Source organism: Apium graveolens, unplaced genomic scaffold (assembly GCF_009905375.1).
Source record: "Apium graveolens cultivar Ventura unplaced genomic scaffold, ASM990537v1 ctg3291, whole genome shotgun sequence".
Lineage (NCBI taxonomy): Eukaryota > Viridiplantae > Streptophyta > Magnoliopsida > Apiales > Apiaceae > Apium > Apium graveolens.
In genome coordinates this window covers 11582-155760 of record NW_027418025.1, presented here as the reverse complement: position 1 = coordinate 155760, position 144179 = coordinate 11582, and the positions used below count along the sequence as shown (strand labels likewise).

The 144179-nt window shown below is 32.2% G+C and overlaps 6 protein-coding genes and 2 long non-coding RNA genes across 14 annotated transcripts; 6 read left to right on the top strand and 2 right to left on the bottom strand.

Annotated features, from left to right (window-relative positions):
- The first annotated feature begins 3555 nt into the window (after positions 1–3555).
- LOC141701071 (serine carboxypeptidase 1-like) lies at positions 3556–5856 on the top strand. The gene is made up of 8 exons (XM_074504709.1): positions 3556–3919; positions 4077–4184; positions 4291–4562; positions 4656–4892; positions 4993–5105; positions 5212–5298; positions 5379–5487; positions 5581–5856. The coding sequence occupies exons 1-8, from the start codon at positions 3556–3558 to the stop codon at positions 5728–5730; spliced, it is 1440 nt and encodes a 479-aa protein (XP_074360810.1). The 3' UTR covers positions 5731–5856.
- Positions 5857–29669: 23813 nt separating this feature from the next.
- LOC141701063 (uncharacterized) lies at positions 29670–33146 on the bottom strand. 5 transcript variants are annotated; one of them, XR_012566646.1, is made up of 6 exons: positions 32490–33146; positions 31460–31588; positions 31254–31358; positions 30922–30981; positions 30390–30590; positions 29670–29869 (listed from the first exon to the last, which is right to left on the bottom strand). It is a non-coding gene; the product is annotated as an uncharacterized LOC141701063 (long non-coding RNA). The 5 variants fall into 5 exon arrangements; XR_012566645.1 differs by having other exon boundaries at positions 30390–30564; XR_012566644.1 differs by having other exon boundaries at positions 30390–30981.
- Positions 33147–35753: 2607 nt separating this feature from the next.
- Positions 35754–38403, top strand: LOC141701070 (serine carboxypeptidase 1-like). Its single transcript, XM_074504708.1, has 9 exons — positions 35754–35870; positions 36247–36466; positions 36624–36731; positions 36838–37109; positions 37203–37439; positions 37540–37652; positions 37759–37845; positions 37926–38034; positions 38128–38403. Exons 1-9 carry the CDS (start codon positions 35754–35756, stop codon positions 38275–38277), a joined length of 1413 nt encoding a protein of 470 aa, XP_074360809.1. The 3' UTR covers positions 38278–38403.
- A 17996-nt stretch (positions 38404–56399) lies between these two features.
- Positions 56400–56750, top strand: LOC141701069 (secreted RxLR effector protein 161-like). Its single transcript, XM_074504707.1, has one exon. It carries the CDS (start codon positions 56400–56402, stop codon positions 56748–56750), a length of 351 nt encoding a protein of 116 aa, XP_074360808.1.
- A 3242-nt stretch (positions 56751–59992) lies between these two features.
- Positions 59993–62169, top strand: LOC141701068 (serine carboxypeptidase 1-like). The gene is made up of 8 exons (XM_074504706.1): positions 59993–60356; positions 60514–60621; positions 60728–60999; positions 61093–61329; positions 61430–61542; positions 61649–61738; positions 61821–61926; positions 62020–62169. Exons 1-8 carry the CDS (start codon positions 59993–59995, stop codon positions 62167–62169), a joined length of 1440 nt encoding a protein of 479 aa, XP_074360807.1.
- A 22280-nt stretch (positions 62170–84449) lies between these two features.
- On the top strand, positions 84450–86626 carry LOC141701067 (serine carboxypeptidase 1-like). The gene is made up of 8 exons (XM_074504705.1): positions 84450–84813; positions 84971–85078; positions 85185–85456; positions 85550–85786; positions 85887–85999; positions 86106–86195; positions 86278–86383; positions 86477–86626. Exons 1-8 carry the CDS (start codon positions 84450–84452, stop codon positions 86624–86626), a joined length of 1440 nt encoding a protein of 479 aa, XP_074360806.1.
- Positions 86627–127732: 41106 nt separating this feature from the next.
- On the bottom strand, positions 127733–131080 carry LOC141701065 (uncharacterized). 3 transcript variants are annotated; one of them, XR_012566650.1, is made up of 6 exons: positions 130424–131080; positions 129394–129522; positions 129188–129292; positions 128856–128915; positions 128324–128524; positions 127733–127805 (listed from the first exon to the last, which is right to left on the bottom strand). It is a non-coding gene; the product is annotated as an uncharacterized LOC141701065 (long non-coding RNA). The 3 variants fall into 3 exon arrangements; XR_012566649.1 differs by having other exon boundaries at positions 128324–128498; XR_012566651.1 differs by having other exon boundaries at positions 128324–128915.
- A 3241-nt stretch (positions 131081–134321) lies between these two features.
- On the top strand, positions 134322–136601 carry LOC141701066 (serine carboxypeptidase 1-like). Its single transcript, XM_074504703.1, has 8 exons — positions 134322–134685; positions 134843–134950; positions 135057–135328; positions 135422–135658; positions 135759–135871; positions 135978–136064; positions 136145–136253; positions 136347–136601. The coding sequence occupies exons 1-8, from the start codon at positions 134322–134324 to the stop codon at positions 136494–136496; spliced, it is 1440 nt and encodes a 479-aa protein (XP_074360804.1). The 3' UTR covers positions 136497–136601.
- The last annotated feature ends 7578 nt before the right edge of the window (positions 136602–144179 follow it).

Sequence of the window (144179 nt, the reverse complement as noted above, 5' to 3'; positions counted from 1 at the left end):
CATAAAAAAGAAAAGAAACCAGCAAATAAACCCTTCTGTTAATACCAAGAACCATAAATTGATCCATAGAATCTAGAGAACCCATAGAAGCAATCAATTAGCTCGTACATAAATCGAACCCAAATTAGTAAAGTCTATCTAATCGAGAAATTGCTACGAAAAACCTAGTTAGCAGTGGAATGGAGAAAGCGAGAGTGAATGAAGTGAATTAAGAATACGGAAGGGAAAGAGTGTATTAGCACCGGAAGCAATTGGGAAGAAAGCCAGATGAGAAAGAGCGGTTAAGAGAGTTCGAGGACGATACAATATTATTAACATCGGCTGTACAGAGGCCCAAATGGACTGGTAAAAAAGTTTCTTATATTATAAAAACATTGATATATTATATTCTATAATATTTCGAAAAATTAAATAAATATAAATGTTATTTCGTTATAATGTAAAAGAATGAAATGTGATTATAATACAATTTTTTTCATGAGCTTGAGATATTAAGCAGGAATCAAGAGAATTTATTTCTGTATGATTGGAATTCAGTAAATATAACTTGATCTTAATACTAATTTTTTATATATAATAATTTAATTTAGAATTTTTAATAAAATTATTATTTGTATAATTATATAATACAAAAATTATTTTACATGTATAAAAATATTATATGTATTGGTGCAATCTACTCACTATAGAATTTAGTCATATAATATTTAAATTTAAATAAATAATATTAAAGTAGATATTTAAGTAGATAGGGAAAAACGACAAAGGTGAGAGCGTGTTGGGCTGCTTGGCCCTGGGTTTGTAGCGTTGGTTAAGCTTCGCCGACGCCTTAAGTATACATTATAGTGTCGGTCATAATTTCACCGTTGCATAAGGTAGACACTTGAGCATCGCTTCCAAGAGGACCGACGCTGTTACATTTTAAGCGTCGGCATTTTAAAGTCCGACGCCCATAATTATTATAAGTGTCGTTTAAACAGTCAACCGACGTTAAAAGTATAAAAAAATGACAATAGGCGTCGGCTAAAGCTTACACCCGACCCCTATAAAGTGTATAGTGACGGTTCTGTATATGACCGACGCCTAAAGTGCGACGCTGAAAGATATTTCTGTACTAGTTTAAAGTTGCGCACTAAAGTTTTGTATAATTGATTCTGGATTCATATAAAGCCCAAGTGGGAGATTGTTATATTATTTTTCATAATAATAATTATTTTATGGGCTACATATAAATATATCAATTATATTTGCTATTTATTATATTGGGTTAAATTAAGTGATCAAATAAGAAACCCAATTAGATTTTAATATATATATGGTATAGACCTAATAAGTGGATACCTAATACCAGACCCAATTAAATTATAATGGGAGATTTAATTAGGTGGTATATAAAAGGGTTATAGTCCCCAATATATCAAATACACGTAATGGCTTATCTTCTACCCATCAGAGAGAGCCATTGAGAAAATCCTAAGGAGTACTTGGTTAAGGAAGACAATAATCAAGAATATTATTCAGATTCAGATATCGTTACAATTATAGCCTTATGGATTATGGTACGCTTTCATCTTCGGTTTTAATCTCGATAATTAGATATAATGATTACGGTCCTTAGCTCTATCTTAGAGAATTATATGTTTATAGAATTGTTAGATTCTATCACATTCCTCAACAATATTTATCATGATCATTCTCTTTGAGAACAGTTTAAACTTGTCTCTGCAAGTGCCTAACAAATTTCTATCCGTGGATGGAAAAGAAACAAAATGCAATAATCGTATAATCGTATAATGCAATAATTACTAATGAGTTTTTATGTGGTTGGGTTGCTAGAAGAAGTTTGTAGTTTCTGCATAGCCTGGTTAACGTGGTCTTGTTTGTAGTTCAGTTTTTCTTTCTAGATAAAATTTATACATGCTCTTCAACTTTTAATTTTTGCCCTTTCTGTTTGGAATATTTAATTGGGCTTAATTAGCAAAGGTATTTAAAAATGCTAGCTCTATGTTTGGATGAGAAGTAACCAATCTCATGTAGAAGCACATCTGACACTACAAGAAAACAGGGTAAAACCGACCGGACATAACCGACCGACGTCGATTTGGTCACCTTAAAACCGACCGACGTCAATGGTCGGTTATATGCCAACTAAACGACACCGTATCGATGACGTGGCACACATAAAATCGACCATCCACTGTGGTCGGTTTTATTGAAAAAATGACACCGTTTTACTGATGTGTCACTTTGAAAACCGACCACCTACATGTGGTCGGTTATATCCACAAATTCTGCAGGTTAAAACCGACCACATGGTCGATTTTGTAGAATAATAAAAAATTAATTTAAAGTACAAAAAAAGTACCCGTTATAGAGAAAACAGTGTCGTTTATTCTTCTGCCTAAAACCGACCGCTGACGGTCGATTTTAACCTATTTTTTTAATTTTTTTGTTATATCCCTCATTTCTTGATTTTGGGCAAAAAATTAAAAAGACACCAGTGATTGAGGATTGAAGTGGAAGAGTTTTAGAAAATTGTAAGTTCTTTCCATATTTTGTAATTAATGTGTGTGTGTGTTTATGTTGGTGTATGTATTAAATGTTGTTGTATGTATTTAATGTTTTTATTTTTTGTTATATAGTGTTTGTTGTGAGAATTGAAGTTTGGTAGTAGATAATTTGTAAGTTAGTTTCATTTATTATAATTATAGTGTGTGTATTTTATGAAATACATGAATAACTATGAGATTAATGATAAGTTATTTGTTAAATATGTTTTTTTTAATTTTAAAAAATATTATTGTAGATGGAAACCATTGATCGAAGTTGGATTGGTAACCAATTGCAAAGCGATAAAATTTCATTGACCCCGGAACATAGAATTGGTGTAGAATTTTTTTTAAAATTTGCTAGCGAAAATGGAATGAAAGATGGCACAATGAAGTGTCCGTGTAACGTTGTAAAAATTTGAATTGGTTAAAGATTGATGATGTTAGATTTCATTTGCGTTTACCGTGTGGACATAACCGACCACCTACGGTCGGTTATGACTCAGTGCACAGTGACCCCACATTTGAATAAAATGTCCAGGAACTTAACCGACCACTATGTTTGTCGGTTATGAGAGTTAAACCCGACCAAAAGTCATAACCGACCAGGCTAAAACCGACCATGCCCTATGGTCGGTTATGACTATTTTAACCGACCTTGTTGTCTCTTAACCGACCGTTTTTGACTGTCGGTTTTGTCCTGTTTTCTTGTAGTGTGAGGCACACCTCATTTGCCTCTAAACTTCTAAGTTTTGTCAGTTTTGACTCAGCAGCTTGTGTTTGGAAGTCTGGAAAGATTAAAAACGTCGTTCATAAGTAAGCCCGCATGGTTTATAAGACCAAGCAAGTAAACTATATAAGCATAGGTTGTAAACTCTACCAGAATAAGAAATAAGTGATACACCCAACAATTTGTTACAAGAAATTACATGTATAAAAGGAAAGCCATATTAATGTTACCACCATCAACAAAGCTAGCTATAGTTTCTGTACCTAGCAGTCAAGAATGACAAAGATTGCACATCTTATATCACTTTCTTTGCTATGCTTTGTGGCTTCTGTACAATGTTATGGTGCAAATGGAAATAACCCTCTTGAAAAGCTTATCAAAGCTCAGAAGTCGAAAAGGATATCTACCTTTCGTGATGAGGTTCTAAATCTCGAGTATTCACCTGTGTATATTGGATCTCAAGATGGATTGAAGGAAGCTGACAAGTTAGATTCATTGCCAGGGCAACCTGATGGAGCAACTTTTGATCAATACTCCGGATATGTCACAGTTGATCCGGTTGCTGGAAGAGCACTTTTCTACTATCTTGCGCAGTCTGAAAATTCTTCTAGCCAGCCTTTAGTTCTATGGCTAAATGGAGGTAAATATAGGATCCTAAAGAAGTATAGTTTCTCAATATAATGTGCATGCCATACTGCATAGTAGAAAATATGAAACTGAAGGCTTTTTCTTCAATCTAGTATGTAAATTAACAATGAACCTCACTCGATAATTACTATGATCATTTTGAATGACAGGACCTGGCTGTTCTTCCTTTGGGAATGGAGCGATGATGGAACTTGGTCCATTTAGAGTCAATAGTGATGGCAAAACTTTATCCCAGAACAAGTATGCTTGGAACAATGGTAAATAGATTAGTTGTTCATAAATAATTTCAAAATTACTCATCAAACAATAATTTCTAATATGTACATTGTCTGGTCACTAACAATAGTTGAATTTGCAATGCAGAAGCAAACATGTTATTCTTGGAGTCCCCAGCTGGTGTTGGATTTTCATACTCCAACACAACATCAGATTATGTAACTGGAGATACAAAAACTGCAGAAGATGCTTATACATTTTTAATAAATTGGCTAGCAAGGTTTCCCGAATACCAAACCCGAGATTTCTTCATTACTGGAGAGAGTTATGCAGGACACTATATTCCTCAATTAGCTCAACTAATTCTGCAGAACAACAAAATCACCAATCAAACTATTATTAACCTAAAAGGAATTGCTGTGAGTTTCTTACTTGAAGCAATTAAACGATCACATGGTAGCACGTATAAAACATGAACAATGATAACTGACATGGAGTACCTTAATTTGCAGATTGGTAACCCATACATAGACGAGGAAACTCAATTTAAAGGAACAATAGATTACTACTGGTCACATGCTTTACTATCTGATGAAGTTTATGAGGGCATCATCCTAAACTGCAACTTTTCAGCAAATGCAAATATTTCAGAAGCATGTGAAACTTCCCTTGATCAAGCAAATGTTGGCGATATCTTTCCCTACGATATATATGCTCCCTTGTGCGGTTCCTCAACTGATTCACCGTCGGTATGTTCTAATAAAATGGAATTTTTGCAGTACCATAATTTGCATACGGACTTATATTTTGTTTTCCTCACTGTTTTCTTATATTACTATTACTGAACAGATATCAGGATTTGATCCATGCACGGATAATTATATCTACACCTACTTGAACACTCAGCAAGTTCAGACATCACTTCATGTCACTGTTCCTCCAAAGACATGGGAATCTTGCAGGTACACATATCTAGTAGATTGTTAAATCACAGCTTATCATCTAATCTTAAAATTATTTGACTTACAATTGGTACTCTGACTAATTATATAACGTTGTTATCTGTAGTGGTGTAATTGATTATACGGAAGCCCCATCAACAGTCTTGCCAGTTATCAAGGAACTTATGAACAGTGGCATCAGTGTCTGGCTATAGGTGAACAAATTTTTTTCTCGAAATTAGAAACATTATGAACTGTTAAGAATTTGTATGACTAAAATGGAGTTTAAGTATGCAGCGGGGACACGGATGGCGTAGTGTCAGTGACAACAACAAGATATGCCATAGACTATCTTCAAACTACAGTCAAAACACAATGGTACCCCTGGTACACTCAGGCTGAGGTACAAATACTACATTATCAGCAAGCACACACAAAACCCTTCTTCTAATTGTCAAATCACGAATTATTTATTTCTTCAATGATGCTTTTCAAGGTGGGAGGATATGCAGTTGGATACGAAAATTTGACATTTGTGACTGTAAGGGGATCCGGACATTTTGTTCCAAGTTATCAGCCTTCTCGTGCACTTGCTTTGTTCTCTTCCTTTTTGGCTGGAGAGCTTCCTCCGTCTAATGAGAACTGAAAAAGATTCAGTGAAATCCGGGAGAGGAAACTTTAATTTCTTATTGTAAAGATGATCACAACTGCCATTTGTGCATCTGATTATTTGATGTATGATCTTGTTATATGTCACACTCGCTGAATCAGATTCGAATACATCCCAACAACACATGATTGTTTTTATTCGACAAGTTAATGTATGTCTTAGTATGAAAAATGAATGAATACCCGAAACTAGTCCTAATCTCTGCCTCTCCCAGAGACGCTGGACTTGTACAGTTTGATCTTCGTAATCTCCTCAATAACGTAATCTTCATTAAAAATTCAACATAAATTTAACAAGAAGTTGTTTCACGCGTTTATCTGCAGACTGTCTCCAGAATAACAGAATCTATCACTTTAGCACAGATAATATACACACCGGCCAGGCCAACAACATTAGTCCATGGAAATTATAGTTGTTTTTTCTTATTCACCTCCAGAAGCTAATAGTTTAATAGGCTCTTTTCTAGCACATGTATTAACTGGTTAAATATTCATTGCTTTCTAATACTTTGTTCTTGACCTCCTAGAAGCCAATTATAATATCCGAAAAAGGTCATTTTCAAAGACAAAATAAAATACTAACAATTTCCAACATAAACGTTTATTAAATCTATATATACAATCACATTTTCACATCTCAGATAGTAGAATAAATTCATTCACTTACAAAAGGTTGCATTTAAGAACCTCGTACTCTATTATGGTGTCATCACTAGCCGGTTCAGATTTTAGCTTCGACAACAGAAACAATTTTCTTTACGACAGTGCTCCTGAAAGCCCGCGAGGATTTAACAACTACTTCAGTGCACCTACAAGTCCTAGCCACCAAATGCTCTCTTTCTCCTTCATCCCTGATAACATTTGAAATATGATCATCATCATGGTTTCGATAAAAAACATGATGACCATAAACCATTTATGTTCATTCCTGGCGATTATTCAAATCACATTCTTGTTTCTTCGGCTGATGAACTTATTGATGGTGGGATGATCAAACGTACCTGTGAGCCAAAACATAAGAAAATTATCCAGAGTAGAATGTCATTTAGCGGGAGTAATAAAATATGTTCTGAGCACTTCCCAGTTCGCCAAGAAAATAAAGACCACACGTCTTCATCTTGGAGTTCAAGTTTTGGTTGGTTATACAAGAAACTGAAGCTAAAAGATTTGTTGTCTCGTAATGCCTCCGAGGGTCATGAAACCAGCAAAAAATACGATGCTTTGAAGAAACTTAAAAACAGTGATCTAAAGAACTCAAGTAGTAGTACTAATTCAGTTTCGAGCAGAAACAGAAAGAATAAAGAGGGGGCGATGTTGTCAGCTCATGAACGGCATTATAAGGTGAACCGAGAAGCAGCAGAAGAGATAAAAAAGAGAACTTACCTTCCTTACAAGCAAAATTTGATGGTTGGCTGCATAAATCTTGATGCTGCTAGTATTAGTGACCCCTCCAAGGAAACACTTAAAATTCGATAACCACACTATATCGAAAGTTTAGATCCTTTTTTCTTATTCTTGAGGTGGTTGTCTTGTTTAAGAATGTATACGCGATGACCAGAGCTTCGATGGTGAGAAGTATATTATTTTATGTACTTCTCACTCTATGCTTAGAACTTAGTACTTTTTATGTACTCTTTCACACTCTATGCTTGAACGCATAATATTTTGGTTTACAAAAGCTGATGATTTTTATTCTCTGAATATGACCTTTGTAGTAATGTAATGTAAGCCCACGAGGATTTAACAACTACTTCTTCAGTGCCCCTGCAAGTCCTCACCACCAAATCTCTTTCTCTGTCATCCCTGATCAACATTTGAAATATGATCATCATCGTGGTTTTGACGAAAAATATGATGACAGTAAGCCATTCGTGTTTATTCCTGGCGATCGCATAGATTTGATTCCTGTTTCTTCAGCTGATGAGCTCTTTGATGGTGGGAAGATCAAACCATTTGAGCCACAACTTCAGAAAATAATCCAGAGTAGCCTGTCTTTTGGCCGGAGTAACAAAGTTCATTCTGAGCCCTTTACAACGGGTAAAGAACACGTAAAAGACTCGTCTTCATCTTCGAGTTTAACTTTCAGTTGGTTACACAAGAAATGGAAGCTAAAAGACTTGTTGTTTCGAAATGCATCCGAGGGTCATGAAACCAACAAGAAGTATGATTTTCTGAGGAAAATTAAAGACGATGATTCGAAGAATTCGAGCAGAAACAAAAAGAGTAAAGAGAAGGCGCCTTTGTCAGCTCATGAACGGCATTACAGGGTGAACAGAGCAGCAGCAGAGGAATTGAAAAGGAGAACTTACTTGCCTTACAAGCAAAACCTGACGATTGGTTGCATGAATATGGATGCTGCTGGTGTTCGAGTCCCCTCTAGGACAACAATTAAATCTTAATTATTATATATTGTAAAAGCACTCCTTAATATATTGTATTTAGAAGATCCATTATGAGGTAGTAATTAATATCCATGGAGTCTTATCTTAAAAATGTTTCATAATTTTATAACATTATATCCTACATTATTTTTACTCTTTGATCTCATTTAGTTGTTGCATTCTCTTGAGTCAATAATTAATTCAAAAGAGTCACTCGCTACGCCATATATAGATGGCCATCTTGTCCTGTTGTTACATTACACCCTTATAAAATGTTATATTAGGCCTAATACAACGCGTATTGACCATTATACCCGTGAGTGTGTGAGTGCTGTGTTTGATAGCTAATACAAAGGTTTTGATGTCAAATGTAACCGTAAGTAAAGTATTGGATTAAGGCCCTAAAAATACTAAACTAAATTGATAAAATGTAACACTAAACTGTGTTGTATCAGCTTTTGGATAACCCGATTGAAATGAGTCGAAGTATGGGGCTCACAACTGCCATGGATGCAGTGCCATGTCAGTAGTGGGCCCATATTATGGGGCCCGCTGAGACCCACCGCTGACATGTCCTTATCGACGTGTCACTGTAGGCCCACCTATCTAATGCAACATAAATCTTTAATCTAATGTGACAGTTTTTTCTCTGATGGAACACTGCAATTTTCTTTATTGCAGTTTTTAGAATCAAAAGTTATACTCTACAGCTTTAATGTAATACTTTTTAACAATCATTAATAAGTGAAACCATTTTTTAGTGGTACACAAGTATTAATTTTGGTTTTACCAATTTTTCGTATCACCAACTTTTGGTTTCATTTATTCATTCATATATATCTTATAATTCTATTTTTTTTATGTCTTTTAATTCTTAAAAACCTTTGGTTACACCTTTATTTTATTAATGTATGTATATTTATACTTCTACATGTTTTATAATTTTATTAAGTTCGATTTTATTTTTGTTATCTTGTACTTCTGTATGTCTTATGATTCTAGTTTTATTTTTGTATTTTTATATTTCTACATGTCTTATGATTTTATTAAGTTTGTTTTTATTTTTATTTCACCTTTTTGGCTTTAACATTTGTGTTTGTAATTCCCTTATGTATTGCTAATTCAATATATTATACATTTTTTTATCGTAGGTAACCCGCAGCCGCTACACTTTGGGTGCGCATTGGGTAAACCCTACGGGCTCACGCAATAGCCTGCAAACCACGCGAACCACGGGCTCACGCAATAGCCTGCAAACCACGCGATCCAAGGTAAACCGCATTTAAGCGACAAACTCTGACTCAGAAGACATAATCATAAATTCTACTCCCGTCGGATTCGAACCTGTGGCCATGAGAATAGTTTCCTCTCTTTAACCAACTGAGACAACCCTTGCGGGCTATTATACATTTTTGGTTTCATCAACTTTTTATTTCACCCTTTTTTGAATTTCATTATAACTCTAAATGTATAATTTTTATTTTTTTTACTTCTATGTGACTTATAACTTATATATATTATTTTACTCATTTTTTAATTGCATATCTTATATTGATTTCAACTAAGTAACATTATTTGTCATTTAATAAGATAATAATTATAATCTTTTTATTATAATCATACCACATATATTGTACTCAACAGTTTGGGCTGCGTTTTCTAAGTAAAAGTTAGAAATTTTGACCTGGCGCATATATTATTATGATTTTTAAAAATTATTTAAATAAATTAACTCGGCCTGGATTATCCACTATTATGTAACAGTTTTGCCTTATATTGTTACAATAGATATTATTTAAAGGTAACAAAAACATTTACTTTTGCAACACTAATACTAGAAGCAAATGTAAGTAGTCAAAATAACATTGGAATACATTATTTGTAAATATGCAATTCCCATGAAATTCAATTATTATTAAATCAATTCACAATCCATTCAAAATCCAACCACCAATTCAAAACATCATCACAATCAACCACCATTTCACCGATAATAGTCACCATTTCACCAACAATAGTCACCACCCCAACAATAAACTACCACTATTAACTACATCATCAAATCACAAACAACCCAACAAAACTTATATATAGTCTCAGCAAAATTACAACTAACCTCAAATTTCAAATCAAGCACAAGCACCTAAATCTCTTTGGGTGCTTAAAAGTATGTTATTATCACCCAGTTTTGGGTGTAAGTCCTTAACGAAGAGTGATGATGGGGGATAATGTCGATTTTTACAATTAAGTGTAAACTCCAAATTTTATACTTGTGCAGTCTGGGCCCCCACTTGATTTTTCTAATTTAGTGGGATAATTTGACCATTTGGATTTACGTGCTTGTAAACTACCACAAACTGAGCATGCCTCACATCCACGTAATTGTAATGCATTTGGTCTTGTTGGAACTTCTGATCATATATGTGACGATGCTTTTCAAACATGTGATAAAGAGTTCCTACAAGACTAAACACATGGACTTGAGGCATGCATAGTTTATGATAATTTATAAGAACGTAAATCCAAATGAGAAAATTATGTAACTAAATTAGCAAAACTAAGTATTGGGCCAGACTGCATAATAGTAAAATCATTTCCTCACTTGAGTAAAAAATTATTTTAAAAATTATAAAAATATGTAGAGTTATAAAAACATGTAGCTAACTCTAAATTATTCACCACATAGAATTTAATTCAAAATAAAAATAAATTTTTAATATAAAATTAGTGTAAAGTATTTTAAATTTTAAAAAAAACTTATTTTTGATTTTTTTAGGATATTAATAACTTATTTTCAAATAATTTAATAGATTTATGTAACTTTGAAATTATAATTGTGAATGAAGCTGAAAATATAATTTTTTTGTCATATTTGGAATTCAACATAATAATATACTAAAATAAATCCTAAAATATTACTTGTTATCCCATGCTCCCTGATCCGGCGGGAGACTTCTAAGATATTTAGTTTTATATTTTTAGTGTTAGTTTATGTCTCTATAATACATGTGCATATCCCATAAACATGAGGTGTTTGGGTGTTGTTTTCAATTCACTCCCATCCCCCAAAGGACGCCTTTGTATGGATATTGTTCGGTAGCATTAAATAAAATATTCGAAATAAAACATAAATTAATTTGGAAGATTCAATCTTAATAATTACTTCATATGAACTTTTATCTAATAGCATCGCAAGTCACTATATTTTGTCGATAACATATTTTCTCGTAAACTAGTCCACCTACTTTTTAAATCTTTAATAGCTTTACTAAACACCTATTTAGAAAATATTTTCTTAGTATGCCAAACACAATATGATTAAATATTCTCAATAACATGCTTGTAACTTGCCATACTCCAAAGAGATAATATGTATTTGAAAGACTTTTTGTAATTGACATTTTCATAGGTTCATCTTGATTGATCATAATTGCTTTGGGTGTTTTATTAATTATGCGTGTCAAAATTGATCAAATAATTATATAAAATATTTTTCGTTTCATCTTCCGGTAATACTCCTTTATATAAAATGTACTGGTCATGATGATTGACATCAATAAATGGAACAACTGATATTTTAAATTTATTTTTCTTATAGGTGAGCGTGACATCAAAACCTAACATCGCCACCAAATTATAGATAAGAAGTTTTTGACATATTATCCATAAATCGGAGATACATAATATCCCGCTTTCAACAACATCCATTTTAATGTAGTGATCGTCATTCATGAATATCTTCTCTTAAAAATATTTTAAAATTCTTAACATTCTTTTACTACATTTTTTTCCTTTGACATAGAATAAACTTTGTATTGTCATGCGGTAATATCCACTTCAGCAGAGCCACTAACAAATTTGACCACCTTTGTAATTTTTAAAGATTTTTGACCATTTTGATGTAGTTCAGAAATTAAATTCTTGCATAACGTGACACTTACTATGAGATCTATAATTTATTACTTTTGAGAAAGTGTGAGTAAGGTCGTTATTGTGTATAAAACTTATCAACAATCCACTAACCATTCTCTATTGATATTTTACTTTACAATATATTTTAGTATCTTGGCTATATTTGACATCTTTTACAATTTGTCATTTAACTTTTGGATATTTTTTTCTTCTTCGCAATATACAATTTTTTTCTTAGAACGTCATTTGTAACTCTTGACCTGACCAAATCACCCATGTAAATTATAATTACCCTTTATAGTGCGTAAGTGCTAAAAAAAGATAAGATTCATTCATCGTGGAAAAACATATCCAAGTATTGGTTGTATATATCTGGACATAGCAATTATTATGCTTTTATAAATTTTCTTGAATATATCTAAAATTTGAATTATAACTAACAAATGGTACAAATGTAATTTTTGACATCAATCTCTTCGATATGCGTCATAAAAAATCTACAAACAAAATTATAGGACATTCTCACAAGTAGTTGGTGCTTACAGCAAAAATAATTAAGATTTGCAAGAAATAAATTTGAGAAAATTAAGGTTAAAAAAATTCAAACAGCCAACAAGTTAATAAAATTACCAGTATAACAATAAATATGGTAAGCAATCATGCATGTTTTTGTACTTTTGATAAAACTGGATATGAATTCTCGTAAGAAATGATAAGAAATCAAAACTATTTTAGGGACTAGATAATGTAAAATCTAATACAAACAAGACCAAGAGGACGTAAAGACAATTCACCTTAATGTTAATGTTCGTATTATATTATTAAAGACGTAGTATTTTTCCTACTTGGGTGGATAACATTCTAAAGTGTCACGTATGAACTATTTTCCCTATCACATAAGTTCTTTCGTATGAGCTAGAGGCGTATTTTCAAGCACCGAAAAAGAATTTAAGTGTTTGTGCTTTATTTGAAATTTGAGGAAAGTTGTAATCTTGCTGAAACTACAAGTTTTGTTTTAGAGAATTAATCACAAAGCCTTCATTAAATTGAGAATTACTTAATCTGTTATGTTCGACAAAGTGCTCACAGAAAGACAGTATACCACTGTTATCATTGTTTGCATCTCATAATATTAAAATAAGTTTATAATTTAAATATGAAGTTGGACTAGGATTAAGGAAAAGCTTCATGTATTCATTTTTAACCAGCACTATAACTATGACCTATGTCATAATATCTTGTTGCCTTTTCATATAGTTTTTATTTTTCTATAGATGCCTAACAATAATTTCTCGGGGTAAGTTCGGATTCATTCATCATGAGTTCAATTATTCATTTCAAAAGTACTTTATTTGCATCCAACTGATGAACAACATCTTCAAATTTTTTGTAAAGCTCTTCCGTCCAAGCACATCTTTTTTAATCAGTTCATCACGAATAAAGCAAATAAAAAGTTTCAAAAAGAATAGTTGAACTCATGAATAAGTCTGAGCTTACCCGGAAAATTATTGTTAGGCATTTTTAAAACTACAAAAACTTTATGAAAAAGCAGCAGGATATCTTAACAAAAGGTCGTATTTATAATGTTAGTCAAAAAATTATACATGAAGTTTTCCTAAATCCTACATCAACTGCAAATTCAAATTATAAATATATTTGATATTATGAGATGCAAACAATAATAATGGTGACAAAGGTATAATGTCGTTTAGCGAGAATTTTCCAAAATTTAGACACATTAAGCAATTCTCGACTGAATGAAACCTTTGTGATTGACTCTCTAAACCAACAAAACTTTTGGTATCAATAAAATTAAAGTTCTTCTCAAATATCAAATTAGGGACAAACACCCAACCTCTTTTAGGTGCTTGGAAATACGACATTAGTGGGTGGAAAATCCTAGAGGAAGAGTGATGAAATAAGAAGTTAAATATCAAAACACATATGTTAATTGAAGAGTTTTTGTGTAAGTACAAATATTTATTTACTTTCTCGTTTTAGTACCAAAACCACTTCTTAAATACAAATGACTTTAATATGTTATAGTAATTATTATCCACGCCATTAAATTTTTCATTTAATCTTAGCCAAATTTTGTGCAAAGTGGGCAAAACATTCAATCAAAATGCTTCTAATTTTATCTTGAATTCATTAAGTTGAATTATTTTTAAAATAGAGTCGAAATATAATAAATTTATGGACAAATAACGGTGTGAGATAAATTTCATACCTATTAATCACCACGGCCATTCATCATCTTGTTTTGACCCTTTGTTGTTGCCATCCAAATTCCAATAATCGGCATTTCCGTCGCATCAATTCTTTCATTTGAATACATTCTTATTATGATTACACAAAATTGTATCTAATTCTAGAATGGTGAAACTTAGGGTTTTCTAAGACAATAGAAGAAAAGGAACTGAAAAAGATGGAGAAATTGTTGTATCCTTTTCAAAATAGGCGAGAAAACAAAGAAATATATAAATTGTGAGAGTGAAGCGAGCGATGGATCTAGAAGTATATAGAAATATCGATATTTCTAAAAGGTCAATAACTTATAAATAATTTATCATATGGATCTAGAAGCATCTAAAAATTAACATAATGGATCTTGAAGTATCTAGAAGTTTCGGTATTACCAAAAGGTGAATAACATGTAAACCGTTACGGTTTACATATTTGTACACAATGATCACTAAAGTTTTAAAAAAATTCATTTCAATCATCAAAGTATATATCTTTATACACTTTAAACATTGTTTGCCTCGAGGAACCAAAGTTTCTAGTTTTATTTTCGTTTTCTTTTAACGGTTTTTCCAAAACAAAGGATCCCTGCTTATAATCCCATCTTTCACCTTTCCACCATCCAACTGAAGTAAACAAATGAATGTACAAAATTATTGTATATTTAAAGTATTAATTTAGTTATTTAGTAGATTATATGTAGTTTGCCAGCGATATCCTACAAAATGCACTTGTTGATGTTTTGCCTCTCGAGGTTGATTGCAGTATCTCATTGCTTTGTGTAATATTCCGTAATTTTTAGAATGAGATTAATAATAGAATAATAGAATAATATAATAAAAAGAATTAAAATTAGATAAGGACCATGATTTAAAATTTGAATTAGAATAACGGGCCTAAAATTTGGATCAGATTCTAATATGGATGACTTGTGTTTTTCAATATAAAGTCAATTAGAGGCTCAAAAAGGCTAATTAAGATCTGGTCGGGTTTTCAGGAAAGTTTTCGATCGATCTTGCTAGTATTTTTGAAATTATAAGTCATGTGTCTATATTTGATTATCAAAATTTGGGCTAAGTAATGATATATTTGAAAGTATTATGTGTTATAGAATATGTATCGATGTATATGTATGATGTCTAGACGATAATTTGAGATCTCCGATTTATGCTATGGTTTGTGAAAATATCAAATAAGAACTTAGGACCACAGTCGCCGGATTGTAGTGACAGTTTTGTGAAAATTTAGGACCGGTATCACCAGTTTGTAGTGATCGTGGCATGGATTATGGATTTTGAATTATTGTTGTTTATGTGATATGTGTATTGTGTGTATCTAATAAGAATAAGAATGTGTATCGAAAGTGTGTGTTTCGTATATCGTATCATATAGTTTATATATAGTCTCAGCAAAATTACAACTAACCTCAAATTTCAAATTAGCACAAGCACCTAAATCTCTTTGGGTGCTTAAAAGTATGTCATTATCACCCAGTTTTGGGTGTAAGTCCTTAACGAAGAGTGATGATGGGGGATAATGTCGATTTTTACAATTAAGTGTAAACTCCAAATTTTATACTTGTGCAGTCTGGGCCCCCACTTGATTTTTCTAATTTAGTGGGATAATTTGACCTTTTGGATTTACGTGCTTGTAAACTGCCACAAACTGAGCATGCCTCACATCCACGTGATTGTAATGCATTTGGTCTTGTTGGAACTTCTGATCATATATGTGACGATGCTTTTCAAACATGTGATAAAGAGTTCCTACAAGACTAAACACATGGACGTGAGGCATGCATAGTTTATGACAATTTATAAGAACGTAAATCCAAATGAGAAAATTATGTAACTAAATTAGCAAAACTAAGTATTGGGCCAGACTGCATAATAGTAAAATCATTTCCTCACTTGAGTAAAAAATTATTTTAAAAATTATAAAAATATGTAGAGTTATAAAAACATGTAGCTAACTCTAAATTATTCACCACATAGAATTTAATTCAAAATAAAAATAAATTTTTAATATAAAATTAGTGTAAAGTATTTTAAATTTTAAAAAAAACTTATTTTTGATTTTTTTAGGATATTAATAACTTATTTTCAAATAATTTAAAAGATTTATGTAACTTTGAAATTATAATTGTGAATCAAGCTGAAAATACAATTTTTTGTCATATTTGGAATTCAACATAATAATATACTAAAATAAATCCTAAAATATTACTTGTTATCCCATGCTCCCTGATCCGGCCGGAGACTTCTAAGATATTTAGTTTTATATTTTTAGTGTTAGTTTATGTCTGTATAATACATGTGCATATCCCATAAACATGAGGTGTTTGGGTGTTGTTTTGAATTCACTCTCATCCCCCAAAGGACGCCTTTGTATGGATATTGTTCGGTAGCATTAAATAAAATATTAGAAATAAAACATAAATTAATTTGGAAGATTCAATCTTAATAATTACTTCATATGAACTTTTATCTAATAGCATCGCAATCACTATATTTTGTCGATAACATATTTTCTCGTAAACTAGTCCACCTACTTTTGAAATCTTTAATAGCTTTACTAAACACCTATTTAGAAAATATTTTCTCAGTATGCCAAACACAATATGATTAAATATTCTCAATAACATGCTTGTAACTTGCCATACTCGAAAGAGATAATATGTATTTGAAAGACTTTTTGTAATTGACATTTTTATAGGTTCATCTTGATTGATCATAATTGCTTTGGGTGTTTTATTAATTATGCGTGTCAAAATTGATCAAATAATTATATAAAATATTTCGTTTCATCTTCCGGTAATACTCCTTTATATAAAATGTACTGGTCATGATGATTGACACCAATAAATGGAACAACTGATATTTTAAATTTATTTTTCTTATAAGTGAGGGTGACATCAAAACCTAACATCGCCACCAAATTATAGATAAGAAGTTTTTGACATATTATCCATAAATCGGAGATACATAATATCTCGCTTTCAACAACATCCATTTTAAAGTAGTTATCGTCATTCATTAATATCTTCTCTTAAAAATATTTTAAAATTCTTAACATTCTTTTACTACATTTTTTTCCTTTGACATAGAATAAACTTTGTATTGTCATGCGGTAATAACAACTTCAGCAGAGCCACTAATAAATTTGACCACCTTTGTAATTTTTATAGATTTTTGACCATTTTGATGTAGTTCAGAAATTAAATTCTTGCATAATGTGACACTTACTATGAGATCTATAATTTATTACTTTTGAGAAAGTGTGAGTAAGGTCGTTATTATGTATAAAACTTATCAACAATCCACTAACCATTCTCTATTGATATTTTACTTTACAATATATTTTAGTATCTTGGCTATATTTGACATCTTTTACAATTTGTCATTTAACTTTTGGATATTTTTTTCTTCTTCGCAATATACAATTTTTTTCTTCGAACGTCATTTGTAACTCTTGACCTTACCAAATCACCCATGTAAATTATAATTACCCTTTATAGTGCGTAAGTGCTGAAAAAAGATAAGATTCATTCATCGTGGAAAACACATATCCAAGTATTGGTTGTATATGTCTGGACATAGCAATTATTATGCTTTTATAAATTTTCTTGAATATATCTAAAATTTGAATTATAACTAACAAATGGTACAAATGTAATTTTTACTTCAATCTCTTCGATATGCGTCATAAAAAATCTACAAACAAAATTATAGGACATTCTCACAAGTAGTTGGTGCTTACAGCAAAAACAATTAAGATTTGCAAGAAATAAATTTGAGAAAATTAAGGTTAAAAAAATTCAAACAGCCAACAAGTTAGTAAAATTACCAGTATAACAATAAATATGGTAAGCAATCATGCATGTTTTTGTACTTTTTATAAAACTGGATATGAATTCTCGTAAGAAACGATAAGAAATCAAAACTATTTTAGGGACTAGATAATGTAAAATCTAATACAAACAAGACCAAGAGGACGTAAAGACAATTCACCTTAATGTTAATGTTCGTATTATATTATTAAAGACGTAGTATTTTTCCTACTTGGGTGGATAACATTCTAAAGTGTCACGTATGAACTATTTTCCCTATCATATAAGTTCTTTCGTATGAGCTAGAGGCATATTTTCAAGCAGCGAAAAAGAATTTAAGTGTTTGTGCTTTATTTGAAATTTGAGGAAAGTTGTAATCTTGCTGAAACTACAAATTTTGTTTTAGAGAATTAATCACAAAGCCTTCATTAAATTGAGAATTACTTAATCTGTTATGTTCGACAAAGTGCTCACAGAAAGACAGTATACCACTGTTATCATTGTTTGCATCTCATAATATTAAAATAAGTTTATAATTTAAATATGAAGTTGGACTAGGATTAAGGAAAAGCTTCATGTATTCCTCTTTAACCAGCACTATAACTATGACCTATGTCATAATATCTTGTTGCCTTTTCATATAGTTTTTGTTTTTCTATAGATGCCTAACAATAATTTCTCGGGGTAAGTTCGGATTCATTCATCATCAGTTCAATTATTCATTTCAAAAGTACTTTATTTGCATCCAACTGATGAACAACATCTTCAAATTTTTTGTAAAGCTCTTCCGTCCAAGCACATCTTTTTTAATCAGTTCATCACGAATAAAGCAAATAAAAAGTTTCAAAAAGAATAGTTGAACTCATGAATAAGTCTGAGCTTACTCGGAAAATTATTGTTAGGCATTTTTAAAACTACAAAAACTTTATGAAAAAGCAGCAGGATATCTTAACAAAAGGTCGTATTTATAATGTTAGTCAAAAAATGATACATGAAGTTTTCCTAAATCCTACATCAACTGCAAATTCAAATTATAAGGATATTTGATATTATGAGATGCAAACAATAATAATGGTGACAAAGGTATAATGTCGTTTAGCGAGAATTTTCCAAAATTTAGACACGTTAAGCAATTCTCGACTGAATGAAACCTTTGTGATTGACTCTCTAAACCAACAAAACTTTTGGTATCAATAAAATTAAAGTTCTTCTCAAATATCAAATTAGGGACAAACACCCAACCTCTTTTCGGTGCTTGGAAATACGACATTAGTGGGTGGAAAATCTTAGAGGAAGAGTGATGAAATAAGAAGTTAAATATCAAAACACATATGTTAATTGAAGAGTTTTTGTGTAAGTACAAATATTTATTTACTTTCTCGTTTTAGTACCAAAACCACTTCTTAAATACAAATGACTTTAATATGTTATAGTAATTATTATCCACGCCATTAAATTTTTCATTTAATCTTAGCCAAATTTTGTGCAAAGTGGGCAAAACATTCAATCAAAATGCTTCTAATTTTATCTTGAATTCATTAAGTTGAATTATTTTTGAAATAGAGTCGAAATAGAATAAATTTATGGACAAATAACGGTGTGAGATAAATTTCATACCTATTAATCACCACGGCCATTCATCATCTTGTTTTGACCCTTTGTTGTTGCCATCCAAATTCCAATAATCGGCATTTCCGTCGCATCAATTCTTTCATTTGAATACATTCTTATTATGATTACACAAAATTGTATCTAATTCTAGAATGGCGAAACCTAGGGTTTTCTAAGACAATAGAAGAAAAAGGAACTGAAAAAGATGGAGAAATTGTTGTATCCTTTTCAAAATAGGCGAGAAAACAAAGAAATATATAAATTATGAGAGTGAAGTGAGCGATGGATCTAGAAGTATCTAGAAATATCGATATTTCTTAGCAATTTATCAGATGGATCTAGAAGCATCTAAAAATTAACGTGATGGATCTTGAAGTATCTAGAAATTTCGGTATTACCAAAATGTGAATAACATGTAAACCGTTACGGTTTACATATTTGTACACAATGATCACTAAAGTTTTAAAAAAATTCATTTCAATCATCAAAGTATATATCTTTATACACTTTAAACATTGTTTGCCTCGAGGAACCAAAGTTTCTAGTTTTATTTTCGTTTTCTTTTAACGATTTTTCCAAAACAAAGGATCCCTGCTTATAATCCCATCTTTCACCTTTCCACCATCCAACTGAAGTAAACAAATGAATGTACAAAATTATTGTATATTTAAAGTATAAATTTAGTTATTGAATAGATTATATGTAGTTTGCCAGCGATATCCTACAAAATGCACTTGTTGATGTTTTGCCTCTCGAGGTTGATTGCAGTATCTCATTGCTTTGTGTAATATTCTGTAATTTTTAGAATGAGATTAATAATAGAATAATAGAATAAAAAGAATTAAAATTAGATAAGGACCACGATTTAAAATTTGAATTAGACTAACGGGCCTAAAATTTGGATCAGATTCTAATATGGATGACTTGTGTGTTTCAATATAAAGTCAATTAGAGGCTCAAAAAGGCTAATTAAGATCTGATCGGGTTTTGAGGTAAGTTTTCGATCGATCTTGCTAGTATTTTTGAAATTGTAGGTCATGTGTCTATATTTGATTATCAAAATTTGGGCTAAGTAATGATATATTTGAAAGTATTATGTGTTATGGAATATGTATCGATGTATATGTATGATGTCTAGACGATAATTTGAGATCTCTGATTTATGCTATGGTTTGTGAAAATATCGAATAAGAACTTAGGACCACAGTCGCCGGATTGTAGTGACAATTTTGTGAAAATTTAGGACCGGTATCACCAGTTTGTAGTGATCGTGGCATGGATCGTGGATTTTGAATTATTGTTGTTTATGTGATATGTGTATTGTGTGTATCTAATAAGAATAAGAATGTGTATCGAAAGTGTGTGTTTCATATATCGTATCATATAGTTTATCGTATTTTGTTATATGTGTATATTTTACTTGGCCTACTAGTTGGAACGATTGGTTTCTTGCTGGGATGTTTAGCTCATTACTTACAATTTCAGGTCTCGTCAATTTCGACTGGGATAGCATTGAATTTTCGAGACCTTAAAATTGGAGTAGATTGACTTTTGGACTTCCACTTTTAGTTGCGCTTGTGTAATAGTCTCCTTTGTAATAGAATTTCGTATTAGTATATTTGTTTTGTATTAGTTTTGATTTAAAATTAATAGTCCGGAAGTGCGGGCTGTGATAAAAAAATTTACAGTTGGTATCAAGATAGTGTATTAGGTATGTGACTAGTACATTCCCTAAGATTTGATCTTGTGGACTATTGATAAGTTTGACCTATAGGATATTAGAGGGAGTAGAAGTATAGATTTATTATGAATTTGGGGACTAAATTCTTTTTATGGAGGATAGTGTGTTATATTCCGTAATTTTTAGAATTAGATTAATAATAAAATAATAGAATTAAAAGAATTAAAATTAGATAAGGACTAGGATTTAAAATTTAAATTAGACTAATGGGCCTAAAATTTGGATCAGATTCTAATAAGGATAACTTGTAGGTTAAGATATAAAGTTTTGTATCGTTATAAATTCACCTTATTCGTCTTCCTCATTTTAATTCATTAAAATTCGTAGGGGCTTTCCTTCATAAATCAGAAGTCTTGTAAAATTCGTAGAAACTTCATCGTAAGTCAGAATTCAGTGATCCTATATTTTTCGGAAAGCTCTTTTCGTTCTCTATAAATTTCTTTTTTTGTTTGTTTCAATATAACGTAGTTTAAAGGGTTAAAAAGGCTAATTCAGATCTGGTCGGGTTTTGAGGCAAGTTTTCGATCGATCTTTCTAGTGTTTTTGAAATTGTAAGTCATGTGTCTATATTTGATTATAAAAATTTGGGCTAAATAATGATATATTTGAAAGTATTATGTGTTATAGAATATGTATCAATGTATATGTGTAATTTATAGACGATAATTTGAAATCTCTGATTTATGCCATGGTTGGTGAAAATATCGAATAAGAACTTAGGACCGCAGTTACCGGATTGTAGTGACAGTTTTGTGAAAATTTTGGACTGTTATCACTGGTTTGTAATGGTCGTGGCATGGATTGTAGATTTTGAATTATTGTTGTTTATGTGGTATGTGTATTACATATATCGAATAAGAATAAGAATGTGTATCGAAAGTCTGTGTTTCGTATATCGTATCATATAGATTATCGTATTTTGTTATATGTGTATATTTTACTTGGCCTCCTAGTTGGATCGATTGGTTTCTTGTTGGGTTGTTTAGCTCATTACTTACAATTTCAGGTTTCGTCGATTTTGACTGGGATAGCATTGCAGTTTTGAGACCTTAGAATTGGAGTAGTTTGACTTTTGGACTTTCGCTTTTAGCTGCTCTTGTTTAATAGTCTCCTTTGTAATAGAATTTCGTATTAGTAAATTTGTTTTGTATTAGTTTTGATTTAGAATTAATAGTCCAAAAATGCAGGGTGTTACAAAAAATTTACAGTTGGTATCAAGAGCATGTTGTCCTTCGAAGTGTATTAGGTATAGGACTAGTACATTCCCTAAAATTCGATCTTGTGGACCTTTGTTAAGTTTGACCTATAGGATATTAGAGGGAGTAAATGTATAGGTTTATTGTGAATTTTGGGACCAAATTCTTATTAAGGAGGGTAGTATGTAATATTTTGTAATTTTTAGAATTTATTTAATATAATAATAGAATAAAAAGAATTAAAATTAGATAAGGACTAGGATTTAAAATTTGAATTAGATTAATGGGCCTAAAATTTGGATCAGATTCTAATAAGGATAACTTGTAGGTTAAGATATAGGATTTTGTATCATTATAAATACAACCTATTCGTCTTCCTCGTTTTTATTCATTAAAATTCGTATGGACTTTTCTTCATAAATCAGCAGTCTTATAAAATTCGTATGGGCTTTTCTTTAGAAAATTCATCGTAAGTCAGAATTCAGTGATGCTGGACTTTTCAGAAATCTCTTTTCGTTCTCTACAACTTGCATTTTTTTGGTTTCAATATAACGTCATTTAGAGGGTCAAAAGGCTAATTCAGATCTGGCCGGGTTTTGAGGTAAGTTTTCGATCGATCTTGCGAGTATTTTTGAAATTGTAGGTCATGTGTCTATATTTGATTATCAAAATTTGGGCTAAGTGATGATATATTTGAAAATATTATGTGTTATAGAATATGTATCGATGTATATGTGTGATTTCTAGAGGATAATCTGAGATCTCTGATTTATGTCATGGTTTGTGAAAATATCTAATAAGAACTTAGGACCATAGTCACCAGATTGTAGTGAGAGTTTTGTAAAAATTTAGGACCGTTATCACCAGTTTGTAGTGGTCGTGGCATGGATTGTGGATTTTGAATTATTGTTGTTTATGTGTGTTTGGCCCTTAACCAACTGTAGAGGGGGCTGAATACAGTTAGTATAATCAATTCGAAAAAACTTCAACATAATCAATAGTTTTTATATAATATGATAAAAACTTATTACACATGAAGTTTCTCGCAAGGATAAACAAATATCCTTGAGAGCTGCTAGGTTATGCGAAAGATATAACAATATCGCAATGCTTATAGCATGAACCTAAATTATGCTTTATATAGAGCACAACTACCAATGTATAAGGAATTATATTCTATTAACAACAAGGAAACCTATACTATTGCTTCTGAGATCACCGCCTTAAAGTTCTTGTTTATGTTTCCTCTTCAAAGATCAACTAATATGACAAATAATGATTTCATTATCCATTGACATCATCATCCGTCGAAATCGTTATCTGTCGAATACCAACATCGGTTGATGTCATCATCATCCGTTGATGTACTTCATCATCATCCGTTGATGTACTTCATCATCATCCGTTTATGCTTGTAATCATCATCCGTTGATGCTTCTGATAGTTTCTGTTTGATATCATCAATTGCTCCTAACAATCTCCCCCTACTTGTTCATTATGGAATTATGGACAAGTTCCAATTGATGATGTCAAAACTATCTAAATGCAGGAATCAAGTATGCATATCCAATCTTGCTTCAGTGAATATCAGACTTTAATTCTTCATCATGAACTGCTTCTTTAACTTGAGCAATGTTAGAGGTTAATCCCACTTTCTCAGCTTAGAATGCTTCCAGAATCTTCTTTCCTTTGATCAGCTTGGATGATTTCTGCTTCGAATAATTTTTTTTCAGCTTTGTCTTTATTCGTTGAAATTCTTTGACTTTTCTTCCATCTTCTCCTTTCCTTTAAGCTTCATGTCAGCAGTTTCAATAGCTTATGATCTGAGAGATCTTTCATCTTCTACCTGACTGATTTTCCTTATAATTATACCTCTGGTTGGTCTGTTAGAAGGATCATCTTCATAAGGTACTTGAGAACCAACAGCAATATCAACATTTGTTATCTTCGTAGAATTTTTAAAGTCTTCCTCTGTTTGCCTTAGTTGTTCAAGATCAACTCCAGGATTTTCTTTTGCAAATATTCTTCTATTCACCTCAGAGTCAAATAATTGAATCTTTGGATCCTTATAGAATAGAGTTGTCTTTCTTCATTTAACTTTAAGAGATTGAAGATATTGGTTTGCTTCAAGACCAGCTTCTTTCTCGAGAATACATTGGTCTTCCTCAGCAACAGTTGTGACTCATGAAGATTGTTATATTTTAGTAGTCACAGTCAATTCTTCAACTCTTCTTTCATTCCTCTTGCTTTCTCTTCTTTTTCTAGACTTAAATCTAGTGATTGCTTTTGATGAACCACTAAGTCCAACTAGCTCTTCGCCTTTTTTCCTTTTGATCACCTTCTGTTCCCCCTTATTACCTTCATCAGAATTTTCATCATCAATACTTATCAATGACAGTTGTTTACATTTAGATTTATCAATTTTCTCCCCCTTTTTGGCATCATCACCAACTAGTAGAGAAAGAATTATCTCCATTGAATTATGTATTTCGGTAAGTTGATCAGACATTTGAGCTTGATGAGCTTCCAATCTAGCTTGACTATCTTCAATTGCAATTTGTCTGGTAACTATTGGTGAAATTTGTTTATGAATTTCCTGATGACTAGTCAGCTTTGAAGCAATAAGTGATTCTTTAATCTGATTGATTTGCGTAGTAGTTGCTTCATGAGCAGTGTGTAAGGATCTGACAACCAAAGTTGATGCTTTCAGATGATTTAGCATATCAGGATTTGTAATCATTTGTTCTGCTGTTTCCAGATGTTCAACAGCTCGATTTCTGGAAATAGGATACGCAACATCTTTCCAATGAGAATTCCAGAGATTATCAGAATAATCCTGCTTCTTGTTAGCATCTAACTCGTTCATTTTTTGTTGTCTTACATGCATAGGCATATCTTCAGGAAATAAAAGATCATTCTCAAGGTCTGACATAGCATTAGATACATGAGTTTCCTTACCATCATTAGATTCTTCAATAGCAGCTGGATCTTAGACTAATTTCTGAACTTTATCTTCAGCTTCAGTATGCAGAATATAATGAGAAATTGATCCAGTGGCTTTAGAATCTTTAACACCTTCAGTAGTTATCTCCACATCTTCAAGTATTGTAGATAAATGAATTGGAGCTTCAATAACTTCCAGAACTTCAGTTCTCGTAACATGTTGTGGTGATTCTTAAATGGATGAATCTTTATGAATGGACTTTTGTGCTACTACATCTTCAACAACAATAGGGATTTCCTCAGATGATGGAAAAGTAGAATGAATGGACTATTTTTCAACAAAAATAGGGAATATCTCATATGGTGGAATATTAGAATGTATGGACTGCAAGAAAGTATCAGTACTTAGACTTTTAGGGAGATTAAATACATTTGACACATCAGAGTGTTCCTTAGATTTAACAGACTGTTGTTCAGCATCTGTTCCTTTAGTACTCTGAGATTCTGCAAACATATAGCAAATAAAACTTAATCTCTCTATTATTTTACAGTAGTCTCACTACTCTTCACACCAAACATCTCATGACTTTTAATAGTCAGAGCTTCCTCACAAAGATTACTAAATCCTATCTCTCATCTACCTATCCTTTTGCCAGGAAGGATCCCGCCTCTCTTAAATTCTGTTTTTCCCTCAATCTTTTCACACATATCACAGAAAAAGGCTCAGAAAGATTTTCCTATAGAAATAACAGGTGGCTAAAAAGGGTGATTTGTGATCATACAACTAGAGGTAGTCCTTAATTAAGGTCTAGATCTAATCATGTCAACAAGATTTATATCATGAAAAGCATACTATAAATGATGAAAGAACTAAATCAGTATTTAAAATAAATTTTGATAAAGTAACACTAGTATTTATACTTTGTGAATTCACAATTAGGCTCATAGTAAATACTGTGGTTATTACAGTTGTTGTTCATCAATAATGAGAACCTCCATTTGAATTGGAAAGGATTTGATCAGGTTACTATCATGTACCATGATCTCAAACCTTTGTTCTTTTTGCAAAGAACCAACACTTGAATGTGTTTAATGAAAGCTATCATAGATTCTTCAGCAAAAACTGATGAAACCTCTGTGTCTCTGTTAGATCATCAAGATCTACCTCAGCAAGAAGTCTCTAACCAACTAAATGTTGTGTCTGAGTGGTGAACATAATTCAAGAATTATGACACTTGATTTTTGGCAATATTTGAGAAAAGTATTCAAGTGTTTCAGTTGTAAGAAGAAATTTAAGATGTAAGATATATGAAATTTGAGATTGAGTGTCGACAACTTTCTTGATCAGGAAAAGAAAGTTTCAAAAGATTTTAAATTGTAAGCAACACTCAAAAAATTATAACCCTTAGTGATTAAAAATTAAATCTTTCCTTAAATCTTCTTTTTTAACAACAGTTACTTCCTGTAGTGCTCAATCTGTATTGAAGTGTCACATGAACTTAAACAGAGATTAGTTTATTCATATGCACTATAAAAAATATCACAAATTTAGCATGCAGTACTGACTTAACATTTAACATTTAAGAACATTTAAGCACACATACAAGAAGTAATTAAGCAATCATTTAATGAAGCAAAAGAAGCTTAAATATTTTTATTAATTAAGAAGTAGAATACAATATTTTCATAAAATTGCAATCTATGAAAGACACTGACGTTTGGGATCTTGTCGACTTGCCTAAAGGCTCAAAACCTATTGGTTGTAAATGGGTATTTAAAACCAAAAGGGATTCGAGTGGTAACATCGAAAGATATAAGGCTCATCTAGTCGCTAAAGGATTCACTCAAAAGAAAGGTATCGACTACAATGAGACTTTCTCTCCGGTTTCCACGAAAGACTCATTTAGAATTTTTATGGCACTTCTGTCTCATTATGATCTAGAGCTACATCAGATGGACGTAAAGACGGCGTTTCTCAATGGAAACATTGGTGAGACAATTTATATGGTGTAACCAGAAAACTTTGTCATTGGAGATCCAACGACTGTGGTTTGCAAATTAATGAAGTCCATCTATGGTGTCAGGCAGGCTTCTCGTGAATGGTATCACAAATTTTATCAAGTAATCACATCATATGGTTTCCAAGTGAACTTGGTGGAACATTATGTATATCAAAAGTTCAGTGGGAGCAAATCTATCTTTCTTCTCTTATACGTTGATGACATCTTACTTGCTACTATTGATATAGGCTTATTGCACGATACCAAGAAATTTCTCACTAGTCAATTTGAGATGAAGGACCTTGGTAACGCCTCCTTTGTATTAGGAATTCAGATACATCGAGATCGCTCTCGAGGTATTCTTGGATTGTCACAAAAGAGCTATATCGAAAAGATCCTGGAAAGGTATGACATGAAAGATTGTGCACCAATGGATACACCCGTGTCTAAAGGAGACAAATTTAGTCTCAAACAGTGTCCCAAGAATGAACTTGAGATAAGGGAAATGCAAAGGATACAATATGCATCAGCGGTGGGAAGCCTAATGTATGCTCAAGTTTGTACTCGTCCTGACATAACATTCATTGTTGAAATTTTGGGAAGATATTTGAGTAATCCGGGAATGGAGCAATGGAAAGCAGTGAAACGAGTCTTACGGTATTTGAAGAAAACAAAAGACTATATGCTCACATACAGGAAATCAGATCATCTAGAAATCATTGGATATTTAGATTCTAACTTTGGAGGATGCAGAGATGAAAGAAAATCTACTTCGGGCTATGTTTATCTACTGGCTGGTGGAGCGATTTCATGGAGATCTGCCAAACAGACGCTCATAGCTTCATCCACCATGGCTGCAGAATATATAGTATATTTTGTGGCATCCAATCAAGCTTTATGGCTGCGAAACTTTGTCACTGGTTTGCATATCTTTGATGGTGTTGAAAGACCATTAAAGATATTTTGTGATAATAAATCAGCAGTGGAGTATTCAAACAACAATAGGAGCACTACAGATGCATAACATATAGATATTAAGTTCCTAGTTGTTAAGGAAAAGATTCAGAGTGGACAGATTTCGATAGAGCACATTGTACTAACTCCATGATTGCGGATCCGCTCACTAAGGCGTTAACACCTAAGGTCTTTCATAAGCATACTGCTCATATGAGTGTTACCTTATGTGATACTTTGGTTTAGTGGGAGTTTGTATTTTGGTGTTTTATGTAATGAACATTGAGTTGTTTATGTTCTACAGAATACAGTTGATGGATTTTTATTAAATGTCACTCTACTTTTGTTCAATTTTCTTATTGTGGTTTAACATTGAGTTGAGAAAATTGGAATCAATCTTGTTAGAGATTGCCTAAGAACTAGTTGGAAATAGACATTATATAGATCACATTGCATGTAATTTCCATGCCACTTATCCATGCATTGATTCATGTCGTTGAATATATTTGTGTGGTGACCCTGGATGGTTTAGTCACGTAAAGTTTGTGACGAATGCCGCCATAATCTCATACATATATAGTAGACGGATCGAATTATTTTGGTAAAATCTAAGGACGATGAATAGCATAACACTAGTACAAATTTAGCTTTCAGCGTCGGTCAAAATAGGTATAAGGCGTCGGTTATTAGGCGTAGTATATGCAGGAGACGCTATAGATACTTACTTTAGGCCACGGTTAATTAAGCGACGTTAAAACTTAGTCTGTGATGGTTTAATAACCGACGCAAGAGGGCATATAACCGACGCAAGAGGGCATATAACCGACGCAAAAGGGTGTACAGCAGCGTCGGTTGCCTTCAACTGCCGACACATATAGTCTTGATTATTAGCGTCTCTCCTCTAATAACCGACGCCTAAACCTGTTAAATTAATCAAAAAAATCCCATTTTATATTGATATCATTTTTAAACTACTTTTCTGTATACACTCCTATCGATAAACATAGAACAAATATAAATTCAAAACATCCAAAAATAAAATTATACACAAATCTGATCATAAAATTAACTTTAAAGAATTTTGTTACATTTTGTTTATCCTTGAAAGAAAAGGTCCATTAAATTCCACGAGTATTACATATTGCTGACAAAAGCAAACTTGGACCATCCAATTTCTTGGACCCTTTTGAATCCAAATGAAGCTAAAAAAAAACAGGCAATAATAGCTTTCACTTGTGACTTCTTTCAGAACAGCAACATGGTAGGCATGCTATCAGAGGAATTGCATAATCTGAGACCACAAGCCTACAACAAGGAGATAATTAGCTCGTGATGCAGACCAAATATATCACGTATCCTAAACTCTCAATTGTTAGATGATTTAGCAAAGTCAATGTTGTGAAATAAAATCCCTGGTATATTTAGATGAATTGAATCACAGTGAGTAATGATAGAGAAACAATGTGTCACATCACAAATATTGAATATATATATATATATTATATATTTCAGTACTGTGATAACAAATTTATCTTGTACACTGACCGAAAATATAATCTAGATTTCCTGCAATCTATCTTATCTTACACAATACTAACACTATTTACATGTTTTATTTATAACAAACATGACTTTAATGAAAGGATAGGGATGTAATAAATATTAGTATAAAGATTATAAAATCCTTTACATTCTAAAAGAAGTATACAAAAAAGGCCATTAATCTATACTGATGTTGCAAAAATACAATGATGTAACTCAGACGAGAGAGTAGAAAAGTAGCATATGATAAAATGAACAAGATTCATTTGATAAATGACCTCACCTTTGACTTCACTATCCAAGCCTGTTAGAAATTCTTAGTTACTTCTATTGAGATCGCATGATGCTAACAATCTATGTCAAGACTATCTAAGATCCAATTGACCCTCCTCCATGAATGGCAACCTTCTTTACACTTTTTCGTACACTATCAGTACAGGATGACACACTCCTGGAACCTGTTAGTCCAATTTAAAATATATTGCTGGAAATCTATCAGCATAAGTGGATTTCAAATATATGAAACTGAGAAAAATAAAGAAACATCATTAAGTTCATACACATAAATATCGACACAAATATATGAAATACATAATACATCAAATCGACTCATGAAGAACTTAAATGAATACTATCTACACTTCCTGACTTTAAATTAAATTATTTTCCCAACATTGCAACCTTCAACGTGTGCAATTAGTCTCATAGTCTATTAGTTATAGCAAAATTCTTAAAGACTACATTGGAAGCTTATAAGACAGAAATACATCTCTAGCATAAAATTGTGATGCGTAAGTGTAACTATATGGACATACCAGTAATCTGGATGAGAAAAGATTTTGACACGCCAACAAGACGTGGGAGTCTTTGCGTCCCTGAAATGATTAAAGGTCATTAAGTAGTCAGGCTAACAAACAGGGTTAAACACCCTGGTCTCGATAACAGGTAATGCTCGGAGGAATGAAAGATACATCTACCCGATACTTTTAAATATATTTAACAGAAGCGGTCAAACACTTTGTTCAGATTAAAGTTTCTTCAGAGAAATTGTTAAGGGGATACAAACAAGAAATTCTTCAGAGACAGGACACAAAATTCGCACAACCATATTGGATTAGCAGATCTTTCTCTAATTTAAATTAATTACCTTAATACAAGTTACAAAAACATAAAGAATTCATGTTATTCTGGATTCAAGCACATTTGCTGCCGCAATCTTCTTGACCAGAGTGGAGTCCATGCTCAACAGAAACTAAATGAGATAGAGCAGAACAGAAATTCATAAATGTACAAAACTTAAATTCCAAGAAAGATCATAGGTTCTGGGAATTATTTGGAGTTTGGATTAGGTACCCGGAGTTTTTAGTAATAGCATACATTTATACTAGTAATCATGAACACTTGTCGGTTGTCGTTGCCCATTGTGGCATTATGTGCTCTGAGGTCGTTGGCCATGTGGCTTTAATTTCAAATCCTTCTGAACTGGTAAGATGTTCAGTATAGAATTATGCCAAGAATGCTAAATAGAAATTAGCGAAGTACAACTTTTCTACAAAATCATACATAACAACACAACAAACAAATAACAGACTGAATAAAAAAAGACTGGAATAGAAGTGTAATATTGACCAATTACTGAAAATATGATAGTCTGAAACTCAATAAACATAAATTACAACTCCTAGACATTCGAGAGGCCAGATCCTGCCCAAATCGTGTAGAAACGATTCACTATCTCGGTACCCAATTAGACTTCTATTTCCCCTTTTATCTTCTCTTCTAGCCCTCACCACTCTTTTTTTTCTTTTCATTTTTTTTATTCGTTTCTTTTGCATTGTCCCCTACTGCATTGATTGTTTTACCTTCTGTCTATATCATATCTCACTAACGGTTTGGCTTGTCCAATATCAGATACAAGCTTCCTGAAAATCTTAGATTAACAACTGATAATGTGAATTTGTACTTTAATCAGACTTAGTTGTACATTACTATATAGTTTTAAACAATTACCTAACATGATATTTATACATAGGGACACAGTAGTGCAAGAGCAGACATTGTCATAGAACTAAGCTAAATTGGATTAACAGTGACTGGATAACAAGATGCTAAACTTTTTTAAAAAAAGAAGAAGCATCCAAGTCTGAAACCTAATATAATGTGAACTTATTGCTGTCAGGAGAAAAAGGGAACTGTAACCCTATCCAGTAACTTTCACTAAGAGTTGCCAGACCAAATGTGGCATCTTTGACCTAAGCTGGTAACATAACAGAATGATGATTCTGCTGGGTGTATTAAACTGTTAAAAAAACAAGGGTGCCTTCGAAGAAATATTACCACATAAAAGAAAGTGACATAAATGTTGAGACTGTCTAGGAAGTACCTTCAAGTTTGACTATATGAGAAGATTTGTTCACAATATTTGGCCTTTTGTGACAGACTGCATAATAAGGGGTTAAAAAATAGCAGAGAATCAAATTAAATGTCCCATAGATTGAGAGGAAGCTACCTCAATGTCAATTGCGCATTTACTGCACACTACCAAATTCACAAAAGAAAGGGAAATATGAAATTTACAAAAGGGAATTAACTATATAAATTCACATTCGCCTTCAAATACATACATATATACATACATAGTATATACCAGCTAAAGAAAATGAAGTTGAATCTTTAGAAATTTACATTCACATTAATGTATACAACATAAAAAAGAAAAGAAACCAGCAAATAAACCCTTCTTTCTGTTAATACCAAGAACCATAAATTGATCCATAGAATCTAGAGAACCCATAGAAGCAATCAATTAGCTCGTACATAAATCGAACCCAGATTAGTAAAGTCTATCTAATCGAGAAATTGCTACCGAAAAACCTAGTTAGCAGTGGAATGGAGAAAGCGAGAGTGAATGAAGTGAATTAAGAATACGGAAGGGAGAATAGAGTGTATTAGCACCGGAAGCAATTGGGAAGAAAGCCAGATGAGAAAGAGCGGTTAAGAGAGTTCGAGGACGATACAATATTATTAACATCGGCGTGTACAGAGGCCCAAATGGACTGATAAAAAAGTTTCTTATATTATAAAAACATTGATATATATTATATTCTATAATATTTCGAAAAATTAAATAAATATAAATGTTATTTCGTTATAATGTAAAAAGAATGAAATGTGATTATAATACAATTTTTTCATGAGCTTGAGATATTAAGCAGGAATCAAGAGAATTTATTTCTTGTATGATTGGAATTCAGTAAATATAACTTGATCTTAATACTAATTTTTTATATATAATATTATTTAATTTAGAATTTTTAATAAAATTATTATTTGTATAATTATATAATACAAAAATTATTTTACATGTATAAAAATATTATATGTATTGGTGCAATCTACTCACTATAGAATTTAGTCATATAAATATTTAAATTTAAATAAAATAATATTAAAGTAGATATTTAAGTAGATAGGGAAAAACGACAAAGGTGAGAGCGTGTTGGGCTGCTTGGCCCTGGGTTTGTAGCGTTGGTTAAGCTTCGCCGACGCCTTAAGTATACATTATAGTGTCGGTCATAATTTCACCGTTGCATAAGGTAGACACTTGAGCATCGCTTCCAAGAGGACCGACACTGTTAATCATTTTAAGCGTCGGCATTTTAAAGTCCGACGCCCATAATTATTATAAGTGTCGTTTAAACAGTCAACCGACGTTAAAAGTATAAAAAAATGACAATAGGCGTCGGCTAAAGCTTACACCCGACCCCTATAAAGTGTATAGTGACGGTTCTGTATATGACCGACGCCTAAAGTGCGACGCTGAAAGATATTTCTGTACTAGTTTAAAGTTGCGCACTAAAGTTTTGTATAATTGATTCTGGATTCATATAAAGCCCAAGTGGGAGATTGTTATTATTATTTTTCATAATAATAATTATTTTATGGGCTACATATAAATATATCAATTATATTTGCTATTTATTATATTGGGTTAAATTAAGTGATCAAATAAGAAACCCAATTAGATTTTAATATATATATGGTATAGACCTAATAAGTGGATACCTAATACCAGACCCAATTAAATTATAATGGGAGATTTAATTAGGTGGTATATAAAAGGGTTATAGTCCCCAATATATCAAATACACGTAATGGCTTATCTTCTACCCATCAGAGAGAGCCATTGAGAAAATCCTAAGGAGTACTTGGTTAAGGAAGACAATAATCAAGAATATTATTCAGATTCAGATATCGTTACAATTATAGCCTTATGGATTATGGTACGCTTTCATCTTCGGTTTTAATCTCGATAATTAGATATAATGATTACGGTCCTTAGCTCTATCTTAGAGAATTATATGTTTATAGAATTGTTAGATTCTATCACATTCCTCAACAATATTTATCATGATCATTCTCTTTGAGAACAGTTTAAACTTGTCTCTGCAAGTGCCTAACAAATTTCTATCCGTGGATGGAAAAGAAACAAAATGCAATAATCGTATAATCGTATAATGCAATAATTACTAATGAGTTTTTATGTGGTTGGGTTGCTAGAAGAAGTTTGTAGTTTCTGCATAGCCTGGTTAACGTGTCTTGTTTGTAGTTCAGTTTTTCTTTCTAGATAAAATTTATACATGCTCTTCAACTTTTAATTTTTGCCCTTTCTGTTTGGAATATTTAATTGGGCTTAATTAGCAAAGGTATTTAAAAATGCTAGCTCTATGTTTGGATGAGAAGTAACCAATCTCATGTAGAAGCACATCTGACACTACAAGAAAACAGGGTAAAACCGACCGGACATAACCGACCGACGTCGATTTGGTCACCTTAAAACCGACCGACGTCAATGGTCGGTTATATGCCAACTAAACGACACCGTATCGATGACGTGGCACACATAAAATCGACCATCCACTGTGGTCGATTTTATTGAAAAAATGACACCGTTTTACTGATGTGTCACTTTGAAAACCGACCACCTACATGTGGTCGGTTATATCCACAAATTCTGCAGGTTAAAACCGACCACATGGTCGATTTTGTAGAATAATAAAAAATTAATTTAAAGTACAAAAAAAGTACCCGTTATAGAGAAAACAGTGTCGTTTTATTCTTCTGCCTAAAACCGACCGCTGACGGTCGATTTTAACCTATTTTTTTAATTTTTTTGTTATATCCCTCATTTCTTGATTTTGGGCAAAAAATTAAAAAGACACCAGTGATTGAGGATTGAAGTGGAAGAGTTTTAGAAAATTGTAAGTTCTTTCCATATTTTGTAATTAATGTGTGTGTGTGTTTATGTTGGTGTATGTATTAAATGTTGTTGTATGTATTTAATGTTTTTATTTTTTGTTATATAGTGTTTGTTGTGAGAATTGAAGTTTGGTAGTAGATAATTTGTAAGTTAGTTTCATTTATTATAATTATAGTGTGTGTATTTTATGAAATACATGAATAACTATGAGATTAATGATAAGTTATTTGTTAAATATGTTTTTTTTAATTTTAAAAAATATTATTGTAGATGGAAACCATTGATCGAAGTTGGATTGGTAACCAATTGCAAAGCGATAAAATTTCATTAACCCCGGAATATAGAATTGGTGTAGAATTTTTTTTAAAATTTGCTAGCGAAAATGGAATGAAAGATGGCACAATGAAGTGTCCGTGTAAACGTTGTAAAAATTTGAATTGGTTAAAGATTGATGATGTTAGATTTCATTTGCGTTTACCGTGTGGACATTACCGACCACCTACGGTCGGTTATGACTCAGTGCACAGTGACCCCACATTTGAATAAAATGTCCAGGAACTTAACCGACCACTATGTTTGTCGGTTATGAGAGTTAAACCCGACCAAAAGTCATAACCGACCAGGCTAAAACCGACCATGCCCTATGGTCGGTTATGACTATTTTAACCGACCTTGTTGTCTCTTAACCGACCGTTTTTGACTGTCGGTTTTGTCCTGTTTTCTTGTAGTGTGAGGCACACCTCATTTGCCTCTAAACTTCTAAGTTTTGTCAGTTTTGACTCAGCAGCTTGTGTTTGGAAGTCTGGAAAGATTAAAAACGTCGTTCATAAGTAAGCCCGCATGGTTTATAAGACCAAGCAAGTAAACTATATAAGCATAGGTTCTAAATCTCGAGTATTCACCTGTGTATATTGGATCTCAAGATGGATTGAAGGAAGCTGACAAGTTAGATTCATTGCCAGGGCAACCTGATGGAGCAACTTTTGATCAATACTCCGGATATGTCACAGTTGATCCGGTTGCTGGAAGAGCACTTTTCTACTATCTTGCGCAGTCTGAAAATTCTTCTAGCCAGCCTTTAGTTCTATGGCTAAATGGAGGTAAATATAGGATCCTAAAGAAGTATAGTTTCTCAATATAATGTGCATGCCATACTGCATAGTAGAAAATATGAAACTGAAGGCTTTTTCTTCAATCTAGTATGTAAATTAACAATGAACCTCACTCGATAATTACTATGATCATTTTGAATGACAGGACCTGGCTGTTCTTCCTTTGGGAATGGAGCGATGATGGAACTTGGTCCATTTAGAGTCAATAGTGATGGCAAAACTTTATCCCAGAACAAGTATGCTTGGAACAATGGTAAATAGATTAGTTGTTCATAAATAATTTCAAAATTACTCATCAAACAATAATTTCTAATATGTACATTGTCTGGTCACTAACAATAGTTGAATTTGCAATGCAGAAGCAAACATGTTATTCTTGGAGTCCCCAGCTGGTGTTGGATTTTCATACTCCAACACAACATCAGATTATGTAACTGGAGATACAAAAACTGCAGAAGATGCTTATACATTTTTAATAAATTGGCTAGCAAGGTTTCCCGAATACCAAACCCGAGATTTCTTCATTACTGGAGAGAGTTATGCAGGACACTATATTCCTCAATTAGCTCAACTAATTCTGCAGAACAACAAAATCACCAATCAAACTATTATTAACCTAAAAGGAATTGCTGTGAGTTTCTTACTTGAAGCAATTAAACGATCACATGGTAGCACGTATAAAACATGAACAATGATAACTGACATGGAGTACCTTAATTTGCAGATTGGTAACCCATACATAGACGAGGAAACTCAATTTAAAGGAACAATAGATTACTACTGGTCACATGCTTTACTATCTGATGAAGTTTATGAGGGCATCATCCTAAACTGCAACTTTTCAGCAAATGCAAATATTTCAGAAGCATGTGAAACTTCCCTTGATCAAGCAAATGTTGGCGATATCTTTCCCTACGATATATATGCTCCCTTGTGCGGTTCCTCAACTGATTCACCGTCGGTATGTTCTAATAAAATGGAATTTTTGCAGTACCATAATTTGCATACTGACTTATATTTTGTTTTCCTCACTGTTTTCTTATATTACTATTACTGAACAGATATCAGGATTTGATCCATGCACGGATAATTATATCTACACCTACTTGAACACTCAGCAAGTTCAGACATCACTTCATGTCACTGTTCCTCCAAAGACATGGGAATCTTGCAGGTACACATATCTAGTAGATTGTTAAATCACAGCTTATCATCTAATCTTAAAATTATTTGACTTACAATTGGTACTCTGACTAATTATATAACGTTGTTATCTGTAGTGGTGTAATTGATTATACGGAAGCCCCATCAACAGTCTTGCCAGTTATCAAGGAACTTATGAACAGTGGCATCAGTGTCTGGCTATAGGTGAACAAATTTTTTTCTCGAAATTAGAAACATTATGAACTGTTAAGAATTTGTATGACTAAAATGGAGTTTAAGTATGCAGCGGGGACACGGATGGCGTAGTGTCAGTGACAACAACAAGATATGCCATAGACTATCTTCAAACTACAGTCAAAACACAATGGTACCCCTGGTACACTCAGGCTGAGGTACAAATACTACATTATCAGCAAGCACACACAAAACCCTTCTTCTAATTGTCAAATCACGAATTATTTATTTCTTCAATGATGCTTTTCAAGGTGGGAGGATATGCAGTTGGATACGAAAATTTGACATTTGTGACTGTAAGGGGATCCGGACATTTTGTTCCAAGTTATCAGCCTTCTCGTGCACTTGCTTTGTTCTCTTCCTTTTTGGCTGGAGAGCTTCCTCCGTCTAATGAGAACTGAAAAAGATTCAGTGAAATCCGGGAGAGGAAACTTTAATTTCTTATTGTAAAGATGATCACAACTGCCATTTGTGCATCTGATTATTTGATGTATGATCTTGTTATATGTCACACTCGCTGAATCAGATTCGAATACATCCCAACAACACATGATTGTTTTTATTCGACAAGTTAATGTATGTCTTAGTATGAAAAATGAATGAATACCCGAAACTAGTCCTAATCTCTGCCTCTCCCAGAGACGATGGACTTGTACAGTTTGATCTTCGTAATCTCCTCAATAACGTAATCTTCATTAAAAATTCAACATAAATTTAACAAGAAGTTGTTTCACGCGTTTATCTGCAGACTGTCTCCAGAATAACAGAATCTATCACTTTAGCACAGATAATATACACACCGGCCAGGCCAACAACATTAGTCCATGGAAATTATAGTTGTTTTTTCTTATTCACCTCCAGAAGCTAATAGTTTAATAGGCTCTTTTCTAGCACATGTATTAACCGGTTAAATATTCATTGCTTTCTAATACTTTGTTCTTGACCTCCTAGAAGCCAATTATAATATCCGAAAAAGGTCATTTTCAAAGACAAAATAAAATACTAACAATTTCCAACATAAACGTTTATTAAATCTATATATACAATCACATTTTCACATCTCAGATAGTAGAATAAATTCATTCACTTACAAAAGGTTGCATTTAAGAACCTCGTACTCTATTATGGTGTCATCACTAGCCGGTTCAGATTTTAGCTTCGACAACAGAAACAATTTTCTTTACGACAGTGCTCCTGAAAGCCCGCGAGGATTTAACAACTACTTCAGTGCACCTACAAGTCCTAGCCACCAAATGCTCTCTTTCTCCTTCATCCCTGATAACATTTGAAATATGATCATCATCATGGTTTCGATAAAAAACATGATGACCATAAACCATTTATGTTCATTCCTGGCGATTATTCAAATCACATTCTTGTTTCTTCGGCTGATGAACTTATTGATGGTGGGATGATCAAACGTACCTGTGAGCCAAAACATAAGAAAATTATCCAGAGTAGAATGTCATTTAGCCGGAGTAATAAAATATGTTCTGAGCACTTCCCAGTTCGCCAAGAAAATAAAGACCACACGTCTTCATCTTGGAGTTCAAGTTTTGGTTGGTTATACAAGAAACTGAAGCTAAAAGATTTGTTGTCTCGTAATGCCTCCGAGGGTCATGAAACCAGCAAAAAATATGATGCTTTGAAGAAACTTAAAAATAGTGATCTAAAGAACTCAAGTAGTAGTACTAATTCAGTTTCGAGCAGAAACAGAAAGAATAAAGAGGGGGCGATGTTGTCAGCTCATGAACGGCATTATAAGGTGAACCGAGAAGCAGCAGAAGAGATAAAAAAGAGAACTTACCTTCCTTACAAGCAAAATTTGATGGTTGGCTGCATAAATCTTGATGCTGCTAGTATTAGTGACCCCTCCAAGGAAACACTTAAAATTCGATAACCACACTATATCGAAAGTTTAGATCCTTTTTTCTTATTCTTGAGGTGGTTGTCTTGTTTAAGAATGTATACGCGATGACCAGAGCTTCGATGGTGAGAAGTATATTATTTTATGTACTTCTCACTCTATGCTTAGAACTTAGTACTTTTTATGTACTCTTTCACACTCTATGCTTGAACGCATAATATTTTGGTTTACAAAAGCTGATGATTTTTATTCTCTGAATATGACCTTTGTAGTAATGTAATGTAAGCCCACGAGGATTTAACAACTACTTCTTCAGTGCCCCTGCAAGTCCTCACCACCAAATCTCTTTCTCTGTCATCCCTGATCAACATTTGAAATATGATCATCATCGTGGTTTTGACGAAAAATATGATGACAGTAAGCCATTCGTGTTTATTCCTGGCGATCGCATAGATTTGATTCCTGTTTCTTCAGCTGATGAGCTCTTTGATGGTGGGAAGATCAAACCATTTGAGCCACAACTTCAGAAAATAATCCAGAGTAGCCTGTCTTTTGGCCGGAGTAACAAAGTTCATTCTGAGCCCTTTACAACGGGTAAAGAACACGTAAAAGACTCGTCTTCATCTTCGAGTTTAACTTTCAGTTGGTTACACAAGAAATGGAAGCTAAAAGACTTGTTGTTTCGAAATGCATCCGAGGGTCATGAAACCAACAAGAAGTATGATTTTCTGAGGAAAATTAAAGACGATGATTCGAAGAATTCGAGCAGAAACAAAAAGAGTAAAGAGAAGGCGCCTTTGTCAGCTCATGAACGGCATTACAGGGTGAACAGAGCAGCAGCAGAGGAATTGAAAAGGAGAACTTACTTGCCTTACAAGCAAAACCTGACGATTGGTTGCATGAATATGGATGCTGCTGGTGTTCGAGTCCCCTCTAGGACAACAATTAAATCTTAATTATTATATATTGTAAAAGCACTCCTTAATATATTGTATTTAGAAGATCCATTATGAGGTAGTAATTAATATCCATGGAGTCTTATCTTAAAAATGTTTCATAATTTTATAACATTATATCCTACATTATTTTGACTCTTTGATCTCATTTAGTTGTTGCATTCTCTTGAGTCAATAATTAATTCAAAAGAGTCACTCACTACGCCATATATAGATGGTCAGATGCAATTTTGTGCTGTTGTTACATTACACCCTTATAAAATGTAATATTAGGCCTAATACAACGCGTATTGACCATTATACCCGTGAGTGTGTGAGTGCTGCGATTGATAGCTAATGCAAAGGTTTTGATGTCAAATGTAACCGTAAGTAAAGTACTGGATTAAGGCCCTAAAAACACTAAACTAAATTGATAAAATGTAACACTAAACTGTATTGTATCAGCTTTCGGATAACCCGATTGAAATGAGTCGAAGTATAGGGCTCACAACTGCGATGGATGCAGTGCCATGTCAGTAGTGGGCCCATATTGTGGGGCCCGCTGAGACCCACCGCTGACATGTCCTTATCGACGTGTCACTGTGGGCCCACCTATCTAATGCAACATAAATCTTTAATCTCATGTGAAAATTTTTTCTCTGATGGAACACTGCAATTTTCTTTATTGCAGTTTTTAGAATCAAAAGTTATACTCTACAGCTTTAATGTAATACTTTTTAACAATCATTAATAAGTGAAACCATTTTTTAGTGGTACACAAGTATTAATTTTGGTTTTACCAATTTTTCGTATCACCAACTTTTGGTTTCATTTATTCATTCATATATATCTTATAATTATATTTTTTTATGACTTTTAATTCTTAAAAACCTTTGGTTACACCTTTATTTTATTAATGTATGTATATTTATACTTCTACATGTCTTATAATTTTATTAAGTTCGATTTTATTTTTGTTATCTTGTACTTCTGTATGTCTTATGATTCTAGTTTTATTTTTGTATTTTTATACTTCTACATGTCTTATGATTTTATTAAGTTTGTTTTTTTTATTTCACCTTTTTGGCTTTAACATTTGTGTTTGTAATTCCCTTATGTATTGCTAATTCAATATATTATACATTTTTTTATCGTAGATAACCCGTAGCCGCTACACTTTGGGTGCGCATTGGATAAACCCTACGGCTCACGCAATAGCCTGCAAACCACGCGAACCACGGGCTCACGCAATAGCCTGCAAATCACGCGAACCAAGGTAAACCGCATTTAAGCGACAAGCTCTGGCTCAGAAGACATAATCATAAATTCTACTCCCGTCGGATTCGAACCTGTGGCCATGAGAATAGTTTCCTCTCTTTAACCAACTGAGACAACCCTTGCGGGCTATTATACATTTTTGGTTTCATCAACTTTTTATTTCACCCTTTTTTGAATTTCATTATAACTCTAAATGTATAATTTTTATTTTTTTTACTTCTATGTGACTTATAACTTATATATATTATTTTACTCATTTTTTAATTGCATATCTTATATTGATTTCAACTAAGTAACATTATTTGTCATTTAATAAGATAATAATTATAATCTTTTTATTATAATCATACCACATATATTGTACTCAACAGTTTGGGCTGCGTTTTCTAAGTAAAAGTTAGAAATTTTGACCTGGCGCATATATTATTATGATTTTTAAAAATTATTTAAATAAATTAACTCGGCCTGGATTATCCACTATTATGTAACAGTTTTGCCTTATATTGTTACAATAGATATTATTTAAAGGTAACAAAAACATTTACTTTTGCAACACTAATACTAGAAGCAAATGTAAGTAGTCAAAATAACATTGGAATACATTATTTGTAAATATGCAATTCCCATGAAATTCAATTATTATTAAATCAATTCACAATCCATTCAAAATCCAACCACCAATTCAAAACATCATCACAATCAACCACCATTTCACCGATAATAGTCACCATTTCACCAACAATAGTCACCACCCCAACAATAAACTACCACTATTAACTACATCATCAAATCACAAACAACCCAACAAAACTTATATATAGTCTCAGCAAAATTACAACTAACCTCAAATTTCAAATCAAGCACAAGCACCTAAATCTCTTTGGGTGCTTAAAAGTATGTTATTATCACCCAGTTTTGGGTGTAAGTCCTTAACGAAGAGTGATGATGGGAGATAATGTCGATTTTTACAATTAAGTGTAAACTCCAAATTTTATACTTGTGCAGTCTGGGCCCCCACTTGATTTTTCTAATTTAGTGGGATAATTTGACCATTTGGATTTACGTGCTTGTAAACTACCACAAACTGAGCATGCCTCACATCCACGTAATTGTAATGCATTTGGTCTTGTTGGAACTTCTGATCATATATGTGACGATGCTTTTCAAACATGTGATAAAGAGTTCCTACAAGACTAAACACATGGACCTGAGGCATGCATAGTTTATGACAATTTATAAGAACGTAAATCCAAATGAGAAAATTATGTAACTAAATTAGCAAAACTAAGTATTGGGCCAGACTGCATAATAGTAAAATCATTTCCTCACTTGAGTAAAAAATTATTTTAAAAATTATAAAAATATGTAGAGTTATAAAAACATGTAGCTAACTCTAAATTATTCACCACATAGAATTTAATTCAAAATAAAAATAAATTTTTAATATAAAATTAGTGTAAAGTATTTTAAATTTTAAAAAAAACTTATTTTTGATTTTTTTAGGATATTAATAACTTATTTTCAAATAATTTAATAGATTTATGTAACTTTGAAATTATAATTGTGAATGAAGCTGAAAATATAATTTTTTTGTCATATTTGGAATTCAACATAATAATATACTAAAATAAATCCTAAAATATTACTTGTTATCCCATGCTCCCTGATCCGGCGGGAGACTTCTAAGATATTTAGTTTTATATTTTTAGTGTTAGTTTATGTCTCTATAATACATGTGCATATCCCATAAACATGAGGTGTTTGGGTGTTGTTTTCAATTCACTCCCATCCCCCAAAGGACGCCTTTGTATGGATATTGTTCGGTAGCATTAAATAAAATATTCGAAATAAAACATAAATTAATTTGGAAGATTCAATCTTAATAATTACTTCATATGAACTTTTATCTAATAGCATCGCAAGTCACTATATTTTGTCGATAACATATTTTCTCGTAAACTAGTCCACCTACTTTTTAAATCTTTAATAGCTTTACTAAACACCTATTTAGAAAATATTTTCTTAGTATGCCAAACACAATATGATTAAATATTCTCAATAACATGCTTGTAACTTGCCATACTCCAAAGAGATAATATGTATTTGAAAGACTTTTTGTAATTGACATTTTCATAGGTTCATCTTGATTGATCATAATTGCTTTGGGTGTTTTATTAATTATGCGTGTCAAAATTGATCAAATAATTATATAAAATATTTTTCGTTTCATCTTCCGGTAATACTCCTTTATATAAAATGTACTGGTCATGATGATTGACATCAATAAATGGAACAACTGATATTTTAAATTTATTTTTCTTATAGGTGAGCGTGACATCAAAACCTAACATCGCCACCAAATTATAGATAAGAAGTTTTTGACATATTATCCATAAATCGGAGATACATAATATCCCGCTTTCAACAACATCCATTTTAATGTAGTGATCGTCATTCATGAATATCTTCTCTTAAAAATATTTTAAAATTCTTAACATTCTTTTACTACATTTTTTTCCTTTGACATAGAATAAACTTTGTATTGTCATGCGGTAATATCCACTTCAGCAGAGCCACTAACAAATTTGACCACCTTTGTAATTTTTAAAGATTTTTGACCATTTTGATGTAGTTCAGAAATTAAATTCTTGCATAACGTGACACTTACTATGAGATCTATAATTTATTACTTTTGAGAAAGTGTGAGTAAGGTCGTTATTGTGTATAAAACTTATCAACAATCCACTAACCATTCTCTATTGATATTTTACTTTACAATATATTTTAGTATCTTGGCTATATTTGACATCTTTTACAATTTGTCATTTAACTTTTGGATATTTTTTTCTTCTTCGCAATATACAATTTTTTTCTTAGAACGTCATTTGTAACTCTTGACCTGACCAAATCACCCATGTAAATTATAATTACCCTTTATAGTGCGTAAGTGCTAAAAAAGATAAGATTCATTCATCGTGGAAAAACATATCCAAGTATTGGTTGTATATATCTGGACATAGCAATTATTATGCTTTTATAAATTTTCTTGAATATATCTAAAATTTGAATTATAACTAACAAATGGTACAAATGTAATTTTTGACATCAATCTCTTCGATATGCGTCATAAAAAATCTACAAACAAAATTATAGGACATTCTCACAAGTAGTTGGTGCTTACAGCAAAAATAATTAAGATTTGCAAGAAATAAATTTGAGAAAATTAAGGTTAAAAAAATTCAAACAGCCAACAAGTTAGTAAAATTACCAGTATAACAATAAATATGGTAAGCAATCATGCATGTTTTTGTACTTTTGATAAAACTGGATATGAATTCTCGTAAGAAATGATAAGAAATCAAAACTATTTTAGGGACTAGATAATGTAAAATCTAATACAAACAAGACCAAGAGGACGTAAAGACAATTCACCTTAATGTTAATGTTCGTATTATATTATTAAAGACGTAGTATTTTTCCTACTTGGGTGGATAACATTCTAAAGTGTCACGTATGAACTATTTTCCCTATCATATAAGTTCTTTCGTATGAGCTAGAGGCGTATTTTCAAGCACCGAAAAAGAATTTAAGTGTTTGTGCTTTATTTGAAATTTGAGGAAAGTTGTAATCTTGCTGAAACTACAAGTTTTGTTTTAGAGAATTAATCACAAAGCCTTCATTAAATTGAGAATTACTTAATCTGTTATGTTCGACAAAGTGCTCACAGAAAGACAGTATACCACTGTTATCATTGTTTGCATCTCATAATATTAAAATAAGTTTATAATTTAAATATGAAGTTGGACTAGGATTAAGGAAAAGCTTCATGTATTCCTCTTTAACCAGCACTATAACTATGACCTATGTCATAATATCTTGTTGCCTTTTCATATAGTTTTTATTTTTCTATAGATGCCTAACAATAATTTCTCGGGGTAAGTTCGGATTCATTCATCATGAGTTCAATTATTCATTTCAAAAGTACTTTATTTGCATCCAACTGATGAACAACATCTTCAAATTTTTTGTAAAGCTCTTCCGTCCAAGCACATCTTTTTTAATCAGTTCATCACGAATAAAGCAAATAAAAAGTTTCAAAAAGAATAGTTGAACTCATGAATAAGTCTGAGCTTACCCGGAAAATTATTGTTAGGCATTTTTAAAACTACAAAAACTTTATGAAAAAGCAGCAGGATATCTTAACAAAAGGTCGTATTTATAATGTTAGTCAAAAAATTATACATGAAGTTTTCCTAAATCCTACATCAACTGCAAATTCAAATTATAAATATATTTGATATTATGAGATGCAAACAATAATAATGGTGACAAAGGTATAATGTCGTTTAGCGAGAATTTTCCAAAATTTAGACACATTAAGCAATTCTCGACTGAATGAAACCTTTGTGATTGACTCTCTAAACCAACAAAACTTTTGGTATCAATAAAATTAAAGTTCTTCTCAAATATCAAATTAGGGACAAACACCCAACCTCTTTTCGGTGCTTGGAAATACGACATTAGTGGGTGGAAAATCCTAGAGGAAGAGTGATGAAATAAGAAGTTAAATATCAAAACACATATGTTAATTGAAGAGTTTTTGTGTAAGTACAAATATTTATTTACTTTCTCGTTTTAGTACCAAAACCACTTCTTAAATACAAATGACTTTAATATGTTATAGTAATTATTATCCACGCCATTAAATTTTTCATTTAATCTTAGCCAAATTTTGTGCAAAGTGGGCAAAACATTCAATCAAAATGCTTCTAATTTTATCTTGAATTCATTAAGTTGAATTATTTTTAAAATAGAGTCGAAATATAATAAATTTATGGACAAATAACGGTGTGAGATAAATTTCATACCTATTAATCACCACGGCCATTCATCATCTTGTTTTGACCCTTTGTTGTTGCCATCCAAATTCCAATAATCGGCATTTCCGTCGCATCAATTCTTTCATTTGAATACATTCTTATTATGATTACACAAAATTGTATCTAATTCTAGAATGGTGAAACTTAGGGTTTTCTAAGACAATAGAAGAAAAGGAACTGAAAAAGATGGAGAAATTGTTGTATCCTTTTCAAAATAGGCGAGAAAACAAAGAAATATATAAATTGTGAGAGTGAAGCGAGCGATGGATCTAGAAGTATCTAGAAATATCGATATTTCTAAAAGGTCAATAACTTATAAATAATTTATCATATGGATCTAGAAGCATCTAAAAATTAACATGATGGATCTTGAAGTATCTAGAAGTTTCGGTATTACCAAAAGGTGAATAACATGTAAACCGTTACGGTTTACATATTTGTACACAATGATCACTAAAGTTTTAAAAAAATTCATTTCAATCATCAAAGTATATATCTTTATACACTTTAAACATTGTTTGCCTCGAGGAACCAAAGTTTCTAGTTTTATTTTCGTTTTCTTTTAACGGTTTTTCCAAAACAAAGGATCCCTGCTTATAATCCCATCTTTCACCTTTCCACCATCCAACTGAAGTAAACAAATGAATGTACAAAATTATTGTATATTTAAAGTATTAATTTAGTTATTTAGTAGATTATATGTAGTTTGCCAGCGATATCCTACAAAATGCACTTGTTGATGTTTTGCCTCTCGAGGTTGATTGCAGTATCTCATTGCTTTGTGTAATATTCCGTAATTTTTAGAATGAGATTAATAATAGAATAATAGAATAATATAATAAAAAGAATTAAAATTAGATAAGGACCATGATTTAAAATTTGAATTAGAATAACGGGCCTAAAATTTGGATCAGATTCTAATATGGATGACTTGTGTTTTTCAATATAAAGTCAATTAGATGCTCAAAAAGGCTAATTAAGATCTGGTCGGGTTTTCAGGAAAGTTTTCGATCGATCTTGCTAGTATTTTTGAAATTATAAGTCATGTGTCTATATTTGATTATCAAAATTTGGGCTAAGTAATGATATATTTGAAAGTATTATGTGTTATAGAATATGTATCGATGTATATGTATGATGTCTAGACGATAATTTGAGATCTCCGATTTATGCTATGGTTTGTGAAAATATCAAATAAGAACTTAGGACCACAGTCGCCGGATTGTAGTGACAGTTTTGTGAAAATTTAGGACCGGTATCACCAGTTTGTAGTGATCGTGGCATGGATTATGGATTTTGAATTATTGTTGTTTATGTGATATGTGTATTGTGTGTATCTAATAAGAATAAGAATGTGTATCGAAAGTGTGTGTTTCGTATATCGTATCATATAGTTTATCATATTTTGTTATATGTGTATATTTTACTTGGCCTACTAGTTGGAACGATTGGTTTCTTGCTGGGATGTTTAGCTCATTACTTACAATTTCAGGTCTCGTCAATTTCGACTGGGATAACATTGAATTTTCGAGACCTTAAAATTGGAGTAGATTGACTTTTGGACTTCCACTTTTAGTTGCGCTTGTGTAATAGTCTCCTTTGTAATAGAATTTCGTATTAGTAAATTTGTTTTGTATTAGTTTTGATTTAAAATTAATAGTTCGGAAGTGCGGGCTGTGATAAAAAAATTTACAGTTGGTATCAAGAGAGTGTATTAGGTATGGGACTAGTACATTCCCTAAGATTTGATCTTGTGGACCATTGTTAAGTTTGACCTATAGGATATTAGAGGGAGTAGAAGTATAGATTTATTATGAATTTGGGGACTAAATTCTTTTTATGGAGAATAGTGTGTTATATTCCGTAATTTTTAGAATTAGATTAATAATAAAATAATAGAATTAAAAGAATTAAAATTAGATAAAGACTAGGATTTAAAATTTAAATTAGACTAATAGGCCTAAAATTTGGATCAGATTCTAATAAGGATAACTTGTAGGTTAAGATATAAGGTTTTGTATCATTATAAATACACCTTATTCGTCTTCCTCGTTTTTATTCATTAAAATTCGTAGGGGCTTTCCTTCATAAATCAGAAGTCTTGTAAAATTCGTAGAAACTTCATCGTAAGTCAGAATTCAGTGATCCTATATTTTTCGGAAAGCTCTTTTCGTTCTCTACAAATGTCTTTTTTTGTTTGTTTCAATATAACGTAGTTTAAAGGGTTAAAAAGGCTAATTCAGATCTGGTCGGGTTTTGAGGCAAGTTTTCGATCGATCTTTCTAGTGTTTTTGAAATTGTAAGTCATGTGTCTATATTTGATTATCAAAATTTGGGCTAGATAATGATATATTTGAAAGTATTATGTGTTATAGAATATGTATCGATGTATATGTATGATGTCTAGACGATAATTTGAGATCTCTGATTTATGCTATGATTTGTGAAAATATCGAATAAGAACTTAGGACCACAGTCGCCGGATTGTAGTGACAGTTTTGTGAAAATTTAGGACCGGTATCACCAGTTTGTAGTGATCGTGGAATGGATTATGGATTTTGAATTATTGTTGTTTATGTGATATGTGTATTGTGTGTATCTAATAAGAATAAGAATGTGTATCGAAAGTGTGTGTTTCGTATATCGTATCATATAGTTTATCATATTTTGTTATATGTGTATATTTTACTTGGCCTACTAGTTGGAACGATTGGTTTCTTGCTGGGATGTTTAGCTCATTACTTACAATTCCAGGCCTCGTCAATTTCGACTGGGATAGCATTGAATTTTCGAGACCTTAAAATTGGAGTAGATTGACTTTTGGACTTCCACTTTTAGTTGCGCTTGTGTAATAGTCTCCTTTGTAATAGAATTTCGTATTAGTAAATTTGTTTTATATTAGTTTTGATTTAAAATTAATAGTTCGGAAGTGCGGGCTGTGATAAAAAAATTTACAGTTGGTATCAAGAGAGTGTATTAGGTATGGGACTAGTACATTCCATAAGATTTGATCTTGTGGACCATTGTTAAGTTTGACCTATAGGATATTAGAGGGAGTAGAAGTATATATTTATTATGAATTTGGGGACTAAATTCTTTTTACGGAGAATAGTGTGTTATATTCCGTAATTTTTAGAATTAGATTAATAATAAAATAATAGAATTAAAAGAATTAAAATTAGATAAGGACTAGGATTTAAAATTTAAATTAGACTAATGGGCCTAAAATTTGGATCAGATTCTAATAAGGATAACTTGTAGGTTAAAATATAAGGTTTTGTATCGTTATAAATACACTTATTCGTCTTCCTCATTTTTATTCATTAAAATTCGTAGGGGCTTTCCTTCATAAATCAGAAGTCTTGTAAAATTCGTAGAAACTTCATCGTAAATCAGAATTCAGTGATCCTATATTTTTCGGAAAGCTCTTTTCGTTCTCTACAAATGTCTTTTTTTGTTTGTTTCAATATAACGTAGTTTAAAGGGTTAAAAAGGCTAATTCAGCTCTGGTCGGGTTTTGAGGCAAGTTTTCGATCGATCTTTCTAGTGTTTTTGAAATTGTAAGTCATGTGTCTATATTTGATTATCAAAATTTGGGCTAAATAATGATATATTTGAAAGTATTATGTGTTATAGAATGTATATCAATGTATATGTGTAATTTCTAGATGATAATTTGAAATCTCTGATTTATGCTATGGTTGGTGAAAATATCGAATAAGAACTTAGGACCGCAGTCACCGGATTGTAGTGACAGTTTTGTGAAAATTTTGGACTGTTATCACCGGTTTGTAGTGGTCGTGGCATGGATTGTAGATTTTGAATTATTGTTGTTTATGTGGTATGTGTATTACATATATCGAATAAGAATAAGAATGTGTATCGAAAGTGTGTGTTTCGTATATCGTATCATATAAATTATCGTATTTTGTTATATGTGTATATTTTACTTGGCCTCCTAGTTGGATCGATTGGTTTCTTGTTGGGTTGTTTAGCTCATTACTTACAATTTCAGGTTTCGCCGATTTTGACTGGGATATCATTGCAGTTTTGAGACCTTAGAATTGGAGTAGTTTGACTTTTGGACTTTCGCTTTTAGCTGCTCTTGTTTAATAGTCTCCTTTGTAATAGAATTTCGTATTAGTAAATTTGTTTTGTATTAGTTTTGATTTAGAATTAATAGTCCGAAAATGCAGGGTGTTACAAAAAATTTACAGTTGGTATCAAGAGCATGTTGTTCTTCGAAGTGTATTAGGTATGGGACTAGTACATTCCCTAAAATTCGATCTTGTGGACCATTGTTAAGTTTGACCTATAGGATATTAGAGGGAGTAAATGTATAGGTTTATTATGAATTTTGGAACCAAATTCTTTTTAAGGAGGGTAGTATATAATATTTTGTAATTTTTAGAATTTATTTAATATAATAATATAATAAAAAGAATTAAAATTAGATAAGGACTAGGATTTAAAATTTGAATTAGATTAATGGGCCTAAAATTTGGTTCAGATTCTAATAAGGATAACTTGTAGGTTAAGGTATAGGATTTTGTATCGTTATAAATACACCCTATTCGTCTTCCTCATTTTTATTCATTAAAATTCGTATGGGCTTTTCTTCATAAATCAGCAGTCTTGTAAAATTCGTATGGGCTTTTCTTTAGAAAATTCATCGTAAGTCAGAATTCAGTGATGCTGGACTTTTCAGAAATCTCTTTTCGTTCTCTACAACTTGCATTTTTTTGTTTCAATATAACGTCATTTAGAGGGTCAAAAGGCTAATTCAGATCTGGCCGGGTTTTGAGGTAAGTTTTTGATCGATCTTGCGAGTGTTTTTGAAATTGTAGGTCATGTGTCTATATTTGATTATCAAAATTTGGGTTAACTGATGATATATTTGAAAATATTATGTGTTATAGGATATGTATCGATGTATATGTGTGATTTCTAGAGGATAATTTGAGATCTCTGATTTATGTCATGGTTTGTGAAAATATCAAATAAGAACTTAGGACCACAATCACCAGATTGTAGTGAGAGTTTTGTAAAAATTTAGGACCGTTATCACCAGTTTGTAGTGGTCGTGGCATGGATTGTGGATTTTGAATTATTATTGTTTATGTGTGTTTGGCCCTTAACCAACTGTAGAGGGGGCTGAATACAGTTAGTATAATCAATTCGAAAAAACTTCAACAGAATCAATAGTTTTTATATAATATGATAAAAACTTATTACACATGAAGTTTCTCGAAAGGATAAACAAATATCCTTGAGAGCTGCTAGGTTATGCGAAAGATATAACAATGTCGCAATGCTTATAGCATGAACCTAAATTATGCTTTATCTAGAGCACAACTGCCAATGTATAAGGAATCATATTCTATTAACAACAAGGAAACCTATACTATTGCTTCTGAGATAAAGTCCTTCACCGCCTTAAAGTTCTTGTTTCTGTTTCCTCTTCAAAGATCAACTAATATGACAAATAATGATCTCATTATCCATTGACATCATCATCCGTCGAAATCGTTATCTGTCGAATATCAACATCGGTTGATGTCATCATCATCCGTTGATGTACTTCATCATCATCCGTTTATGCTTGTAATCATCATCCGTTGATGATTCTGATAGTTTTTGTTTGATATCATCAATTGCTCCTAACAATCTCCCCCTACTTGTTCATTATGGAATTATGGACAAGTTCCAATTGATGATGTCAAAACTATCTAAATGCAGGAATCAAGTATGCATATCCAATCTTGCTTCAGTGAATATCAGACTTTAATTCTTCATCATGAACTGCTTTTTTAACTTGAGCAATGTTAGAGGTTAATCCCACTTTCTCAGCTTAGAATGCTTCCAGAATCTTCTTTCCTTTGATCAGCTTGGATGATTTCTGCTTCGAATAAATTTTTTTCATCTTGGCTTTATTCGTTGAAATTCTTTGACTTTTCTTCCATCTTCTCCTTTCCTTTAAGCTTCATGTCAGCAGTTTCAATAGCTTATGATCTGAGAGATCTTTCATCTTCTACCTGACTTATTTTCCTTATAACTATACCTCTGGTTGGTCTGTTAGAAAGATCATCTTTATCAGGTACTTGAGAACCAACAGCAATATCAACATTTGTTGTCTTCGTAGAATTTTTAAAGTCTTCCTCTGTTTGCCTTAGTTGTTCAAGATCAACTCCAGGATTTTCTTTTGCAAATATTCTTCTACTCACCTCAGAGTCAAATAATTGAATCTTTGTATCCTTATAGAATAGAGTTGTCTTTCTTCATTTAACTTTAAGAGTTTGAAGATATTGGTTTGCTTCAAGACCAGCTTCTTTCTCGAGAATACATTGGTCTTCATCAGCAACAGTTGTGACTCGTGAAGATTGTTGTATTTTAGTAGTCACAGTCAATTCTTCAACTCTTCTTTCATTCCTCTTGCTTTCTCTTCTTTTTCTAGACTTAAATCTAGTGATTGCTTTTGATGAACCACTAAGTCCAACTAGCTCTTCGCCTTTTTTCCTTTTGATCACCTTCTGTTCCCCCTTATTACCTTCATCAGAATTTTCATCATCAATACTTATCAATGACAGTTGTTTACATGTAGATTTTTCAATTTTCTCCCCCTTTTTGGCATCATCACCAAGTAGTAGAGAAAGAATCATCTCCATTGAATTCTGTATTTCGGTAAGTTGATCAGACATTTGAGCTTGATGAGCTTCCAATCTAGCTTGAATGTCTTCAATTGCAATTTATCTGGTAACTATTGGTGAAATTTGTTTATGAATTTCCTGATGACTAGTCAGCTTTGAAGCAATAAGTGATTCTTTAATCTGATTGATTTGAGTAGTAGTTGCTTCATGAGCAGTGTGTAAGGATCTGACAACCAAAGTTGATGCTTTCAGATGATTTAGCATATCATGATTTGTAATCTTTTGTTCTGTAGTTTCCAGATGTTCAACAGCTCGATTTCTAGAAATAGGATACGTAACATCTTTCCAATGAGAATTCCAGAGATTATCAGAATAATCCTGCTTCTTATTAGCATCTAACTCGTTCATTTTTTGTTGTCTTACATGCATAGACATATCTTCATGAAATAAAAGATCATTCTCAAGATCTAACATAGCATTAGATACATGAGTTTCTTTACCATCATTAGATTCTTCAATAGCAGCTGGATCTTAGACTAATTTCTGAACTTTATCTTCAGCTTCAGTATGCAGAATAGAATGAGAAATTGATCCAGTGGCTTTAGAATCTTTAACACCTTCAGTAGTTATCTTCACATCTTCAAGTATTGTAGATAAATGAATTGGAGCTTCAATAACTTCCAGAACTTCAGTTCTCGTAACATGTTGTGGTGATTCTTAAATGGATGAATCTTTATGAATGGACTGTTCTGCTACTACATCTTCAGCAACAATAGGGATTTCCTCAGGTGATGGAAAAGTAGAATGAATGGACTATTTTTCAACAAAAATAAGGATTATCTCATATGGTGGAATATTAGAATGTATGGACTGCAAGAAAGTATCAGTACTTAGACTTATAGGGAGATTAAATGCATTTGACACATCAGAGTGTTCCTTAGATTTAACAGACTGTTGTTCAGCATCTGTTCCTTTAGTACTCTGAGATTCTGCAAACATATAGCAAATAAAACTTAATCTCTCTATTATTTTACAGTAGTCTCACTACTCTTCACACCAAACATCTCATGACTTTTAATAGTTAGAGCTTCCTCACAAAGATTACTAAATCCTATCTCTCATCTACCTATCCTTTTGCCAGGAAGGATCCTGCCTCTCTTAAATTCTGTTTTTCTCTCAATCTTTTCACACATATCACAAAAAAAGGCTCAGAAAGATTTTCCTACAGAAATAAGAGGTGGCTAAAAAGGGTGATTTGTGATCATACAACTAGAGGCAGTCCTTAATTAAGGTCTAGATCTAATCATGTCAACAAGATTTATATCATGAAAAGCATACTATAAATGATGAAAGAAATAAATCAGTATTTAAAATAAATTTTGATAAAGTAACACTAGTATTTATACGTTGTGAATTCACAATTAGGCTCATAGTAAATACTGTGGTTATGACAGTTGTTGTTCATCAATAATAAGAACATCCATTTGAATTGGAAAGGATTTGATCAGGTTACTATCATGTACCATGATCTCAAACCTTTGTTCTTTTTGCAAAGAACCAACACTTGAATGTGTTTAATGAAAGCTATCATAGATTCTTCAGCAAAAACTGATGAAACCTTTGTGTCTCTGTTAGATCATCAAGATCTACCTCAGCAAGAAGTGTCTAACCAACTAAATGTTGTGTCTGAGTGGTGAACATAATTCAAGAATTATGACACTTAATTTTTGGCAATATTTGAGAAAAGTATTCAAGTGTTTCAGTTGTAAGAAGAAATTTAAGATGTAAGATATATGAAATTTGAGATTGAGTGTCGACAACTTTCTTGATCAGGAAAAGAAAGTTTCAAAAGATTTTGAATTGTAAGCAACACTCAAAAAATTATAACCCTTAGTGATTAAAAATTAAATCTTTCCTTAAATCTTCTTCTTTAACAACGATTACTTCCTGTAGTGCTCAATCTGTACTGAAGTGTCACATGAACTTAAACAGAGATTAGTTTATTCATATGCACTATGAAAAATATCACAAGTTTAGCATGCAGTACTGACTTAACATTTAACATTTAAGAATATTTAAGCACACATACAAGAAGTAATTAAGCAGTCATTTAATGAAGCAAAAGAAGCTTAAATATTTTTATTAATTAAGAAGTAGAATACAATATTTTCATAAAATTGCAATCTATGAAAGACAATGACGTTTGGGATCTTGTCGACTTGCCTAAAAGCTCAAAACCTATTGGTTGCAAATGGGTATTTAAAACCAAAAGGGATTCGAGTGGTAACATCGAAAGATATATGGCTCATCTAGTCGCTAAAGGATTCACTCAAAAGAAAGGTATCGACTATAATGAGACTTTCTCTCCGGCTTCCACGAAACACTCATTTAGAATTTTTATGGCACTTGTGTCTCATTATGATCTAGAGCTACATCAGATGGACGTAAAGTCGGCGTCTCTCAATGGAAACATTGACGAGACAATTTATATGGTGCAACCAGAAAACTTTGTCATTGGAGATCCAACGACTGTGGTTTACAAATTAAAGAAGTCCATCTATGGTCTCAGGCAGGCTTCTCGTGAATGGTATCACAAATTTCATCAAGTAATCACATCATATGGTTTCGAAGTGAACTTGGTGGAGCATTGTGTATATCAAAAGTTCAGTGGGAGCAAATCTATCTTTCTTCTCTTATACGTTGATGACATCTTACTTGCTACTAATGATATAGGCTTATTGCACAATACCAAGAAATTTCTCACTAGTCAATTTGAGATGAAGGACCTTGGTAACGTCTCCTTTGTATTAGGAATTCAGATACATCGAGATCGCTCTCGAGGTATTCTTGGATTTGTCACAAAAGAGCTATATCGAAAAGATCCTGGAAAGGTATGACATGAAAGATTGTGCACCAATGGATACACCCGTGTCTAAAGGAGACAAATTTAGTCTCAAACAGCGTCCCAAGAATGAACTTGAGATAAGGGAAATGCAAAGGATACAATATGCATCAGCGGTGGGAAGCCTAATGTATGCTCAAGTTTGTACTCGTCCTGACATAACATTCATTGTTGAAATGTTGGGAAGATATTTCAGTAATCCGGGAATGGAGCAATGGAAAGCAGTGAAACGAGTCTTACGGTATTTGAAGAAAACAAAAGACTATATGCTCACATACAGGAAATCAGATCATCTAGAAATCATTGGATATTTAGATTCTGACTTTGGAGGATGCAGAGATGAAAGAAAATCTACTTCGGGCTAAGTTTATCTACTGGCTGGTGGAGCGATTTCATGGAGATCTGCCAAACAGACGCTCATAGCTTCATCCACCATGGCTGCAGAATATATAGTATATTTTGTGGCATCCAATCAAGCTTTATGGATGCGAAACTTTGTCACTGGTTTGCAAATCCTTGATGGTGTTGAAAGACCATTAAAGATATTTTGTGATAATAAATCAGCAGTGGAGTATTCAAACAACAATAGGAGCACTACAGATGCAAAACATATAGATATTAAGTTCCTAGTTGTTAAAGAAAAGATTCAGAGTGGACAGATTTCGATAGAGCACATTGCACTAACTCCATGATTGCGGATCCGCTCACTAAGGCGTTAACACCTAAGGTCTTTCATAAGCATACTACTCATATGAGTGTTACCTTATGTGATACTTTGGTTTAGTGGGAGTTTGTATTTTGGTGTTTTATGTAATAAACATTGAGTTGTTTATGTTCTACAGAATACAATTGATGGATTTTTATTAAATATTACTCTACTTTTGTTCAATTTTCTTATTATGGTTTAACATTGAGTTGAGAAAATTGGAATCAATCTTGTTAGACATTGCCTAAGAACTAGTTGGAAATAGACATTATATAGATCACATTGCATGTAATTTCCATGCCACTTATCCATGCATTGATTCATGTCGTTGAATATATTTGTGTGGTGACCCTGGAAGGTTTAGTCACGTAAAGTTTGTGACGAATGCCGCCATAATCTCATACATATATAGTAGACGGATCGAATTGTTTTGGTAAAATCTAAGGACGATGAATAGCATAAAGTTGCGCACTAAAGTTTTGTATAATTGATTCTGGATTCATATAAAGCCCAAGTGGGAGATTGTTATTATTATTTTTAATAATAATAATTATTTTATGGGCTACATATAAATATATCAATTATATTTGCTATTTATTATATTGGGTTAAATTAAGTGATCAAATAAGTAACCCAATTAGATTTTAATTTATGGTATAGACCTAATAAGTGGATACCTAATACCGGACCCAATTAAATTATAATGGGAGATTTAATTAGGTGGTATATAAAAGGGTTATAGTCCCCAATATATCAAATACACGTAATGGCTTATCTTCTACCCATCAGAGAGAGCCATTGAGAAAATCCTAAGGAGTACTTGGTTAAGGAAGACAATAATCAAGAATATTATTCAGATTCAGATATCGTTACAATTATAGCCTTATGGATTCAGGTACGCTTCCATCTTCGGTTTTAATCTCGATAATTAGATATGATGATTACGGTCCTTAGCTCTATCTTAGAGAATTATATGTTTATAGAATTGTTAGATTCTATCACATTCCTCAACAATATTTATCATGATCATTCTCTTTGAGAACAGTTTAAACTTGTCTCTGCAAGTGCCTAACAAATTTCTATCCGTGGATGGAAAAGAAATAAAATGACTGCAGTTTAAACTATATTCATCAGAATTTCTACATAATCGTATAATGCAATAATTACTAATGAGTTTTTATGTGGTTGGGTTGCTAGAAGAAGTTTGTAGTTTCTGCATAGCCTGGTTAACCTGTCTTGTTTGTAGTTCAGTTTTTCTTTCTAGATAAAATTTATACATGCTCTTCAACTTTTAATTTTTGCCCTTTCTGTTTGGAATATTTAATTGGGCTTAATTAGCAAAGGTATTTAAAAATGCTAGCTCTATGTTTGGATGAGAAGTAACCAATCTCATGTAGAAGCACATCTGACACTACAAGAAAATAGAGTAAAACCGACCGGACATAACCGATCAACGTCGATTTGGTCACCTTAAAACCGACCGACGTCAGTGGTCGGTTATATGCCAACTAAACGACACCGTATCGATAACCGTGGTCGGTTTTATTGAAAAAATGACACCGTTTTACTGATGTGTCACTTTTAAAACCGACCACCTACATGTGGTCGGTTATATCCACAAATTCTGCAGGTTAAAACCGACCACATGGTCGGTTTTGTAGAATAATAAAAAATTAATTTAAAGTACAAAAAAAGTACCCGTTATAGAGAAAACAATGTCGTTTTATTCTTCTGCATAAAACCGACCGCTGACGGTCGATTTTAACCTATTTTTTTAGTTTTTTTGTTATATCCCTCATTTCTTGATTTTGGGCAAAAAATTAAAAAGACACCAGTGATTGAGGATTGAAGTGGAAAAGTTTTAGAAAATTATAAGTTCTTTCCATATTTTGTAATTAATCTGTGTGTGTGTTTATGTTGGTGTATGTATTAAATGTTGTTGTATATATTTAATGTTTTTATTTTTTTTATATAGTGTTTGTTGTGAGAATTGAAGTTTGGTACTAGATAATTTGTAAGTTAGTTTCATTTATTGTAATTATAGTGTGTGTGTGTTTTATGAAATACATGAATAACTATGAGATTAATGATAAATTATTTGTTAAATATGTTTTTTTTAATTTAAACAAATATTATTGTAGATGGAAACCATTGATCAAAGTTGGATTGGTAACTAATTGCAAAGCCATAAAATTTCATTGACCCCGGAATATAGAATTGGTGTAGAATTTTTTTTAAAATTTGCTAGCGAAAATGGAATGGAAGATGGTACAATGAAGTGTCCGTGTAAACGTTGTAAAAATTTGAATTGGTTAAAGATTGATGATGTTAGATTTCATTTGTGTTATACCGTGTGGACATAACCGACCACCTACAGTCGGTTATGACTCAGTGCACAGTGACCCCACATTTGAATAAAATGCCCAGGAACTTAACCAACCACTATATTTGTCGCTTATGAGGGTTAAACCCGACCAAAAGTCATAACCGACCAGGCTAAAACCGACCAAACCGACCATGCCCTGTGGTCGGTTATCACTATTTTAACCGAACGTGTTGTCTCTTAACCGACCGTTTTTTACTGTCGATTTTGTCTTGTTTTCTTGTAGTGTGAGGCACCCCTCATTTGCCTCTAAACTTCTAAGTTTTGTTAGTTTTGACTCAGCAGCTTGTGTTTGGAAGTCTGGAAAGATTAAAAACGTCGTTCATAAGTAAGCCCGCATGGTTTACAAGACCAAGCAAGTAAACTATATAAGCATAGGTTGTAAACTCAACCAGAATAAGAAATAAGTGATACACCCAACAATTTGTTACAAGAAATTACATGTATAAAAGGAAAGCCATATTAATGTTACCACCATCAACAAAGCTAGCTATAGTTTCTGTACCTAGCAGTCAAGAATGACAAAGATTGCACATCTTTTATCACTTTCTTTGCTATGCTTTGTGGCTTCTGTACAATGTTATGGTGCAAATGGAAATAACCCTCTTGAAAAGCTTATCAAAGCTCAGAAGTCGAAAAGGATATCTACCTTTCGTGATGAGGTTCTAAATGTCGAGTATTCACCTGTGTATATTGGATCTCAAGATGGATTGAAGGAAGCTGACAAGTTAGATTCATTGCCAGGGCAACCTGCTAGAGCAACTTTTGATCAATACTCCGGATATGTCACAGTTGATCCGGTTGCTGGAAGAGCACTTTTCTACTATCTTGCGCAGTCTGAAAATTCTTCTAGCCAGCCTTTAGTTCTATGGCTAAATGGAGGTAAATATAGGATCCTAAAGAAGTATAGTTTCTCAATATAATGTGCATGCCATACTGCATAGTAGAAAATATGAAACTGAAGACTTTTTCTTCAATCTAGTATGTAAATTAACAATGAACCTCACTCGATAATTACTATGATCATTTTGAATGACAGGACCTGGCTGTTCTTCCTTTGGGAATGGAGCGATGATGGAACTTGGTCCATTTACAGTCAATAGTGATGGCAAAACTTTATCCCAGAACAAGTATGCTTGGAACAATGGTAAATAGATTAGTTGTTCATAAATAATTTCAAAATTACTCATCAAACAATAATTTCTAATATGTACATTGTCTGGTCACTAACAATAGTTGAATTTGCAATGCAGAAGCAAACATGTTATTCTTGGAGTCCCCAGCTGGTGTTGGATTTTCATACTCCAACACAACATCAGATTATGTAACTGGAGATACAAAAACTGCAGAAGATGCTTATACATTTTTAATAAATTGGCTAGCAAGGTTTCCCGAATACCAAACCCGAGATTTCTTCATTACTGGAGAGAGTTATGCAGGACACTATATTCCTCAATTAGCTCAACTAATTCTTCAGAACAACAAAATCACCAATCAAACTATTATTAACCTAAAAGGAATTGCTGTGAGTTTCTTACTTGAAGCAATTAAACGATCACATGGTAGCACGTATAAAACATGAACAATGATAACTGACATGGAGTACCTTAATTTGCAGATTGGTAACGCATACATAGACGAGGAAACTCAATTTAAAGGAACAATAGATTACTACTGGTCACATGCTTTACTATCTGATGAAGTTTATGAGGGCATCATCCTAAACTGCAACTTTTCAGCAAATGCAAATATTTCAGAAGCATGTGAAACTTCCCTTGATCAAGCAAATGTTGGCGATATCTTTCCCTACGATATATATGCTCCCTTGTGCGGTTCCTCAACTGATTCACCGTCGGTATGTTCTAATAAAATGGAAATTTTGCAGTACCATAATTTGCATACTGACTTATATTTTGTTTTCCTCACTGTTTTCTTATATTACTATTACTGAACAGATATCAGGATTTGATCCATGCACGGATAATTATATCTACACCTACTTGAACACTCAGCAAGTTCAGACATCACTTCATGTCACTATTCCTCCAAAGACATGGGAATCTTGCAGGTACACATATCTAGTAGATTGTTAAATCACAGCTTATCATCTAATCTTAAAATTATTTGACTTACAATTGGTACTCTGACTAATTATATAACGTTGTTATCTGTAGTGGTGTAATTGATTATACGGAAGCCCCATCAACAGTCTTGCCAGTTATCAAGGAACTTATGAACAGTGGCATCAGTGTCTGGCTATATAGGTGAACAAATTTTTTTCTCGAAATTAGAAACATTATGAACTGTTAAGAATTTGTATGACTAAAATGGAGTTTAAGTATGCAGCGGGGACACGGATGGCGTAGTGTCAGTGACAACAACAAGATATGCCATAGACTATCTTCAAACTACAGTCAAAACACAATGGTACCCCTGGTACACTCAGGCTGATGTACAAATACTACATTATCAGCAAGCACACACAAAACCCTTCTTCTAATTGTCAATTCACGAATTCTTTATTTCTTCAATGATGCTTTTCAAGGTGGGAGGATATGCAGTTGGATACGAAAATTTGACATTTGTGACTGTGAGGGGATCCGGACATTTTGTTCCAAGTTATCAGCCTTCTCGTGCACTTGCTTTGTTCTCTTCCTTTTTGGCTGGAGAGCTTCCTCCGTGTAATGAGAACTGAAAAAGATTCAGTGAAATCCGGGAGAGGAAACTTTAATTTCTTATTGTAAAGATGATCACAACTGCCATTTGTGCATCTGATTATTTGATGTATGATCTTGTTATATGTCACACTCGCTGAATCAGATTCGAATACATCCCAACAACACATGATTGTTTTTATTCGACAAGTTAATGTATGTCTTAGTATGAAAAATGAATGAATACCCGAAACTAGTCCTAATCTCTGCCTCTCCCAGAGACGATGAACTTGTACAGTTTAATCTTCGTAATCTCCTCAATAACGTAATCTTCATTAAAAATTCAACATAAATTTAACAAGAAGTTGTTTCACGCGTTTATCTGCAGACTGTCTCAAGAATAACAGAATCTATCACTTTAGCACAGATAATATACACACCGGCCAGGCCAACAACATTAGTCCATGGAAATTATAGTTGTTTTTTCTTATTCACCTCCAGAAGCTAATAGTTTAATAGGCTCTTTCCTAGCACATGTATTAACTGGTTAAATATTCATTGCTTTGTAATACTTTGTTCTTGACCTCCTAGAAGCCAATTATAATATCGGAAAAAGGTCATTTTCAAAGACAAAATAAAATGCTAACAATTTCCAACATAAACGTTTATTAAATCTATATATACAATCACATTTTCACATCTCAGATAGTAGAATAAATTCATTCACTTACAAAAGGTTGCATTTAAGAACCTCGTACTCTATTATGGTGTCATCACTAGCCGGTTCAGATTTTAGCTTCGACAACAGAAACAATTTTCTTTACGACAGTGCTCCTGAAAGCCCGCGAGGATTTAACAACTACTTCAGTGCACCTACAAGTCCTAGCAACCAAATCTCTTTCTCCTTCATCCCTGATGAACATTTGAAATATGATCATCATCATGGTTTCGATAAAAAACATGATGACCATAAACCATTTATGTTCATTCCTGGTGATTATTCAAATCACATTCTTGTTTCTTCAGCTGATGAGCTTATTGATGGTGGGATGATCAAACCCTGTGAGCCAAAACATAAGAAAATTATCCAGAGTAGAATGTCATTTAGCCGGAGTAATAAAATATGTTCTGAGCACTTCCCAGTTCGCCAAGAAAATAAAGACGACACGTCTTCATCTTGGAGTTCAAGTTTTGGTTGGTTATACAAGAAACTGAAGCTAAAAGATTTGTTGTCTCGTAATGCCTCCGAGGGTCATGAAACCAGCAAAAAATACGATGCTTTGAAGAAACTTAAAAACAGTGATCTAATGAACTCAAGTAGTAGTACTAATTCAGTTTCGAGCAGAAACAGAAAGAATAAAGAGGGGGCGATGTTGTCAGCTCATGAACGGCATTATAAGGTGAACCGAGAAGCAGCAGAAGAGATAAAAAAGAGAATTTACCTTCCTTACAAGCAAAATCTGATGGTTGGCTGCATAAATCTTGATGCTGCTAGTATTAGTGACCCCTCCAAGGAAACACTTAAAATTCGATAACCACACTATATCGAAAGTTTACTGCAAAAACCAAGCATTTTGAAGACATCAAAGCCTACTGACTTGTCTCGGTTAGACCTTAAGCCGATCATTTTTTTGCCAGTATCCAACTGTTTCTTATTCTTATTCTTGAGGTGGTTGTCTTGTTTAAACCAAAGATTAGAACTTAGTACTTTTTATGTACTCTTTCACACTCTATGCTTAAACGCATAATATTTTGGTTTACAAAAGCTGATGATTTTTTTTTCTCTGAATATGACCTTTGTAGTAATGTAATGCAATATTGACAATCAGACTAGGAGCCAGTTCGGGTTTGTTATCAATTGAGATTAAACTTCTTTTAGTGAACTAAACTTTGAAATATGATCATCATCGTGGTTTTGACGAAAAATATGATGACAGTAAGCCATTCGTGTTTATTCCTGGCGATCGCATAGATTTGATTCCTGTTTCTTCAGCTGATGAGCTCTTTGATGGTGGGAAGATCAAACCATTTGAGCCACAACTTCAGAAAATAATCCAGAGTAGCCTGTCTTTTGGCCGGAGTAACAAAGTTCATTCTGAGCCCTTTACAACGGGTAAAGAACACGTAAAAGACTCGTCTTCATCTTCGAGTTTAACTTTCAGTTGGTTACACAAGAAATGGAAGCTAAAAGACTTGTTGTTTCGAAATGCATCCGAGGGTCATGAAACCAACAAGAAGTATGATTTTCTGAGGAAAATTAAAGACGATGATTCGAAGAATTCGAGCAGAAACAAAAAGAGTAAAGAGAAGGCGCCTTTGTCAGCTCATGAACGGCATTACAGGGTGAACAGAGCAGCAGCAGAGGAATTGAAAAGGAGAACTTACTTGCCTTACAAGCAAAACCTGACGATTGGTTGCATGAATATTGATGCTGCTGGAGCTGTTCGCGAACCGAGCCGTTCGCGAACAAGCTCGAGCTCGGCTCGTTAAGGGCTCGGTTCGGCTCGGTTCGTTAAGGGCTCGAGCTCGAGCTCGAACACAAAAATGTGTTCGTTAAGAAAACGAGCTCGAGCCGAGCTTTTGGCATGTTCGGCTCGAGCTCGGCTCGAGCTCGGCTCGGCTCGAGCTTGGCTCGGCTCGATTCGGCTCGAGCTCGGCTCGAAAAAAAAATTAAAAAAAAATTATTTTTTATATATTTAATTATTATGAATTTTATTCAGATTTTTTATAAATATTTTTAAATTATTGAACTATACGAATGTCAAAATATATATTTTAGTAATTTGAAAAAATTCAGATATTAAAAATTAATTTTTTAATTTGATATTTTAATAATTAACAAGTGATTTGACTATTACTTGTAACTAGTATTTATTTCCTGATCGGTGTTTCGATTTTTTGAAATTATTTATAAATGATCCAACCGTACGGATGTCAAGATCTATATATTTAAGTGATATAATAAAAAATTTAGAAAAAATAAATATATTTGGTTTGCTATTTTAACGGTAAACTAGTAGTTTGACTAGTACTTCTCCCATATTAATGTTTCGATTTTTTAAAAAATATTTATGAATGATCCAGCCGTACGGATGTTAATATCTATATTATTTAGTAATATGACAAAATTTTTTAAAAAAATAAATGTATTTGATTTGTTATTTTCACAGTCAACAAGTGTTTTGACCTTTACTTGTAACTATTGTTTAGTCTCATATTAATGTTTCAATTTTTAAAAAATATTTATGAATGATCCAACCGTACGGATGTTAATATCTATATATTTTAGTGACATGATAAAAAATTTAGAAAAAAATAAATTTATTTTATTTATTATTTTGACAATCGACCAATTGTTTGAATAGTTGTTAGAACTAGTGTTTAGTCTCATATTAATGTTTTAATTTTTTTAAAAATATTTATGAATGACCCAACCGTACGGATGTTAAGATCTATATATTTTAGTGACATGACAAAAGTTTTAGAAAAAAATAAATGCATTTGGTTTGTTATTTTAACAGTCAACCGGTGTTTTGACCTTTACTTGTAACTAGTGTTTAGTCTCGTATTAATGTTTTGATTTTTTTAAAAATATTTATAGATGATCCAACCGTACAGATGTTAATATCTATATATTTTAGTGACATGATAAAAATTTTAGAAAAAAATAAATTTACTTTGTTTGTTATTTTGACAATCAACCATTTGTTTGAACAATACTTGTAACTAGTGTTTAGTCTCGTATTCATATTTTGATTTTTTTAAAAATATTTATAGATGATCCAACCGTATGGATGTTAAGATCTATATATTTTAGTGACATGACAAAAGTTTTAGAAAAAAATAAATGTATTTGATTTGTTATTTTAACAGTCAACCGGTGTTTTGACTTGTACTTGTAATTAGTGTTTAGTATCGTATTAATGTTTCGATTTTTTAAAAAATATTTATGAATGATCCAACCGTACGGATGTTAAGATCAATATTTTTTAGTGATATGACAAAATTTTTAGAAAAAAATAAAAGTATTTGGTTTGTTATTTTAACAGTCAACCGGTGTTTTGACCAGAATTTTTTAATTAAGCTCGGCTCGGCTCGGCTCGGCTCGGCTCGGCTCGGCTCGGCTCGTTTTGATGGAGAAAGCTCGTGTTCGGCTCGGTTCGACTCGACTCGATTTTGTTCGATAAAAGCTCGTGTTCGGCTCGTTCGTTAACGAGCTCGAGCTCGAACACAGGTTTTTGTTCGTTAAGAAAGCTCGGCTCGGCTCGGATCGTCAGAAAAAAAATTAAAGCTCGGCTCGGTTCGATCAAAACTCGACTCGGCTCGGTTCGTGAACAGCTCTACTGCTGGTGTTAGAGACCCCTCTAGGACAACAATTAAATTTTAATTATTATAATAATCCCTCCATCCCACTCAATTCTTTTCCCTCCGTCCCACTGAATTCTTTACATATTTTTTTCTGCGCATTTTAATGCTACTATAAAATATAGTTCTATCATTTACTTTTAAAATTTTCTTTTTCTGTATAAATTAGATTAAATATTATTTTTTATTTAAAAAAAATATTTAAAAATACTTAGGAAACCATATTTTACGAGAGGCTTAAAATACGTGGCGAATTCTCGTTCTCCAATGTAAACAACAAGTGGGACTGGGAGAGTATTGTTTATCTAAGATCATTATTCAATATTTGTTATTGGGATTCTTAAAGTATTGGATTAAGGCCCCAAAAATACTAAACTAAATTGATAAAATGTAACACTAAACTGTGTTGTATCAGCTTTCGGATAACCCGATTGAAATGAGTCGAAGTATGGGGCTCACAACTGCCATGGATGCAGTGCCATGTCAGTAGTGGGCCCATATTGTGGGGCCCGCTGAGACCCACCGCTGACATGTCCTTATCGACGTGTCGCTGTGGGCCCACCTATCTAATGCAACATAAATCTTTAATCTAATGTGACAGTTTTTTCTCTGATGGAACACTGCAATTTTCTTTATTGCAATTTTTAGAATCAAAAGTTATACTCTACACCTTTAATGTAATACTTTTTAACAATCATTAATAAGTGAAACCATTTTTGAGTGGTACGCAAGTATTAATTTTGGTTTTACCAATTTTTCGTATGACCAACTTTTGGTTTCATTTATTCATTCATATATATCTTATAATTCTATTTTTTTATGTCTTTTAATTCTTAAAAACCTTTGGTTACACCTTTATTTTATTAATGTATGTATATTTATACTTCTACATGTCTTATAATTTTATTAAGTTCGATTTTATTTTTGTTATCTTGTACTTCTGTATGTCTTATGATTCTAGTTTTATTTTTATATTTTTATACTTCTACATGTCTTATGATTTTATTAAGTTTGTTTTTATTTTTATTTCACCCTTTTGGCTTTAACATTTGTGTTTGTAATTCTCTTATGTATTTCTAATTCAATATATTATATATTTTTTTATCGTAGGTAACCCGCAACCGCTACACTTTGGGTGCGCATTGGGTAAATCCTACGGGCTCACGCAATAGCCTGCAAACCACGCGAACCACGGGCTCACGCAATAGCCTGCAAACCACGTGAACCAAGGTAAACCGTATTTAAGCGACAAGCTCTGGCTCAGAAGACATAATCATAAATTCTACTCCCGTCGGATTCGAACCTGTGGCCATGAGGATAGTTTCCTCTCTTTAACCAACTGAGACAACCCTTACGGGCTATTATACATTTTTGGTTTCATCAACTTTTTATTTCACCCCTTTTTGAATTTCATTATAAATCTAAATGTATAATTTTTATTTTTTTTACTTCTATGTGACTTATAACTTATATATATTATTTTACTTATTTTTTAATTGCATTTCTTATATTGATTTCAACTCAGTAACATTATTTGTCGTATGACTCTATAGTATATTTTAATAAGATAATAATTATAATCTTTTTATTATAATCATACCACAGATATTGTACTCAACAGTTTGGGCTGCGTTTTCTGAGTAAAAGTTAGAAATTTTGACATGGCGCATATATTATTATGATTTTTAAAAATTATTTAAATAAATTAACTCGGCCTGGATCCACTATTATGTAACAGTTTTGCCTTATATTGTTACAATAGATATTATTTAAAGGTAACAAAAACATTTACTTTTGCAACACTAATACTAGAAGCAAATGTAAGTAGTGAAAATAACATTGGAATACATTATTTGTAAATATGCAATTCCCATTAAATTCAATCATTATTAAATCAATTCACAATCCATTCAAAATCCAACCACCAATTCAAAACATCATCAAAATCAGCCACCATTTCACCGATAATAGTCACCATTTCACCAACAATAGTCACCACCCCAACAATAAACTACCACTATTAACTACATCATCAAATCGCAAACAACCCTCAACAAAATTACAACTAACCTCAAATTTCAAATCAAGCACAAGCACCTAAATCTCTTTGGGTGCTTAAAAGTATGTCATTATCACCCAGTTTTGGGTGTAAGTCCTTAACGAAGAGTGATGATGGGGGATAATGTCGATCTTTACAATTAAGTGTAAACTCCAAATTTTATACTTGTGCAGTCTGGGCCCCCACTTGATTTTTCTAATTTAGTGGGATAATTTGACCTTTTGGATTTACGTGCTTGTAAACTGCCACAAACTGAGCATGCCTCACATCCACGTGATTGTAATGCATTTGGTCTTGTTGGAACTTCTGATCATATATGTGACAATGCTTTTCAAACATGTGATAAAGAGTTCCTACAAGACTAAACACATGGACGTGAGGCATGCTCAGTTTGTGGCAGTTTATAAGAACGTAAATCCAAATGAGAAAATTATGTAACTAAATTAGCAAAACTAAGTATTGGGCCGGACTGCATAATAGTTAAATCATTTCCTCACTTGAGTAAAAAATTATTTTAAAAATTATAAAAATATGTAGAGTTATAAAAACATGTAGCTAACTCTAAATTATTCACCACATAGAATTTAATTCAAAATAAAAATAAATTTTTAATATAAAATTAGTGTAAAGTATTTTAAATTTTAAAAAAAACTTATTTTTGATTTTTTTAGGATATTAATAACTTATTTTCAAATAATTTAAAAGATTTATGTAACTTTGAAATTATAATTGTGAATCAAGCTGAAAATACAATTTTTTGTCATATTTGGAATTCAACATAATAATATACTAAAATAAATCCTAAAATATTACTTGTTATCCCATGCTCCCTGATCCGGCCGGAGACTTCTAAGATATTTAGTTTTATATTTTTAGTGTTAGTTTATGTCTGTATAATACATGTGCATATCCCATAAACATGAGGTGTTTGGGTGTTGTTTTCAATTCACTCCCATCCCCCAAAGGACGCCTTTGTATGGATATTGTTCGGTAGCATTAAATAAAATATTAGAAATAAAACATAAATTAATTTGGAAGATTCAATCTTAATAATTACTTCATATGAACTTTTATCTAATAGCATCGCAATCACTATATTTTGTCGATAACATATTTTCTCGTAAACTAGTCCACCTACTTTTGAAATCTTTAATAGCTTTACTAAACACCTATTTAGAAAATTTTTTCTCAGTATGCCAAACACAATATGATTAAATATTCTCAATAACATGCTTGTAACTTGCCATACTCCAAAGAGATAATATGTATTTGAAAGACTTTTTGTAATTGACATTTTCATAGGTTCATCTTGATTGATCATAATTGCTTTGGGTGTTTTATTAATTATGCGTGTCAAAATTGATCAAATAATTATATAAAATATTTCGTTTCATCTTCCGGTAATACTCCTTTATATAAAATGTACTGGTCATGATGATTGACACCAATAAATGGAACAACTGATATTTTAAATTTATTTTTCTTATAAGTGAGGGTGACATCAAAACCTAACATCGCCACCAAATTATAGATAAGAAGTTTTTGACATATTATCCATAAATCGGAGATACATAATATCCCGCTTTCAACAACATCCATTTTAAAGTAGTTATCGTCATTCATTAATATCTTCTCTTAAAAATATTTTAAAATTCTTAACATTCTTTTACTATATTTTTTTCCTTTGACATAGAATAAACTTTGTATTGTCATGCGGTAATATCCACTTCAGCAGAGCCACTAATAAATTTGACCACCTTTGTAATTTTTAAAGATTTTTGACCATTTTGATGTAGTTCAGAAATTAAATTCTTGCATAATGTGACACTTACTATGAGATCTATAATTTATTACTTTTGAGAAAGTGTGAGTAAGGTCGTTATTGTGTATAAAACTTATCAACAATCCACTAACCATTCTCTATTGATATTTTACTTTACAATATATTTTAGTATCTTGGCTATATTTGACATCTTTTACAATTTGTCATTTAACTTTTGGATATTTTTTTCTTCTTCGCAATATACAATTTTTTTCTTAAAACGTCATTTGTAACTCTTGACCTTACCAAATCACCCATGTAAATTATAATTACCCTTTATAGTGCGTAAGTGCTGAAAAAAGATAAGATTCATTCATCGTGGAAAACACATATCCAAGTATTGGTTGTATATGTCTGGACATAGCAATTATTATGCTTTTATAAATTTTCTTGAATATATCTAAAATTTGAATTATAACTAACAAATGGTACAAATGTAATTTTTGACATCAATCTCTTCGATATGCGTCATAAAAAATCTACAAACAAAATTATAGGACATTCTCACAAGTAGTTGGTGCTTACAGCAAAAACAATTAAGATTTGCAAGAAATAAATTTGAGAAAATTAAGGTTAAAAAAATTCAAACAGCCAACAAGTTAGTAAAATTACTAGTATAACAATAAATATGGTAAGCAATCATGCATGTTTTTGTACTTTTGATAAAACTGGATATGAATTCTCGTAAGAAACGATAAGAAATCAAAACTATTTTAGGGACTAGATAATGTAATATCTAATACAAACAAGACCAAGAGGACGTAAAGACAATTCACCTTAATGTTAATGTTCGTATTATATTATTAAAGACGTAGTATTTTTCCTACTTGGGTGGATAACATTCTAAAGTGTCACGTATGAACTATTTTCCCTATCATATAAGTTCCTTCGTATGAGCTAGAGGCGTATTTTCAAGCACCGAAAAAGAATTTAAGTGTTTGTGCTTTATTTGAAATTTGAGGAAAGTTGTAATCTTGCTGAAACTACAAATTTTGTTTTAGAGAATTAATCACAAAGCCTTCATTAAATTGAGAATTACTTAATCTGTTATGTTCGACAAAGTGCTCACAGAAAGACAGTATACCACTGTTATCATTGTTTGCATCTCATAATATTAAAATAAGTTTATAATTTAAATATGAAGTTGGACTAGGATTAAGGAAAAGCTTCATGTATTCCTCTTTAACCAGCACTATAACTATGACCTATGTCATAATATCTTGTTGCCTTTTCATATAGTTTTTGTTTTTCTATAGATGCCTAACAATAATTTCTCGGGGTAAGTTCGGATTCATTCATCATGAGTTCAATTATTCATTTCAAAAGTACTTTATTTGCATCCAACTGATGAACAACATCTTCAAATTTTTTGTAAAGCTCTTCCATCCAAGCACATCTTTTTTAATCAGTTCATCACGAATAAAGCAAATAAAAAGTTTCAAAAAGAATAGTTGAACTCATGAATAAGTCTGAGCTTACCCGGAAAATTATTGTTAGGCATTTTTAAAACTACAAAAACTTTATGAAAAAGCAGCAGGATATCTTAACAAAAGGTCGTATTTATAATGTTAGTCAAAAAATGATACATGAAGTTTTCCTAAATCCTACATCAACTACAAATTCAAATTATAAGGATATTTGATATTATGAGATGCAAACAATAATAATGGTGACAAAGGTATAATGTCGTTTAGCGAGAATTTTCCAAAATTTAGACACGTTAAGCAATTCTCGACTGAATGAAACCTTTGTGATTGACTCTCTAAACCAACAAAACTTTTGGTATCAATAAAATTAAAGTTCTTCTCAAATATCAAATTAGGGACAAACACCCAACCTCTTTTCGGTGCTTGAAAATACGACATTAGTGGGTGGAAAATCTTAGAGGAAGAGTGATGAAATAAGAAGTTAAATATCAAAACACATATGTTAATTGAAGAGTTTTTGTGTAAGTACAAATATTTATTTACTTTCTCGTTTTAGTACCAAAACCACTTCTTAAATACAAATGACTTTAATATGTTATAGTAATTATTATCCACGCCATTAAATTTTTCATTTAATCTTAGCCAAATTTTGTGCAAAGTGGGCAAAACATTCAATCAAAATGCTTCTAATTTTATCTTGAATTCATTAAGTTGAATTATTTTTGAAATAGAGTCGAAATAGAATAAATTTATGGACAAATAACGGTGTGAGATAAATTTCATACCTATTAATCACCACGGCCATTCATCATCTTGTTTTGACCCTTTGTTGTTGCCATCAAAATTCCAATAATCGGCATTTCCGTCGCATCAATTCTTTCATTTGAATACATTCTTATTATGATTACACAAAATTGTATCTAATTCTAGAATGGCGAAACCTAGGATTTTTTAAGAAAATAGAAGAAAAAGGAACTGAAAAAGATGGAGAAATTGTTGTATCCTTTTCAAAATAGGCGAGAAAACAAAGAAATATATAAATTGTGAGAGTGAAGTGAGCGATGGATCTAGAAGTATCTAGAAATATCGATATTTCTTAGCAATTTATCAGATGGATCTAGAAGCATCTAAAAATTAACATGATGGATCTTGAAGTATCTAGAAGTTTCGGTATTACCAAAATGTGAATAACATGTAAACCGTTACGGTTTACATATTTGTACACAATGATCACTAAAGTATTAAAAAAATTCATTTCAATCATCAAAGTATATATCTTTATACACTTTAAACATTGTTTGCCTCGAGGAACCAAAGTTTCTAGTTTTATTTTCGTTTTCTTTTAACGGTTTTTCCAAAACAAAGGATCCCTGCTTATAATCCCATCTTTCACCTTTCCACCATCCAACTGAAGTAAACAAATGAATGTACAAAATTATTGTATATTTAAAGTATTAATTTAGTTATTGAATAGATTATATGTAGTTTGCCAGCAATATCCTACAAAATGCACTTGTTGATGTTTTGCCTCTCGAGGTTGATTGCAGTATCTCATTGCTTTGTGTAATATTCCGTAATTTTTAGAATGAGATTAATAATAGAATAATAGAATAAAAAGAATTAAAATTAGATAAGGACCATGATTTAAAATTTGAATTAGACTAACGGGCCTAAAATTTGGATCAGATTCTAATATGGATGACTTGTGTGTTTCAATATAAAGTCAATTAGAGGCTCAAAAAGGCTAATTAAGACTGATCGGGTTTTGAGGTAAGTTTTCGATCGATCTTGCTAGTATTTTTGAAATTGTAAGTCATGTGTCTATATTTGATTATCAAAATTTGGGCTAAGTAATGATATATTTGAAAGTATTATGTGTTATGGAATATGTATCGATGTATATGTATGATGTCTAGACGATAATTTGAGATCTCTGATTTATGCTATGGTTTGTGAAAATATCGAATAAGAACTTAGGACCACAGTCGCCGGATTGTAGTGACAATTTTGTGAAAATTTAGGACCGGTATCACCAGTTTGTAGTGATCGTGGCATGGATTGTGGATTTTGAATTATTGTTGTTTATGTGATATGTGTATTGTGTGTATCTAATAAGAATAAGAATGTGTATCGAAAGTGTGTGTTTCGTATATCGTATCATATAGTTTATCATATTTTGTTATATGTGTATATTTTACTTGGCCTACTAGTTGGAACGATTGGTTTCTTGCTGGGATGTTTAGCTCATTACTTACAATTTCATGTTTCGTCAATTTCGACTGGGATAGCATTGAATTTTCGAGACCTTAAAATTGGAGTAGATTGACTTTTGGACTTCCACTTTTAGTTGCGCTTGTGTAATAGTCTCCTTTGTAATAGAATTTCGTATTAGTATATTTGTTTTGTATTAGTTTTGATTTAAAATTAATAGTCCGGAAGTGCGGGCTGTGATAAAAAAATTTACAGTTGGTATCAAGAGAGTGTATTAGGTATCTTAGGGACCATTGATAAGTTTGACCTATAGGATATTAGAGGGAGTAGAAGTATAGATTTATTATGAATTTGGGGACTAAATTCTTTTTATGGAGGATAGTGTGTTATATTCCGTAATTTTTAGAATTAGATTAATAATAAAATAATAGAATTAAAAGAATTAAAATTAGATAAGGACTAGGATTTAAAATTTAAATTAGACTAATGGGCCTAAAATTTGGATCAGATTCTAATAAGGATAACTTGTAGGTTAAGATATAAAGTTTTGTATCGTTATAAATACACCTTATTCGTCTTCCTCATTTTTATTCATTAAAATTCGTAGGGGCTTTCCTTCATAAATCAGAAGTCTTGTAAAATTCGTAGAAACTTCATCGTAAGTCAGAATTCAGTGATCCTATATTTTTCGGAAAGCTCTTTTCGTTCTCTACAAATTTCTTTTTTTGTTTGTTTCAATATAATGTAGTTTAAAGGGTTAAAAAGGCTAATTCAGATCTGGTCGGGTTTTGAGGCAAGTTTTCGATCGATATTTCTAGTGTTTTTGAAATTGTAAGTCATGTGTCTATATTTGATTATCAAAATTTGGGCTAAATAATGATATATTTGAAAGTATTATGTGTTATAGAATATGTATCAATGTATATGTGTAATTTCTAGACGATAATTTGAAATCTCTGATTTATGCCATGGTTGGTGAAAATATCGAATAAGAACTTAGGACCGCAGTCACCGGATTGTAGTGATAGTTTTGTAAAAATTTTGGACTGTTATCACCGGTTTGTAATGGTCGTGGCATGGATTGTAGATTTTGAATTATTGTTGTTTATGTGGTATGTGTATTACATATATCGAATAAGAATAAGAATGTGTATCGAAAGTGTGTGTTTCGTATATCGTATCATATAAATTATCGTATTTTGTTATATGTGTATATTTTACTTGGCCTCCTAGTTGGATCGATTGGTTTCTTGTTGGGTTGTTTAGCTCATTACTTACAATTTCAGGTTTCGCCGATTTTGACTGGGATATCATTGCAGTTTTGAGACCTTAGAATTGGAGTAGTTTGACTTTTGGACTTTCGCTTTTAGCTGCTCTTGTTTAATAGTCTCCTTTGTAATAGAATTTCGTATTAATAAATTTGTTTTGTATTAGTTTTGATTTAGAATTAATAGTCCGAAAATGCAGGGTGTTACAAAAAATTTACAGTTGGTATCAAGAGCATGTTGTCCTTCGAAGTGTATTAGGTATGGGACTAGTACATTCCCTAAAATTCGATCTTGTGGACCATTGTTAAGTTTGACCTATAGGATATTAGAGGGAGTAAATGTATAGGTTTATTTTGAATTTTGGGACCAAATTTTTTTTAAGGAGGGTAGTATGTAATATTTTGTAATTTTTAGAATTTATTTAATATAATAATAGAATAAAAAGAATTAAAATTAGATAAGGACTAGGATTTAAAATTTGAATTAGATTAATGGGCCTAAAATTTGGATCAGATTCTAATAAGGATAACTTGTAGGTTAAGATATAGGATTTTGTATCATTATAAATACACCTTATTCTTCTTCCTCGTTTTTATTCATAAAAATTCGTATGGGCTTTTCTTCATAAATCAGCAGTCTTATAAAATTCGTATGGGCTTTTCTTTAGAAAATTCATCGTAAGTCAGAATTCAGTGATGCTGGAATTTTCAGAAATCTCTTTTCGTTCTCTACAACTTGCATTTTTTTTGTTTCAATATAACGTCATTTAGAGGGTCAAAAGGCTAATTCAGATCTGGCCGGGTTTTGAGGTAAGTTTTCGATCGATCTTGCGAGTGTTTTTGAAATTGTAGGTCATGTGTCTATATTTGATTATCAAAATTTGGGCTAAGTGATGATATATTTGAAAATATTATGTGTTATAAAATATGTATCGATGTATATGTGTGATTTCTAGAGGATAATCTCAGATCTCTGATTTATGTCATGGTTTGTGAAAATATCTAATAAGAACTTAGGACCATAGTCACCAGATTGTAGTGAGAGTTTTGTAAAAATTTAGGACCGTTATCACCAGTTTGTAGTGGTCGTGGCATGGATTGTGGATTTTGAATTATTGTTGTTTATGTGTATTTGGCCCTTAACCAACTGTAGAGGGGGCTGAATACAGTTAGTATAATCAATTCGAAAAAACTTCAACATAATCAATAGTTTTTATATAATATGATAAAAACTTATTACACATGAAGTTTCTCGCAAGGATAAACAAATATCCTTGAGAGCTGCTAGGTTATGCGAAAGATATAACAATATCACAATGCTTATAGCATGAACCTAAATTATGCTTTATATAGAGCACAACTACCAATGTATAAGGAATTATATTCTATTAACAACAAGGAAACCTATACTATTGCTTCTGAGATAAAGTCCTTCACCGCCTTAAAGTTCTTGTTTATGTTTCCTCTTCAAAGATCAACTAATATGACAAATAATGATTTCATTATCCATTGACATCATCATCCGTCGAAATCGTTATCTGTCGAATACCAACATCGGTTGATGTCATCATCATCCGTTGATGTACTTCATCATCATCCGTTTATGCTTGTAATCATCATCCGTTGATGCTTCTGATAGTTTCTGTTTGATATTTTTTGATGTAAATGGTTTGATGTTGTTTGTTATTAGAAATTAGTTTGAGATGCGGTTTAAAGATCTAAAATGATAAATGCATGTGATAATTTCTTTGGTTTTGTTTGATGATAGTTCTAATTTTGATGTTAAAAAGGGATTTTTGATTTTGAATGATGAGTTGCTTATTCATTTTAGTGTTAAACTTGATATTGAATATAAATCTTTGTTTCTAAGGAAATTTTATGGCATGCATGTAAGGTTTTAGTATAATCGAGTGAATTTAGTTTGATTTGTAAATAAAATGAGTTGAATGGTTAGGTTAAAGGTCAAAGTGAGTTACCATCTTCTCCTTTCCTTTAAGCTTCATGTCAGCAGTTTCAATAACTTATGATCTGAGAGATCTTTCATCTTCTACCTAACTGATTTCCCTTATAATTATACCTCTGGTTGGTCTGTTAGAAGGATCATCTTCATAAGGTACTTGAGAACCAACAGCAATATCAACATTTGTTGTCTTCGTAGAATTTTTAAAGTCTTCCTCTGTTTGCCTTAGTTGTTCAAGATCAACTCCAGGATTTTCTTTTGCAAATATTCTTCTACTCACCTCAGAGTCAAATAATTGAATCTTTGGATCCTTATAGAATATAGTTGTCTTTCTTCATTTAACTTTAAGAGTTTGAAGATATTGGTTTGCTTCAAGACCAGCTTCTTTCTCGATCATACATTGGTCTTCATCAGCAACAGTTGTGACTCATGAAGATTGTTGTATTTTAGTAGTCACAGTCAATTCTTCAACTCTTCTTTCATTCCTCTTGCTTTCTCTTCTTTTTCTAGACTTAAATCTAGTGATTGCTTTTGATGAACCACTAAGTCCAACTAGCTCTTCGCCTTTTTTCCTTTTGATCACCTTCTGTTCCCCCTTATTACCTTCATCAGAATTTTCATCATCAATACTTATCAATGACAGTTGTTTACATTTAGATTTATCAATTTTCTCCCCCTTTTTGGCATCATCACCAAGTAGTAGAGAAAGAATCATCTCCATTGAATTATGTATTTCGGTAAGTTGATCAGACATTTGAGCTTGATGAGCTTCCAATCTAGCTTGACTGTCTTCAATTGCAATTTGTCTGGTAACTATTGGTGAAATTTGTTTATGAATTTCCTGATGACTAGTCAGCTTTGAAGCAATAAGTGATTCTTTAATCTGATTGATTTGCGTAGTAGTTGCTTCATGAGCAGTGTGTAAGGATCTGACAACCAAAGTTGATGCTTTCAGATGATTTAGCATATCAGGATTTGTAATCTTTTGTTCTGCTATTTCCAGATGTTCAACAACTCGATTTCTGGAAATAGGATACGCAACATCTTTCCAATGAGAATTCCATAGATTATCAGAATAATCCTGCTTCTTGTTAGCATCTGACTCATTCATTTTTTGTTGTCTTACATGCATAGGCATATCTTCAGGAAATAAAAGATCATTCTCAAGATCTAACATAGCATTAGATATATGAGTTTCCTTACCATCATTAGATTCTTCAATAGCAGCTGGATCTTAGACTAATTTCTGAACTTTATCTTCAGCTTCAGTATGCAGAATAGAATGAGAAATTGATCCAGTGGCTTTAGAATCTTCAACACCTTCAGTAGTTATCTCCACATCTTCAAGTATTGTAGATAAATGAATTGGAGCTTCAATAACTTCCAGAACTTCAGTTCTCGTAACATGTTGTGGTGATTCTTAAATGGATGAATCTTTATGAATGGACTTTTGTGCTACTACATCTTCAGCAACAATAGGGATTTCCTCAGGTGATGGAAAAGTAGAATGAATGGACTATTTTTCAACAAAAATAGGGATTATCTCATATGGTGGAATATTATAATGTATGGACTGCAAGAAAGTATCAGTACTTAGACTTGTCGGGGAGATTAAATACATTTGACATATCAGAGTGTTCCTTAGATTTAATAGACTGTTGTTCAGCATCTGTTCCTTTAGTACTCTGAGATTCTGCAAACATATAGCAAATAAAACTTAATCTCTTTAATATTTTACAGTAGTCTCACTACTCTTCACACCAAACATCTCATGACTTTTAATAGTCAGAGCTTCCTCACAAAGATTACTAAATCCTATCTCTCATCTACCTATCCTTTTGCCAAGAAGGATCCCGCCTCTCTTAAATTCTGTTTTTCTCTCAATCTTTTCAAACATATCACAGAAAAAGGCTCAGAAAGATTTTCCTACAGAAATAAGAGGTGGCTAAAAAGGGTGATTTGTGATCATACAACTAGAGGTAGTCCTTAATTAAGGTCTAGATCTAATCATGTCAACAAGATTTATATCATGAAAAGCATACTATAAATGATGAAAGAACTAAATCAGTATTTAAAAAAAAATTTGATAAAGTAACACTAGTATTTATACGTTGTGAATTCACAATTAGGCTCATAGTAAATACTGTGGTTATTACAGTTGTTGTTCATCAATAATGAGAACCTCCATTTGAATTGGAAAGGATTTGATCAGGTTACTATCATGTACCATGATCTCAAACCTTTGTTCTTTTTGCAAAGAACCAACACTTGAATGTGTTTAATGAAAGCTATCATAGATTCTTCAGCAAAAACTGATGAAACCTCTGTGTCTCTGTTAGATCATCAAGATCTACCTCAACAAGAAGTCTCTAACCAACTAAATGTTGTGTCTGAGTGGTGAACATAATTCAAGAATTATGACACTTGATTTTTGGCAATATTTGAGAAAAGTATTCAAGTGTTTCAGTTGTAAGAAGAAATTTAAGATGTAAGATATATGAAATTTGAGATTGAGTGTCGACAACTTTCTTGATCAGGAAAAGAAAGTTTCAAAAGATTTTGAATTGTAAGCAACACTCAAAAAATGATAACCCTTAGTGATTAAAAATTAAATCTTTCCTTAAATCTTCTTCTTTAACAACGGTTACTTCCTGTAGTGCTCAATCTGTATTGAAGTGTCACATGAACTTAAACAGAGATTAGTTTATTCATATGCACCATAAAAAATATGACAAATTTAGCATGCAGTACTGACTTAACATTTAACATTTAAGAACATTTAAGCACACATACAAGAAGTAATTAAGCAATCATTTAATGAAGCAAAAGAAGCTTAAATATTTTTATTAGTTAAGAAGTAGAATACAATATTTTCATAAAATTGCAATCTATGAAAGACACTGACGTTTGGGATCTTGTCGACTTGCCTAAAGGCTCAAAACCTATTGGTTGCAAATGGGTATTTAAAACCAAAAGGGATTCGAGTGGTAACATCGAAAGATATAAGGCTCATCTAGTCGCTAAAGGATTCACTCAAAAGAAAGGTATCGATTACAATGAGACTTTCTCTCCGGTTTCCACGAAAGACTCATTTAGAATTTTTATGGCACTTCTGTCTCATTATTATCTAGAGCTACATCAGATGGACGTAAAGACGGCGTTTCTCAATGGAAACATTGGCGAGACAATTTATATGGTGCAACAAGAAAACTTTGTCATTGGAGATCCAACGACTGTGGTTTGCAAATTAATGAAGTCCATCTATGGTGTCAGGCAGGCTTCTCGTGAATGGTATCACAAATTTTATCAAGTAATCACATCATATGGTTTCAAAGTGAACTTGGTGGAACATTGTGTATATCAAAAGTTCAGTGGGAGCAAATCTATCTTTCTTCTCTTATACGTTGATGACATCTTACTTGCTACTATTGATATAGGCTTATTAAACGATACCAAGAAATTTCTCACTAGTCAATTTGAGATGAAGGACCTTGGTAACGCCTCCTTTGTATTAGGAATTCAGATACATCGAGATCGCTCTCGAGGTATTCTTGGATTGTCACAAAAGAGCTATATCGAAAAGATCCTGGAAAGGTATGACATGAAAGATTGTGCACCAATGGATACACCCGTGTCTAAAGGAGACAAATTTAGTCTCAAACAGTGTCCCAAGAATGAACTTGAGATAAGGGAAATGCAAAGGATACAATATGCATCAGCGGTGGGAAGCCTAATGTATGCTCAAGTTTGTACTCATCCTGACATAACATTCATTGTTGAAATGTTGGGAAGATATTTGAGTAATCCGGGAATGGAGCAATGGAAAGCAGTGAAACGAGTCTTACGGTATTTGAAGAAAACAAAAGACTATATGCTCACATACAGGAAATCAGATCATCTAGAAATCATTGGATATTTAGATTCTGACTTTGGAGGATGCAGAGATGAAAGAAAATCTACTTCGGGCTATGTTTATCTAGTGGCTGGTGGAGCGATTTCATGGAGATCTGCCAAACAGAGGCTCATAGCTTCATCCACCATGGCTGCAGAATATATAGTATATTTTGTGGCATCCAATCAAGCTTTATGGCTGCGAAACTTTGTCACTGGTTTGCATATCCTTGATGGTGTTGAAAGACCATTAAAGATATTTTGTGATAATAAATCAACAGTGGAGTATTCAAACAACAATAGGAGCACTACAGATGCATAACATATAGATATTAAGTTCCTAGTTGTTAAGGAAAAGATTCAGAGTGGACAGATTTCGATAGAGCACATTGTACTAACTCCATGATTGCGGATCCGCTCACTAAGGCGTTAACACCTAAGGTCTTTCATAAGCATACTGCTCATATGATTGTTACCTTATGTGATACTTTGGTTTAGTGGGAGTTTGTATTTTGGTGTTTTATGTAATGAACATTGAGTTGTTTATGTTCTACAGAATACAGTTGATGGATTTTTATTAAATGTCACTCTACTTTTGTTCAATTTTCTTATTGTGGTTTAACATTGAGTTGAGAAAATTGGAATCAATCTTGTTAGAGATTGCCTAAGAACTAGTTGGAAATAGACATTATATAGATCACATTGCATGTAATTTCCATGCCACTTATCCATGCATTGATTCATGTCGTTGAATATATTTGTGTGGTGACCCTGGAAGGTTTAGTCACGTAAAGTTTGTGACGAATGCCGCCATAATCTCATACATATATAGTAGACGGACCGAATTATTTTGGTAAAATCTAAGGACGATGAATAACATAAAGTTGCGCACTAAAGTTTTGTATAATTGATTCTGGATTCATATAAAGCCCAAGTGGGAGATTGTTATTATTATTTTTAATAATAATAATTATTTTATGGGCTACATATAAATATATCAATTATATTTGCTATTTATTATATTGGGTTAAATTAAGTGATCAAATAAGAAACCCAATTAGATTTTAATTTATATATGGTATAGACCTAATAAGTGGATACCTAATACCAGACCCAATTAAATTATAATGGGAGATTTAATTAGGTGGTATATAAAAGGGTTATAGTCCCCAATATATCAAATACACGTAATGGCTTATCTTCTACCCATCAGAGAGCGCCATTGAGAAAATCCTAAGGAGTACTTGGTTAAGGAAGACAATAATCAAGAATATTATTCAGATTCAGATATCGTTACAATTATAGCCTTATGGATTATGGTACGCTTTCATCTTCGGTTTTAATCTCGATAATTAGATATGATGATTACGGTCCATAGCTCTATCTTAGAGAATTATATGTTTATAGAATTGCTAGATTCTATCACATTCCTCAACAATATTTATCATGATCATTCTCTTTGAGAACAGTTTAAACTTGTCTCTGCAAGTGCCTAACAAATTTCTATCCGTGGATGGAAAAGAAACAAAATGCAATAATCGTATAATCGTATAATGCAATAATTACTAATGAGTTTTTATGTGGTTGGGTTGCTAGAAGAAGTTTGTAGTTTCTGCATAGCCTGGTTAACCTGTCTTGTTTGTAGTTCAGTTTTTCTTTCTAGATAAAATTTATACATGCTCTTCAACTTTTAATTTTTGCCCTTTCTGTTTGGAATATTTAATTGGGCTTAATTAGCAAAGGTATTTAAAAATGCTAGCTCTATGTTTGGATGAGAAGTAACCAATCTCATGTAGAAGCACATCTGACACTACAAGAAAATAGGGTAAAACCGACCGGACATAACCGACCGACGTCGATTTGGTCACCTTAAAACCGACCGACGTCAGTGGTCGGTTATATGCCAACTAAACGACACCGTATCGATGATGTGGCACACATAAAATCGACCATCCACTGTGGTCGGTTTTATTGAAAAAATGACACCGTTTTACTGATGTGTCACTTTGAAAACCGACCACCTACATGTGGTCGGTTATATCCACAAATTCTGCAGGTTAAAACCGACCACATGGTCGATTTTGTAGAATAATAAAAAATTAATTTAAAGTACAAAAAAAGTACCCGTTATAGAGAAAACAATGTCGTTTTATTCTTCTGCCTAAAACCGACCGCTGACGGTCGATTTTAACCTATTTTTTTAATTTTTTTGTTATATCCCTCATTTCTTGATTTTGGGCAAAAAATTAAAAAGACACCAGTGATTGAGGATTGAAGTGGAAGAGTTTTAGAAAATTGTAAGTTCTTTCCATATTTTGTAATTAATGTGTGTGTGTGTTTATGTTGGTGTATGTATTAAATGTTGTTGTATGTATTTAATATTTTTATTTTTTTTTATATAGTGTTTGTTGTGAGAATTGAAGTTTGGTAGTAGATAATTTGTAAGTTAGTTTCATTTATTGTAATTATAGTGTGTATGTGTATTTTATGAAATACATGAATAACTATGAGATTAATGATAAATTATTTGTTAAATATGTTTTTTTTAATTTTAAAAAATATTATTGTAGATGGAAACCATTGATCGAAGTTGGATTGGTAACCAATTGCAAAGCGATAAAATTTCATTGACCCCGCAATATAGAATTGGTGTAGAAATTTTTTTAAAATTTGCTAGCGAAAATGGAATGGAAGATGGCACAATGAAGTGTCCGTGTAAACGTTGTAAAAATTTGAATTGGTTAAAGATTGATGATGTTAGATTTCATTTGCGTTTACCGTGTGGACATAACCGACCACCTACGGTCGGTTATGACTCAGTGCACAGTGACCCCACATTTGAATAAAATGCCCAGGAACTTAACCGACCACTATGTTTGTCAGTTATAGAGTTAAACCCGACCAAAAGTCATAACCGACCATGCTAAAACCGACCATGCCCTATGGTCGGTTATGACTATTTTAACCGACCTTGTTGTCTCTTAACCGACCGTTTTTGACTATCGATTTTGTCCTGTTTTCTTGTAGTGTGAGGCACACCTCATTTGCCTCTAAACTTCTAAGTTTTGTTAGTTTTGACTCAGCAGCTTGTGTTTGGAAGTCTGGAAAGATTAAAAACGTCGTTCATAAGTAAGCCCGCATGGTTTATAAGACCAAGCAAGTAAACTATATAAGCATAGGTTGTAAACTCTACCAGAATAAGAAATAAGAGATACACCCAACAATTTGTTACAAGAAATTACATGTATAAAAGGAAAGCCATATTAATGTTACCACCATCAACAAAGCTAGCTATAGTTTCTGTACCTAGCAGTCAAGAATGACAAAGATTGCACATCTTTTATCACTTTCTTTGCTATGCTTTGTGGCTTATGTACAATGTTATGGTGCAAATGGAAATAACCCTCTTGAAAAGCTTATCAAAGCTCAGAAGTCGAAAAGGATATCTACCTTTCGTGATGAGATTCTAAATGTCGAGTATTCACCTGTGTATATCGGATCTCAAGATGGATTGAAGGAAGCTGACAAGTTAGATTCATTGCCAGGGCAACCTGATGGAGCAACTTTTGATCAATACTCCGGATATGTCACAGTTGATCCGGTTGCTGGAAGAGCACTTTTCTACTATCTTGCGCAGTCTGAAAATTCTTCTAGCCAGCCTTTAGTTCTGTGGCTAAATGGAGGTAAATATAGGATCCTAAACAAGTATAGTTTCTCAATATAATGTGCATGCCATACTGCATAGTAGAAAATATGAAACTGAAGGCTTTTTCTTCAATCTAGTATGTAAATTAACAATGAACCTCACTCGATAATTACTATGATCATTTTGAATGACAGGACCTGGCTGTTCTTCCTTTGGGAATGGAGCGATGATGGAACTTGGTCCATTTAGAGTCAATAGTGATGGCAAAACTTTATTCCAGAACAAGTATGCTTGGAACAATGGTAAATAGATTAGTTGTTCATAAATAATTTCAAAATTACTCATCAAATAATAATTTCTAATATGTACATTGTCTGGTCACTAACAATAGTTGAATTTGCAATGCAGAAGCAAACATGTTATTCTTGGAGTCCCCAGCTGGTGTTGGATTTTCATACTCCAACAGAACATCAGATTATGTAACTGGAGATACAAAAACTGCAGAAGATGCTTATACATTTTTAATAAATTGGCTAGCAAGGTTTCCCGAATACCAAACCCGAGATTTCTTCAATACTGGAAAGTGTTATGCAGGACACTATATTCCTCAATTAGCTCAACTAATTCTTCAGAACAACAAAATCACCAATCAAACTATTATTAACCTAAAAGGAATTGCTGTGAGTTTCTTACTATAAGCAATTAAAAGATCACATGGTAGAACGTATAAAACATGAACAATGATAACTGACATGGAGTACCTTAATTTGCAGATTGGTAACGCATACATAGACGAGGAAACTCAATTTAAAGGAACAATAGATTACTACTGGTCACATGCTTTACTATCTGATGAAGTTTATGAGGGCATCATCCTATACTGCAACTTTTCAGCAAATGCAAATATTTCAGAAGCATGTGAAACTTCCCTTGATCAAGCAAATGTTGGCGATATCTTTCCCTACGATATATATGCTCCCTTATGCGGTTCCTCAACTGATTCACCGTCGGTATGTTCTAATAAAATGGAATTTTTGCAGTACCATAATTTGCATACTGACTTATATTTTGTTTTCCTCACTGTTTTCTTATATTACTATTACTGAACAGATATCAGGATTTGATCCATGCACGGATAATTATATCTACACCTACTTGAACACTCAGCAGGTTCAGACATCACTTCATGTCACTGTTCCTCCAAAGACATGGGAATCTTGCAGGTACACATATCTAGTAGATTGTTAAATCACAGCTTATCATCTAATCTTAAAATTATTTGACTTACAATTGGTACTCTGACTAATTATATAACGTTGTTATCTGTAGTGGTGTAATTGATTATACGGAAGCCCCATCAACAGTCTTGCCTGTTATCAAGGAACTTATGAACAGTGGCATCAGTGTCTGGCTATATAGGTGAACAAATTTTTTTCTCGAAATTAGAAACATTATGAACTGTTAAGAATTTGTATGACTAAAATGGAGTTTAAGTATGCAGCGGGGACACGGATGGCGTAGTGTCAGTGACAACAACAAGATATGCCATAGACTATCTTCAAACTACAGTCAAAACACAATGGTACCCCTGGTACACTCAGGCTGAGGTACAAATACTACATTATCAGCAAGCACACACAAAACCCTTCTTCTAATTGTCAAATCACGAATTATTTATTTCTTCAATGATGCTTTTCAAGGTGGGAGGATATGCAGTTGGATACGAAAATTTGACATTTGTGACTGTAAGGGGATCCGGACATTTTGTTCCAAGTTATCAGCCTTCTCGTGCACTTGCTTTGTTCTCTTCCTTTTTGGCTGGAGAGCTTCCTCCGTCTAATGAGAACTGAAAAAGATTCAGTGAAATCCGGGAGAGGAAACTTTAATTTCTTATTGTAAAGATGATCACAACTGCCATTTGTGCATCTGATTATTTGATGTATGATCTTCTTATATGTCACACTCGCTGAATCAGATTCGAATACATCCCAACAACACATGATTGTTTTTATTCGACAAGTTAATGTATGTCTTAGTATGAAAAATGAATGAATACCCGAAACTAGTCCTAATCTCTGCCTCTCCCAAAGACGATGGACTTGTACAGTTTGATCTTCGTAATCTCCTCAATAACGTAATCTTCATTAAAAATTCAACATAAATTTAACAAGAAGTTGTTTCACGCGTTTATCTGCAGACTGTCTCCAGAATAACAGAATCTATCACTTTAGCACAGATAATATACACACCGGCCAGGCCAACAACATTAGTCCATGGAAATTATAGTTGTTTTTTTCTTATTCACCTCCAGAAGCTAATAGTTTAATAGGCTCTTTCCCAGCACATGTATTAACTGGTTAAATATTCATTGCTTTCTAATACTTTGTTCTTGACCTCCTAGAAGCCAATTATATTATCCGAAAAAGGTCATTTTCAAAGACAAAATAAAATGCTAACAATTTCCAACATAAACGTTTATTAAATCTATATATACAATCACATTTTCACATCTCAGATCACTACAAAAAAAACGGCTAAATACAACCGGTTCAAAACCGGTTGTATTTAGTTAAATTCGACCGTTTCCGGTTGTATTTAACTAAATACGACCGGTTTTTGGACCGGTTGTATTCGCTCGAGTAATATTTAGTAAACCGGTTGAATTTAGTGCTAAATACAACCGATTAAATACGACCAACTAAATACAACCGCTAGTAAATACAACCAGTTCTGGTCGAATTATATTTTTCGGCTAAAATTCAAAAATCTCACCCAAACAATTAAATTTTCCGAAGAGTTTTGAACAGCCCGCCCAAAAATTAAATTCGACCGAAAATGGTCAAAACTAAATTCGACCCCATGCGGTCGAAAATATGAAAAACCAATTTAAAAAAAAATGGGCCGAAACTGGAAGTCATGGCCGGAAACTGGAAGACATCGCCGGAAACAAATAGACTATTGTGAAGCCTGCAATTTACCTACTAATGGATTTTTATACATATTTTAGAAATATCGATAGTTGTTGTTGTCCGGCGCCTCACAAAATAAAGCATGAGTATCACAATCACCCTTTAGTTCAGCGTTATCTAACAACATCGGAGAAAACTTGCAATGCTTGTTTAAAACTAATACTTCTCGCTCATTGATACTTTGGGCTAACCCTATGTATTACCCAGCAAACACACCCACAAAATTAACACAAAAGCTCTCTTTTTTACAGCTACATAAATACAAAAGTAACAATATTTTCAAGACAGTACAATACTCAATAGAGAAAAATGGAAAATGAGGAAGAAAATCAAGTAAACAAACTCAACCACCCATCTCCTCATTCTTCTTGTTTAGGCCATTCTCTCTGTGTTTCTCCCTTTCCAAACGCTAGCGGGTAACAAACTGTACATGCCTGTATATAACAGAGAATCGGAAAAGGGGGAGTTGGCCGGAATATTAATTTTGCCTCGATATTGACAAAATAAAAGTGACTAGGTGATAGATCGGGGGGAGATGGGTGCGAATCGGAAAAGAACTATCGAGAAAGGGGCTCGCCGGAGTATGACCAGATGGCGGACGGCCGGTTGCACCAGGTGGCGGTGTCATGGGGGGTTTAGTCGAGGACGAAGGTGTGTGTGGGGGAGAGAGAGAGAACAAAAAAGTGCGGCGTTGGTGATTTTGTTTTATTTTTTGTTTTATATTTTATAAAATGTAACTCCAACCCTTGGATTGTTTTGATAATAGTTGAATTTGGTCCGTTAGATATAATTCACGAGGATTAGTGACATGGCACTAAATACAACCTTATTTGATCTAATTTAGGAGTGTGAATTTAAATATTATTATTATTATTATATTTTTTATCTTTTATAGATTATATAATAATAATTAATATTTTGCTTACAAATATTATAATACTCTAAATTTAAAATTTATTTTTGAGAACTCACTATTTTAAGAAAATTTTGAATTCATGATTTTGATCGATTTTATAATAAATACCGCAAATAGACATGTGGTGAAATTTTCTCTTATGATAAATTAAAAAAATATTCTTAAAATAATAAAGGAATAATAATTAAAAAATATTGAAATTTTGCATAGAACATTTTCGTTTAACCGTTTTAACATTTGTACAATTCGATCGTTCGATATTTATTCAATACGTTTGAGATTTAATATGGGACAATACACTAATAAGAAATACATGTCAAATTAATAGTTGGTTATCAAAATAGCAAACCATATATATTTATTTTTTTCTCAACTTTTAATCATATCACTAAAATATATAGATATTGACATCTGTAAAGTTAGATCATTCATAAACATTTTTTAAAAAGTTTGACCAATACTTCTAACTAGTGTTTAATCCCATAATGATGTTTCGATATTTTTAAAAAAATTAATAAATGATCCAACCGTACGGAAGTCAGGATCTATATATTTTAGTGATATGACGAAAAATTTAGAAAAAAATAAATATATTTGTTTTGCTTTTTTAACAGTCAACTAGTAAATTGACCAGTACTCCTAACTAGTGTTTAATCTCATATTGTTGTTTTGATATTTTTAAAAATATTAATGAATGATCCAACCGTACGGATGTCAAGATCTATATATTTTAGTGATATGACAAAAATTTTAGAAAAAAATAAATATATTTGGTTTGCTTTCTTGACAGTCAACTAGTAAATTGACCAGTACTTCTAACCAGTGTTTAATCCCATATTGATGTTTTGATATTTTTAAAATATTAGTGAATGATCCAACCGTACGGATGTCAAGATCTATATATTTTAGTGATATGACAAAATTTTTAGAAAAAAATAAATATATTTGGTTTGCTTTTTTAACAGTCAACTATTAAATTGACCAGTACTTCTAACTAGTGTTTAATTCCATATTGATATTTCGATATTTTAAAAAAATTAATGAATGATGCAACCGTACGGATGTCAAGATCTATATATTTTAGTGTTATGACAAAAATTTTAGAAAAAAATAAATATATTTGGTTTACCTTTTTAATAGTCAAAGAGTAGTTTGACCAATACTTCTAACTAGTGTTTAATCCCATATTGATGTTTCGATATTTTAAAAAAAATAATGAATGATCCAACCGTACAGATGTCAAGATCTATATATTTTAGTGTTATGACAAAAATTTTAGACAAAAATAAATATATTTGGTTTACCTTTTTAATAGTCAAAGAGTAGTTTGACCAGTACTTCTAACTAGTGTTTAATCCCATATTGATGTTTCGATATTTTTAAAAATATTAATGAATGATCCAACCGTACGGATGTCAAGATCTATATATTTTAGTGGCATGACAAAAAGTTTAGAAAAAAATAAATATATTTGGTTTGTTTTTTTACTAGTCAAAGAGTAATTTGACTCGTACTTCTAACTAGTGTTTAATCCCATATTGATGTTTGGATATTTTTAAAAAATATTAATGAATGATCCAACCGTACGGATGTCAAGATCAATATATTTTAGTGATATGACAAAAATTTTAGAAAAAAATAAATATATTTAGTTTGCTTTTTTAATAGTCAACTATTAAATTGACCAGTACTTCTAACTAGTGTTTAATTCCATATTGATGTTTCGATATTTTAAAAAAATTAATGAATGATCCAACCGTACGGATGTCAAGATCTATATATTTTAGTGTTATGACAAAAATTTTAGAAAAAAATAAATATATTTGGTTTACCTTTTTAATAGTCAAAGAGTAGTTTGACCAGTATTTCTAACTACTGTTTAATCCCATATTGATATTTCGATATTTTTAAAAATATTAATGAATGACCCAACCGTACGGATGTCAAGATTTATATATTTTAGTGATATGACAAAAATTTTAGAAAAAAATAAATATATTTGGTTTGCCTTTTTAGTAGTCAAAGAGTAGTTTGACCAATACTTCTAACTAGTGTTTAATCCCATATTGATGTTTGGATATTTTTAAAAATATTAATGAATGATCCAACCGTACGGATGTCAAAATAGTTAAAATTTAAATATTCTAATTACTTACATTTTTCCGTGAACTTTTTTTTCAACAATTTTCATATCCGTATGGGTGGATTATAATTTAAAACAAATACAAAATAAATTGAAACTCAAACTATAATTATTAATTGAATGATAAATATCTAACTACCATAATAATCTTTTTTGCAAGAACTAAAATATAAATTTCGTGTAAATTTTATTCTATATTTTTTTCCAGAAATTTTTCGCCATTTTTAAAAATAATTTGAACGAAATCGGTTGAATTTAGTACAAAATTCATTGGCGGGAAAATTCCCTCCATTTTTTGGCAAGGCTAAATTCGTCCGTATGCGGTTTAATTTAGGAGCACGCTTAAACTCAACCGTATACAGTTGTATATAAATATGGTTGTATTTATTCAGTTGTAATTAGTAAGGCTAAATTCGACCGAATGCGGTCGAATTTAGGAGCACACCTAAACTCAACCGTATACGGTTGTATATAAATACGGTTGTATTTATTCGGTTGTAATTAGTACTAAATTCGACCGCCTAAATATGACCGTATTTAAATACGACCGCATGCAGTTGTATTTAGCCGCGCCCTTAATTTCAACCGAAAACGGTTGAATTTGATGTCGGTTGTATTTGTGCGGTTGTATTTAGCCTTGTTTTCTTGTAGTGGATAGTAGAATAAATTCATTCACTTACAAAAGGTTGCATTTAAGAACCTCGTACTCTATTATGGTGTCATCACTAGCCGGTTCAGATTTTAGCTTCGACAACAGAAACAATTTTCTTTACGACAGTGCTCCTGAAAGCCGGCGAGGATTTAACAACTACTTCAGTGCACCTACAAGTCCTAGCCACCAAATGCTCTCTTTCTCCTTCATCCCTGATAACATTTGAAATATGATCATCATCATGGTTTCGATAAAAAACATGATGACCATAAACCATTTATGTTCATTCCTGGTGATTATTCAAATCACATTCTTGTTTCTTCAGCTGATTGTTTTTATTCGACAAGTTAATGTATGTCTTAGTATGAAAAATGAATGAATACCCGAAACTAGTCCTAATCTCTGCCTCTCCCAGAGACGATGGACTTGTACAGTTTGATCTTCGTAATCTCCTCAATAACGTAATCTTCATTAAAAATTCAACATAAATTTAACAAGAAGTTGTTTCACGAGTTTATCTGCAGACTGTCTCCAGAATAACAGAATCTATCACTTTAGCACAGATAATATACACACCGGCCAGGCCAAGAATGTGATTATTCAAATCACATTCTTGTTTCTTCAGCTGATGAACTTATTGATGGTGGGATGATCAAACGTACCTGTGAGCCAAAACATAAGAAAATTATCCAGAGTAGAATGTCATTTAGCCGGAGTAATAAAATATGTTCTGAGCACTTCCCAGTTCGCCAAGAAAAGAAAGACGACACGTCTTCATCTTGGAGTTCAAGTTTTGGTTGGTTATACAAGAAACTGAAGCTAAAAGATTTGTTGTCTCGTAATGCCTCCGAGGGTCATGAAACCAGCAAAAAATACGATGCTTTGAAGAAACTTAAAAACAGTGATCTAAAGAACTCAAGTAGTAGTACTAATTCAGTTTGGAGCAGAAACAGAAAGAATAAAGAGGGGGCGATGTTGTCAGCTCATGAACGGCATTATAAGGTGAACCGAGAAGCAGCAGAAGAGATAAAAAAGAGAACTTACCTTCCTTACAAGCAAAATCTGATGGTTGGCTGCATAAATCTTGATGCTGCTAGTATTAGTGACCCCTCCAAGGAAACACTTTAAATTCGATAACCACACTATATCGAAAGTTTAGATCCTTTTTTCTTATTCTTGAGGTGGTTGTCTTGTTTAAGAATGTATACGCGATGACCAGAGCTTCGATGGTGAGAAGTATATTCAAAAAATAACATCAAAACCAAAGATTAGAACTTAGTACTTTTTATGTACTCTTTCACACTCTATGCTTAAACGCATAATATTTTGGTTTACAAAAGCTGATGATTTTTTTTTCTCTGAATATGACCTTTGTAGTAATGTAATGCAATATTGACAATCAGACTAGGAGCCAGTTCGGGTTTGTTATCAATTGAGATTAAACTTCTTTTAGAGAACTAAACTTTGAAATATGATCATCATCGTGGTTTTGACGAAAAATATGATGACAGTAAGCCATTCGTGTTTATTCCTGGCGATCGCATAGATTTGATTCCTGTTTCTTCAGCTGATGAGCTCTTTGATGGTGGGAAGATCAAACCATTTGAGCCACAACTTCAGAAAATAATCCAGAGTAGCCTGTCTTTTGGCCGGAGCTGAGCCCTTTACAACGGGTAAAGAACACGTAAAAGACTCGTCTTCATCTTCGAGTTTAACTTTCAGTTGGTTACACAAGAAATGGAAGCTAAAAGACTTGTTGTTTCGAAATGCATCCGAGGGTCATGAAACCAACAAGAAGTATGATTTTCTGAGGAAAATTAATATCCATGGAGTCTTATCTTAAAAATGTTTCATAATTTCATAACATTATATCCTACATTATTTTGACTCTTTGATCTCATTTAATTGTTGCATTCTCTTGAGCCAATAATTAATTTATAAGAGTCACTCACTACGCCATATATAGATGGTCAGATGCAATTTTGTCCAGTTGTTACATTACACCCTTATAAAATGTTATATTAGGCCTAATACAACGCGTATTGACCATTATACCCGTGAGTGTGTGAGTGCTGCGTTTGATAGCTAATGCAAAGGTTTTGATGTCAATTGTAACCGTAAGTAAAGTATTGGATTAAGGCCCTAAAAACACTAAACTAAATTGATAAAATGTAACACTAAACTGTGTTGTATCAGCTTTCGGATAACCCGATTGAAATGAGTCGAAGTATGGGGCTCACAACTGCCATGGATGCAGTGCCATGTCAGTAGTGGGCCCATGTTGTGGGGCCCGCTGAGACCCACCGCTGACATGTCCTTATCGACGTGTCGCTGTGGGCCCACCTATCTAATGCAACATAAATCTTTAATCTAATGTGGCAGTTTTTTCTCTGATGGAACACTGCAATTTTCTTTATTGCAGTTTTTAGAATCAAAAGTTATACTCTACAGCTTTAATGTAATACTTTTTAACAATCATTAATAAGTGAAACCATTTTTTAGTGGTACGCAAGTATTAATTTTGGTTTTACCAATTTTTTGTATGACCAGGTTTCATTTATTCATTCATATATATCTTATAATTCTATTTTTTTATGTCTTTTAATTCTTAAAAACCTTTGGTTACACCTTTATTTTATTAATGTATGTATATTTATGCTTCTACATGTCTTATAATTTTATTAAGTTCGATTTTATTTTTGTTATCTTGTACTTCTGTATGTCTTATGATTCTAGTTTTATTTTTGTATTTTTATACTTCTACATGTCTTATGATTTTATTAAGTTTGTTTTTATTTTTATTTCACCCTTTTGGCTTTAACATTTGTGTTTGTAATTCTCTTATGTATTGCTAATTCAATATATTATACATTTTTTTATCGTAGGTAACCCGCAGCCGCTACACTTTGGGTACGCATTGGGTAAACCCTACGGGCTCACGCAATAGCCAGCAAACCACGCGAACCACGGGCTCACGCAATAGCCTGCAAACCACGCAAACCAAGGTAAACCGTATTTAAGCGACAAGCTATGGCTCAGAAGACATAATCATAAATTCTACTCCCGTCGGATTCGAACCTGTGGCCATGAGGATAGTTTCCGCTCTTTAACCAACTGAGACAACCCTTGTGGGCTATTATACATTTTTGGTTTCATCAACTTTTTATTTCACCCCTTTTTGAATTTCATTATAAATCTAAATGTATAATTTTTATTTTTTTTACTTCTATGTGACTTATAACTTATATATATTATTTTACTTATTTTTTAATTGCATTTCTTATATTGATTTCAACTCAGTAACATTATTTGTCGTATGACTCAATAGTATATTTTAATAAGATAATAATTATAATCTTTTTATTATAATCATACCACAGATATTGTACTCAACAGTTTGTGCTTCGTTTTCTGAGTAAAAGTTAGAAATTTTGACATGGCGCATATATTATTATGATTTTTAAAAATTATTTAAATAAATTAACTCGGCCTGGATTATCCAATATTATGTAACAGTTTTGCCTTATATTGTTACAATAGATATTATTTAAAGGTAACAAAAACATTTACTTTTGCAACACTAATACTAGAAGCAAATGTAAGTAGTGAAAATAACATTGGAATACATTATTTGTAAATATGCAATTCCCATTAAATTCAATCATTATTAAATCAATTCACAATCCATTCAAAATCCAACCACCAATTCAAAACATCATCACAATCAGCCACCATTTCACCGATAATAGTCACCATTTCACCAACAATAGTCACCACCCCAACAATAAAGTACCACTATTAACTACATCATCAAATCGCAAACAACCCAACAAAACTTATATATAGTCTCAGCAAAATTACTACTAACCTCAAATTTCAAATCAAGCACAAGCACCTAAATCTCTTTGGGTGCTTAAAAGTATGTCATTATCACCCAGTTTTGGGTGTAAGTCCTTAACGAAGAGTGATGATGGGGGATAATGTCGATTTTTACAATTAAGTGTAAACTCCAAATTTTATACTTGTGCAGTGTGGGCCCCCACTTGATTTTTCTAATTTAGTGGGATAATTTGACCTTTTGGATTTACGTGCTTGTAAACTGCCACAAACTGAGCATGCCTCACATCCACGTGATTGTAATGCATTTGGTCTTGTTGGAACTTCTGATCATATATGTGACGATGCTTTTCAAACATGTGATAAAGAGTTCCTACAAGACTAAACACATGGACGTGAGGCATGCATAGTTTATGACAATTTATAAGAACGTAAATCCAAATGAGAAAATTATGTAACTAAATTAGCAAAACTAAGTATTGGGCCAGACTGCATAATAGTAAAATCATTTCCTCACTTGAGTAAAAAATTATTTTAAAAATTATAAAAATATGTGGAGTTATAAAAACATGTAGCTAACTCTAAATTATTCACCACATAGACTTTAATTCAAAATAAAAATAAATTTTTAATATAAAATTAATGTAAAGTATTTTAAATTTAAAAAAAAACTTATTTTTGATTTTTTTCGGATATTAATAACTTATTTTTAAATAATTTAAAAGATTTATGTAACTTTGAAATTATAATTGTGAATCAAGCTGAAAATACAATTTTTTGTCATATTTGGAATTCAACATAATAATATACTAAAATAAATCCTAAAATATTATTTGTTATCCCATGCTCCCTGATCCGGCCGGAGACTTCTAAGATATTTAGTTTTATATTTTTAGTGTTAGTTTATGTCTCTATAATACATGTGCATATCCCATAAACATGAGGTGTTTGGGTGTTGTTTTCAATTCACCCCCATCCCCCAAAGGACGCCTTTGTATGGATATTGTTCGGTAGCATTAAATAAAATATTAGAAATAAAACATAAATTAATTTGGAAGATTCAATCTTAATAATTACTTCATATGAACTTTTATCTAATAGCATCGCAAGTCACTATATTTTGCCGATAACATATTTTCTCGTAAACTAGTCCACCTACTTTTGAAATCTTTAATAGCTTTACTAAACACCTATTTAGAAAATATTTTCTAAGTATGCCAAACACAATATGATTAAATATTCTCAATAACATGCTTGTAACTTGCCATACTCGAAAGAGATAATATGTATTTGAAAGACTTTTTGTAATTGACATTTTCATAGGTTCATCTTGATTGATCATAATTGCTTTGGGTGTTTTATTAATTATGCGTGTCAAAATTGATCAAATAATTATATGAAATATTTCATTTCATCTTCCGGTAATACTCCTTTATATAAAATGTACTGGTCATGATGATTGACACCAATAAATGGAACAACTGATATTTTAAATTTATTTTTCTTATAAGTGAGGGTGACATCAAAATCTAACATCGCCACCAAATTATAGATAAGAAGTTTTTGACATATTATCCATAAATCGGAGATACATAATATCCCGCTTTCAACAACATCCATTTTAAAGTAGTTATCGTCATTCATGAATATCTTCTCTTAAAAATATTTTAAAATTCTTAACATTCTTTTACTACATTTTTTTCCTTTGACATAGAATAAACTTTGTATTGTCATGCGGTAATATCCACTTCTGCAGAGCGACTAATAAATTTGACCACCTTTGTAATTTTTAAAGATTTTTGACCATTTCGATGTAGTTCAGAAATTAAATTCTTGCATAATGTGACACTTACTATGAGATCTATAATTTATTACTTTTGAGAAAGTGTGAGTAAGGTCGTTATTGTGTATAAAACTTATCAACAATCCACTAACCATTCTCTATTGATATTTTACTTTACAATATATTTTAGTATCTTGGCTATATTTGACATCTTTTACAATTTGTCATTTAACTTTTGGATATTTTTTTCTTCTTCGGAATATACAATTTTTTTCTTAGAACGTCATTTGTAACTCTTGACCTTACCAAATCATCCATGTAAATTATAATTACCCTTTATAGTGCGTAAGTGCTGAAAAAAGATAAGATTCATTCATCGTGGAAAAACATATCCAAGTATTGGTTGTATATGTCTGGACATAGCAATTATTATGCTTTTATAAATTTTCTTGAATATATCTAAAATTTGAATTATAACTAACAAATGGTACAAATGAAATTTTTGACATCAATCTCTTCGATATGCGTCATAAAAAATCTACAACAAAATTTTAGGACATTCTCACAAGTAGTTGGTGCTTACAGCAAAAATAATTAAGATTTGCAAGAAATAAATTTGAGAAAATTAAGGTTAAAAAAATTCAAACAGCCAACAAGTTAGTAAAATTACCAGTATAACAATAAATATGGTAAGCAATCATGCATGTTTTTGTACTTTTGATAAAACTGGATATGAATTCTCGTAAGAAACGATAAGAAATCAAAACTATTTTAGGGACTAGATAATGTAAAATCTAATACAAACAAGACCAAGAGGACGTAAAGACAATTCACCTTAATGTTAATGTTCGTATTATATTATTAAAGACGTAGTATTTTTCCTACTTGGGTGGATAACATTCTAAAGTGTCACGTATGAACTATTTTCCCTATCATATAAGTTCTTTCGTATGAGCTAGAGGCGTATTTTCAAGCACCGAAAAAGAATTTAAGTGTTTGTGTTTTATTTGAAATTTGAGGAAAGTTGTAATCTTGCTGAAACTACAAGTTTTGTTTTAGAGAATTAATCACAAAGCCTTCATTAAATTGAGAATTACTTAATCTGTTATGTTCGACAAAGTGCTCACAGAAAGACAGTATACCACTGTTATCATTGTTTGCATCTCATAATATTAAAATAAGTTTATAATTTAAATATGAAGTTGGACTAGGATTAAGGAAAAGCTTCATGTATTCCTCTTTAACCAGCACTATAACTATGACCTATGTCATAATATCTTGTTGCCTTTTCATATAGTTTTTGTTTTTCTATAGATGCCTAACAATAATTTCTCGGGGTAAGTTCGGATTCATTCATCATGAGTTCAATTATTCATTTCAAAAGTACTTTATTTGCATCCAACTGATGAACAACATCTTCAAATTTTTTGTAAAGCTCTTCCGTCCAAGCACATCTTTTTTAATCAGTTCATCACGAATAAAGCAAATAAAAAGTTTCAAAAAGAATAGTTGAACTCATGAATAAGTCTGAGCTTACCCGGAAAATTATTGTTAGGCATTTTTAAAACTACAAAAACTTTATGAAAAAGCAGCAGGATATCTTAACAAAAGGTCGTATTTATAATGTTAGTCAAAAAATGATACATGAAGTTTTCCTAAATCCTACATCAACTGCAAATTCAAATTATAAGGATATTTGATATTATGAGATGCAAACAATAATAGTGGTGACAAAGGTATAATGTCGTTTAGCGAGAATTTTCCAAAATTTAGACACGTTAAGCAATTCTCGACTGAATGAAACCTTTGTGATTGACTCTCTAAACCAACAAAACTTTTGGTATCAATAAAATTAAAGTTCTTCTCAAATATCAAATTAGGGACAAACACCCAACCTCTTTTCGGTGCTTGGAAATACGACATTAGTGGGTGGAAAATCTTAGAGGAAGAGTGATGAAATAAGAAGTTAAATATCAAAACACATATGTTAATTGAAGAGTTTTTGTGTAAGAACAAATATTTATTTACTTTCTCGTTTTAGTACCAAAACCACTTCTTAAATACAAATGACTTTATTATGTTATAGTAATTATTATCCACACCATTAAATTTTTCATTTATTCTTAGCCAAATTTTGTGCAAAGTGGGCAAAACATTCAATCAAAATGCTTCTAATTTTATCTTGAATTCATTAAGTTGAATTATTTTTGAAATAGAGTTGAAATAGAATAAATTTATGGACAAATAACGGTGTGAGATAAATTTCATACCTATTAATCACCACGGCCATTCATCATCTTGTTTTGACCCTTTGTTGTTGCCATCCAAATTCCAATAATCGGCATTTCCGTCGCATCAATTCTTTCATTTGAATACATTCTTATTATGATTACACAAAATTGTATCTAATTCTAGAATGGCGAAACCTAGGGTTTTCTAAGACAATAGAAGAAAAGGAACTGAAAAAGATGGAGAAATTGTTGTATCCTTTTCAAAATAGGCGAGAAAACAAAGAAATATATAAATTGTGAGAGTGAAGCGAGCGATGGATCTAGAAGTATCTAGAAATATCGATATTTCTAAAAGGTCAATAACTTATAAATAATTTATCAGATGGATCTAGAATCATCTAAAAATTAACATGATGGATCTTGAAGTATCTAAGAAGTTTCGGTATTACCAAAAGGTGAATAACATGTAAACCGTTACGGTTTACATATTTGTACACAATGATCACTAAAGTTTTAAAAAAATTCATTTCAATCATCAAAGTATATATCTTTATACACTTTAAACATTGTTTGCCTCGAGGAACCAAAGTTTCTAGTTTTATTTTCATTTTCTTTTAACGGTTTTTCCAAAACAAAGGATCCCTGCATATAATCCCATCTTTCACCTTTCCACCATCCAACTGAAGTAAACAAATGAATGTACAAAATTATTGTATATTTAAAGTATTAATTTAGTTATTAGATAGATTATATGTAGTTTGCCAGCGATATCCTACAAAATGCACTTGTTGATGTTTTGCCTCTCGAGGTTGATTGCAGTATCTCATTGCTTTAGTGTAATATTCCGTAATTTTTAGAATGAGATTAATAATAGAATAATAGAATAATATAATAAAAAGAATTAAAATTAGATAAGGACCATGAATTTAAAATTTGAATTAGAATAACGGGCCTAAAATTTGGATCAGATTCTAATATGGATGACTTGTGTTTTTCAATATAAAGTCAATTAGATGCTCAAAAAGGCTAATTAAGATCTGGTCGGGTTTTCAGGTAAGTTTTCGATCGATCTTGCTAGTATTTTTGAAATTATAAGTCATGTGTCTATATTTGATTATCAAAATTTGGGCTAAGTAATGATATATTTGAAAGTATTATGTGTTATAGAATATGTATCGATGTATATGTATGATGTCTAGACGATAATTTGAGATCTCTGATTTATGCTATGGTTTGTGAAAATATCGAATAAGAACTTAGGACCACAGTCGCCGGATTGTAGTGACAGTTTTGTGAAAATTTAGGACCGGTATCACCAGTTTGTAGTGATCGTGGCATGGATTATGGATTTTGAATTATTGTTGTTTATGTGATATGTGTATTGTGTGTATCTAATAAGAATAAGAATGTGTATCGAAAGTGTGTGTTTCGTATATCGTATCATATAGTTTATCATATTTTGTTATATGTGTATATTTTACTTGGCCTACTAGTTGGAACGATTGGTTTCTTGCTGGGATGTTTAGCTCATTACTTACAATTTCAGGTCTCGTCAATTTCGACTGGGATAACATTGAATTTTCGAGACCTTAAAATTGGAGTAGATTGACTTTTGGACTTCCACTTTTAGTTGCGCTTGTGTAATAGTCTCCTTTGTAATAGAATTTCGTATTAGTAATTTGTTTTGTATTAGTTTTGATTTAAAATTAATAGTCCGGAAGTGCGGGCTGTGATAAAAAAATTTACAGTTGGTATCAAGAGAGTGTATTAGGTATGTGACTAGTACATTCCCTAAGATTTGATCTTGTGGACCATTGATAAGTTTGACCTATAGGATATTAGAGGGAGTAGAAGTATAGATTTATTATGAATTTGGGGACTAAATTCTTTTTATGGAGGATAGTGTGTTATATTCCGTAATTTTTAGAATTAGATTAATAATAAAATAATAGAATTAAAAGAATTAAAATTAGATAAGGACTAGGATTTAAAATTTAAATTAGACTAATGGGCCTAAAATTTGGATCAGATTCTAATAAGGATAACTTGTAGGTTAAGATATAAAGTTTTGTATCGTTATAAATACACCTTATTCGTCTTCCTCATTTTTATTCATTAAAATTCGTAGGGGCTTTCCTTCATAAATCAGAAGTCTTGTAAAATTCGTAGAAATTCATCGTAAGTCAGAATTCAGTGATCCTATATTTTTCGGAAAGCTCTTTTCGTTCTCTACAAATTTCTTTTTTTGTTTGTTTCAATATAACGTAGTTTAAAGGGTTAAAAAGGCTAATTCAGATCTGGTCAGGTTTTGAGGCAAGTTTTCGATCGATCTTTCTAGTGTTTTTGAAATTGTAAGTCATTTGTCTATATTTGATTATCAAAATTTGGGCTAAATAATGATATATTTTAAAGTATTATGTGTTATAGAATATGTATCAATGTATATGTGTAATTTCTAGACGATAATTTGAAATCTCTGATTTATGCCATGGTTGGTGAAAATATCGAATAAGAACTTAGGACCGCAGTCACCGGATTGTAGTGACAGTTTTGTGAAAATTTTGGACTGTTATCACCGGTTTGTAATGGTCGTGGCATGGATTGTAGATTTTGAATTATTGTTGTTTATGTGGTATGTGTATTACATATATCGAATAAGAATAAGAATGTGTATCGAAAGTGTGTGTTTCGTATATCGTATCATATAGATTATCGTATTTTGTTATATATGTATATTTTACTTGGCCTCCTAGTTAGATCGATTGGTTTCTTGTTGGGTTGTTTAGCTCATTACTTACAATTTCAGGTTTCGTCGATTTTGACTGGGATAGCATTGCAGTTTTGAGACCTTAGAATTGGAGTAGTTTGACTTTTGGACTTTCGCTTTTAGCTGCTCTTGTTTAATAGTCTCCTTTGTAATAGAATTTCGTATTAGTAAATTTGTTTTGTATTAGTTTTGATTTAGAAATAATAGTCCAAAAATGCAGGGTGTTACAAAAAATTTACAGTTGGTATCAAGAGCATGTTGTCCTTCGAAGTGTATTAGGTATGGGACTAGTACATTCCCTAAAATTCGATCTTGTGGACCATTGTTAAGTTTGACCTATAGGATATTAGAGGGAGTAAATGTATAGGTTTATTGTGAATTTTGGGACCAAATTCTTTTTAAGGAGGGTAGTATGTAATATCTTGTAATTTTTAGAATTTATTTAATATAATAATAGAATAAAAAGAATTAAAATTAGATAAGGACTAGGATTTAAAATTTGAATTAGATTAATGGGCCTAAAATTTGGATCAGATTCTAATAAGGATAACTTGTAGGTTAAGATATAGGATTTTGTATCATTATAAATACACCCTATTCGTCTTCCTTGTTTTTATTCATTAAAATTTGTATGGGCTTTTCTTCATAAATCAGCAGTCTTATAAAATTCGTATGGGCTTTTCTTTAGAATTTTCATCGTAAGTCAGAATTCAGTGATGCTGGACTTTTCAGAAATCTCTTTTCGTTCTCTACAACTTGCATTTTTTTGGTTTCAATATAACGTCATTTAGAGGGTCAGAAGGCTAATTCAGATCTGGCCGGGTTTTGAGGTAAGTTTTCGATCGATCTTGCGAGTGTTTTTGAAATTGTAGGTCATGTGTCTATATTTGATTATCAAAATTTGGGCTAAGTGATGATATATTTGAAAATATTATGTGTTATAGAATATGTATCGATGTATATGTGTGATTTCTAGAGGATAATCTGAGATCTCTGATTTATGTCATGGTTTGTGAAAATATCTAATAAGAACTTAGGACCATAGTCACCAGATTGTAGTGAGAGTTTTGTAAAAATTTAGGACCGTTATCACCAGTTTGTAGTGGTCGTGGCATGGATTGTGGATTTTGAATTATTGTTGTTTATGTGTGTTTGGCCTTAACCAACTGTAGAGGGGGCTGAATACAGTTAGTATAATCAATTCGAAAAAACTTCAACAGAATCAATAGTTTTTATATAATATGATAAAAACTTATTACACATGAAGTTTCTCGAAAGGATAAATAAATATCCTTGAGAGCTGCTAGGTTATGCGAAAGATATAACAATGTCGCAATGCTTATAGCATGAACCTAAATTATGCTTTATATAGAGCACAACTACCAATGTATAAGGAATCATATTCTATTAACAACAAGGAAACCTATACTATTGCTTCTGAGATAAAGTCCTTCACTGCCTTAAAGTTCTTGTTTCTGTTTCCTCTTCAAAGATCAACTAATATGACAAATAATGATTTCATTATCCATTGACATCATCATCATCCGTCGAAATTGTTATCTGTCGAATACCAACATTGGTTGATGTCATCATCATCCGTTGATGTACTTCATCATCATCCGTTTATGCTTGTAATCATCATCCGTTGATGCTTCTGATAGTTTCTGTTTGATATCATCAATTGCTCCTAACAATCTCCCCCTACTTGTTCATTATGGAATTATGGACAAGTTCCAATTGATGATGTCAAAACTATCTAAATGCAGGAATCAAGTATGCATATCCAATCTTGCTTCAGTGAATATCAGACTTTAATTCTTCATCATGAACTGCTTCTTTAACTTGAGCAATGTTAGAGGTTAATCCCACTTTCTCAGCTTAGAATGCTTCCAGAATCTTCTTTCCTTTGATCAGCTTGGATGATTTCTGCTTCGAATAATTTTTTTTCAGCTTTGTCTTTATTCGTTGAAATTCTTTGACTTTTCTTCCATCTTCTCCTTTCCTTTAAGCTTCATGTCAGCAGTTTCAATAGCTTATGATCTGAGAGATCTTTCATCTTCTACCTGACTGATTTCCCTTATAATTATACCTCTGGTTGGTCTGTTAGAAGGATCATCTTCATAAGGTACTTGAGAACCAATAGCAATATCAACATTTGTTGTCTTCGTAGAATTTTTAAAGTCTTCCTCTGTTTGCCTTAGTTGTTCAAGATCAACTCCAGGATTTTCTTTTGCAAATATTCTTCTACTCACCTCAGAGTCAAATAATTGAATCTTTGGATCCTTATAGAATAGAGTTGTCTTTCTTCATTTAACTTTAAGAGTTTGAAGATATTGGTTTGCTTCAAGACCAGCTTCTTTCTCGAGAATACATTGGTCTTCATCAGCAACAGTTTTGACTCATGAAGATTGTTGTATTTTAATAGTCATAGTCAATTCTTCAACTCTTCTTTCATTCCACTTGCTTTCTCTTTTTTTCTAGACTTAAATCTAGTGATTGCTTTTGATGAACCACTAAGTCCAACTAGCTCTTCGCCCTTTTTCCTTTTGATCACCTTCTGTTCCCCCTTATTACCTTCATCAGAATTTTCATCATCAATACTTATCAATGACAGTTGTTTACATTTAGATTTATTAATTTTCTCCCACTTTTTGGCATCATCACCAAGTAGTAGAGAAAGAATCATCTCCATTGAATTATGTATTTCGGTAAGTTGATCAGACATTTGAGCTTGATGAGCTTCCAATCTAGCTTGACTGTCTTCAATTGCAATTTGTCTGGTAACTATTGGTGAAATTTGTTTCTGAATTTCCTGATGACTAGTCAGCTTTGAAGCAATAAGTGATTCTTTAATCTGATTGATTTGCGTAGTAGTTGCTTCATGAGCAGTGTGTAAGGATCTGACAACCAAAGTTGATGCTTTCAGATGATTTAGCATATCGGGATTTGTAATCTTTTGTTCTGCTGTTTCCAGATGTTCAACATCTCGATTTCTGGAAATAGGATATGGAGCATCTTTCCAATGAGAATTCCAGAGATTATCAGAATAATCCTGCTTCTTGTTAGCATCTAACTCGTTCATTTTTTTTGGTCTTACATGCATAGGCATATCTTCAGGAAATAAAAGATCATTCTCAAGATCTAACATAGCATTAGATACATGAGTTTCCTTGCCATCATTAGATTCTTCAATAGCAGCTGGATCTTAGACTAATTTCTGAACTTTATCTTCAGCTTCAGTATGCTGAATAGAATGAGAAATTGATCCAGTGGCTTTAGAATCTTCAACACCTTCAGTAGTCATCTCCACATCTTCAAGTATTGTAGATAAATGAATTGGAGCTTCAATAACTTCCAGAACTTCAGTTCTCGTAACATGTTGTGGTGATTCTTAAATGGATGAATCTTTATGAATGGACTTTTATGCTACTACATCTTCAACAACAATAGGGATTTCCTCAGGTGATGGAAAAGTAGAATGAATGGACTATTTTTCAACAAAAATAGGGATTATCTCATATGGTGGAATATTAGAATGTATGGACTGCAAGAAAGTATCAGTACTTAGACTTGTAGGGAGATTAAATACATTTGACACATCAGAGTGTTCCTTAGATTTAACAGACTGTTGTTCAACATCTGTTCCTTTAGTACTCTGAGATTCTGCAAACATATAGCAAATGAAACTTAATCTCTCTATTATTTTACAGTAGTCTCACTACTCTTCACACAAACATCTCATGACTTTTAATAGTCAGAGCTTCCTCACAAAGATTACTAAATCCTATCTCTCATCTACCTATCCTTTTGCCAGGAAGGATCCCGCCTCTCTTAAATTATGTGTTTCTCTCAATCTTTTCACACATATCACAGAAAAAGGCTCAGAAAGATTTTCCTACAGAAATAAAAGGTGGCTAAAAAGGGTGATTTGTGATCATACAACTAGAGGTAGTCCTTAATTAAGGTCTAGATCTAATCATGTCAACACGATTTATATCATGAAAAGCATACTATAAATGATGAAAGAACTAAATCAGTATTTAAAATAAATTTTGATAAAGTAACACTAGTATTTATACGTTGTGAATTCACAATTAGGCTCATAGTAAATACTGTGGTTATTACAGTTGTTGTTCATCAATAATGAGAACCTCCATTTGAATTGGAAAGGATTTAATCAGGTTACTATCATGTACCATGATCTCAAACCTTTGTTCTTTTTGCAAAGAACCAACACTTGAATGTGTTTAATGAAAGCTATCATAGATTCTTCAGCAAAAACTGATGAAACCTCCGTGTCTCTGTTAGATCATCAAGATCTACCTCAGCAAGAAGTCTCTAACCAACTAAAAGTTGTGTCTGAGTGGTGAACATAATTCAAGAATTATGACACTTGATTTTTGGCAATATTTGAGAAAAGTATTCAAGTGTTTCAGTTGTAAGAAGAAATTTAAGATGTAAGATATATGAAATTTGAGATTGAGTGTCGACAACTTTCTTGATCAGGAAAAGAAAGTTTCAAAAGATTTTGAATTGTAAGCAACACTCAAAAAATTATAACCCTTAGTGATTAAAAATTAAATCTTTCCTTAAATCTTCTTCTTCAACAACGGTTACTTCCTGTAGTGCTCAATCTGTATTGAAGTGTCACATGAACTTAAACAGAGATTAGTTTATTCATATGCACTATGAAAAATATCACAAATTTAGCATGCAGTACTGACTTAACATTTAACATTTAAGAACATTTAAGCACACATACAAGAAGTAATTAAGCAATCATTTAATGAAGCAAAAGAAGCTTAAATATTTTTATTAATTAAGAAGTAGAATACAATATTTTCATAAAATTGCAATCTATGAAAGACACTGACGTTTGGGATCTTGTCGACTTGCCTAAAGGCTCAAAACCTATTGGTTGCAAATGGGTATTTAAAACCAAAAGGGATTCGAGTGGTAACATCGAAAGATATAAGGCTCATCTATTCGCTAAAGGATTCACTCAAAAGAAAGGTATCGACTACAATGAGACTTTCTCTCCGGTTTCCACGAAAGACTCATTTAGAATTTTTATGGCACTTCTGTCTCATTATGATCTAGAGCTACATCAGATGGACGTAAAGACGGCGTTTCTCAATGGAAACATTGGCGAGACAATTTATATGGTGCAACCAGAAAACTTTGTCATTGGAGATCCAACGACTGTGGTTTGCAAATTAATGAAGTCCATCTATGGTGTCAGGCAGGCTTCTCGTGAATGGTATCACAAATTTTATCAAGTAATCACATCATATGGTTTCAAAGTGAACTTGGTGGAACATTGTGTATATCAAAAGTTCAGTGGGAGCAAATCTATCTTTCTTCTCTTATACGTTGATGACATCTTACTTGCTACTATTGATATAGGCTTATTGCACGATACCAAGAAATTTCTCACTAGTCAATTTGAGATGAAGGACCTTGAGAACGCCTCCTTTGTATTAGGAATTCAGATACATCGAGATCGCTCTCGAGGTATTCTTGGATTGTCACAAAAGAGCTATATCGAAAAGATCCTGAAAAGGTATGACATGAAAGATTGTGCACCAATGGATACACCCGTGTCTAAAGGAGACAAATTTAGTCTCAAACAGTGTCCTAAGAATGAACTTGAGATAAGGGAAATGCAAAGGATACAATATGCATCAGCGGTGGGAAGCCTAATGTATGCTCAAGTTTGTACTCGTCCTGACATAACATTCATTGTTGAAATGTTGGGAAGATATTTGAGTAATCCGGGAATGGAGCAATGGAAAGCAGTGAAACGAGTCTTACGGTATTTGAAGAAAACAAAAGACTATATGCTCACATACAGGAAATCAGATCATCTAGAAATCATTGGATATTTAGATTCTGACTTTGGAGGATGCAGAGATGAAAGAAAATCTACTTCGGGCTATGTTTATCTACTGGCTGGTGGAGCGATTTAAGGGAGATCTGCCAAACAGACGCTCATAGCTTCATCCACCATGGCTGCAGAATATATAGTATATTTTGTGGCATCCAATCAAGCTTTATGGCTGCGAAACTTTGTCACTGGTTTGCATATCCTTGATGGTGTTGAAAGACCATTAAAGATATTTTGTGATAATAAATCAGCAGTGGAGTATTCAAACAACAATAGGAGCACTACAGATGCATAACATATAGATATTAAGTTCCTAGTTGTTAAGGAAAAGATTCAGAGTGGACAGATTTCGATAGAGCACATTGTACTAACTCCATGATTGCGGATCCGCTCACTAAGGCGTTAACACCTAAGGTCTTTCATAAGCATACTGCTCATATGAGTGTTACCTTATGTGATACTTTGGTTTAGTGGGAGTTTGTATTTTGGTGTTTTATGTAATGAACATTGAGTTATTTATGTTCTACAAAATACAGTTGATGGATTTTTATTAAATGTCACTCTACTTTTGTTCAATTTTCTTATTGTGGTTTAACATTGAGATGAGAAAATTGGAATCAATCTTGTTAGAGATTGCCTAAGAACTAGTTGGAAATAGACATTATATAGATCACATTGCATGTAATTTCCATGCCACTTATCCATGCATTGATTCATGTCGTTGAATATATTTGTGTGGTGACCCTGGAAGGTTTAGTCATGTAAAGTTTGTGACGAATGCCGCCATAATCTCATACATATATAGTAGACGGACCGAATTGTTTTGGTAAAATCTAAGGACGATGAATAGCATAAAGTTGCGCACTAAAGTTTTGTATAATTGATTCTGGATTCATATAAAGCCCAAGTGGGAGATTGTTATTATTATTTTTAATAATAATAATTATTTTATGGGCTACATATAAATATATCAATTATATTTGCTATTTATTATATTGGGTTAAATTAAGTGATCAAATAAGAAACCCAATTAGATTTTAATTTATATATGGTATAGACCTAATAAGTGGATACCTAATACCAGACCCAATTAAATTATAATGGAAGATTTAATTAGGTGGTATATAAAAGGGTTATAGTCCCCAATATATCAAATACACGTAATGGCTTATCTTTTACCCATCAGAGAGAGCCATTGAGAAAATCCTAAGGAGTACTTGGTTAAGGAAGACAATAATCAAGAATATTATTCAGATTCAGATATCGTTACAATTATAGCCTTATGGATTATGGTACGCTTTCATCTTCGGTTTTAATCTCGATAATTAGATACGATGATTACGGTCCTTAGCTCTATCTTAGAGAATTATATGTTTATAGAATTGCTAGATTCTATCACATTCCTCAACAATATTTATCATGATCATTCTCTTTGAGAACAGTTTAAACTTGTCTCTGCAAGTGCCTAACAAATTTCTATCCGTGGATGGAAAAGAAACAAAATGCAATAATTGTATAATCGTATAATGCAATAATTACTAATGAGTTTTTATGTGGTTGGGTTGCTAGAAGAAGTTTGTAGTTTCTGCATAGCCTGGTTAACCTGTCTTGTTTGTAGTTCAATTTTTCTTTCTAGATAAAATTTATACATGCTCTTCAACTTTTAATTTTTGCCCTTTCTGTTTGGAATATTTAATTGGGCTTAATTAACAAAGGTATTTAAAAATGCTAGCTCTATGTTTGGATGAGAAGTAACCAATCTCATGTAGAAGCACATCTGACACTACAAGAAAATAGGGTAAAACCGACCGGACATAACCGACCGACGTCGATTTGGTCACCTTAAAACCGACCGACGTCAGTGGTCGGTTATATGCCAACTAAATGACACCGTATCGATGACGTGACACACATAAAATTGACCATCCACTGTGGTCGGTTTTATTGAAAAAATGACACCGTTTTATATCCCTCATTTCTTGATTTTGGGCAAAAAATTAAAAAGACACCAGTGATTGAGGATTGAAGTGGAAGAGTTTTAAAAAATTGTAAGTTCTTTCCATATTTTGTAATTAATGTGTGTGTGTGTTTATGTTGGTGTATGTATTAAATGTTGTTGTATGTATTTAATGTTTTTATTTTTTTTATATAGTGTTTGTTGTGAGAATTGAAGTTTGGTAGTAGATAATTTGTAAGTTAGTTTCATTTATTGTAATTATAGTGTGTGTGTATGTATTTTATGAAATACATGAATAACTATGAGATTAATGATAAATTATTTGTTAAATATGTTTTTTTTAATTTTAAAAAATATTATTGTAGATGGAAACCATTGATCGAAGTTGGATTGGTAACCAATTGCAAAGCGATAAAATTTCATTGACCCCGGAATATAGAATTGGTGTAGAAATTTTTTTAAAATTTGCTAGCGAAAATGGAATGGAAGATGGCACAATGAAGTGTCCGTGTAAACGTTGTAAAAATTTGAATTGGTTAAAGATTGATGATGTTAGATTTCATTTACGTTTACCGTGTGGACATAACCGACCACCTACGGTCGGTTATGACTCAGTGCACAGTGACCCCACATTTGAATAAAATGCCCAGGAACTTAACCGACCACTATGTTTGTCGGTTATGAGAGTTAAACCCGACCAAAAGTCATAACCGACCAGGCTAAAACCGACCATGCCCTATGGTCGGTTATGACTATTTTAACCGACCTTGTTGTCTCTTAACCGACCGTTTTTGACTGTCGGTTTTGTCCTGTTTTCTTGTAGTTACACAAGAAATGGAAGCTAAAAGACTTGTTGTTTCGAAATGCATCCGAGGGTCATGAAACCAACAAGAAATATGATTTTCTGAGGAAAATTAAAGACGATGATTCGAAGAATTCGAGCAGAAACAAAAAGAGTAAAGAGAAGGCGCCTTTGTAAGCTCATGAACGGCATTACAGGGTGAACATAGCAGCAGCAGAGGAATTGAAAAGGAGAACTTACTTGCCTTACAAGCAAAACCTGACGATTGGTTGCATGAATATTGATGCTGCTGGTGTTAGAGACCCCTCTAGGACAACAATTAAATCTTAATTATTATAATAATCCCTCCGTCCCACTCAATTCTTTTCCCTCCGCCCCACTGAATTCTTTACATATTTTTTTCTGCGCATTTTAATTCTACTATAAAATATAGTTTTGTCATTTACTTTTAAAATTTTCTTTTTCTGTATAAATTAGATTAAATATTATTTTTTATTTAAAAAATATTTAAACATACTTAGGAAACCATATTTTACGAGAGGCTTAAAATACGTGGCGAATTCTCGTTCTCCAATGTAAACAACAAGTGGGACCGGTAGAGTATTGTTTATCTAAGATCATTATTCAATATTTGTTATTGGGATTCTTAAATTTGTTATTCACAATCTTTTTGTCCATTGTTGTCCACTTTATATTTAGTACCTATAGTCCAAATGAAATGATCTGGCCATGAAACCAGTAAACACAGAAGATGATATTTTGAATTTATATGTCTTGTATGTAACATCAAAACCGAAAACACCACCAAACTGTAGATCAAAAGGTTTTGATCTTTCTTCTTTTAAAAATGCACTCCTTAATATATTGTATTTAGAAGATCCATTATGAGGTAGTGATTAATATCCATGGAGTCTTATCTTAAAAATGTTTCATAATTTCATAACATTATATCCTACATTATTTTGACTCTTTGATCTCATTTAGTTGTTGCATTCTCTTGAGTCAATAATTAATTCAAAAGAGTCACTCACTACGCCATATATAGATGGTCAGATGTAATTTTGTCCTGTTGTTACATTACACCCTTATAAAATGTTATATTAGGCCTAATACAACGCGTATTGACCATTATACCCGTGAGTGTGTGAGTGCTGCGTTTGATAGCTAATGCAAAGGTTTTGATGTCAAATGTAACCGTAAGTAAAGTATTGGATTAAGGCCCTAAAAACACTAAAATAAATTGATAAAATGTAACACTAAACTGTGTTGTATCAGCTTTCGGATAACCCGATTGAAATGAGTCGAAGTATGGGGCTCACAACTGCCATGGATGCAGTGCCATGTCAGTAGTGGGCCCATATTATGGGGCCCGCTGAGACCCACCGCTGACATGTCCTTATCGACGTGTCGCTGTGGGCCCACCTATCTAATGCAACATAAATCTTTAATCTAATGTGACAGTTTTTCTCTGATGGAACACTGCAATTTTCTTTATTGCAATTTTTAGAATCAAAAGTTATACTCTACACCTTTAATGTTATACTTTTTAACAATCATTAATAAGTGAAACCATTTTCAAGTGGTACGCAAGTATTAATTTTGGTTTTACCAATTTTTTGTATGACCAACTTTTGGTTTCATTTATTCATTCATATATATCTTATAATTCTATTTTTTTATGTCTTTTAATTCTTAAAAACCTTTGGTTACACCTTTATTTTATTAATGTATGTATATTTATACTTCTACATGTCTTATAATTTTATTAAGTTCGATTTTATTTTTGTTATCTTGTACTTCTGTATGTCTTATGATTCTAGTTTTATTTTTGTATTTTTATACTTCTACATGTCTTATGATTTTATTAAGTTTGTTTTTATTTTTATTTCACCCTTTTGGCTTTAACATTTGTGTTTGTAATTCTCTTATGTATTGCTAATTCAATATATTATACATTTTTTTATCGTAGGTAACCCGCAACCGCTACACTTTGGGTGCGCATTGGGTAAATCCTACGGGCTCACGCAATAGCCTGCAGACCACGCGAACCACGGGCTCACACAATAGCCTGCAAACCACGCGAACCAAGGTAAACCGTATTTAAGCGACAAGCTCTGGCTCAGAAGACATAATCATAAATTCTACTCCCGTCGGATTCGAACCTGTGGCCATGAGGATAGTTTCCTCTCTTTAACCAACTGAGACAACCCTTGCGGGCTATTATACATTTTTGGTTTCATCAACTTTTTATTTCACCCCTTTTTGAATTTCATTATAAATCTAAATGTATAATTTTTATTTTTTTTACTTTTATGTGACTTATAACTTATATATATTATTTTACTTATTTTTTAATTGCATTTCTTATATTGATTTCAACTCAGTAACATTATTTGTCGTATGACTCAATAGTATAATTTAATAAGATAATAATTATAATCTTTTTATTATAATCATACCATATATATTGTACTCAACAGTTTGGGCTGCGTTTTCTGAGTAAAAGTTAGAAATTTTGACATGGCGCATATATTATTATGATTTTTAAAAATTATTTAAATAAATTAACTCGGCCTGGATTATCCACTATTATGTAACAGTTTTGCCTTATATTGTTACAATAGATATTATTTAAAGGTAACAAAAACATTTACTTTTGCAACACTAATACTAGAAGCAAATGTAAGTAGTGAAAATAACATTGGAATACATTATTTGTAAATATGCAATTCCCATTAAATTCAATCATTATTAAATCAATTCACAATCCATTCAAAATCCAACCACCAATTCAAAACATCATCACAATCAGCCACCATTTCACCGATAATAGTCACCACCCCAACAATAAACTACCACTATTAACTACATCATCAAATCGCAAACAACCCAACAAAACTTATATATAGTCTCAGCAAAATTACAACTAACCTCAAATTTCAAATTAGCACAAGCACCTAAATCTCTTTGGGTGCTTAAAAGTATGTCATTATCACCCAGTTTTGGGTGTAAGTCCTTAACGAAGAGTGATGATGGGGGATAATGTCGATTTTTACAATTAAGTGTAAACTCCAAATTTTATACTTGTGCAGTCTGGGCCCCCACTTGATTTTTCTAATTTAGTGGGATAATTTGACCTTTTGGATTTACGTGCTTGTAAACTGCCACAAACTGAGCATGCCTCACATCCACGTGATTGTAATGCATTTGGTCTTGTTGGAACTTCTGATCATATATGTGACGATGCTTTTCAAACATGTGATAAAGAGTTCCTACAAGACTAAACACATGGACGTGAGGCATGCATAGTTTATGACAATTTATAAGAACGTAAATCCAAATGAGAAAATTATGTAACTAAATTAGCAAAACTAAGTATTGGGCCAGACTGCATAATAGTAAAATCATTTCCTCACTTGAGTAAAAAATTATTTTAAAAATTATAAAAATATGTAGAGTTATAAAAACATGTAGCTAACTCTAAATTATTCACCACATAGAATTTAATTCAAAATAAAAATAAATTTTTAATATAAAATTAGTGTAAAGTATTTTAAATTTTAAAAAAAACTTATTTTTGATTTTTTTAGGATATTAATAACTTATTTTCAAATAATTTAAAAGATTTATGTAACTTTGAAATTATAATTGTGAATCAAGCTGAAAATACAATTTTTTGTCATATTTGGAATTCAACATAATAATATACTAAAATAAATCCTAAAATATTACTTGTTATCCCATGCTCCCTGATCCGGCCGGAGACTTCTAAGATATTTAGTTTTATATTTTTAGTGTTAGTTTATGTCTGTATAATACATGTGCATATCCCATAAACATGAGGTGTTTGGGTGTTGTTTTGAATTCACTCTCATCCCCCAAAGGACGCCTTTGTATGGATATTGTTCGGTAGCATTAAATAAAATATTAGAAATAAAACATAAATTAATTTGGAAGATTCAATCTTAATAATTACTTCATATGAACTTTTATCTAATAGCATCGCAATCACTATATTTTGTCGATAACATATTTTCTCGTAAACTAGTCCACCTACTTTTGAAATCTTTAATAGCTTTACTAAACACCTATTTAGAAAATATTTTCTCAGTATGCCAAACACAATATGATTAAATATTCTCAATAACATGCTTGTAACTTGCCATACTCGAAAGAGATAATATGTATTTGAAAGACTTTTTGTAATTGACATTTTTATAGGTTCATCTTGATTGATCATAATTGCTTTGGGTGTTTTATTAATTATGCGTGTCAAAATTGATCAAATAATTATATAAAATATTTCGTTTCATCTTCCGGTAATACTCCTTTATATAAAATGTACTGGTCATGATGATTGACACCAATAAATGGAACAACTGATATTTTAAATTTATTTTTCTTATAAGTGAGGGTGACATCAAAACCTAACATCGCCACCAAATTATAGATAAGAAGTTTTTGACATATTATCCATAAATCGGAGATACATAATATCTCGCTTTCAACAACATCCATTTTAAAGTAGTTATCGTCATTCATTAATATCTTCTCTTAAAAATATTTTAAAATTCTTAACATTCTTTTACTACATTTTTTTCCTTTGACATAGAATAAACTTTGTATTGTCATGCGGTAATAACAACTTCAGCAGAGCCACTAATAAATTTGACCACCTTTGTAATTTTTATAGATTTTTGACCATTTTGATGTAGTTCAGAAATTAAATTCTTGCATAATGTGACACTTACTATGAGATCTATAATTTATTACTTTTGAGAAAGTGTGAGTAAGGTCGTTATTATGTATAAAACTTATCAACAATCCACTAACCATTCTCTATTGATATTTTACTTTACAATATATTTTAGTATCTTGGCTATATTTGACATCTTTTACAATTTGTCATTTAACTTTTGGATATTTTTTTCTTCTTCGCAATATACAATTTTTTTCTTCGAACGTCATTTGTAACTCTTGACCTTACCAAATCACCCATGTAAATTATAATTACCCTTTATAGTGCGTAAGTGCTGAAAAAAGATAAGATTCATTCATCGTGGAAAACACATATCCAAGTATTGGTTGTATATGTCTGGACATAGCAATTATTATGCTTTTATAAATTTTCTTGAATATATCTAAAATTTGAATTATAACTAACAAATGGTACAAATGTAATTTTTACTTCAATCTCTTCGATATGCGTCATAAAAAATCTACAAACAAAATTATAGGACATTCTCACAAGTAGTTGGTGCTTACAGCAAAAACAATTAAGATTTGCAAGAAATAAATTTGAGAAAATTAAGGTTAAAAAAATTCAAACAGCCAACAAGTTAGTAAAATTACCAGTATAACAATAAATATGGTAAGCAATCATGCATGTTTTTGTACTTTTTATAAAACTGGATATGAATTCTCGTAAGAAACGATAAGAAATCAAAACTATTTTAGGGACTAGATAATGTAAAATCTAATACAAACAAGACCAAGAGGACGTAAAGACAATTCACCTTAATGTTAATGTTCGTATTATATTATTAAAGACGTAGTATTTTTCCTACTTGGGTGGATAACATTCTAAAGTGTCACGTATGAACTATTTTCCCTATCATATAAGTTCTTTCGTATGAGCTAGAGGCATATTTTCAAGCAGCGAAAAAGAATTTAAGTGTTTGTGCTTTATTTGAAATTTGAGGAAAGTTGTAATCTTGCTGAAACTACAAATTTTGTTTTAGAGAATTAATCACAAAGCCTTCATTAAATTGAGAATTACTTAATCTGTTATGTTCGACAAAGTGCTCACAGAAAGACAGTATACCACTGTTATCATTGTTTGCATCTCATAATATTAAAATAAGTTTATAATTTAAATATGAAGTTGGACTAGGATTAAGGAAAAGCTTCATGTATTCCTCTTTAACCAGCACTATAACTATGACCTATGTCATAATATCTTGTTGCCTTTTCATATAGTTTTTGTTTTTCTATAGATGCCTAACAATAATTTCTCGGGGTAAGTTCGGATTCATTCATCATCAGTTCAATTATTAATTTCAAAAGTACTTTATTTGCATCCAACTGATGAACAACATCTTCAAATTTTTTGTAAAGCTCTTCCGTCCAAGCACATCTTTTTTAATCAGTTCATCACGAATAAAGCAAATAAAAAGTTTCAAAAAGAATAGTTGAACTCATGAATAAGTCTGAGCTTACTCGGAAAATTATTGTTAGGCATTTTTAAAACTACAAAAACTTTATGAAAAAGCAGCAGGATATCTTAACAAAAGGTCGTATTTATAATGTTAGTCAAAAAATGATACATGAAGTTTTCCTAAATCCTACATCAACTGCAAATTCAAATTATAAGGATATTTGATATTATGAGATGCAAACAATAATAATGGTGACAAAGGTATAATGTCGTTTAGCGAGAATTTTCCAAAATTTAGACACGTTAAGCAATTCTCGACTGAATGAAACCTTTGTGATTGACTCTCTAAACCAACAAAACTTTTGGTATCAATAAAATTAAAGTTCTTCTCAAATATCAAATTAGGGACAAACACCCAACCTCTTTTCGGTGCTTGGAAATACGACATTAGTGGGTGGAAAATCCTAGAGGAAGAGTGATGAAATAAGAAGTTAAATATCAAAACACATATGTTAATTGAAGAGTTTTTGTGTAAGTACAAATATTTATTTACTTTCTCGTTTTAGTACCAAAACCACTTCTTAAATACAAATGACTTTAATATGTTATAGTAATTATTATCCACGCCATTAAATTTTTCATTTAATCTTAGCCAAATTTTGTGCAAAGTGGGCAAAACATTCAATCAAAATGCTTCTAATTTTATCTTGAATTCATTAAGTTGAATTATTTTTGAAATAGAGTCGAAATAGAATAAATTTATGGACAAATAACGGTGTGAGATAAATTTCATACCTATTAATCACCACGGCCATTCATCATCTTGTTTTGACCCTTTGTTGTTGCCATCCAAATTCCAATAATCGGCATTTCCGTCGCATCAATTCTTTCATTTGAATACATTCTTATTATGATTACACAAAATTGTATCCTAATTCTAGAATGGCGAAACCTAGGGTTTTCTAAGACAATAGAAGAAAAGGAACTGAAAAAGATGGAGAAATTGTTGTATCCTTTTCAAAATAGGCGAGAAAACAAAGAAATATATAAATTATGAGAGTGAAGTGAGCGATGGATCTAGAAGTATCTAGAAATATCGATATTTCTTAGCAATTTATCAGATGGATCTAGAAGCATCTAAAAATTAACGTGATGGATCTTGAAGTATCTAGAAATTTCGGTATTACCAAAATGTGAATAACATGTAAACCGTTACGGTTTACATATTTGTACACAATGATCACTAAAGTTTTAAAAAAATTCATTTCAATCATCAAAGTATATATCTTTATACACTTTAAACATTGTTTGCCTCGAGGAACCAAAGTTTCTAGTTTTATTTTCGTTTTCTTTTAACGATTTTTCCAAAACAAAGGATCCCTGCTTATAATCCCATCTTTCACCTTTCCACCATCCAACTGAAGTAAACAAATGAATGTACAAAATTATTGTATATTTAAAGTATAAATTTAGTTATTGAATAGATTATATGTAGTTTGCCAGCGATATCCTACAAAATGCACTTGTTGATGTTTTGCCTCTCGAGGTTGATTGCAGTATCTCATTGCTTTGTGTAATATTCTGTAATTTTTAGAATGAGATTAATAATAGAATAATAGAATAAAAAGAATTAAAATTAGATAAGGACCACGATTTAAAATTTGAATTAGACTAACGGGCCTAAAATTTGGATCAGATTCTAATATGGATGACTTGTGTGTTTCAATATAAAGTCAATTAGAGGCTCAAAAAGGCTAATTAAGATCTGATCGGGTTTTGAGGTAAGTTTTCGATCGATCTTGCTAGTATTTTTGAAATTGTAGGTCATGTGTCTATATTTGATTATCAAAATTTGGGCTAAGTAATGATATATTTGAAAGTATTATGTGTTATGGAATATGTATCGATGTATATGTATGATGTCTAGACGATAATTTGAGATCTCTGATTTATGCTATGGTTTGTGAAAATATCGAATAAGAACTTAGGACCACAGTCGCCGGATTGTAGTGACAATTTTGTGAAAATTTAGGACCGGTATCACCAGTTTGTAGTGATCGTGGCATGGATCGTGGATTTTGAATTATTGTTGTTTATGTGATATGTGTATTGTGTGTATCTAATAAGAATAAGAATGTGTATCGAAAGTGTGTGTTTCATATATCGTATCATATAGTTTATCGTATTTTGTTATATGTGTATATTTTACTTGGCCTACTAGTTGGAACGATTGGTTTCTTGCTGGGATGTTTAGCTCATTACTTACAATTTCAGGTCTCGTCAATTTCGACTGGGATAGCATTGAATTTTCGAGACCTTAAAATTGGAGTAGATTGACTTTTGGACTTCCACTTTTAGTTGCGCTTGTGTAATAGTCTCCTTTGTAATAGAATTTCGTATTAGTATATTTGTTTTGTATTAGTTTTGATTTAAAATTAATAGTCCGGAAGTGCGGGCTGTGATAAAAAAATTTACAGTTGGTATCAAGATAGTGTATTAGGTATGTGACTAGTACATTCCCTAAGATTTGATCTTGTGGACTATTGATAAGTTTGACCTATAGGATATTAGAGGGAGTAGAAGTATAGATTTATTATGAATTTGGGGACTAAATTCTTTTTATGGAGGATAGTGTGTTATATTCCGTAATTTTTAGAATTAGATTAATAATAAAATAATAGAATTAAAAGAATTAAAATTAGATAAGGACTAGGATTTAAAATTTAAATTAGACTAATGGGCCTAAAATTTGGATCAGATTCTAATAAGGATAACTTGTAGGTTAAGATATAAAGTTTTGTATCGTTATAAATTCACCTTATTCATCTTCCTCATTTTAATTCATTAAAATTCGTAGGGGCTTTCCTTCATAAATCAGAAGTCTTGTAAAATTCGTAGAAACTTCATCGTAAGTCAGAATTCAGTGATCCTATATTTTTCGGAAAGCTCTTTTCGTTCTCTATAAATTTCTTTTTTTGTTTGTTTCAATATAACGTAGTTTAAAGGGTTAAAAAGGCTAATTCAGATCTGGTCGGGTTTTGAGGCAAGTTTTCGATCGATCTTTCTAGTGTTTTTGAAATTGTAAGTCATGTGTCTATATTTGATTATAAAAATTTGGGCTAAATAATGATATATTTGAAAGTATTATGTGTTATAGAATATGTATCAATGTATATGTGTAATTTATAGACGATAATTTGAAATCTCTGATTTATGCCATGGTTGGTGAAAATATCGAATAAGAACTTAGGACCGCAGTTACCGGATTGTAGTGACAGTTTTGTGAAAATTTTGGACTGTTATCACTGGTTTGTAATGGTCGTGGCATGGATTGTAGATTTTGAATTATTGTTGTTTATGTGGTATGTGTATTACATATATCGAATAAGAATAAGAATGTGTATCGAAAGTCTGTGTTTCGTATATCGTATCATATAGATTATCGTATTTTGTTATATGTGTATATTTTACTTGGCCTCCTAGTTGGATCGATTGGTTTCTTGTTGGGTTGTTTAGCTCATTACTTACAATTTCAGGTTTCGTCGATTTTGACTGGGATAGCATTGCAGTTTTGAGACCTTAGAATTGGAGTAGTTTGACTTTTGGACTTTCGCTTTTAGCTGCTCTTGTTTAATAGTCTCCTTTGTAATAGAATTTCGTATTAGTAAATTTGTTTTGTATTAGTTTTGATTTAGAATTAATAGTCCAAAAATGCAGGGTGTTACAAAAAATTTACAGTTGGTATCAAGAGCATGTTGTCCTTCGAAGTGTATTAGGTATAGGACTAGTACATTCCCTAAAATTCGATCTTGTGGACCTTTGTTAAGTTTGACCTATAGGATATTAGAGGGAGTAAATGTATAGGTTTATTGTGAATTTTGGGACCAAATTCTTATTAAGGAGGGTAGTATGTAATATTTTGTAATTTTTAGAATTTATTTAATATAATAATAGAATAAAAAGAATTAAAATTAGATAAGGACTAGGATTTAAAATTTGAATTAGATTAATGGGCCTAAAATTTGGATCAGATTCTAATAAGGATAACTTGTAGGTTAAGATATAGGATTTTGTATCATTATAAATACACCCTATTCGTCTTCCTCGTTTTTATTCATTAAAATTCGTATGGACTTTTCTTCATAAATCAGCAGTCTTATAAAATTCGTATGGGCTTTTCTTTAGAAAATTCATCGTAAGTCAGAATTCAGTGATGCTGGACTTTTCAGAAATCTCTTTTCGTTCTCTACAACTTGCATTTTTTTGGTTTCAATATAACGTCATTTAGAGGGTCAAAAGGCTAATTCAGATCTGGCCCGGTTTTGAGGTAAGTTTTCGATCGATCTTGCGAGTATTTTTGAAATTGTAGGTCATGTGTCTATATTTGATTATCAAAATTTGGGCTAAGTGATGATATATTTGAAAATATTATGTGTTATAGAATATGTATCGATGTATATGTGTGATTTCTAGAGGATAATCTGAGATCTCTGATTTATGTCATGGTTTGTGAAAATATCTAATAAGAACTTAGGACCATAGTCACCAGATTGTAGTGAGAGTTTTGTAAAAATTTAGGACCGTTATCACCAGTTTGTAGTGGTCGTGGCATGGATTGTGGATTTTGAATTATTGTTGTTTATGTGTGTTTGGCCCTTAACCAACTGTAGAGGGGGCTGAATACAGTTAGTATAATCAATTCGAAAAAACTTCAACATAATCAATAGTTTTTATATAATATGATAAAAACTTATTACACATGAAGTTTCTCGCAAGGATAAACAAATATCCTTGAGAGCTGCTAGGTTATGCGAAAGATATAACAATATCGCAATGCTTATAGCATGAACCTAAATTATGCTTTATATAGAGCACAACTACCAATGTATAAGGAATTATATTCTATTAACAACAAGGAAACCTATACTATTGCTTCTGAGATCACCGCCTTAAAGTTCTTGTTTATGTTTCCTCTTCAAAGATCAACTAATATGACAAATAATGATTTCATTATCCATTGACATCATCATCCGTCGAAATCGTTATCTGTCGAATACCAACATCGGTTGATGTCATCATCATCCGTTGATGTACTTCATCATCATCCGTTGATGTACTTCATCATCATCCGTTTATGCTTGTAATCATCATCCGTTGATGCTTCTGATAGTTTCTGTTTGATATCATCAATTGCTCCTAACAATCTCCCCCTACTTGTTCATTATGGAATTATGGACAAGTTCCAATTGATGATGTCAAAACTATCTAAATGCAGGAATCAAGTATGCATATCCAATCTTGCTTCAGTGAATATCAGACTTTAATTCTTCATCATGAACTGCTTCTTTAACTTGAGCAATGTTAGAGGTTAATCCCACTTTCTCAGCTTAGAATGCTTCCAGAATCTTCTTTCCTTTGATCAGCTTGGATGATTTCTGCTTCGAATAATTTTTTTTCAGCTTTGTCTTTATTCGTTGAAATTCTTTGACTTTTCTTCCATCTTCTCCTTTCCTTTAAGCTTCATGTCAGCAGTTTCAATAGCTTATGATCTGAGAGATCTTTCATCTTCTACCTGACTGATTTTCCTTATAATTATACCTCTGGTTGGTCTGTTAGAAGGATCATCTTCATAAGGTACTTGAGAACCAACAGCAATATCAACATTTGTTATCTTCGTAGAATTTTTAAAGTCTTCCTCTGTTTGCCTTAGTTGTTCAAGATCAACTCCAGGATTTTCTTTTGCAAATATTCTTCTATTCACCTCAGAGTCAAATAATTGAATCTTTGGATCCTTATAGAATAGAGTTGTCTTTCTTCATTTAACTTTAAGAGATTGAAGATATTGGTTTGCTTCAAGACCAGCTTCTTTCTCGAGAATACATTGGTCTTCCTCAGCAACAGTTGTGACTCATGAAGATTGTTATATTTTAGTAGTCACAGTCAATTCTTCAACTCTTCTTTCATTCCTCTTGCTTTCTCTTCTTTTTCTAGACTTAAATCTAGTGATTGCTTTTGATGAACCACTAAGTCCAACTAGCTCTTCGCCTTTTTTCCTTTTGATCACCTTCTGTTCCCCCTTATTACCTTCATCAGAATTTTCATCATCAATACTTATCAATGACAGTTGTTTACATTTAGATTTATCAATTTTCTCCCCCTTTTTGGCATCATCACCAAGTAGTAGAGAAAGAATTATCTCCATTGAATTATGTATTTCGGTAAGTTGATCAGACATTTGAGCTTGATGAGCTTCCAATCTAGCTTGACTGTCTTCAATTGCAATTTGTCTGGTAACTATTGGTGAAATTTGTTTATGAATTTCCTGATGACTAGTCAGCTTTGAAGCAATAAGTGATTCTTTAATCTGATTGATTTGCGTAGTAGTTGCTTCATGAGCAGTGTGTAAGGATCTGACAACCAAAGTTGATGCTTTCAGATGATTTAGCATATCAGGATTTGTAATCATTTGTTCTGCTGTTTCCAGATGTTCAACAGCTCGATTTCTGGAAATAGGATACGCAACATCTTTCCAATGAGAATTCCAGAGATTATCAGAATAATCCTGCTTCTTGTTAGCATCTAACTCGTTCATTTTTTGTTGTCTTACATGCATAGGCATATCTTCAGGAAATAAAAGATCATTCTCAAGATCTGACATAGCATTAGATACATGAGTTTCCTTACCATCATTAGATTCTTCAATAGCAGCTGGATCTTAGACTAATTTCTGAACTTTATCTTCAGCTTCAGTATGCAGAATATAATGAGAAATTGATCCAGTGGCTTTAGAATCTTTAACACCTTCAGTAGTTATCTCCACATCTTCAAGTATTGTAGATAAATGAATTGGAGCTTCAATAACTTCCAGAACTTCAGTTCTCGTAACATGTTGTGGTGATTCTTAAATGGATGAATCTTTATGAATGGACTTTTGTGCTACTACATCTTCAACAACAATAGGGATTTCCTCAGATGATGGAAAAGTAGAATGAATGGACTATTTTTCAACAAAAATAGGGAATTATCTCATATGGTGGAATATTAGAATGTATGGACTGCAAGAAAGTATCAGTACTTAGACTTTTAGGGAGATTAAATACATTTGACACATCAGAGTGTTCCTTAGATTTAACAGACTGTTGTTCAGCATCTGTTCCTTTAGTACTCTGAGATTCTGCAAACATATAGCAAATAAAACTTAATCTCTCTATTATTTTACAGTAGTCTCACTACTCTTCACACCAAACATCTCATGACTTTTAATAGTCAGAGCTTCCTCACAAAGATTACTAAATCCTATCTCTCATCTACCTATCCTTTTGCCAGGAAGGATCCCGCCTCTCTTAAATTCTGTTTTTCCCTCAATCTTTTCACACATATCACAGAAAAAGGCTCAGAAAGATTTTCCTATAGAAATAACAGGTGGCTAAAAAGGGTGATTTGTGATCATACAACTAGAGGTAGTCCTTAATTAAGGTCTAGATCTAATCATGTCAACAAGATTTATATCATGAAAAGCATACTATAAATGATGAAAGAACTAAATCAGTATTTAAAATAAATTTTGATAAAGTAACACTAGTATTTATACGTTGTGAATTCACAATTAGGCTCATAGTAAATACTGTGGTTATTACAGTTGTTGTTCATCAATAATGAGAACCTCCATTTGAATTGGAAAGGATTTGATCAGGTTACTATCATGTACCATGATCTCAAACCTTTGTTCTTTTTGCAAAGAACCAACACTTGAATGTGTTTAATGAAAGCTATCATAGATTCTTCAGCAAAAACTGATGAAACCTCTGTGTCTCTGTTAGATCATCAAGATCTACCTCAGCAAGAAGTCTCTAACCAACTAAATGTTGTGTCTGAGTGGTGAACATAATTCAAGAATTATGACACTTGATTTTTGGCAATATTTGAGAAAAGTATTCAAGTGTTTCAGTTGTAAGAAGAAATTTAAGATGTAAGATATATGAAATTTGAGATTGAGTGTCGACAACTTTCTTGATCAGGAAAAGAAAGTTTCAAAAGATTTTGAATTGTAAGCAACACTCAAAAAATTATAACCCTTAGTGATTAAAAATTAAATCTTTCCTTAAATCTTCTTTTTTAACAACAGTTACTTCCTGTAGTGCTCAATCTGTATTGAAGTGTCACATGAACTTAAACAGAGATTAGTTTATTCATATGCACTATAAAAAATATCACAAATTTAGCATGCAGTACTGACTTAACATTTAACATTTAAGAACATTTAAGCACACATACAAGAAGTAATTAAGCAATCATTTAATGAAGCAAAAGAAGCTTAAATATTTTTATTAATTAAGAAGTAGAATACAATATTTTCATAAAATTGCAATCTATGAAAGACACTGACGTTTGGGATCTTGTCGACTTGCCTAAAGGCTCAAAACCTATTGGTTGTAAATGGGTATTTAAAACCAAAAGGGATTCGAGTGGTAACATCGAAAGATATAAGGCTCATCTAGTCGCTAAAGGATTCACTCAAAAGAAAGGTATCGACTACAATGAGACTTTCTCTCCGGTTTCCACGAAAGACTCATTTAGAATTTTTATGGCACTTCTGTCTCATTATGATCTAGAGCTACATCAGATGGACGTAAAGACGGCGTTTCTCAATGGAAACATTGGCGAGACAATTTATATGGTGTAACCAGAAAACTTTGTCATTGGAGATCCAACGACTGTGGTTTGCAAATTAATGAAGTCCATCTATGGTGTCAGGCAGGCTTCTCGTGAATGGTATCACAAATTTTATCAAGTAATCACATCATATGGTTTCAAAGTGAACTTGGTGGAACATTATGTATATCAAAAGTTCAGTGGGAGCAAATCTATCTTTCTTCTCTTATACGTTGATGACATCTTACTTGCTACTATTGATATAGGCTTATTGCACGATACCAAGAAATTTCTCACTAGTCAATTTGAGATGAAGGACCTTGGTAACGCCTCCTTTGTATTAGGAATTCAGATACATCGAGATCGCTCTCGAGGTATTCTTGGATTGTCACAAAAGAGCTATATCGAAAAGATCCTGGAAAGGTATGACATGAAAGATTGTGCACCAATGGATACACCCGTGTCTAAAGGAGACAAATTTAGTCTCAAACAGTGTCCCAAGAATGAACTTGAGATAAGGGAAATGCAAAGGATACAATATGCATCAGCGGTGGGAAGCCTAATGTATGCTCAAGTTTGTACTCGTCCTGACATAACATTCATTGTTGAAATTTTGGGAAGATATTTGAGTAATCCGGGAATGGAGCAATGGAAAGCAGTGAAACGAGTCTTACGGTATTTGAAGAAAACAAAAGACTATATGCTCACATACAGGAAATCAGATCATCTAGAAATCATTGGATATTTAGATTCTAACTTTGGAGGATGCAGAGATGAAAGAAAATCTACTTCGGGCTATGTTTATCTACTGGCTGGTGGAGCGATTTCATGGAGATCTGCCAAACAGACGCTCATAGCTTCATCCACCATGGCTGCAGAATATATAGTATATTTTGTGGCATCCAATCAAGCTTTATGGCTGCGAAACTTTGTCACTGGTTTGCATATTTTGATGGTGTTGAAAGACCATTAAAGATATTTTGTGATAATAAATCAGCAGTGGAGTATTCAAACAACAATAGGAGCACTACAGATGCATAACATATAGATATTAAGTTCCTAGTTGTTAAGGAAAAGATTCAGAGTGGACAGATTTCGATAGAGCACATTGTACTAACTCCATGATTGCGGATCCCCTCACTAAGGCGTTAACACCTAAGGTCTTTCATAAGCATACTGCTCATATGAGTGTTACCTTATGTGATACTTTGGTTTAGTGGGAGTTTGTATTTTGGTGTTTTATGTAATGAACATTGAGTTGTTTATGTTCTACAGAATACAGTTGATGGATTTTTATTAAATGTCACTCTACTTTTGTTCAATTTTCTTATTGTGGTTTAACATTGAGTTGAGAAAATTGGAATCAATCTTGTTAGAGATTGCCTAAGAACTAGTTGGAAATAGACATTATATAGATCACATTGCATGTAATTTCCATGCCACTTATCCATGCATTGATTCATGTCGTTGAATATATTTGTGTGGTGACCCTGGAAGGTTTAGTCACGTAAAGTTTGTGACGAATGCCGCCATAATCTCATACATATATAGTAGACGGATCGAATTATTTTGGTAAAATCTAAGGACGATGAATAGCATAACACTAGTACAAATTTAGCTTTCAGCGTCGGTCAAAATAGGTATAAGGCGTCGGTTATTAGGCGTAGTATATGCAGGAGACGCTATAGATACTTACTTTAGGCCACGGTTAATTAAGCGACGTTAAAACTTAGTCTGTGATGGTTTAATAACCGACGCAATAGGGCATATAACCGACGCAAGAGGGCATATAACCGACGCAAAAGGGTGTACAGCAGCGTCGGTTGCCTTCAACTGCCGACACATATAGTCTTGATTATTAGCGTCTCTCCTCTAATAACCGACGCCTAAACCTGTTAAATTAATCAAAAAAATCCCATTTTATATTGATATCATTTTTAAACTACTTTTCTGTATACACTCCTATCGATAAACATAGAACAAATATAAATTCAAAACATCCAAAAATAAAATTATACACAAATCTGATCATAAAATTAACTTTAAAGAATTTTGTTACATTTTGTTTATCCTTGAAAGAAAAGGTCCATTAAATTCCACGAGTATTACATATTGCTGACAAAAGCAAACTTGGACCATCCAATTTCTTGGACCCTTTTGAATCCAAATGAAGCTAAAAAAAAACCGGCAATAATAACTTTCACTTGTGACTTCTTTCAGAACAGCAACATGGTAGGCATGCTATCAGAGGAATTGCATAATCTGAGACCACAAGCCTACAACAAGGAGATAATTAGCTCGTGATGCAGACCAAATATATCACGTATCCTAAACTCTCAATTGTTAGATGATTTAGCAAAGTCAATGTTGTGAAATAAAATCCCTGGTATATTTAGATGAATTGAATCACAGTGAGTAATGATAGAGAAACAATGTGTCACATCACAAATATTGAATATATATATATATTATATATTTCAGTACTGTGATAACAAATTTATCTTGTACACTGACCGAAAATATAATCTAGATTTCCTGCAATCTATCTTATCTTACACAATACTAACACTATTTACATGTTTTATTTATAACAAACATGACTTTAATGAAAGGATAGGGATGTAATAAATATTAGTATAAAGATTATAAAATCCTTTACATTCTAAAAGAAGTATACAAAAAAGGCCATTAATCTATACTGATGTTGCAAAAATACAATGATGTAACTCAGACGAGAGAGTAGAAAAGTAGCATATGATAAAATGAACAAGATTCATTTGATAAATGACCTCACCTTTGACTTCACTATCCAAGCCTGTTAGAAATTCTTAGTTACTTCTATTGAGATCGCATGATGCTAACAATCTATGTCAAGACTATCTAAGATCCAATTGACCCTCCTCCATGAATGGCAACCTTCTTTACACTTTTTCGTACACTATCAGTACAGGATGACACACTCCTGGAACCTGTTAGTCCAATTTAAAATATATTGCTGGAAATCTATCAGCATAAGTGGATTTCAAATATATGAAACTGAGAAAAATAAAGAAACATCATTAAGTTCATACACATAAATATCGACACAAATATATGAAATACATAATACATCAAATCGACTCATGAAGAACTTAAATGAATACTATCTACACTTCCTGACTTTAAATTAAATTATTTTCCCAACATTGCAACCTTCAACGTGTGCAATTAGTCTCATAGTCTATTAGTTATAGCAAAATTCTTAAAGACTACATTGGAAGCTTATAAGACAGAAATACATCTCTAGCATAAAATTGTGATGCGTAAGTGTAACTATATGGACATACCAGTAATCTGGATGAGAAAAGATTTTGACACGCCAACAAGACGTGGGAGTCTTTGCGTCCCTGAAATGATTAAAGGTCATTAAGTAGTCAGGCTAACAAACAGGGTTAAACACCCTGGTCTCGATAACAGGTAATGCTCGGAGGAATGAAAGATACATCTACCCGATACTTTTAAATATATTTAACAGAAGCGGTCAAACACTTTGTTCAGATTAAAGTTTCTTCAGAGAAATTGTTAAGGGGATACAAACAAGAAATTCTTCAGAGACAGGACACAAAATTCGCACAACCATATTGGATTAGCAGATCTTTCTCTAATTTAAATTAATTACCTTAATACAAGTTACAAAAACATAAAGAATTCATGTTATTCTGGATTCAAGCACATTTGCTGCCGCAATCTTCTTGACCAGAGTGGAGTCCATGCTCAACAGAAACTAAATGAGATAGAGCAGAACAGAAATTCATAAATGTACAAAACTTAAATTCCAAGAAAGATCATAGGTTCTGGGAATTATTTGGAGTTTGGATTAGGTACCCGGAGTTTTTAGTAATAGCATACATTTATACTAGTAATCATGAACACTTGTCGGTTGTCGTTGCCCATTGTGGCATTATGTGCTCTGAGGTCGTTGGCCATGTGGCTTTAATTTCAAATCCTTCTGAACTGGTAAGATGTTCAGTATAGAATTATGCCAAGAATGCTAAATAGAAATTAGCGAAGTACAACTTTTCTACAAAATCATACATAACAACACAACAAACAAATAACAGACTGAATAAAAAAAGACTGGAATAGAAGTGTAATATTGACCAATTACTGAAAATATGATAGTCTGAAACTCAATAAACATAAATTACAACTCCTAGACATTCGAGAGGCCAGATCCTGCCCAAATCGTGTAGAAACGATTCACTATCTCGGTACCCAATTAGACTTCTATTTCCCCTTTTATCTTCTCTTCTAGCCCTCACCACTCTTTTTTTTCTTTTCATTTTTTTTATTCGTTTCTTTTGCATTGTCCCCTACTGCATTGATTGTTTTACCTTCTGTCTATATCATATCTCACTAACGGTTTGGCTTGTCCAATATCAGATACAAGCTTCCTGAAAATCTTAGATTAACAACTGATAATGTGAATTTGTACTTTAATCAGACTTAGTTGTACATTACTATATAGTTTTAAACAATTACCTAACATGATATTTATACATAGGGACACAGTAGTGCAAGAGCAGACATTGTCATAGAACTAAGCTAAATTGGATTAACAGTGACTGGATAACAAGATGCTAAACTTTTTTAAAAAAAGAAGAAGCATCCAAGTCTGAAACCTAATATAATGTGAACTTATTGCTGTCAGGAGAAAAAGGGAACTGTAACCCTATCCAGTAACTTTCACTAAGAGTTGCCAGACCAAATGTGGCATCTTTGACCTAAGCTGGTAACATAACAGAATGATGATTCTGCTGGGTGTATTAAACTGTTAAAAAAACAAGGGTGCCTTCGAAGAAATATTACCACATAAAAGAAAGTGACATAAATGTTGAGACTGTCTAGGAAGTACCTTCAAGTTTGACTATATGAGAAGATTTGTTCACAATATTTGGCCTTTTGTGACAGACTGCATAATAAGGGGTTAAAAAATAGCAGAGAATCAAATTAAATGTCCCATAGATTGAGAGGAAGCTACCTCAATGTCAATTGCGCATTTACTGCACACTACCAAATTCACAAAAGAAAGGGAAATATGAAATTTACAAAAGGGAATTAACTATATAAATTAACATTCGCCTTCAAATACATACATATATACATACATAGTATATACCAGCTAAAGAAAATGAAGTTGAATCTTTAGAAATTTACATTCACATTAATGTATACAACATAAAAAAGAAAAGAAACCAGCAAATAAACCCTTCTTTCTGTTAATACCAAGAACCATAAATTGATCCATAGAATCTAGAGAACCCATAGAAGCAATCAATTAGCTCGTACATAAATCGAACCCAGATTAGTAAAGTCTATCTAATCGAGAAATTGCTACCGAAAAACCTAGTTAGCAGTGGAATGGAGAAAGCGAGAGTGAATGAAGTGAATTAAGAATACGGAAGGGAGAATAGAGTGTATTAGCACCGGAAGCAATTGGGAAGAAAGCCAGATGAGAAAGAGCGGTTAAGAGAGTTCGAGGACGATACAATATTATTAACATCGGCGTGTACAGAGGCCCAAATGGACTGGTAAAAAAGTTTCTTATATTATAAAAACATTGATATATATTATATTCTATAATATTTCGAAAAATTAAATAAATATAAATGTTATTTCGTTATAATGTAAAAAGAATGAAATGTGATTATAATACAATTTTTTCATGAGCTTGAGATATTAAGCAGGAATCAAGAGAATTTATTTCTTGTATGATTGGAATTCAGTAAATATAACTTGATCTTAATACTAATTTTTTATATATAATATTATTTAATTTAGAATTTTTAATAAAATTATTATTTGTATAATTATATAATACAAAAATTATTTTACATGTATAAAAATATTATATGTATTGGTGCAATCTACTCACTATAGAATTTAGTCATATAAATATTTAAATTTAAATAAAATAATATTAAAGTAGATATTTAAGTAGATAGGGAAAAACGACAAAGGTGAGAGCGTGTTGGGCTGCTTGGCCCTGGGTTTGTAGCGTTGGTTAAGCTTCGCCGACGCCTTAAGTATACATTATAGTGTCGGTCATAATTTCACCGTTGCATAAGGTAGACACTTGAGCATCGCTTCCAAGAGGACCGACGCTGTTAATCATTTTAAGCGTCGGCATTTTAAAGTCCGACGCCCATAATTATTATAAGTGTCGTTTAAACAGTCAACCGACGTTAAAAGTATAAAAAAATGACAATAGGCGTCGGCTAAAGCTTACACCCGACCCCTATAAAGTGTATAGTGACGGTTCTGTATATGACCGACGCCTAAAGTGCGACGCTGAAAGATATTTCTGTACTAGTTTAAAGTTGCGCACTAAAGTTTTGTATAATTGATTCTGGATTCATATAAAGCCCAAGTGGGAGATTGTTATTATTATTTTTCATAATAATAATTATTTTATGGGCTACATATAAATATATCAATTATATTTGCTATTTATTATATTGGGTTAAATTAAGTGATCAAATAAGAAACCCAATTAGATTTTAATATATATATGGTATAGACCTAATAAGTGGATACCTAATACCAGACCCAATTAAATTATAATGGGAGATTTAATTAGGTGGTATATAAAAGGGTTATAGTCCCCAATATATCAAATACACGTAATGACTTATCTTCTACCCATCAGAGAGAGCCATTGAGAAAATCCTAAGGAGTACTTGGTTAAGGAAGACAATAATCAAGAATATTATTCAGATTCAGATATCGTTACAATTATAGCCTTATGGATTATGGTACGCTTTCATCTTCGGTTTTAATCTCGATAATTAGATATAATGATTACGGTCCTTAGCTCTATCTTAGAGAATTATATGTTTATAGAATTGTTAGATTCTATCACATTCCTCAACAATATTTATCATGATCATTCTCTTTGAGAACAGTTTAAACTTGTCTCTGCAAGTGCCTAACAAATTTCTATCCGTGGATGGAAAAGAAACAAAATGCAATAATCGTATAATCGTATAATGCAATAATTACTAATGAGTTTTTATGTGGTTGGGTTGCTAGAAGAAGTTTGTAGTTTCTGCATAGCCTGGTTAACGTGTCTTGTTTGTAGTTCAGTTTTTCTTTCTAGATAAAATTTATACATGCTCTTCAACTTTTAATTTTTGCCCTTTCTGTTTGGAATATTTAATTGGGCTTAATTAGCAAAGGTATTTAAAAATGCTAGCTCTATGTTTGGATGAGAAGTAACCAATCTCATGTAGAAGCACATCTGACACTACAAGAAAACAGGGTAAAACCGACCGGACATAACCGACCGACGTCGATTTGGTCACCTTAAAACCGACCGACGTCAATGGTCGGTTATATGCCAACTAAACGACACCGTATCGATGACGTGGCACACATAAAATCGACCATCCACTGTGGTCGGTTTTATTGAAAAAATGACACCGTTTTACTGATGTGTCACTTTGAAAACCGACCACCTACATGTGGTCGGTTATATCCACAAATTCTGCAGGTTAAAACCGACCACATGGTCGATTTTGTAGAATAATAAAAAATTAATTTAAAGTACAAAAAAAGTACCCGTTATAGAGAAAACAGTGTCGTTTTATTCTTCTGCCTAAAACCGACCGCTGACGGTCGATTTTAACCTATTTTTTTAATTTTTTTGTTATATCCCTCATTTCTTGATTTTGGGCAAAAAATTAAAAAGACACCAGTGATTGAGGATTGAAGTGGAAGAGTTTTAGAAAATTGTAAGTTCTTTCCATATTTTGTAATTAATGTGTGTGTGTGTTTATGTTGGTGTATGTATTAAATGTTGTTGTATGTATTTAATGTTTTTATTTTTTGTTATATAGTGTTTGTTGTGAGAATTGAAGTTTGGTAGTAGATAATTTGTAAGTTAGTTTCATTTATTATAATTATAGTGTGTGTATTTTATGAAATACATGAATAACTATGAGATTAATGATAAGTTATTTGTTAAATATGTTTTTTTTTAATTTTAAAAAATATTATTGTAGATGGAAACCATTGATCGAAGTTGGATTGGTAACCAATTGCAAAGCGATAAAATTTCATTGACCCCGGAACATAGAATTGGTGTAGAATTTTTTTTAAAATTTGCTAGCGAAAATGGAATGAAAGATGGCACAATGAAGTGTCCGTGTAAACGTTGTAAAAATTTGAATTGGTTAAAGATTGATGATGTTAGATTTCATTTGCGTTTACCGTGTGGACATAACCGACCACCTACGGTCGGTTATGACTCAGTGCACAGTGACCCCACATTTGAATAAAATGTCCAGGAACTTAACCGACCACTATGTTTGTCGGTTATGAGAGTTAAACCCGACCAAAAGTCATAACCGACCAGGCTAAAACCGACCATGCCCTATGGTCGGTTATGACTATTTTAACCGACCTTGTTGTCTCTTAACCGACCGTTTTTGACTGTCGGTTTTGTCCTGTTTTCTTGTAGTGTGAGGCACACCTCATTTGCCTCTAAACTTCTAAGTTTTGTCAGTTTTGACTCAGCAGCTTGTGTTTGGAAGTCTGGAAAGATTAAAAACGTCGTTCATAAGTAAGCCCGCATGGTTTATAAGACCAAGCAAGTAAACTATATAAGCATAGGTTGTAAACTCTACCAGAATAAGAAATAAGTGATACACCCAACAATTTGTTACAAGAAATTACATGTATAAAAGGAAAGCCATATTAATGTTACCACCATCAACAAAGCTAGCTATAGTTTCTGTACCTAGCAGTCAAGAATGACAAAGATTGCACATCTTATATCACTTTCTTTGCTATGCTTTGTGGCTTCTGTACAATGTTATGGTGCAAATGGAAATAACCCTCTTGAAAAGCTTATCAAAGCTCAGAAGTCGAAAAGGATATCTACCTTTCGTGATGAGGTTCTAAATCTCGAGTATTCACCTGTGTATATTGGATCTCAAGATGGATTGAAGGAAGCTGACAAGTTAGATTCATTGCCAGGGCAACCTGATGGAGCAACTTTTGATCAATACTCCGGATATGTCACAGTTGATCCGGTTGCTGGAAGAGCACTTTTCTACTATCTTGCGCAGTCTGAAAATTCTTCTAGCCAGCCTTTAGTTCTATGGCTAAATGGAGGTAAATATAGGATCCTAAAGAAGTATAGTTTCTCAATATAATGTGCATGCCATACTGCATAGTAGAAAATATGAAACTGAAGGCTTTTTCTTCAATCTAGTATGTAAATTAACAATGAACCTCACTCGATAATTACTATGATCATTTTGAATGACAGGACCTGGCTGTTCTTCCTTTGGGAATGGAGCGATGATGGAACTTGGTCCATTTAGAGTCAATAGTGATGGCAAAACTTTATCCCAGAACAAGTATGCTTGGAACAATGGTAAATAGATTAGTTGTTCATAAATAATTTCAAAATTACTCATCAAACAATAATTTCTAATATGTACATTGTCTGGTCACTAACAATAGTTGAATTTGCAATGCAGAAGCAAACATGTTATTCTTGGAGTCCCCAGCTGGTGTTGGATTTTCATACTCCAACACAACATCAGATTATGTAACTGGAGATACAAAAACTGCAGAAGATGCTTATACATTTTTAATAAATTGGCTAGCAAGGTTTCCCGAATACCAAACCCGAGATTTCTTCATTACTGGAGAGAGTTATGCAGGACACTATATTCCTCAATTAGCTCAACTAATTCTGCAGAACAACAAAATCACCAATCAAACTATTATTAACCTAAAAGGAATTGCTGTGAGTTTCTTACTTGAAGCAATTAAACGATCACATGGTAGCACGTATAAAACATGAACAATGATAACTGACATGGAGTACCTTAATTTGCAGATTGGTAACGCATACATAGACGAGGAAACTCAATTTAAAGGAACAATAGATTACTACTGGTCACATGCTTTACTATCTGATGAAGTTTATGAGGGCATCATCCTAAACTGCAACTTTTCAGCAAATGCAAATATTTCAGAAGCATGTGAAACTTCCCTTGATCAAGCAAATGTTGGCGATATCTTTCCCTACGATATATATGCTCCCTTGTGCGGTTCCTCAACTGATTCACCGTCGGTATGTTCTAATAAAATGGAATTTTTGCAGTACCATAATTTGCATACGGACTTATATTTTGTTTTCCTCACTGTTTTCTTATATTACTATTACTGAACAGATATCAGGATTTGATCCATGCACGGATAATTATATCTACACCTACTTGAACACTCAGCAAGTTCAGACATCACTTCATGTCACTGTTCCTCCAAAGACATGGGAATCTTGCAGGTACACATATCTAGTAGATTGTTAAATCACAGCTTATCATCTAATCTTAAAATTATTTGACTTACAATTGGTACTCTGACTAATTATATAACGTTGTTATCTGTAGTGGTGTAATTGATTATACGGAAGCCCCATCAACAGTCTTGCCAGTTATCAAGGAACTTATGAACAGTGGCATCAGTGTCTGGCTATAGGTGAACAAATTTTTTTCTCGAAATTAGAAACATTATGAACTGTTAAGAATTTGTATGACTAAAATGGAGTTTAAGTATGCAGCGGGGACACGGATGGCGTAGTGTCAGTGACAACAACAAGATATGCCATAGACTATCTTCAAACTACAGTCAAAACACAATGGTACCCCTGGTACACTCAGGCTGAGGTACAAATACTACATTATCAGCAAGCACACACAAAACCCTTCTTCTAATTGTCAAATCACGAATTATTTATTTCTTCAATGATGCTTTTCAAGGTGGGAGGATATGCAGTTGGATACGAAAATTTGACATTTGTGACTGTAAGGGGATCCGGACATTTTGTTCCAAGTTATCAGCCTTCTCGTGCACTTGCTTTGTTCTCTTCCTTTTTGGCTGGAGAGCTTCCTCCGTCTAATGAGAACTGAAAAAGATTCAGTGAAATACGGGAGAGGAAACTTTAATTTCTTATTGTAAAGATGATCACAACTGCCATTTGTGCATCTGATTATTTGATGTATGATCTTGTTATATGTCACACTCGCTGAATCAGATTCGAATACATCCCAACAACACATGATTGTTTTTATTCGACAAGTTAATGTATGTCTTAGTATGAAAAATGAATGAATACCCGAAACTAGTCCTAATCTCTGCCTCTCCCAGAGACGCTGGACTTGTACAGTTTGATCTTCGTAATCTCCTCAATAACGTAATCTTCATTAAAAATTCAACATAAATTTAACAAGAAGTTGTTTCACGCGTTTATCTGCAGACTGTCTCCAGAATAACAGAATCTATCACTTTAGCACAGATAATATACACACCGGCCAGGCCAACAACATTAGTCCATGGAAATTATAGTTGTTTTTTCTTATTCACCTCCAGAAGCTAATAGTTTAATAGGCTCTTTTCTAGCACATGTATTAACTGGTTAAATATTCATTGCTTTCTAATACTTTGTTCTTGACCTCCTAGAAGCCAATTATAATATCCGAAAAAGGTCATTTTCAAAGACAAAATAAAATACTAACAATTTCCAACATAAACGTTTATTAAATCTATATATACAATCACATTTTCACATCTCAGATAGTAGAATAAATTCATTCACTTACAAAAGGTTGCATTTAAGAACCTCGTACTCTATTATGGTGTCATCACTAGCCGGTTCAGATTTTAGCTTCGACAACAGAAACAATTTTCTTTACGACAGTGCTCCTGAAAGCCCGCGAGGATTTAACAACTACTTCAGTGCACCTACAAGTCCTAGCCACCAAATGCTCTCTTTCTCCTTCATCCCTGATAACATTTGAAATATGATCATCATCATGGTTTCGATAAAAAACATGATGACCATAAACCATTTATGTTCATTCCTGGCGATTATTCAAATCACATTCTTGTTTCTTCGGCTGATGAACTTATTGATGGTGGGATGATCAAACGTACCTGTGAGCCAAAACATAAGAAAATTATCCAGAGTAGAATGTCATTTAGCCGGAGTAATAAAATATGTTCTGAGCACTTCCCAGTTCGCCAAGAAAATAAAGACGACACGTCTTCATCTTGGAGTTCAAGTTTTGGTTGGTTATACAAGAAACTGAAGCTAAAAGATTTGTTGTCTCGTAATGCCTCCGAGGGTCATGAAACCAGCAAAAAATACGATGCTTTGAAGAAACTTAAAAACAATGATCTAAAGAACTCAAGTAGTAGTACTAATTCAGTTTCGAGCAGAAACAGAAAGAATAAAGAGGGGGCGATGTTGTCAGCTCATGAACGGCATTATAAGGTGAACCGAGAAGCAGCAGAAGAGATAAAAAAGAGAACTTACCTTCCTTACAAGCAAAATCTGATGGTTGGCTGCATAAATCTTGATGCTGCTAGTATTAGTGACCCCTCCAAGGAAACACTTAAAATTCGATAACCACACTATATCGAAAGTTTACTGCAAAAACGAAGCATTTTGAAGACATCAAAGCCTACTGACTTGTCTCGGTTAGACCTTAAGCCGATCATTTTTTTGCCAGTATCCAACTGTTTCTTATTCTTATTCTTGAGGTGGTTGTCTTGTTTAAACCAAAGATTAGAACTTAGTACTTTTTATGTACTCTTTCACACTCTATGCTTGAACGCATAATATTTTGGTTTACAAAAGCTGATGATTTTTATTCTCTGAATATGACCTTTGTAGTAATGTAATGTAAGCCCACGAGGATTTAACAACTACTTCTTCAGTGCCCCTGCAAGTCCTCACCACCAAATCTCTTTCTCTGTCATCCCTGATCAACATTTGAAATATGATCATCATCGTGGTTTTGACGAAAAATATGATGACAGTAAGCCATTCGTGTTTATTCCTGGCGATCGCATAGATTTGATTCCTGTTTCTTCAGCTGATGAGCTCTTTGATGGTGGGAAGATCAAACCATTTGAGCCACAACTTCAGAAAATAATCCAGAGTAGCCTGTCTTTTGGCCGGAGTAACAAAGTTCATTCTGAGCCCTTTACAACGGGTAAAGAACACGTAAAAGACTCGTCTTCATCTTCGAGTTTAACTTTCAGTTGGTTACACAAGAAATGGAAGCTAAAAGACTTGTTGTTTCGAAATGCATCCGAGGGTCATGAAACCAACAAGAAGTATGATTTTCTGAGGAAAATTAAAGACGATGATTCGAAGAATTCGAGCAGAAACAAAAAGAGTAAAGAGAAGGCGCCTTTGTCAGCTCATGAACGGCATTACAGGGTGAACAGAGCAGCAGCAGAGGAATTGAAAAGGAGAACTTACTTGCCTTACAAGCAAAACCTGACGATTGGTTGCATGAATATGGATGCTGCTGGTGTTCGAGTCCCCTCTAGGACAACAATTAAATCTTAATTATTATATATTGTAAAAGCACTCCTTAATATATTGTATTTAGAAGATCCATTATGAGGTAGTAATTAATATCCATGGAGTCTTATCTTAAAAATGTTTCATAATTTTATAACATTATATCCTACATTATTTTTACTCTTTGATCTCATTTAGTTGTTGCATTCTCTTGAGTCAATAATTAATTCAAAAGAGTCACTCGCTACGCCATATATAGATGGTCATCTTGTCCTGTTGTTACATTACACCCTTATAAAATGTTATATTAGGCCTAATACAACGCGTATTGACCATTATACCCGTGAGTGTGTGAGTGCTGTGTTTGATAGCTAATACAAAGGTTTTGATGTCAAATGTAACCGTAAGTAAAGTATTGGATTAAGGCCCTAAAAATACTAAACTAAATTGATAAAATGTAACACTAAACTGTGTTGTATCAGCTTTTGGATAACCCGATTGAAATGAGTCGAAGTATGGGGCTCACAACTGCCATGGATGCAGTGCCATGTCAGTAGTGGGCCCATATTATGGGGCCCGCTGAGACCCACCGCTGACATGTCCTTATCGACGTGTCACTGTAGGCCCACCTATCTAATGCAACATAAATCTTTAATCTAATGTGACAGTTTTTTCTCTGATGGAACACTGCAATTTTCTTTATTGCAGTTTTTAGAATCAAAAGTTATACTCTACAGCTTTAATGTAATACTTTTTAACAATCATTAATAAGTGAAACCATTTTTTAGTGGTACACAAGTATTAATTTGGTTTTACCAATTTTTCGTATCACCAACTTTTGGTTTCATTTATTCATTCATATATATCTTATAATTCTATTTTTTTTATGTCTTTTAATTCTTAAAAACCTTTGGTTACACCTTTATTTTATTAATGTATGTATATTTATACTTCTACATGTTTTATAATTTTATTAAGTTCGATTTTATTTTTGTTATCTTGTACTTCTGTATGTCTTATGATTCTAGTTTTATTTTTGTATTTTTATATTTCTACATGTCTTATGATTTTATTAAGTTTGTTTTTATTTTTATTTCACCTTTTTGGCTTTAACATTTGTGTTTGTAATTCCCTTATGTATTGCTAATTCAATATATTATACATTTTTTTATCGTAGGTAACCCGCAGCCGCTACACTTTGGGTGCGCATTGGGTAAACCCTACGGGCTCACGCAATAGCCTGCAAACCACGCGAACCACGGGCTCACGCAATAGCCTGCAAACCACGCGATCCAAGGTAAACCGCATTTAAGCGACAAACTCTGACTCAGAAGACATTATCATAAATTCTACTCCCGTCGGATTCGAACCTGTGGCCATGAGGATAGTTTCCTCTCTTTAACCAACTGAGAGAACCCTTGCGGGCTATTATACATTTTTGGTTTCATCAACTTTTTATTTCACCCCTTTTTGAATTTCATTATAACTCTAAATGTATAATTTTTATTTTTTTTACTTCTATGTGACTTATAACTTATATATATTATTTTACTTATTTTTTAATTGCATTTCTTATATTGATTTCAACTCAGTAACATTATTTGTCATATGACTCAATAGTATATTTTAATAAGATAATAATTATAATCTTTTTATTATAATCATACCACAGATATTGTACTCAACAGTTTGGGCTGCGTTTTCTGAGTAAAAGTTAGAAATTTTGACATGGCGCATATATTATTATGATTTTTAAAAATTATTTAAATAAATTAACTCGGCCTGGATTATCCACTATTATGTAACAGTTTTGCCTTATATTGTTACAATAGATATTATTTAAAGGTAACAAAAACATTTACTTTTGCAACACTAATACTAGAAGCAAATGTAAGTAGTCAAAATAACATTGGAATACATTATTTGTAAATATGCAATTCCCATGAAATTCAATTATTATTAAATCAATTCACAATCCATTCAAAATCCAACCACCAATTCAAAACATCATCACAATCAACCACCATTTCACCGATAATAGTCACCATTGCACCAACAATAGTCACCACCCCAACAATAAACTACCACTATTAACTACATCATCAAATCACAAACAACCCAACAAAACTTATATATAGTCTCAGCAAAATTACAACTAACCTCAAATTTCAAATCAAGCACAAGCACCTAAATCTCTTTGGGTGCTTAAAAGTATGTCATTATCACCCTAGTTTTGGGTGTAAGTCCTTAACGAAGAGTGATGATGGGGGATAATGTCGATTTTTACAATTAAGTGTAAACTCCAAATTTTATACTTGTGCAGTCTGGGCCCCAACTTGATTTTTCTAATTTAGTGGGATAATTTGACGATTTGGATTTACGTGCTTGTAAACTACCACAAACTGAGCATGCCTCACATCCACAGTAATTGTAATGCATTTGGTCTTGTTGGAACTTCTGATCATATATGTGACGATGCTTTTCAAACATGTGATAAAGAGTTCCTACAAGACTAAACACATGGACGTGAGGCATGCATAGTTTATGACAATTTATAAGAACGTAAATCCAAATGAGAAAATTATGTAACTAAATTAGCAAAACTAAGTATTGGGCCAGACTGCATAATAGTAAAATCATTTCCTCACTTGAGTAAAAAATTATTTTAAAAATTATAAAAATATGTAGAGTTATAAAAACATGTAGCTAACTCTAAATTATTCACCACATAGAATTTAATTCAAAATAAAAATAAATTTTTAATATAAAATTAGTGTAAAGTATTTTAAATTTTAAAAAAAACTTATTTTTGATTTTTTTAGGATATTAATAACTTATTTTCAAATAATTTAATAGATTTATGTAACTTTGAAATTATAATTGTGAATGAAGCTGAAAATATAATTTTTTTGTCATATTTGGAATTCAACATAATAATATACTAAAATAAATCCTAAAATATTACTTGTTATCCCATGCTCCCTGATCCGGCGGGAGACTTCTAAGATATTTAGTTTTATATTTTTAGTGTTAGTTTATGTCTCTATAATACATGTGCATATCCCATAAACATGAGGTGTTTGGGTGTTGTTTTCAATTCACTCCCATCCCCCAAAGGACGCCTTTGTATGGATATTGTTCGGTAGCATTAAATAAAATATTCGAAATAAAACATAAATTAATTTGGAAGATTCAATCTTAATAATTACTTCATATGAACTTTTATCTAATAGCATCGCAAGTCACTATATTTGTCGATAACATATTTTCTCGTAAACTAGTCCACCTACTTTTTAAATCTTTAATAGCTTTACTAAACACCTATTTAGAAAATATTTTCTTAGTATGCCAAACACAATATGATTAAATATTCTCAATAACATGCTTGTAACTTGCCATACTCCAAAGAGATAATATGTATTTGAAAGACTTTTTGTAATTGACATTTTCATAGGTTCATCTTGATTGATCATAATTGCTTTGGGTGTTTTATTAATTATGCGTGTCAAAATTGATCAAATAATTATATAAAATATTTTTCGTTTCATCTTCCGGTAATACTCCTTTATATAAAATGTACTGGTCATGATGATTGACATCAATAAATGGAACAACTGATATTTTAAATTTATTTTTCTTATAGGTGAGCGTGACATCAAAACCTAACATCGCCACCAAATTATAGATAAGAAGTTTTTGACATATTATCCATAAATCGGAGATACATAATATCCCGCTTTCAACAACATCCATTTTAATGTAGTGATCGTCATTCATGAATATCTTCTCTTAAAAATATTTTAAAATTCTTAACATTCTTTTACTACATTTTTTTCCTTTGACATAGAATAAACTTTGTATTGTCATGCGGTAATATCCACTTCAGCAGAGCCACTAACAAATTTGACCACCTTTGTAATTTTTAAAGATTTTTGACCATTTTGATGTAGTTCAGAAATTAAATTCTTGCATAACGTGACACTTACTATGAGATCTATAATTTATTACTTTTGAGAAAGTGTGAGTAAGGTCGTTATTGTGTATAAAACTTATCAACAATCCACTAACCATTCTCTATTGATATTTTACTTTACAATATATTTTAGTATCTTGGCTATATTTGACATCTTTTACAATTTGTCATTTAACTTTTGGATATTTTTTTCTTCTTCGCAATATACAATTTTTTTCTTAGAACGTCATTTGTAACTCTTGACCTGACCAAATCACCCATGTAAATTATAATTACCCTTTATAGTGCGTAAGTGCTAAAAAAAGATAAGATTCATTCATCGTGGAAAAACATATCCAAGTATTGGTTGTATATATCTGGACATAGCAATTATTATGCTTTTATAAATTTTCTTGAATATATCTAAAATTTGAATTATAACTAACAAATGGTACAAATGTAATTTTTGACATCAATCTCTTCGATATGCGTCATAAAAAATCTACAAACAAAATTATAGGACATTCTCACAAGTAGTTGGTGCTTACAGCAAAAATAATTAAGATTTGCAAGAAATAAATTTGAGAAAATTAAGGTTAAAAAAATTCAAACAGCCAACAAGTTAATAAAATTACCAGTATAACAATAAATATGGTAAGCAATCATGCATGTTTTTGTACTTTTGATAAAACTGGATATGAATTCTCGTAAGAAATGATAAGAAATCAAAACTATTTTAGGGACTAGATAATGTAAAATCTAATACAAACAAGACCAAGAGGACGTAAAGACAATTCACCTTAATGTTAATGTTCGTATTATATTATTAAAGACGTAGTATTTTTCCTACTTGGGTGGATAACATTCTAAAGTGTCACGTATGAACTATTTTCCCTATCACATAAGTTCTTTCGTATGAGCTAGAGGCGTATTTTCAAGCACCGAAAAAGAATTTAAGTGTTTGTGCTTTATTTGAAATTTGAGGAAAGTTGTAATCTTGCTGAAACTACAAGTTTTGTTTTAGAGAATTAATCACAAAGCCTTCATTAAATTGAGAATTACTTAATCTGTTATGTTCGACAAAGTGCTCACAGAAAGACAGTATAACCACTGTTATCATTGTTTGCATCTCATAATATTAAAATAAGTTTATAATTTAAATATGAAGTTGGACTAGGATTAAGGAAAAGCTTCATGTATTCATTTTAACCAGCACTATAACTATGACCTATGTCATAATATCTTGTTGCCTTTTCATATAGTTTTTATTTTTCTATAGATGCCTAACAATAATTTCTCGGGGTAAGTTCGGATTCATTCATCATG

Excerpts from the sequence above, each read along its gene's own strand:
- LOC141701070 (XM_074504708.1), top strand. The coding sequence starts at position 35,754 with ATGAAAGATGGCACAATGAAGTGTCCGTGTAAACGTTGTAAAAATTTG. Across the intron at positions 35,871-36,246 it reads GACATTACCGACCACCTACG|GTTCTAAATCTCGAGTATTC; the intron begins GTCGGTTATGAC and ends ATATAAGCATAG. Across the intron at positions 38,035-38,127 it reads CCTGGTACACTCAGGCTGAG|GTGGGAGGATATGCAGTTGG; the intron begins GTACAAATACTA and ends ATGCTTTTCAAG.
- LOC141701066 (XM_074504703.1), top strand. The coding sequence starts at position 134,322 with ATGACAAAGATTGCACATCTTATATCACTTTCTTTGCTATGCTTTGTG. Across the intron at positions 134,951-135,056 it reads CAAGTATGCTTGGAACAATG|AAGCAAACATGTTATTCTTG; the intron begins GTAAATAGATTA and ends TTTGCAATGCAG. Across the intron at positions 136,065-136,144 it reads GGCATCAGTGTCTGGCTATA|CAGCGGGGACACGGATGGCG; the intron begins GGTGAACAAATT and ends AGTTTAAGTATG.
- LOC141701067 (XM_074504705.1), top strand. The coding sequence starts at position 84,450 with ATGACAAAGATTGCACATCTTTTATCACTTTCTTTGCTATGCTTTGTG. Across the intron at positions 85,079-85,184 it reads CAAGTATGCTTGGAACAATG|AAGCAAACATGTTATTCTTG; the intron begins GTAAATAGATTA and ends TTTGCAATGCAG. Across the intron at positions 86,384-86,476 it reads CCTGGTACACTCAGGCTGAG|GTGGGAGGATATGCAGTTGG; the intron begins GTACAAATACTA and ends ATGCTTTTCAAG.
- LOC141701068 (XM_074504706.1), top strand. The coding sequence starts at position 59,993 with ATGACAAAGATTGCACATCTTTTATCACTTTCTTTGCTATGCTTTGTG. Across the intron at positions 60,357-60,513 it reads AGTTCTATGGCTAAATGGAG|GACCTGGCTGTTCTTCCTTT; the intron begins GTAAATATAGGA and ends TTTGAATGACAG. Across the intron at positions 61,739-61,820 it reads ATCAGTGTCTGGCTATATAG|CGGGGACACGGATGGCGTAG; the intron begins GTGAACAAATTT and ends TTAAGTATGCAG.
- LOC141701071 (XM_074504709.1), top strand. The coding sequence starts at position 3,556 with ATGACAAAGATTGCACATCTTATATCACTTTCTTTGCTATGCTTTGTG. Across the intron at positions 3,920-4,076 it reads AGTTCTATGGCTAAATGGAG|GACCTGGCTGTTCTTCCTTT; the intron begins GTAAATATAGGA and ends TTTGAATGACAG. Across the intron at positions 4,893-4,992 it reads CCTCAACTGATTCACCGTCG|ATATCAGGATTTGATCCATG; the intron begins GTATGTTCTAAT and ends ATTACTGAACAG.
- LOC141701069 (XM_074504707.1), top strand. The coding sequence starts at position 56,400 with ATGGATACACCCGTGTCTAAAGGAGACAAATTTAGTCTCAAACAGCGT.